The 141153-nt window shown below is 35.7% G+C and overlaps 14 protein-coding genes and 2 pseudogenes across 23 annotated transcripts; 7 read left to right on the top strand and 9 right to left on the bottom strand.

The window, feature by feature from the left end:
• The first annotated feature begins 6906 nt into the window (after positions 1-6906).
• Positions 6907-14814, top strand: LOC116124185 (annotated as a pseudogene).
• A 107-nt stretch (positions 14815-14921) lies between these two features.
• LOC116124202 lies at positions 14922-15700 on the bottom strand. Its single transcript, XM_031409905.1, has one exon. The coding sequence runs from the start codon at positions 15646-15648 to the stop codon at positions 14977-14979; it is 672 nt and encodes a 223-aa protein (XP_031265765.1). The 5' UTR covers positions 15649-15700; the 3' UTR covers positions 14922-14976.
• Positions 15701-20715: 5015 nt separating this feature from the next.
• LOC116124142 (E3 ubiquitin-protein ligase MIEL1-like) lies at positions 20716-28305 on the bottom strand. Of its 2 annotated transcripts, none has more exons than XM_031409856.1 (8): positions 28011-28305; positions 27832-27919; positions 27473-27528; positions 27343-27375; positions 27160-27253; positions 27000-27073; positions 26310-26398; positions 20716-26234 (listed from the first exon to the last, which is right to left on the bottom strand). In XM_031409856.1, the coding sequence occupies exons 1-7, from the start codon at positions 28058-28060 to the stop codon at positions 26344-26346; spliced, it is 450 nt and encodes a 149-aa protein (XP_031265716.1). In that variant the 5' UTR covers positions 28061-28305; the 3' UTR covers positions 20716-26234; positions 26310-26343. The 2 variants fall into 2 exon arrangements, with proteins under 2 accessions (XP_031265716.1, XP_031265717.1); XM_031409857.1 differs by having other exon boundaries at positions 20716-26170.
• Positions 28306-30073: 1768 nt separating this feature from the next.
• On the top strand, positions 30074-31492 carry LOC116124141 (heavy metal-associated isoprenylated plant protein 26-like). Its single transcript, XM_031409855.1, has 2 exons — positions 30074-30316; positions 30920-31492. Exons 1-2 carry the CDS (start codon positions 30236-30238, stop codon positions 31301-31303), a joined length of 465 nt encoding a protein of 154 aa, XP_031265715.1. The 5' UTR covers positions 30074-30235; the 3' UTR covers positions 31304-31492.
• A 5346-nt stretch (positions 31493-36838) lies between these two features.
• On the top strand, positions 36839-41356 carry LOC116124217 (WD-40 repeat-containing protein MSI3-like). Its single transcript, XM_031409919.1, has 6 exons — positions 36839-37231; positions 38052-38372; positions 38479-38622; positions 39375-39499; positions 40404-40499; positions 41029-41356. The coding sequence occupies exons 1-6, from the start codon at positions 36914-36916 to the stop codon at positions 41243-41245; spliced, it is 1221 nt and encodes a 406-aa protein (XP_031265779.1). The 5' UTR covers positions 36839-36913; the 3' UTR covers positions 41246-41356.
• Positions 41357-42147: 791 nt separating this feature from the next.
• LOC116124218 (basic leucine zipper 23-like) lies at positions 42148-45130 on the bottom strand. Of its 6 annotated transcripts, none has more exons than XR_004127180.1 (4): positions 44791-44974; positions 43608-44567; positions 43023-43103; positions 42148-42536 (listed from the first exon to the last, which is right to left on the bottom strand). XR_004127180.1 is itself a non-coding variant. In XM_031409922.1 (4 exons), exons 2-3 carry the CDS (start codon positions 44389-44391, stop codon positions 43075-43077), a joined length of 813 nt encoding a protein of 270 aa, XP_031265782.1. In that variant the 5' UTR covers positions 44392-44567; positions 44791-44974; the 3' UTR covers positions 42149-42515; positions 43039-43074. The 6 variants fall into 6 exon arrangements, 3 of the variants coding, with proteins under 3 accessions (XP_031265782.1, XP_031265781.1, XP_031265780.1); XR_004127178.1 differs by having other exon boundaries at positions 42149-42515; positions 42985-43103; positions 44791-44973; XM_031409922.1 differs by having other exon boundaries at positions 42149-42515; positions 43039-43103.
• Positions 45131-50110: 4980 nt separating this feature from the next.
• Positions 50111-53909, bottom strand: LOC116124165 (probable receptor-like serine/threonine-protein kinase At5g57670). Its single transcript, XM_031409880.1, has 11 exons — positions 53837-53909; positions 53267-53542; positions 53105-53178; positions 52897-53015; positions 52690-52808; positions 52051-52608; positions 51705-51953; positions 51459-51622; positions 51133-51360; positions 50897-51046; positions 50111-50794 (listed from the first exon to the last, which is right to left on the bottom strand). Exons 2-11 carry the CDS (start codon positions 53421-53423, stop codon positions 50534-50536), a joined length of 2079 nt encoding a protein of 692 aa, XP_031265740.1. The 5' UTR covers positions 53424-53542; positions 53837-53909; the 3' UTR covers positions 50111-50533.
• A 3370-nt stretch (positions 53910-57279) lies between these two features.
• On the bottom strand, positions 57280-58517 carry LOC116124150 (ubiquitin-conjugating enzyme E2 28-like). The gene is made up of 4 exons (XM_031409862.1): positions 58289-58517; positions 58084-58211; positions 57882-57986; positions 57280-57701 (listed from the first exon to the last, which is right to left on the bottom strand). The coding sequence occupies exons 1-4, from the start codon at positions 58356-58358 to the stop codon at positions 57558-57560; spliced, it is 447 nt and encodes a 148-aa protein (XP_031265722.1). The 5' UTR covers positions 58359-58517; the 3' UTR covers positions 57280-57557.
• Positions 58518-59908: 1391 nt separating this feature from the next.
• Positions 59909-62967, bottom strand: LOC116124195 (annotated as a pseudogene).
• Positions 62968-64395: 1428 nt separating this feature from the next.
• Positions 64396-66151, bottom strand: LOC116124196 (rac-like GTP-binding protein 5). The gene is made up of 4 exons (XM_031409900.1): positions 65979-66151; positions 64812-64899; positions 64630-64739; positions 64396-64523 (listed from the first exon to the last, which is right to left on the bottom strand). The coding sequence occupies exons 1-4, from the start codon at positions 66075-66077 to the stop codon at positions 64455-64457; spliced, it is 366 nt and encodes a 121-aa protein (XP_031265760.1). The 5' UTR covers positions 66078-66151; the 3' UTR covers positions 64396-64454.
• A 2794-nt stretch (positions 66152-68945) lies between these two features.
• Positions 68946-73399, bottom strand: LOC116124153 (protein MCM10 homolog). Of its 2 annotated transcripts, none has more exons than XM_031409864.1 (11): positions 73315-73399; positions 72640-72820; positions 72240-72314; positions 71816-72053; positions 71610-71734; positions 70300-70333; positions 70171-70217; positions 69915-70055; positions 69756-69820; positions 69605-69683; positions 68946-69510 (listed from the first exon to the last, which is right to left on the bottom strand). In XM_031409864.1, the coding sequence occupies exons 1-11, from the start codon at positions 73397-73399 to the stop codon at positions 69351-69353; spliced, it is 1230 nt and encodes a 409-aa protein (XP_031265724.1). In that variant the 3' UTR covers positions 68946-69350. The 2 variants fall into 2 exon arrangements, with proteins under 2 accessions (XP_031265724.1, XP_031265725.1); XM_031409865.1 differs by having other exon boundaries at positions 69605-69677.
• A 2373-nt stretch (positions 73400-75772) lies between these two features.
• LOC116124184 (beta-galactosidase 13-like) lies at positions 75773-80003 on the top strand. The gene is made up of 19 exons (XM_031409893.1): positions 75773-75961; positions 76073-76168; positions 76259-76371; positions 76476-76542; positions 76638-76730; positions 76814-76957; positions 77063-77157; positions 77252-77357; positions 77436-77520; positions 77616-77734; positions 77822-77983; positions 78123-78310; positions 78401-78510; positions 78613-78722; positions 78813-78920; positions 79006-79110; positions 79191-79336; positions 79426-79774; positions 79878-80003. The coding sequence occupies exons 1-19, from the start codon at positions 75773-75775 to the stop codon at positions 80001-80003; spliced, it is 2511 nt and encodes an 836-aa protein (XP_031265753.1).
• A 1547-nt stretch (positions 80004-81550) lies between these two features.
• On the bottom strand, positions 81551-92279 carry LOC116124159 (E3 ubiquitin-protein ligase UPL3-like). Of its 2 annotated transcripts, XM_031409875.1 has the most exons (19): positions 92132-92276; positions 91069-92035; positions 90669-90779; positions 90439-90555; positions 90174-90344; positions 89935-90096; positions 88678-88926; positions 88472-88593; positions 86963-88388; positions 86430-86525; positions 83870-85429; positions 83530-83754; positions 83346-83450; positions 82913-82993; positions 82744-82812; positions 82523-82651; positions 82271-82393; positions 81938-82169; positions 81551-81803 (listed from the first exon to the last, which is right to left on the bottom strand). In XM_031409875.1, the coding sequence occupies exons 2-18, from the start codon at positions 91948-91950 to the stop codon at positions 82104-82106; spliced, it is 5694 nt and encodes a 1897-aa protein (XP_031265735.1). In that variant the 5' UTR covers positions 91951-92035; positions 92132-92276; the 3' UTR covers positions 81551-81803; positions 81938-82103. The 2 variants fall into 2 exon arrangements, with proteins under 2 accessions (XP_031265735.1, XP_031265734.1); XM_031409874.1 differs by having other exon boundaries at positions 91069-92279.
• Positions 92280-114058: 21779 nt separating this feature from the next.
• On the top strand, positions 114059-121303 carry LOC116124158 (synaptotagmin-1). Its single transcript, XM_031409873.1, has 12 exons — positions 114059-114280; positions 115288-115386; positions 115481-115531; positions 115634-115757; positions 116725-116843; positions 116983-117084; positions 117909-117983; positions 118512-118588; positions 118687-118933; positions 119014-119364; positions 120098-120229; positions 120851-121303. The coding sequence occupies exons 1-12, from the start codon at positions 114170-114172 to the stop codon at positions 120980-120982; spliced, it is 1620 nt and encodes a 539-aa protein (XP_031265733.1). The 5' UTR covers positions 114059-114169; the 3' UTR covers positions 120983-121303.
• A 2081-nt stretch (positions 121304-123384) lies between these two features.
• LOC116124157 (L-ascorbate peroxidase 3) lies at positions 123385-130220 on the top strand. 2 transcript variants are annotated; one of them, XM_031409872.1, is made up of 9 exons: positions 123385-123577; positions 123687-123811; positions 126757-126806; positions 127652-127717; positions 127797-127845; positions 128510-128592; positions 128678-128757; positions 128862-128964; positions 129838-130220. In XM_031409872.1, exons 1-9 carry the CDS (start codon positions 123465-123467, stop codon positions 130027-130029), a joined length of 861 nt encoding a protein of 286 aa, XP_031265732.1. In that variant the 5' UTR covers positions 123385-123464; the 3' UTR covers positions 130030-130220. The 2 variants fall into 2 exon arrangements, with proteins under 2 accessions (XP_031265732.1, XP_031265731.1); XM_031409871.1 differs by lacking the exons at positions 123385-123577; positions 123687-123811 and adding exons at positions 125401-125569; positions 125678-125802.
• Positions 130221-132199: 1979 nt separating this feature from the next.
• LOC116124155 (myb-related protein 308-like) lies at positions 132200-133633 on the top strand. Its single transcript, XM_031409868.1, has 2 exons — positions 132200-132750; positions 132860-133633. Exons 1-2 carry the CDS (start codon positions 132488-132490, stop codon positions 133404-133406), a joined length of 810 nt encoding a protein of 269 aa, XP_031265728.1. The 5' UTR covers positions 132200-132487; the 3' UTR covers positions 133407-133633.
• Positions 133634-141153: the final 7520 nt, after the last annotated feature.

Here is a 141153-nt window from a genome sequence, read left to right as displayed (position 1 = left end):
ATGTCTGTGGAATCTGTAATGGAGAATGTGTAGGGCCTGATGGAGACTAGGAACTTGTTATCAATAAAGTTATCCATGCTTGGCAAATTTGCAGATTATGGAGTAGAGAATGTCTCAAACGTCGTCTTTAGCTACACCTCTGACATTCCAAATCTAGAGGTGAGGAACTTCTCATGAATGCTTCTGGTAATTTTCGAGAGACCATGATCCTATGAGACACCCTTAAGTTCACATGCAATTTGCTATTTCATTTTAAAAACTTCATTCTACTTTTATTTCATATAAAACTTAGGAAATTCATGAGGTAATTGGTTTTCTGGAGGGAAGTTCAAAGTAAAACCCCTTTGGTGCTAAATCAAGTAAACCCTAAGTTCTCGAAAGAAATCATATGTTTAATTACGACTTAATTGGTTGGAGATTTATTTTTCGTGTCTTATCTTATTAAGAAATTCTAATTTGTTTCGGTTGTGATAGATTCTTTTGAGGAATATATTTTGGTGTGACAGACAAGCCATAGTGGAGTTTTTTCGTTGAAATCTTTCTCTCTTTTTTGTGGTTTGAGGGAGTTACTGTTTTTAAACGCTACATTTGGACCTTTTTCCTGTTGAAATGACTTGTTTTTTAAGGTGACACTTTGGAAAACGATAATGCTTGTAGACTCTGCTTTATCAGTTCAATTTGCACCATTCCTAAGGAGCAAACAATGGCAGTAATTTTTGTCAACTTTGAAGAGCTTGTACTAGTTCACCACCTTCATTCAATGCTGTTTTTGTTTGTAACCTTTTTTTGCTCTCAATCTTATTTATCTTAAAGTTTGAGAAGGTTACTTTACCTAGGACATTTTTGAGGAAGCCAAAGTTTAATATCATTTAAGTTAATTCTCGCTTATTAAATATCTAATCTATTAGTCAAGTTTTTTGGGTCTCTATTTGTTTATCTATCAATCATCCATGCAGATCAATACCTGCCCCTCATTTTTTAGCGGTAATCAATTGGGAAATTGTGTTTTCGCATACAAGTTGGGTACTTAGGATTTACATGACAAATTTTTATCGTAGAATATTCATTGCATCTTGTCTGCAATCAAAATCTTATTTTATGTCGTATGAGTTATGAATTTTGTGACATCTAAAAGGCTTTAGTTATATTTTAACCCTTTTTTTTTTTTTTTCAGTTATGTAACTTTTTTATCGCTTTTATGCATAAGTAGTATTGCCTTAAAAACTGATCAATTTACATCTGTTTTTCATTTTTGTTTTCTTTACATATATTGTTGTAAATTGAAGGTTGAAGATATTATTTCAAAGTTCAGAGACTTGCATGCCAAACTGTAGATCAAACCTTCTTCTTCCTCGTATGAGAAGCTCATTGCTTATACTTGTGATAAGTGCTGTTGAATTATTTTGAAGGAATGGGAATAGTGTGTTGTGGTGATGATGACGACGTTGGAGGAGGTGTTGCCGGGTGGGTTAATTAATGATGGAATATTCATACTAGATTATTTATTAATTAGATATGAATTAAAGTTTTTTAACAAATTTTTCAGTAATTAGATATTTGTATTAAAAAGTTAGAAATGCCCATTTATTAATTTTGCTCCAAAGCCTTATATTTATAAAGCAGTGTTTTAAAAACCTACCTGGGTGAAACTCGACAAAATGGCCCGATCCCGACGGGTCAAACCGGTGACACAGCCTGTCCAGAGGTTTCAAATCCAGCAACCACACCCTTGAAACTATCTCATCACTCCCTACAGGTTTGCAATCTAGCAAACACACCCTTGTCCTTTGGTCAAATGCAATCGACAGTCGAAGGTTGGCAATGGCGACACACCAAATGCAAATCCCACTCCATTCCTTAGCAAATTGGCCCAAGATCTGGTTGAAATCGACCAATTTTCCCAAAAAAAAAAAAAAAAAAAAAAACCCATTGTTGGCGTCGACAACCATAGGCCTGTTTTCGACGTCAAACTCACTCTCCATCACCATGAAAACACTCCCCTCAGCCTCTTGACCAAAACCCATCTCACCCTACCCTAGTTCGTCTCACCAATTGCCGACAGCAACGGGCTGTTGTTGACGCGCAATTTTTGAGATTTTTGATTACTTCACTTACTGGAAATCAACTTCGTCCCCACCTTTTGACTCATCGGCCCTTCCTCTTCAAAACCCCTAACATCCCAACTGCCAATTGCTCGTTGATCATCGTCTTCCTATCTAAGGTTTGTCATGAATAGTCAAATAGGTAACCCAACCGGTGAAGGCCTTGGGTCCCGATTCAACTTGTTCAATCAGTCGGCCTAGGTCGGGCTTTAAAACACTGATATAGAGAGAGGAGAGAGATAATCTCTCTCGTATCATATTTTTAATCATTAGGACTTTTAATTTAAAACATTAGATAATAATAATAATAATAATAATTCTCTAGTATCGATAGTTCTAGAAAAAAAAAAAAAGAAATATGGATAAAATAAAAAGACAATTTTGCCCCTGATATTTTAACATAAATTAGATGACGTTAGGGTTTTGGGCGTTCTTTGATTGCTTTTTGAAACTATTGGGGGCAATTTAACGAAAAAAGCCATAATTATTCGAAACTGTAAGGGAGTAATTGATTTTTCTCTAGTTTTAGGTTTGATGAAAAGATACCTTTATTATTTTCTTTTTATGACTCACAATAAGTCAATAATAATATTTTCATAGACGCCTGAATACACAATCATTGTGCTCCATGCTGATGAAGTTTTTTCGCTCTACTTGTGTAATTAGAAATACTACAAACAAACTATATTTATACAGGCGGAGAAAGTCTTCAATAGACGTTTGTGCATTCAATAAATAAGAAAGGAATACTTGCGAGTTGGGACACACCTCCCATGTATATATAAAGGGGTAATACATTACATCCCCACTAACTTGAAAACTTACTTTGCATCCCATAATAATTACAATTGACAGAAATTATCAAAGACATCTCTTCTTTTTAAAATTGAGGGTTGACTGTTTTGACTAACGCAACTACTAAATTATTTATGGTTATACTTCTGGCTTGACCATGTTAGAAATGTTGTTTAATTTATGTAAACCAAAAATATTTAAATACTTCTAACTTATTTCAATGGGATTAGCATTTGTGATAGGATTGTTCGTAGTGTTGTGCAATAATAAAGCCCTTGCAGCAGTCGCTTGTGCAATTGGCTATTACTAGTTATAAAAGGAATTATACGGTAGATAATTAGGTATTTAAGTAGTGTTTTAAAACCCAGCCTGATCCGACCGGTTTAATCGGTTCAATCTAGAGTTAGGGCCTTCACTGGGTTGGGTTACCAATTTTACTATTCATGACAAACCCTAGAAATTAGAGAGACGATCGGTGAACAATTGGTGGTTAGGATGTTGGGGGTTTTAAAGAGAAATGGTCAGTGAGTCGAAAGGTGGCGACAGAGGTGATTTTCAATGAGTGAAATGACCAGAAATCGCAAAAATAAATCGACGACAACAGTGGGCTGTTGCTAATGATTGGCAAGGCGAATAGGTATAGGGTAAGATGGGTTTTTGTCAGGAGGTTGAGGGTAGAGTTTTTGTGGTGATGGGTTGGCAATGTTGGAAACATGCCCTATTTGACCTAGGTTGTCGACGGCAGTTGTGTAATTTGGAGTGTTTTTATGGGATTTCAAACTTTTAGGGATTTATATAACTTTTCAGGGGTGTTTTTGCTAGATTTCAAACTTTTCTACATACTGACAGTCACTGGTTTGACCGACAAGTCAAACCAGTTCAACCTGTCAGCCCGAGACCCACCACTTTGTCGGGTTTCACCCTGGGCCGGGTTTTAAAACCTTGTATTTAAGTTATTTGATTCAAACAATAATAAAACTCATTCAGCTTTAAAAGACAATGTTATTCAATCTAGTCGCACTGCCCAATTGCCCATCAGTGTGGGTTTCATACTATCATTTATCCACGGACTGATATTTAAGGTGTGGAGGGACAAAAATTGAAAAAAAAGTGAATAAAAGATTTTATGTATAAATCCAATAGAAAAAAAAGAGTCAGATTATAATTTGTTATAATAAAAGAAAGGACGTTTTGAGTAGCTTTTACAAGAGGAAAGTTAAAAAGAAAATAAATCAGGTAAGATTTCCTTTTGAATGAATCCAACTATAGAGTAAAAACACAAGTCATATTTCGTTATTAATTTGAGTTTTTTTTAGTGCATTTCAAAACAGTAAATACACTTGTTATGCCTCAAAAGTCACGCTTATGTCAGCCTAATAAATGTCTTTTTGTACTAGCTGCCAAGCCCATATCTCCTCAAAGATATTTATACCAACCATATCTCATTTCAAGAGAGGGGGGTTGGGCATATGAGAGCTAAAAGATATATTCAAGCTCAATTCTTTCTCTCTGTAAACACTGTATTTCTTCATCTTTGTATGCCTTACAGGCAATATCATAGAAATAGTCAGAGATCAATAAAATAACAGCGGATGTAGGAGTCGCTTGTTTGAGCATCCGAACCACTATAAAAACCTCTATTGTTAGCCTATTATTTATGTTTTCTGCAACATATATAATCTCAGCTCTATATTCAAATCTCATGGATTCATCACGTGTAATTTTTAAGACCCTCTTAATACTTTGCACGTGCGAGTCGTTGGTGTTCAAAATCAAGCGTCAATAGTTTGGTGGCCCATGCAGGTCCGATTCTCAAACTTGTGTCCAAGTTCCCTGATGGCGTGCTCAGATCTCAAACCTGCGTCAGAATTCTCCAATCGCATGGCCAGATCGCAGATCGCACACGTTAGAATTCTCCAATTGCGTGGCCAAATCGCGCACGTCAGAGTTTTCTAATAGCGTGGCTAGATCGCAGATCGCACTCATTAGAATTCTCCAATCGCATGGCCAGATCGCAAATCGCACGCGTCAGAATTCTCCAATCGCTTGGCCAGATCGCAAATAGCACACGTTAGAGTTCTCCGATCACGTGGCCAGATCGCACGCCCAAGTCATCCTGATCCTCGGCTTCAGATCGTTGATCTTTAGCTTTAAATCGCGTGTTCAGATCACTGATCACACGTTGAGATCGTTGATCTCTTGTGTTTTGAGGTCGAGCTCATTATGACCTCTTAGGTCGAGCTCGTTATGACTTTTCAGGCCGAGGTCGTTATGACCTCTCAGGTCAAGCTCTTTATGACCTTTTTAGGGCGAGCTCGTTATGCTCTCAGGCCGAGCTCGTTATGACCTTTTAGGTAGAGCTCGTTATGACCTTTCAGGTCAAGCTCATTATGCTTTGAGGTTGAGCTCGTTTTGCTTAGATTGAGCTTGTTTTGCTCTCAATTTAGGCTCGTTTAGCTCAGATTGAGCTCGTTTAGCTCTTAAGTTGAGCTCATTTTGCTCAGATTGAGTTCGTTATGATCTCAGATTGAGCTCTTTTAGCTCAGATTGAGCTCGTTTTGCTCTCAAGTTGACCTCGTTTTGCTCAGATTGAGTTCGTTATGATCTCAGATTGAGCTCGTTTAGTTCAGATTGAGCTCATTATGACCTTTCAGGTAGAGCTCGTTATGACCTTTCAGGTCGAGCTCGTTATGCTTTGAGGTCGAGCTCGTTTTGCTTAGATTGAGCTCGTTATGACCTTTGAGGTCGAGCTCGTTTTGCTTATATTGAGCTCGTTATGACCTTTGAGGTCGAGCTCGTTTTGCTTATATTGAGCTCGTTATGACCTTTGAGGTTGAGCTCGTTATGCTTTGAGGTCGAGCTCGTTTTGCTCTCAAATTGAGCTCGTTTAGCTTAGATTGAGCTCGTTTTGCTCTTAAGTTGAGCTCGTTTTGCTTAGATTGAGCTTGTTTTGCTTTCAGGTCGAGCTCCTAACATATTTCAGGTCGAGCTCCTAACAGATCGCGATCAGCTCCTACCTCTCAGCACTCGATCGCGCCAAGAATAGTTCGAGCTCTTCAGTTCGAGACTGCAGCCATTCAGATCAAAGACCTTAGTTTTTGAAGCGCGATTACGCACTCCAAAAATTGGGGGCTTCTGTTATGCCTAAAAAGCCACGCTTATGTCAGCCTAATAAATGTCTTTTTGTATTAGCTGCCAAGCCCATATCTTCTCAAAGATATTCATACCAACTATATCTCATTTCAAGAGATGAATGGACGAGAGATCCTTCCATGTGTCAAGGCAACTTGCAAAACACTCATTACATTGAGTGCAAAGGTGTATAAATTGACACTTCTCTTCCCGAAGAGGGGGGTTGGGCATATGAGAGCTAAAAGATAGATTCAAGCTCAATTATTTCTCTCTGTAAATACTGTATTTCTTCATCTTTGTATGCCTTACAGGCAATATCATAGAAATAGTCAGAGATCAATAAAAAAACAATGGATGTAGGAGTCGCTTGTTTGAGCGTCCGAACCACTATAAAAACCTCTCTTGTTAGCCTATTATTTATGTTTTCTGCAACATATATAATCTCAGCTCTATATTCAAATCTCATGGATCCATCACGTGTAATTTCTAAGACCCTCTTTGTACTTTGCACGTGCGAATCGTTGGCTTCCAAAATCAAGCGTCAACAACACTAAACACGAGTGAAGAGTTGATTAAAGAGCTAATTAGGTAATTACAGAAAATAAAAAATTAAAATTAATTTAGTTAAAAGAGTTGATTAAAGAGCTAATTAGGTGATTACAGAAAATAAAAAATTAAAATTAATTTAGTTAAAAATAGGGGTTTATGCCTTATGGTTCTAAAATATACACCCGTTAAGTATTAATTTTAGAAAAACTTTTTTTCAGAAACTAATTTTTGGAAATGTAGGAAGCTAACAGATAAAAGAAAAACCCTCCCAAAACCCCTTCCCTTTGTCCCAAAAAAGAAAAGAAAACTGAGCTCAATCAAATATCAAATGCCGCCTTCCAAAGCCAAACCTTTGAGCTCGCTCTTTCGTTCAGCCATCAAATCCACCGCTAAATCTACAACTAAGCCGTCTTTTCTAACTATATCTACAAGTAAGCCCTCTATTCTAACTTCACCGGCCGCCACCACCACCGAGGACCGCCTCTCGAAGTTATTCGGCTCCTCTCTTGATTCTAAAGCTCCATTGCCCTCCACTTCCGTCACTAACTTCTCACACTACTCTCCAAAACTCAATTCTACAGAAGCCACAGGTGACTTTGGTGTCGCTAGAGAGGAACTAGAGGAGGACTCAAGTTCTGGTATTTTTCGTATTCATTTTAATCAGATATTTTTTTTTTCCAACTTAACAGAAGTAATTTTTAGGTGATTTTAGCATGTTTGAGGTTTTTTTCCTTCTTTTCTCTGGGATAAGTTTAATTGTTTGGTTGCGGAGACAATCGAAGAAAAGGGATGGGAGGCAACTTAATTTAAAATTTTAGGGTTTCTTTTTTTTTTTTTTTTTTTTCGGGTGGTTGGGAACTCAGAAAAGGCATCCGCAATTTATTATTATGATTTTTTTTTTTTTTTTAATTTCTATTAAGCCAAACTTTGAAGCAGTAATTGTCAGGCAATTTTGGCATGTTTATGTTATCTTTTTCGTTGCTGAGAATTTTGAGAGATCAAATGGAGGGCTAATAAAATTGTGGGTTTAATGGTTTATGTTGTTTTGGTTTCTGGGTGGTTGAGGACTCAACTAAGGATTTTTTTTTTTTTTTTTTTTTTTTTCCATTCAGTGAACTCATTTTTCAACTATTTTTGCTTGCCATTAGAGTGTACCTAGAAGTAATTGGATTGAACTATGACGGTATTTGATTGGATTTTAATGTTCATGCAGATGATCTACCAAAGCTGCATACAGAGGAGATATTTTCCATATTGCGTGGTATGTTCGTGTAATTTAGTGTATAATGAATAAGTTGATGCAATTTTTTTTTTTCCATTTATTTGATTATTGAACAATTTGGAGTTAAAGAAATGAATTGTGTGATGTTACAAAAATTAACTGAACTCACAAGTAATTGTGTTAACTCCTTTTTCTTAATTGAATGTGGAGCTTATTAGTTGTTATTCAAATGCTCTAATTGGTTTCATTTATGCTCTAATTTTGCAGTTGATACTACGGTTAGTTTGCTCAAGTCAGGAGGGACTAATAATGCTAATCCCTTAGAAACCGTATTAGAGATACCATGGATTACTACCATGTCTAACAACAACCTTTCACAACTTCGAAAAGAAGTCTTGCGTGACAGGAAACAAAAATGGATTTTCAAAAATACTCAGACTCATCGTTTTGAAAAGTTAGTGAACATGTGTGCAAATAAACTGGGGACTGATGCTACTCTTAATGTATTTGGTAGATTGGGGCGAGAAACTGGTGTGAAAGAGTACAATTCGTTAATAAAGATCTGCATTGAGCAGGCTAAGGATTGTGATTCTGAAGATGTTGCACTAGAACAAATTTGCAAGGCTTTCCAACTTTTCAATTTTATGAAGGAGCAGGGTTTTCAGCTAGAAGAGGAAACTTATGGTCCACTTCTTATGTATTTAATTGACATGGGTATGATAGAAGAGTTTCATTTTTTCCGTAAAGCTATTGAAAGTGGAAATTCTCGTTCAGATCCAAGACTAGGTTACTATGAGATGTTGTTGTGGATCAGAGTCAATGATGAAGAGAAGATTCAGAAACTGTGTAACTGCACTGCAATTGATTATGAGGGAGACTATTTCAACTTGTTAGGCATGTGGTTCAGTGTCATCTTGACTCTATACCTATTTCTTGTCAATGAGATTTTTTATTTCATTATCGTTTTGGTTTAGCCTGTTGTTTTAATAGTTGCCTACTTTTCATTACTGATCTTACAAGATTCAACCCTTGCATTACAGAGAATTACTTGTTAGCACTTTGTGAAAGCAAACGGAATAGTGAATTTTTGCAACTTTTGGAGACTGTGGACATAACAAAGGTTTCCTCAGTGGACCATGTGATGAGTATTTTTAAATTCTTGGGGAGGCTAGTGTTGGAGTCTATTGCAGAGAAGTGTCTTTTGGCATTAAAAATATCTGGTATGTACATGGTTTTTTCATTTTCCATGATCTGGAAACTTCTTATTAAGCATTTACTAAAGGCTTATTTACATAACCTATATGTTTGGGGAATTCATATTTGAGTGCAGGAACAATTTTGTTGCTAGTGTGAGTGACAAAGTTTTAGGATAAAAACTAATTGCAATTGAAAAATAGAAGCGGATCAAGAATTGAGGAGCTTTAAAATAAGTTGCTAAGTTGGTATGAGTGTAGGCAATAAATGTTGGGCTCTTTTTAACACATAATGAATCGAATAGGACAGAGGTCTTCCAATTTGGGGCAAGTCATTGGTGTTAATTTTTCTATGATTGTCCATGCCAAAATCTTTACTTTGCTAGGGACTGACTCTAGCTTTCCAAATCAGACTTGAGGAATATAAAGTAGGGATACAAGATTATCTACTAAAGTTTTACAATAGGATCGGTAGAGAGCAAGCCATACTTTTCATCATCTATCCAAAGACGTTATTTGTTTATTTGTTTGCTGTAATTTTACAAACATTATTTATATTTAATAGCACGATCTTTTAAAATTGTTTCATAACTATATGTATTCTTTTAACATTATGCAATTATGTAAAGCTTTAATGATATTCAAAATGATTGACTTTGGGTAGTTCATTATCAATTATTTGCGCTGATGCACCTATGCTGTATCTTTCATATGTATCCTAAACAATTAAGTTCACTTACCTTGTCTGTGGAATCTGTAATAGAAAATGTGTAGGGTTTGATGGAAGACTAGGAACTTGTTATTAATAAAGCTATCCATGCTTGGCAAAATTGCAGATTATGGAGCAGAGAATGTCTCAAACATCCGCTTTGCTACAACCTCTAGCATTCCAAATTTAGAGGTGAGGAACTTCTCATGACCGTTAATTTTCAAGAGACCATGATCCTATGAGACACCCTTAATTTCACATGTCTTTGCTATTTCATTTTAAAACTTCATCTACTTTTACTTCATATAAAACTTAGAAACTCATGACTGATTGGTTTTCTGGAGGGAAGTTAAAAGTAAAACCCTTTGGTGTGCTAAATCAAGTAAACCCTAAGTTCTCGAAAGAAATCATAATTTTTTATGGCTTAACTGGTTGAGTTTTATTTTTTGTCTTATCTTATTAAGAAATTCTAATTTGTTTCGGTTGTGATAGATTCTTTTGAGGATATATTTTGGTGTGACAGACAAGCCATAGTGGAGTTTTTTCATTGAAATCTTTCTCTCTTTTTGTGGTTTGAGGAGTTACTGTTTCTAAATGCTACATTTGGACCTTTTTCCTGTTGAAATGGCTTGTTTTTTAAGGTGACACTTTGGAAAAAGATAATGTTTGTAGACTCTGCTTTATCAGTTCAATTGTGCACCATTCTTAAGGAGCAAACAATGGAATCTAATTTTTGTCAACTTTGAAGAGCTTGTACTAGTTGACCATCTTCAGGCAATACTATTTTTGTTTGTAACCTCTTTTCTTTTCTTTTTTCTTTGGCTCTCAATCTTATTTATCTTAAAGTTTGAGAAGGTTCCTTCACCTGGGACATTTTTGAGGAAGCCAAAGTTTAATATCATTTAAATTGATTCTCTCTTATAAGTATCCTATTAGTGTTTTTGGGCCTCTCTTTGTTTATCTATCAATCATCCATGCAGATAATACCTGCCCCTCATTTTTAATGGTCATCAATTGGAAATTGTATTTTCGCATACAAGCTGGGTACTTAGGGGTTACATTGACAAATTTTTATTGTAGGATGTTCTTGCATCTTGTCTGCAATCAGCATCTTTTTTATGTTGATTAGTTATGAATTTTGTGGCATCTGAAAGGCTTTATTTTATATTAACCTTTTTTTAGTTATGTAACTTTTTTATCGCTTTAGCATAAGCAATATTGCCTTAAAAACTGATCAATTTCCATGTTTTTCATTTTTGTTTTCTTTACATATATTCTTGTAAATTGAAGGTTGAGGATATTATTTCAAAGTTTAGAGACTTGCATGCCAAGCTGCAGATCAAACCTTCTCTTGCTCATATGAGAAGCTCTTGCTTATTGTGATTTAAACAAGTTATGATCCAATTTCTTTGTAGAGAGAAATTTGACTAATTAAAGAAAAAATGACTAAAAAGATTAAAAAATTTGGACATAGGATTTTTAGAATTATGATGTCATGTGGATTATTGAAAAATTGTTTTCCCTCTCATTCTTTAATCAAATTGTGTAATCATACAGTTTTTGAATTCATATTGCTATTTATTTGACAGAAATTAGTGAAACTAATAATTTTTGTTCATTTCAAAGGTGCATGTGGCTCTTGATATGTTGACGAAATGTTTGAAGCTGGATTGAAACCTCCACAGGCACACTAAACTCTTTTTGATTACTTGTGAGGACAACTATGAGTTTACTTTGGTATGTAGGTTTGACTGTGACCATTTTCTTGTGCATAGTTTGGGTAGTTGTTATAATACTTACTTCAGGTTGTTGGATGTACTAGTAATAAGAAATGATTTTAATTGCTGAATGGCTGACAGTGATTTCAAGAGTCTCTGCATTTGTCATGTATAATGATGATGAACTAGTAACAATGTCACGCTAAACAAATTCTTTTGTGATATTTTTGGGTATATTAAAAAGAAAAAATTTCGTGTTTTGGTCTTCTTTGATATGTGTAAATTTTATATATCATTTTAACATATGAACAACCAATTTTTATATTGCTTCTGTAAAAAGTAAATAAATTAATAAACGAAGGAAGTTGGAATGAAAGTGAATCCATCATGTTTGAAATCAAGTAATCTTGATTGTAGTTCACCGAATATTCTGACTTCTGATGGTATCTTAATTTTCTAATTATTGTCATATTACTGATCTCTATTGGTACACAACATGATCTAAGCTATGGTGTAAGGAGATAAAACCATAGGAGATGAGTTGGCAATGATCTAGGGCTCTAGTAGATGTTAGCTAAATTATACTTTTTTGCTACGAAAAATATGCCTTTTAGTCTAAACTATATAGTATTAGTCAAAAAAAAAGAAAAAAAATAAAAAGAGCCATAATATTCATGCATGGCTAATCATGGTGTTTTGTTGAATCTATTTTTACATTAAATTATTTGTTCTTATCAGGTTCAACGAGTATTCGATGATCTGCAACCATAATTTGAAGCCAAATAGTGAGACCTTCAGGAGCATGATAAGTTTAAGTGTGAAAATGAAAGTGTAAGTAGTTTGCTCATATCTAGCTTGGTTGATTTTTTTTTTTATATTGTGATATGCTAAACTCTTAAGTTCCTATGGTTGAAACTTAAACATTATTATGTTGAAATTTTACTGTTCCAATACAGTTTGATGGTGCAATGCAATGCTCGGTGATGTAAGAAAAATGAATTGATGCCAAATGTAAACATGTACAATGCTATAATGGCTGGTATTTTCGACAGGTGACTTCTTCACTCTCAATATATGCTATTGAATTCATGATGTTTGTCCTATTTTGTGTTTTGACTTGCTATATGGCTAAATGCACTGTAGAAAGACTGGCTGGTGCGTTAAAGGTGCTTAAACAATGGAAAAGGCAGATGTGAAACCAAATTCTCAAACTTTCAGCTACCTGATACAAAATGTAGCAATGAAAAAGATTTGTCAAGGTAGATTAGATTCCTGTTTTAACGAAAAGTTTATTTTTTCCTTTTGCCTCTGAAGAGCAGATACTATTTTATTGTTTTTGATAAACAGTTTTATGATGTTCTTCCATGATTTTTTTTTTTCTTTTTCCTTTTCATCTTATTGCCAAAAATGGATTTCGCAATAAGTGATGTGATAATTTGGTTTTTGCTTTTAGTATTATGAAGAAATGACATGCTCCGGAGTTCAAGTTACAAAGCAAGTCTTCTGGCACTTATAATGCTATGCATCTTGTGGAGAGTTGAGAAAGCAAAACAGGTATTGGTGCATGCACATCTTGATTTTGTTTGAATCCATTGAAGGCAAATTTGTTTCCAATTAGTTATTGGAAATATGAGACTTGTCTGCATGATTTGATTTTATGCTGCTGCATATTGGATAAAAACATCTATGCTTATGATAGACTTGCCTGCATGATTGATTCGTGTTGCTACTGCTTTTGGATAAACATAAAGCATATTCTCGATTTTGTTAGATTATTTTGCCTTATACATTATCCATGGACTCAAATGGTGCGATATACATCTTCACTTGTGCTTAAATCTATTGCATTGCTTTTCTTGATGTAGTTTGCTAATAGTAATTATTTTTTTCCTTTAAGGCTATCTATATTGAACTGTCAATTTATGATAATCTAATGTTTACTATTTTCCTAATAGGTGATCTTAGACAAAGGTATTTCAGTTAAAAGCCTAATGAAATCAAAGGATCACTTGTCGCAGCTCTTGCATCGAATGGACAATGTCTGACGCCCTCGTTTATATGAAGAAATTAAGGAAGCTGGATGGAGATTGGAGCCTAAAGCTGCCATAGCTCTTATTGTAAGTTTTATATAGAGATATTTTTGTTTTAAGTTTTGTCAATGCAATGACAATACTATTCTTATCTTAGGACACCTCCATTCTGAAGAAGAGTTGAGTAGATTGATTCACCTATGGAGGAATTGGATGATTTGGACTATTGGACGGATGGTTGCTGTAGACTGATCTTGCACTCTGTTCGATTGAAGCACTTAAGGTCCAGATACAAACTCATTTTTTTTCTTTCTCAATTTTTACTTAGCCAATTTGCTTATGTTGATCTTCTTTCATTCTAGCTCTGCAATTCCTTTGCTTAAGCAACTCAAGGATAAAATCAACAATGATGAATTTATTACGGAATTCTTTTTGGTTGAGGTTTGCTCCTATTCTTTTCTTGTCCCATTTGTAATATAATCTGTTTGCTCTATATACATACATTGTTGGTCAGCAGGATTATTGTGGTTGGTTGGAAGACATATTTTAGTAATAGTATATCTCATATGCAAACTTTTAATACCTGTTCGTTTCCATGTTTATCAATGAATATGCAAATATCAATGTGTCTACTTAGAATATTATAATGTCTAGATTTTCTTTGTATATTTATGTTATGATTATGAATTAATGTGATGAACCTTGTATTTTGTCCTTTCATTTTTATGACTCTGTAGGTATTCTCCCTAATAGCGGAATCAGAGCCTACTGATTTACAAATTGGCTTAGACTTGCTTCGGATCATTAAGAATGAATTTGACCTTGCTCCACCACGTAAATGTCTTGATATTTTTCTCAGTGTTTGTGTGAATGCGAAAAATCTACAAATTTCTCGTTCGATTTGGAAAGAATATGAGACAGCTGGTCTACCTTACAATGTTTTTAGTTATTTAAGGTAAGATATGCTTGTTCATTTTTTTATGTTTATGTTTTTTATGAATAATGAGAGTTTTATCTTTCTGCATAACTTATAATCAGGATGTTTTTCCAATTGTTTGCAGGATGTATCAAGCCCTTTTGGCTTCAGGTGATCATCAGTCTGCAAGGAAAATACTTAATAAAATCCCAAAAGATGATCCCCATGTCTGTATGGGGATCAAAGCATGTAAATCAACTTACAATACCCAGCAGCATGTAATAGTAAAGGAAAAGGAAAAGAAAAAGAAAAAGAAAGAAAAGAAAGAATGATTGATATATTTATTGATAAATTCTCCAACCATTCATTGTGTAGGAAAGAAAGAAGAAAAAAGATTGATATAAACTTGGTTATTGATAAATCCTCTAACCATTTATTGTATATCAACACGACCAATTAATTAATTCATTTTCTTTGAAAATTGAAGTTGTCTCACCTTACCTATTCCCAAACTTTTCAAAGCAGTGGAAATTACAGGTTAGAGATGGAGTACTCGTAATTGATAGAATTTTGATACACCCATTTGCGAATCATGTGTATATAATATTGTTCAAAAAGAATTAGCAATAAGTACGGCTTGTCTGCAGCGAGCCTTAGCTTGCTCAAGTCTTTCACCCAAAGTCTCTTCTTTAACAGCAGCTTTCACCATGGCCAAATCCATCTGCATCAACCTCAAAACTCTAGACAACTCTATCACCATTCTATCCTCAACTTTCCCTTCATCTCTCAACAATTCTGCCTCTTCTCTCGCTCTCTCCGCCACTATCTCTCCTGCTTTCTCTAGAAGCGTTGTGGAGCCATAATCTCTCTCCATCAACTCCTGCAACTTCTCCAAGAAGTCCATTATCTCATACCCTATTGGCTTATCCAAGTTTATCTCTTTGGTTCTTCTCCAACCCACTTCGAAGTTTGGTGGTTCTGGCTTCACAAGACCTGCTTTTGACTTTCTCTCCCGGAGTATCTCAGATTTTCTTCTATTTTCGATGGGGAAAGACTCAGGGCTGGTGGTGGCCACTGAGTTTAGAGATGGAGAAGGGAAATCTTGGGGTTGTTTACCATCATCTGGGTTGGGGGTTAAGTTGTTTGAAGTGGTACTGCATTTGATGGATAAGTGGGTTTTGGGTAATTGGTTATGGAGGACAAGTTTTGATGGGATGGGATGGTTGAGGTGAGCAGAGCTTGGTTGAGAAAGACAGTGAAGGAGTGTGGACGTGGATGCCATGGGAGCTTTAAAGCTACAAGAAATGTGAAAAGCAAGAAGAAGATAAGATATTTGTAAGCTTTTTCTGTTGATAGTTTTGGATGGAAAGAAACAAAATAATGAAAAAATATCTACCAATTAAATATATTCTCTTAAATACATTTCTATTAAAGAATTTCTCCGATTAACAACTTATTTTAATTACAGTAAAAAATATCCCACCCAAGGTTTAGTGAAATAACACTTTCCTATCCAAAAAGTTTCAAAACAACATTTTCGCACCCACAGTTATGTTCCGTTAGTAAATTCCGTTAACTACAGTCATATTCTCTGTAAAGACAAAAACACCGTTTACTATTTGACTTAATAATTTTTTTATTATTTAATGTCATGTCAACAGTTATTTACCTATATACCCATCCTTTAAATATAAAATTATTAATATACCTTCAACAAAATATGGGGATTAAATTACTAATTTGTCCCTCCAGTTTTTTATTTAAATAATGCTTTCAGATTAATAAAATTACCATTTTGTCCCTATGTTTGCTACAACTTAAACTAGCATTTATATATAAGAAATTTTGTCAATTTAGACGCAATAAAACTAAGTATTCATGTTGCAAAATTATAGTGCATAACCTAATCATTTTGTCAAATCAAATCCAATAAAAATAGGGAATTTGATACAAAGAATGCAGAAGCATTTCAGGTGATGCTCTTATAAGACAATTTGTCATTCATTTCTTAAAATGGAAAAAGATTTGCTTTCCCAATCCCACTTTCTAGCTCCTTGAAGCTTCCTTTTCATTTGCTTTCTGGATCTTCAAAACCTTCTTCACAAATCTGACAAACCTGCTAAAAATCTGCTCCGATCAAATATCCCTTTAAGACTCCCAAATCATCAGCAACGACATAATTCTTTGTTGAACTAGAGACATAATTTCATCTCTGTTAAATCCTAAAAAAGAATGGGACCTCACTTCATGTTGAGTTTCCTTCCTTCTGACTGAAAAGGCATAATAAGCATGACACAATCAGCTCCAGAAATGGTAGGTAAATGAATCAGTGTGCATCTGGAAGAAATGACTCATCAGATCTTCTATGTGCTATAACACAGGTGCATATGCACTCACATCCACAATGACTTACCAAATTTTGAGCTTCGCGTGTTACTCTATTATGTTTATGATCTAAGGGTTGGGATCTCTCGTTCAACCAAGCAGTCTTTGGATGAAATCCTGTATATGATTATAAATGTTGCAGGCCATTACATAAGAAAAAAGTATCAGTAGCAGGCTTAAGCTTGGATCAAAAGAACTGTAAACTTAAAAAGAACAGTATCCCTTGCGGGAGAAAAAGAAACTACAGAATGATTCCTGCATTGACAAAAGTTGTTATTCTATCATTATATTAAGTAGCAAGACATAGATGAGAAGTTTGTAAGAATAAAAAACTAATTTCATTTCAAAGTCATAAATATCAAAAATGGGTTATAAGAAAGCCTTGAGAGATTAAAGTTCTGATTAAGTAGGTGAATAAAAGGACATCAAGCATATCTTTCAACCCAATTTCAAATTGACACTAAATCCCTTAAACAATGACCAAGCTCTTTGTATTTGTTAAATCCTTTTAATTAATCTTAGCAAGTAAATTCAAGTAAATGACATCTGTTGCCAAGTATAAACTCATACCGAGACATCCGACTTCATTAACAAATTCAAAGCATCATACCAGAAGATAACAGCTAGATGAACAAAAAGATATTCAAGCAGGTGTTTGCACCCAACAAAAACAACTTCAAAGCAGAATGGCATAAAGCAAAGTAAAAGCACAATACCTGAGACAATGCCTGTTGCAAGCCATGAAGAAGGCAACAAAACCATTTAATATGCTTTTGACAGCACGAAAGACCTGAGAAGATTTTGGTGAAGTTTGAGAACTATTCACATAGCAAAGTCATACTAATCATCATAAGCAATTATACAAAATCTTCAAACCTGGAAGAATAGGTCATTCCAAAGTGAAAGCCACACGAAAACTTCGTATATGCTAACCGTAGCCTCCGAAGTAGAAGCAAGCTGGAATATGCTCCTTACAGCCCCCCATATATTTCCAAGCAATTCAGATATGCCAGCAAAAATGAAAGCCTCATGTCCAAAATCAAGGAACACATACTTCTTGTAATTGATTACCATTCATCTAGGGAGGATTTGAAAAGCTGTCTCATATGGCTCAGGTGAGTCTTTAATCAGGACTGTAAATAAGGATGTCGTCAAAAGACACAAGTATGAATTTCCGCAAGACTGGTTTAAATATGGTATTCATCAAGCTTGGAAGGTGGACGGGGCATTGGTTAATCCGAAGGGCTGACTAGAATTCTAATGCCCTCGTGGGTCATAAAAGTTGTTTTGGAAACATCCTCCTCTTTCATCCTAATATGGTGGTAGCCGAATTTGAGTCCATTTCGTGAAAATGGCTGCCCTTGACAGTTCATCCTACAGTTTGTCAATGAGGGAATTGGAAACTTGTCGGGTATAGTTGTTATTTAGGGCCCTGTAGTGTACACAAAAACGCCAGCTTACGTCTTTTTTCTTAACCCCATGCAAGCCTCGCAAAGGGACTAGTGCTTGGTTGTATTATTCCGGCCACCAGCATCCCCACCCACCAACTTTCTATTTCATTTTTTTAAGAGTATTGAGACTTGTTGGCGAATGTTAGGATTTTTTGGCATTGGCTGCCAAGACTATGGCATGATCAGTGGGTCTCTTGGTGGGAGTGGGTAGCCTGTTCAAACAGATGGCTAAACTTATTTCAACTGCTGCTACTGCCGGATCCATAGGTTCCTCTGCTTCTTCTCCTTACCCCCAATGGAACAAACTCATTACATATCTCGCATCCTCCTGTTGTAGGATTTCATCATGGCTTTTAAGGCACAACCTGTTGACTAATGATGGATCCCCTTGTAAACCACCCTATTTCCTCCCTAATAAGGCCATTGTTAGATTCCTCCAGTTTGCACACCACATCACCCAACGTACTGAGCCAGGAAACCCCTTATACGACATCTGCCCCCTAACTCAAATGGAAAATAGTCCTGGCACACTTCAATCCCCTGCATCCTCAATTTTACTCCCTACAGATTCCCTCCCCCAAAGACCCCCACCCCCCCCCCCCCCCAAAAAAAAAAAAAGAAAAGACAGAGAGAAAAACAAAAAACACACAAACACGCACCCATTCCTTCCAAAAAAAAAACCACCACCACCAAAACAGATGAGATACCCCCCCACCCCCAACCCCGCCCCCACAAGTCCCTCCCCTCTGACAGTAAACCCATTTCCCACCATCACTCAAACGATTTTCCTTTTTCCACTGCTAAACCTAATTTCGCCACAAGTCATGCGAGATGAAATTGGGAAGCCCCACTATCCACAGCACAATCAACTCTGTACTTTTAATCACCCTTTCAACTTTAAGGTTTCATCGGTGGTTACCCCAACGATCGAGTGCATGGATAGGGCCAAAGGATTACCTTCTTCGTCGTTTCTGAGGTAGGTTCAGGCGAGCTTTCATCATTTCGATCACTTCGTCGTCGGTGACCAGCAAGATCTGGATTGATTTGCTTCTACAGCGATGGTTCGGTCCTATTTCTCATCACAGCGAAAACAAAGGCCCTTTTCTCGTTTTTGCTGCAGTTCAGCGTCGAACATTCGCTGGAAAGTCTCCCCGCTAAAGTTCTGTGTTGTCACGTCTGTGAATCGATTTCCGTAGTGAAATCGATTTTTGTCGTGAAATCGATTGGGAAAATGGGTGTCCTGGATCTGGGTTTCGTGTTGGTTAGTCCAATTTGGGCGAATGAGTTCTGGCTTGGCTTTGGCTGGGGTGACCCTATTGTAAGAGTCCAACTTGTGTCCTTGGGCTTTAATAAACCGGGTCTGTTTGTGTCTAAGACCCAATTTCTTTCCTCCATGCGATGGGCCTGGTCCATCAATGCAAACAGGACATGGGTTGGGTCAAACGAATTTCGCCCTGATTTCTTCTTTTAACCCATTTGTAAATACCCCCAAAAGTATATCTTCCCCTACCTCACGCAAAAGAGCTGCGTGAGCTTCAAAATTTTCCCTGTACTCTGTCATTGTACCAGTCTGCTTCAAAGCTACCAAGGCTTCGTAAGCTGATCCTTTAAATGATGGTCTGAATCTCTCCACCACTACTGTCTTAAATTCTATCCACGAACCAATGGGTGCTCTAGACTCTACCCACTAATACCAGTTCAGGGCACGACCTTCCATACACACTGCAGCTGCTGCCACTTTTCTCCTTCCTCATATTGATTCACCGAAAAATACCGGTTAACTTTGAATGTCCATCCATTCGAATCTTCCCATTGAATAGGGTAGTTCTAATTTTGTTACCTCGAGTTCTCTCCCCCCTTACTCTTATCACTTCCCTTACTGTTTGTAGGATCAGAGTTAGATGCCTACCCTTTATCGTTATTCAGATTGGTATCCCTCTCTTCCCTTCGTCTCATCCACTCGCGCAACTCTGATAAGTACCCCTTAATACTCCCTAGCTCTTCCCTTACAGTTCCCATTTCTTTCTCAACGTTCCCCATCCCTTTTCCAAACCTTCAACTCTGTTCTCCATCTTCGATTTAACCATTACCCGAACGAAGCTCTGATACCACTTAATAAGACTCCCTGCACTGATAACAAACAACAGCACAAACACAAAGATAACAGAATATATTCACTCAAGCAAGCCTCAATAATTATATTACTTAGAGAATAGAAAAAGAAAACCAAAATATTGATAAACTATAAATAGATCCCAGCAATTCGAGGAGCTGAGGGCCTCCCACAATGACAATATTTGATCTGTGTCATTCACCAAAACAGACCATTTATTATACTACCTTCATGACTACCTATTCCACTAACAACTTTGATTCCCTTCTCATACGTGGCTGTAACCACTTCTCTAAAAACCTACAGCAAGGCACCTCACACTCTTACCCCTTTCTGTACCTATTGTCTTTTATGCCCTTGTATGGTAAACATCTTAATGGGAGGTCTTCAGAATATATTCACTCAAGCAAGCCTCAACAATTATATTACTTAGAGAATAGAAAAAGAACAACCAAAATATTGATAAACTAACAGATAGATCCCAGCAATTTGAGGAGCTGGGGGCCTCCCACAACGACAATATTTGATCTGTGTCATTCACCAAAACACTCTTTATTTATACTACCTTCATGACTACCTATTCCACTAACAACTTTGATTCCCTTCTCATACGTGGTTGTAACCACTTCTCTAACAACCTACAACAAGGCACCTCTCACTGTTAACCCCTTTCTGTCCCTATTGTCTTTTATGCTCTTTGTATTAGTAAACATGCTTAATGGGAGGTCTATCAATCCCTCCCCCCCATGGAGAGCCACCTTGTCCTCAAGGTGGAAATGAGGGAATTGCTGGTAGATCACATCGTAAGCCTCCTATGATTCTTCATAAGGAGCTAAGTCTTTCCATTTGACAAGTACTTCTCGAGAGCCATTTAATAAAGTGCAAACAGCCAACAATGATTCTGGTTCAACAAGGAGTTCCATATCCTCGATGAGGCAGGATGGTAGGGGTTGGATGGGTACCGAAGGGTGCAAACTTCGTTTTAGTTGAGAAATGTGAAAGACGAGATGAATTCTTACTGTAGGAGGCAGCTCCAACCTGTAAGCCACCTGCCCAATCTTCTCTAATATAGGGGAAAGGACCATAAAACCGTGGGCTAAGCTTTTCATTCAGTTTTTTGGCCAAGGACTTGAAACGGTACAGCTGGAGCTTCAAATATACTTGGTCCCCTGGTTGAAAACTAATATCCCAACGACGGAGGTCAGTAGTTTCCTTCATTTGTGCTTGAGCTACAAACAAGTTATGCTTTAGTTCAGCCAATATGGAATTTCGGATAGCCATTTGCTGATTGAATTCTTCCACCGAGGAGGGGTAATCTGAAAACTTGAGGAGAGAGGGTGGATCCCTGCCGTAGAGGGCTTTGAAAGGGGTCATTTTAATAGAGCTGTGATGTGTGGTGTTGTACAAATATTCTGCCCAGGACAGCCACTTATCCCACTGTTTTGGCTGCGAACTACAAAAACAGCACAAGTTTCTAAACATCGGTTGACCACCTCCGTTTGGCCATCGATTTGGGGGTGATATGCCGAAGTGAACTTCAGTGAAATGCCAGCGGCCTTGAAAAGTTCCTGCCAGAAGTTGCTGGTAAAAATCCTATCGCGATTCCGAAACTATAGACTTGGGAAAACCGTGGAGCCGTACAATACCAGAGACAAAAATGGCTGCAACATCCTTAACACTGTAGAGGTGACACAGCGGAATAAAGTGACCATATTTAGTGAGTCGGTCCATTACAACCCTATGGTATCCTGTCCTCTTGCTTTTGGTAATCCTCCAATGAAATCCATGCTAGTATCTTCAAAAACCTGGGATGGAATGGGTAAGGGCTGAAGAAGACCTGCTGGTTTGAGAGCAGAATATTTATGTGATTGGCAGATGGAACACCGTTGGGCATACTCCTGCACATCCCTCTTAATACCGTCCCAAAATACTATATTCATCAGCTTCTTATATGTTCTAAAAAAGCCTGAATGGCCCCCTCCCGAGCTGCTGTGAAACTCCTCTAAAAGTTTAGGAATGAACTTAGAATTTCTGGGCAAAACCAACCTGTTTTTGTAGATGAGACAGCCACGGCGAAAACCATACAAAGGATGACTGGTAGAGTAAAAAAGAAGGTCTTGGATGATTGCTTGTAGCTTTGGGTCTTGTTGGGCTTCCGTCGCTAACTCATCCCATTCGGAAAATTATACTACCGAAATGGCTGCTAATTCAGTACCCTCTCCGCGTCTCGACAAAGCATCAGCCACTTGGTTTGAGTTTCCCGATTGGTAGTGGATTTCGAAGGAGAACCCTAAGAGCTTGGAAATCCATTTCTGTTGTTCGGGTGTTTTAACACGCTGATCCGTCAGAAACTGTAGACTACGCTAATCAGATTTAATGATAAATTTGCGTCCACTTAGGTAATGACTCCACTTGTGGACGGCGAACACAATGGCCATCAGCTCTCTCTCGTATGCTGATTTCTGTTGGGCGTGGTTGGAGAAGGCTTGGCTAATGAATGCAATCGGTCGTTGATTCTGGACCAAGACAGCTCCAATTCCTTGACCTGATGCGTCTATGTGTACCTCAAATGGAAGAGTGAAATCCGAAACTGCCAGCACTGGAACTGAAGTCATTGCCCTTTTAAGAGTTTCAAAGGCCTGTTGTGCTTGGTCATCCCATGCAAATGAGTCCTTTCACAACAACTATGTTAATGGCTGCGCGATCAAACCATAATTCTACACAAAACGACGATAGTACCCAGTCAAACCCAAAAATCCCCTTAATCCTTTGATTGTGCATGGGACGGGCCAATTCAGCATTGAATCAATCTTCTGTGGATCAGCTTCTACCCCTTTTGCTGAAATTAAATGACCCAAATATTCCAATCTCTGATGGCCAAACATACACTTCTTGTAATTGATTACCAATTCATGCTAGGGGAGGATTTGAAAAGCATGTCTCATATGGCTCAGGTGAGTCTTTAAATCAGGACTGTAAATAAGGATGTCGTCAAAAGACACAAGTATGAATTTCCGCAAGACTGGTTTAAATATGGTATTCATCAAAGCTTGGAAGGTGGACGGGGCATTGGTTAATCCGAAGGGCATGACTAGAAATTCATAATGCCCTTCGTGTGTCATAAAAGTTGTTTTGGAAACATCCTCCTCTTTCATCCTAATATGGTGGTAGCCGAATTTGAGGTCCAATTTCGTGAAAATGGCTGCCCTTGACAGTTCATCTAACAGTTTGTCAATGGAGGGAATTGGAAACTTGTCGGGTATAGTAATGTTATTTAGGGCCCTGTAGTGTACACAAAAACGCCAGCTTACGTCTTTTTTCTTAACCAACAATGCAAGACTCGCAAAGGGACTAGTGCTTGGTTGTATTATTCCGGCCACCAGCATCTCACCCACCAACTTTTCTATTTCATTTTTTTAAGAGTATTGAGTACTTGTATGGGCGAATGTTAGGAGGTTTGGCATTGGCTGCCAAGACTATGGCATGATCAGTGGGTCTCTTGGGTGGGAGTGGGGTAGCCTGTTCAAACAGATGGCTAAACTTATTTACAACTGCTGCTACTGCCGGATCCATAGGTTCCTCTGCTTCTTCTTCCTTAACCCCAATGGAACAAAACTCGATTACATATCTCGCATCCTCCTGTTGTAGGGATTTCATCATGGCTTTTAAGGACACAACCTTGTTGACTAATGATGGATCCCCTTGTAAAACCACCCTATTTCCTTCCCTAATAAAGGCCATTGTTAGATTCCTCCAGTTTGCACACACATCACCCAACGTACTGAGCCAGGAAACCCCTTATACGACATCTGCCCCCCTAACTCAAATGGAAAATAGTCCTGGCACACTTCAATCCCCTGCATCCTCAATTTTACTCCCCTACAGATTCCCTCCCCTCTGACAGTAAACCCATTTCCCACCATCACTCCAAACGATTTTCCTTTTTCCACTGCTAAACCTAATTTTCGCACCAAGTCATGCGAGATGAAATTGTGGGAAGCCCCACTATCCACCAGCACAATCAACTCTGTACTTTTAATCACCCATTTCAACTTTAAGGTTTCATCGGTGGTTACCCCAACGATCGAGTGCATGGATAGGGCCAAAGGATTACCTTCTTCGTCGTTTCTGAGGTAGGTTCAGGCGAGCTTTCATCATTTTCGATCACTTCGTCGTCGGTGACCAGCAAGATCTGGATTGATTTGCTTCTACAGCGATGGTTCGGTCCGTATTTCTCATCACAGCGAAAACAAAGGCCCTTTTCTCGTTTTTGCTGCAGTTCAGCGTCGAACATTCGCTGGAAAGTCTCCCCGCTAAAGTTCTGTGTTGTCACGTCTGTGAATCGATTTCCGTAGTGAAATCGATTTTTGTCGTGAAATCGATTTGGGGAAAATGGGTGTCCTGGATCTGGGTTTCGTGTTGGGTTAGTCCAATTTGGGCGAATGAGTTCTGGGCTTGGCTTTGGGCTTGGGGTGACCCTATTGTAAGAGTCCAACTTGTGTCCTTGGGCTTTAATAAACCTGGGTCTGTTTGTGTCTAAGACCCAATTTCTTTCCTCCATGCGATGGGCCTGGTCCATCAATGCAAACAGGGACATGGGTTGGGTCAAACGAATTTCGGCCCTGATTTCTTCTTTTAACCCATTTGTAAATACCCCCAAAAGTATATCTTCCCCTACCTCACGCAAAAGAGCTGCGTGAGCTTCAAAATTTTCCCTGTACTCTGTCATTGTACCAGTCTGCTTCAAAGCTACCAAGGCTTCGTAAGCTGATCCTTTAAATGATGGTCTGAATCTCTCCACCACTACTGTCTTAAATTCTATCCACGAACCAATGGGTGCTCTAGACTCTACCCACTAATACCAGTTCAGGGCACGACCTTCCATACACACTGCAGCTGCTGCCACTTTTTCTCCTTCCTCATATTGATTCACCGAAAAATACCGGTTAACTTTGAATGTCCATCCATTCGAATCTTCCCCATTGAATATGGGTAGTTCTAATTTTGTTACCTTCGAGTTCTCTCCCCCCTTACTCTTATCACTTCCCTTACTGTTTGTAGGATCAGAGTTAGATGCCTACCCTTTATCGTTATTCAGATTGGTATCCCTCTCTTCCCTTCGTCTCATCCACTCGCGCAACTCTGATAAGTACCCCTTAATACTCCCTAGCTCTTCCCTTACAGTTCCCATTTCTTTCTCAACGTTCCCCATCCCTTTTTCCAAACCTTCAACTCTGTTCTCCATCTTCGATTTAACCATTACCCGAACGAAGCTCTGATACCACTTAATAAGACTCCCTGCACTGATAACAAACAACAGCACAAACAACCAAAGATAACAGAATATATTCACTCAAGCAAGCCTCAATAATTATATTACTTAGAGAATAGAAAAAGAACAACCAAAATATTGATAAACTAATAAATAGATCCCAGCAATTCGAGGAGCTGAGGGCCTCCCACAATGACAATATTTGATCTGTGTCATTCACCAAAACAGACCATTTATTTATACTACCTTCATGACTACCTATTCCACTAACAACTTTGATTCCCTTCTCATACGTGGCTGTAACCACTTCTCTAAAAACCTACAGCAAGGCACCTCACACTCTTAACCCCTTTCTGTACCTATTGTCTTTTATGCCCTTTGTATTGGTAAACATGCTTAATGGGAGGTCTATCAACAAATCTAACAAACCTGCTAAAAATCTGCTCCGATCATATATCCCTTTAAGACTCCCAAATCATCAGCAACGACATAATTCTTTGTTGAACCAGAGACATAATTTCGTCTCTGTTAAATCCTAAAAAAGAATGGGACCTCACTTCATGTTGAGTTTCCTTCCTTCTAACTGAACAGGCATAAGCATGACATAATCAGCTCCAGAAATGGTAGGTAAATGAATCAGTGTGCATCTGGAAGAAATGAATCATCAATCTTCTATGTGCTACAACACAGGTGCATATGCACTCACATCCACAATGACTTACCAAATTTTGAGCTTCGCGTGTTACTCTATTATGTTTATGATCTTAGGGTTGGGATCTCTGGTTCAACCAAGCAATCTTTGGATGAAATCCTGTATATGATTATAAATGTTGCAGACCATTACATAAGAAAAAAGTATTAGGAGCAGGCTTACGCTTGGATCAAAAGAGCTGTAAACTTAAAAAAAAACAGTATCCCTTGCGGAAGATAAAGAAACTACAGAATGATTCCTGTATTGACAAAAGTTGTTATTCTATCATTATATTAAGTAGCAAGACATGGATGAGAAGTTTGTAAGAATAAAAAACTAATTTCATTTCAAATTCATAAATATCAAAAGTGGGTTATAAGAAAGCCTAGAGAAATTAAAGTTCTGATTAAGTAGGTGAATAAAAGGACATCAAGCATATCTTTCAACTCAATTTCAAATTGACACTAAATCCCTTAAACAATGACCAAGCTCTTTGTATTTGCTAAATCCTTTTAATTAATCTTAGCAAGTAAATTCAAGTAAATCACATCTGTTGCCAAGTATAAACTCATACCGAGACATCCGACTTCAATTAACAAATTCAAAGCATCATACCAGAAGATAACAGCTAGATGAACAAAAAGATATTCAAGTAGGTGTTTGCACCCAACAAAAACAACTTCAAAGCAAAATGGCATAAAGCAAAGTAAAAACACAATACCTGAGACAATGCCTGTTGCAAGCCATGAAGAAGGCAACAAAACCATTTAATATGCTTTTGACAGCACGAAAGACCTGAGAAGATTTTGGTGAAGTGTGAGAACTATTCACATAGCAAAGTCATACTAATCATCATAAGCAATTATACAAAATCTTCAAACCTGGGAGAATAGGTCATTCCAAAGTGAAAGCCACACAGAAACCTCATATGTGCTAACCGTAGCCTCCGAAGTAGAAGCAAGCTGGAATGTGCTCCTTACAGCCCCCCCATATATTTCCAAGCAATTCAGAAATGCCAGCAAAAATGAAAGCCTCATGTCCAAAATCAAGGAACACATACGTACCGGTTGTTCTGTATCACAGACAGAACAAACAACCTGCAACACCAAATCATCCAAGCTTCTTGTCATTGTGGATTCAAGTACAACAAAAATTTAGAAATCAAAATATTAATAAATAGGCAAAGACACATACCTGTTTAACATCTGATGAACAATTCTGTGTCGATCATAGGGATTTTTCAGCATGCTCTAATGATCCAAACAATGAGAAAACAAGCAAACAATGAATATCCATTAAAAAAAAAAAAAAAAAAAAAAAGGTTCATTTACTAATATCTTCAAGCAAAACAACAAACCAGAGATAATTGCACAAATAACAACTAATCCCAGATCAGGACAAGGAATTGTTTTAATATTCAAGCTAAATAAACCAGTAAAGATGAGCAAATATTGATCAAGAAGCTAAAATGAATCAAAAACCCAGATCGAAATAGACAAATCTTTCGAACTAAACAAAACAGAAAGACATAATAAAAATTATTTCAGTAATACCGCAGCCTCGTTGTGACAATGACGATGATCAAAGATCTCACTGCAGCAAGGAGCTCGAATCTTACATCTTCTCCTATAATGCTTGCATCTATTAAACCACATAAAAATAAACTAAAATAAAATAAAATCATTAAACTAGAAAGAGAACTCAAAAACACAGTAAAGATGAGAAATTTTACCCATAACCTATCTTTCCAAAAGCAGGACGTTCATTGGCTGAGCTTGCCATGAGAATGGAAGAAAAGAGAAGCAAAGGGAGGCATAGCCAACGGTAAAGAAAGAGACTTTCCTGATTTGGGAAGATAGGTTGGAGGTTTTAGTTTGCCTCAATCCACAAGGAGAACAAATACAAGATATAGATATGTTTGCCAGTCGCCAGTCGTCGGTCGATAGTCGCCAACCGCCAGTCGCCGGTAGCCGTAAACAGTCGCCAGTCGCCGCACCCAATAAACTCACAAGGCAAATTACTGTTTTTCCTTTTCTATTAATTCAACTTTGGCAGGATACGTGGCAACCATTCAGCCGCTATACTGACCGAGAATTCGAATTTTAAATTTTGATTTTTTCAGCATCGTGTAAATTGATCATGTTGTCCTTCTTTTGAATGTATTTTGACTATCTTATCCTTCTTCATAACAAAATTTACTAACGGAATTGGCTTGTGGGTGAGAAAATGTCATTCAAAACTTTTCGGGTGGTAAATGTCAGTAGGCTAAACCTTGTGTGGGAAAATTTGTTTACTCTTAATTATAATAAAGAATTCATACTCATAAAGTAATAACCCAAAGACCAAAATAAATAAACCTTATAATATATATTATATTTACATATATGAGACCAGAATTAAATTGTAGAAGTTGGTTTAGTGTGTAAGTTGGGTTTTATTACAAAGAAACACACAGTGGCGGGTGCTAACGTGCGCAGCATGGCGAAGACGGCGATCGGGTCCGAGCCGCTGGTGGGTTCACTAGTTCCCTCCAAGAAACGCGACTACAGAGTCACCAACAAGCTTCAAGAAGGCAAGCGACCCTTATATGCCGTTGCTTTCAACTTCATTGACTCTCGCTACTTCAACGTCTTCGCCACCGTTGGCGGCAACCGCGTAACTTTCTTTTTTTCTCTCCCTAATTTTATTGTTTGAAGAAGGTTTTGTGTTTTCTACAAGTGAGTTTTGTGAAAGTTTTAGTTTTTATTAATTTTTTTTTTACGCTTAATTAGTGGTTTCAAGCTTGTTCATATCTGAATACATGTTTATGAACTTGTGAATGTTGTTGTTAATAGCTCTTATTTTTGCTTTGAAAAGCCTAAAGAAGTAATTTTTAAGCTATCGCCTATCGAAACGCTTTCTTGAGTATGTAATACTGAAAATTGGTATCCTTCTAGCCATTTTTAGGCATTTAGGTTATGTTAATGAATGCGTTCTCTTGTTTTCTCATTACTTGTGTGCTAGTGTCGTCCACCTCTTATAATAATANCCAGTCGCCAGTCGTCGGTCGATAGTCGCCAATCGCCGGTAGCCGTAAACAGTCGCCAGTCGCCGCACCCAATAAACTCGTAAGGCAAATGACTTGTTTTTGTCTTTTCTATTAAGTCAATTTTGGTGGGACACGTGGCAACATCAGCGGCTATACTGACCGAGAATTCGAATTTTTATTTTTTCAGCATCATAAATTAACCATCTTACCCTTCTTTTTTAACAAATTTTGATAATCTAATCTTACCTTTTGTTAAGAACGAAATTCACTAACGGAATTGGCTTGTGGGTGAGATAGTGTTATTTCAAAACTTTTCGGGTGGTAAACTATCATTGGGCCAAACCTTAGGTGGGAAAATGTTGTTTACTCTTAAAATATATATCTCTAAATCATAGTATTTAATACTTTAAGTTATGATAATTTTCATAATAATTGATTCGATAAAAATCGTCAAATTTTGTCAATTATATTTCTGTTTTTATATTAATGTCTTCGGAAATATCGTTCCAACGGCCAGCCAGCTGGGCACTGGCAATCTTGGCGCGTCAACACACCTCTCATTTGGCGCCAAATTAAGAAGGGACCCACGAAGGACGGTGGACACGCATTGCATGGTTTTTTTCCGTTACCTTATCGATTCTCTGTAGACCAAAACTGTTTAGGACACGTGTCAGTTAGAAGCGGCATCAATTAAAAAATATACGGACCAGATTTCCATGAAGACCAGGAAGAGATTATTGCCTGTGTATATAAATGCAGGACCCTCTTGGTTCAATAACACCATCATTACTACTCTTTGAACAAAACCATTCCTGAGATATTTTGGCTTCTGATTCTTATCTTTACAGAAAGAAACTCATAATTTACCTTCTTTGTAGCAGCAACTTTTGGCTTGTATCATCATCACCACAGAGAGAGGAAAAAAAAATATGGGTGCTCTGGATCATTTTTCCGATCTCTTTGATTGCTCCCGTGGCAGCTCCAAGCTCAAGAGACGCAAGCAGTTGCAGGTATTTTTCAACTCTTTACTTCATGGCTTTAAAAAAAATAATCTTCTGTTTGGTTCAAAGTGGTTATTCTCCAGTAGATCAGATAGGGTTGTACAACTGGTAAAGCTCATTTAGATTACCAAAACGACGTAGTTTAATAAATACTTTTATGTTGAGTTCAAGTGAAGAAATCTACTAAGATTTGGTCTTTCGTTTAGAATAAAACACAGATCTTGTTTTGTTTTGATTAAATTTTTTTTCTAAGGCAGTTTTTGGCCAACTTTTCTTTTATTTTTTTAATCAAAAGACAGATTTTCCTTCATCAGAATTTCCAAGATTTGTATCTCTTTTTCCATACATAAACTGCCATTTTTGGCTTTCACTGAACTGTAAAAAGCACAAAAGAAACCAGAAGCGCTTCTGAATTTCGTTTCTGTCACTGTACTGCAAACTGGTTAAACTTCTGCTTAGGGCATTTTGGTAATTTCTACAGTGTCGTAAAATGACAAAAATACACGCCAATCTGTAGATTCCAAAACCTGTCTGGATACTTACTATTCACAATGCAATAGCACATTGCTATGTAAAATACATTTTTCTGATTTGATTGATTTCTGTGATCAGACGGTTGAGGTCAAAGTACGTATAGACTGCGAGGGATGCGAGCGCAAGGTGAAACGGGCACTGGAAGGAATGAAAGGGGTGAAACAAGTAGACGTGGAGCGCAAAGCCAACAAAGTTACGGTCGTTGGATACGTGGATCCATCTAAGGTAGTGTCACGTGTCGCACATCGAACGGGGAAGAAAGCAGAGCTCTGGCCCTACGTACCATATGATATGGTGGCTCACCCATATGCCCAAGGGGTGTATGACAGGAAGGCCCCGACTGGGTACGTGCGAAGAGTGGATGACCCACAAATGTCCCAACTGGCACGTGCCAGTTCCACTGAAGTTAGGTACACCACAGCTTTCAGTGATGAGAACACTCAAGCCTGTGCCATCATGTGATCATCACCATCATCATGATGATGTATAATTAGACTGTTCATTTTGTGTTGCAGCAATATTTTTATTTTTATTTCCAAGAATTGGAGCTGTCTTGCTGTCTTCATCTGGTTGTTAATTGTATTAAATCTTTTAGGTATCTCATGTAATGGAGACAAAAGTTGTTATTAATGGAAAATATGTTGTAGAAAATGTGGGGTGAGCATGGGTAATGTTTCTACTCGAAACCGGCAGGTACCCACCCGTCCGTTCTGGGCAGGAACCGAGATCGGCCTATTAGGGTCCATTCCGGTTCCAAATTTGGTGGAACCGATACTGTATTGGTTCTGGTTTCGATTCTATCACTTTGAGAGCAATCGCAAAAATGGCTTGAAGCGCGCGGATTGGCGGTGGTCGTCGATTCGGTGGGTGGTGGCGGGGGGGGGTAGGTGGCGTTTGAAGAGGAGGTTAAGGGGGAGCTGGTGGGCCTTGCGGCGGCGAAGTGAAGTGGTTGAACAAAGAGAAAGAAGAGAAGAATTTACTAAAGAAAAGAGAGAGAAAGTTTTGAAAAGAGCGAAAAATGAAAGAGAAAAGACAGGAGGAAGCTAGTGGGCCTTGCGGCAGCCAAGTGAAGTGGTGGAACAAAGAGAAAGAAAAGAATAATTTACAGAAGAAAAGAGGGTTTTGAAAAGAATGAAAAATGAGAGAGGAGAGAGAAAATTTAATAAAAATATAAATTTATATATATATATATATTTTTTTGTTGTGAATAGGATCGGGTACCCTGCCTATGATAAGAACCTGTATGCACAGGTTTCAGTTCTAGGCATTCAAGAATCGGAACCATTCCGATTCCAAATCTCAGGAATCATGGGTTCTAGTTCCCATTTCGATTCCTGTTCCATGAGATCAGGGCAGGTATTCGGATCTGCTCACTCTTAGAAAATGATATATTTTTTCGCTTCATTTAATTTGTATTTAACGTTCAAAACTATATAAAACAAAAGTTATTTTAATGGAAAATACTGGCAGTTTCCTGATAACCCAATAAGTTTAAAATCTTGCAGACACACCTCAAAAAAATTTAGTAGTCCCTACATGTTTGAAATCTAGTAAATACACCCTTATGACTCACTCTAAATTGATTTTTTCGACTAAATTCCGACAAATTTCGATGGCCAAAATTGAACCTGACACCACCACCTAAACCATCGTCATCTACTCTACAAAATCTCTCTAAATCCAGAATTTAGTTGCCCCCCATTCGTCGGTTGTGACTCACGAACCCCATCGCAATTGGGTTGCTTTTTTGGACCAAAATTTGACTGATTCCAACATCCAAAATTCAATCGACACCACCACTTGAACTATCGGCCTCCACTCTACAAAACCCATCTAACCCCTACATTTGGTAGCCCTCTGTTTGTAGGTTGTGACTCACATATTGGGTTGATTTTTTCGACCAAATTCTAACGCCCAAAATTCAATCCGACACCAGCCCTTGAACCATCGGCCTCCGCTCTACAAAAGCCCTTTAACCCTAGCACTTGGTAGCCCCTTGTTTGCCAACGGTCAGGTTAGGGATTTAGTGATCAGTTAAAAATGGTAACCTAGACCGGAGAGGGCGTCGGTCCGATTTTCATAACAAGAAAATATGTTGTAGGAAAAAGATTTATTTTCCTAGAATTAATATTAAATTATTTAATTTTCTCCTCCTAATATATCGTATTAATCTAATATCATATAATTTTCTTTGAATCATGCGTAAATTAATAGCGCAAGAAGATTATTTTACATGTAAAACAATGTGCAATGTCTTGTGGAATTAGGCCAGTTAAGAAGCAGAAACGTGAACATTGAGCAAAAATCTTTTGCTGTATAAGCAATGGAGATCTGGAAATATTCTCTCAATCCGTTTTATGCATGGCAACAGAGAAAAAGGGGAATGTAAAAGCCTAAAAGGAGCAAAGAGCAAGAGAGAATGATACCAAAAGATGCAATAAAGGGGAGGGGAGTACTTTCGAATAGTACTCGATTGAATGATAAATAGAATCAATATTTGGCATAATGGGCAGTTGGAGTTGGTTTGGTCCACAGCTTTTATTAGCATAAAGAGGGAGATAGTGAACTACTTCTTCAATTTTATGTCAATTGAATGTGAACTCAAAAATTCATCACCCATCTGCTGTTTGATCGTGGGCCATGCTCTTTTGCTACAAATGTTTATTCAATTCAATCGCCAGAAATCACATCATTTCCTCAACTTTCTTTAATCGTATATGGGCAGTAAAAGGGAGGAGATTCAATCAAGTGAATATGTAAAAATTAGGGGGAGGAGATTCGACCTAAGTGTGGTAGGTGGCTGATCACCTATTACACTTGTGATTTACTTGGCTCATAGGGTTTATAGGGTATTTAATAGACCCTAAGAATTAGTTGAGATACGCATAAACTGACCCATGTTAAAAACATAAAAGTAAAGAGAATACACGATTTACCTTAGTTAGTTCGAATTAAGGAACCATGTCTCACATTCAAATAGAGAATTTTATTGAGTATCAGAACTCTATAGTAATTACAAAGAATAATGACGATAACTCATTCTCAGTCTTGATGAGTGATTGGAAGTGTACTTATACTTAGTGATTTTAAAGGTATTTTGTGAGAAAATTAGGTTTAATTGGTTAATTTTACTTAATTTTTGTATCTCTTTTGTTTTCTAGAATCACGGATATGTTTTATGAATTTCAAGTGTTTAGGTGCTGAAAAATGAGGATTTCAAGCATGGACGTTGAAGATGAAAGAATCATAAGCGTACAAGAACAAACGGTTCAAGAATCGAAACTCAAACGAAAAAGTTATAGATTTTTTAAGATTGTTCACCGCAACAAAACTATTCCCACGCCATAGCATAAAATTGCAAAATGAACAGAAACTTCATGCCATGGCACCACAAAATCATGCGGTAGTGCAATGCGGGAAATTTATGTTTGGAATTTTTTATGCCAGAACATGCTGCACAAAAATGATCATAACTTGAGTTACACAACTCCGATTGACCTCATTCTAGTGGCGTTTTAAAGCTAAGAGACAGAGCTACGACTTTTATTTTTTATCGTGGCCCAGTTCAACCTGGAAGATGGTTAAACATGGAGACGAAAGTTACATTAGTGCGTGGAGATATGCAGATTTGTTATTATGCGTTTTTAATTGATGTATAACTTTTTACCATAATACCCTCACAACTTTAATATTATAAATAGATGTCCTTAGCAATATTTTAGGGGGCAAGGGTTTATAATATCAAATATAATTAGGAAGAGGCAAGGAGAGGAGATCTTACCTAAGGTTTCATCATCTTTTCTTCTTCTTCTTCTTGTACTTCATGGTTTTAAAGATTTTGAAGTTTGATTTCCTTATAATCATGTGTAACTAAACTCTTATTTAGGGATCCAATGTAGCCTAATTGGAAGGCTCTATATTTAAACATATATTTATTGTTATCAATTCAATGGAAATTTGGATTCATTCATGTATTTATTGTGCCTTTAATTTTCATTATTGTGTGATGATACTTAGAATGAATTTGTAGGTTGTTTGTGTTGAGATTATTGAAGGAATGATTAGTATTTTGTGCATACGCCTTGACAGAATATTAGTTGATTCATGATTTATTGAATAATTAGTGTCTGTGCATACACCCTGACAGATGCGTCTTTATTCATGATTTCAAGTATTCTTGTGTTTAATGGGTTTTTAATTCATAGGCTGGACTATATGCCCTAGCTAGTTTTGTGCTAAAAATACTAGGTTAATCCCAAACATCTTACAGTAATACCTTGATTTAGTGAATGCGAACCCTGAGACTGAATTGATTAAACAATATAGAGATGTTTGACATAGAGCTGGATAATTATGGTGAAATTGGAGCCCAAGGTTTTGGTCAATTGGGTTTTAGATAATTTTAATAGTTGTTTAATTTTAGTTTTATTCAATTGTTGCTTTTAAAGTGATCTTTCTTAATTCTTCATTATTAAGTTTTGTTTTTACATTTAATTGAAGCATAGTTATTAAGATTAATAAATTGCTTACAAATTTCTGTGAGATCGACTCTTGCTTTTGCACACTAGACTACGAGAGCGATTTGTGCACTTGCGAGGTTATAAAATTGTTCATTAACTCTCATTCTCAATTTTTTTTTCACATGCTCATTAGGTTTCTTACTATTACATGATACTAACAATAGAAAACCTAACCCTAACCCCATTTGAGCTTATTTAAATTTAACCCGACCTAAACCCAAATATTAGTAAATTAAAAAAAGTATACATCATATCCAACAATCTGGACCCCCTGATTATCAAAAAAAAAAAAAAAAATTGTAAAAATCATATAAAATTGAAACATTTATGGAGATTAGATTAGATAAGATTAGATAACAGCCATATAAAATGTTGAGATGGAGAATGATAATCCAGCCATTTCAGTTTGAAAGAGATTTGTGTTGACTTAGAAAGTCACTGTTGTATGATAATAACAGGAAGAGGATATCCTGGAAATGGAGTACACTGCCCATCCATCTTGCCTAATCCTTTGGGTTTCCAGGAAGGAATTGCACTCCGAAGTTGTTAATTTGTCATTATCACCCCCATCTCTTTCTTTATGAGATTGGAAAAGTCTTAACAAGATGGACTGTATCACATCAGTCTTTGTTTTTTATACTAGGAAAATTTTTTATACGGTTGTCTACTAAGATCTTATTGTAGTTCTAGATATACATATACATATACATATTTTGACAATTACAATGATTTTGAGCCATCGCAATGAAGACTCGAACCTAAGCCATTGTCAATGCTGAATGAACTCCCTCACTCTAAGCCAAGCTTTTAGGGTTTACGAGAAATCTCTTAACTAATCACATCACTCTACATTGATATAATTGTCCGCCTACATAAATAGTGATCCAAAATTGGAGAAATGATCTTCAAGTTACAAAGTTCCTACTTCCAAGGAATCAATGCCAATTGCCAAACACCCCACCACTATTCATCCAACCAATTTATTCTTTTTTTTTTTTTTTTTACCATTAAGGATGTCTGGACCAGCTTGTATGCACCTCAATTAATCTATGGGAACTTAAAAATTACCAGACAGATAAGAGCTCTAGTGGTTACCCCTATCAGTGCCTAGAGGAACTCGAACTTAGGAGTTTATGAAACCTCATTTTACTCTTTTACCATCAGACTATCGTTGGAGGTTCCAATTTATTCTAACTTCCAACCTTTTTTTTTTTTTTTTTTTTTTTTTTTTTTTTTTTTTTTTTAATTTAAGATATTGTCTTTTAAAGGAAATTTAGTGTAAAATTCATTTGAACCCCCGTATTTTATTTTATTTTTTTGGCTTTCGAAATTATGGTCCTACTCTAATCTAATGGGCCTGATTGGGCTTCAACTTTTGCCCAATGACTCTTTTTGGGCTGGACTTCCGTTTGGCCCATTTTACATCTCTTCTTTCTTTATAAATTCTCCGAAGAAACTTTACCCTCTAAAACCCTCGTCTTCACCAGATCAATTTGGCGGGAAAACAGTAATTTTGGCTGGGAGAAGAAGAATACTAACAGAAACTACAACAATGGCAGCAGATGATCAAGATGCAGGCTTGGATCAGGTGGAAGAGGAGTTCACTGTATGGAAGAAGAACACTCCGTTCCTGTACGATTTGATCGTCTCTCACCCGTTGGAGTGGCCCTCACTCACCGTTCACTGGGTCCCATCTTCGTCTCCGCAACCGTATCCGGCGGACCCCACTTTCTGCGTGCACAAGCTTGTGCTCGGGACCCACACCTCCGATGATAACCCAAACTTTCTCATGATTGCCGACGCTGTGCTTCCCACCAAGGAGTCTGAATCTAACATCGATGGCAAAACTGAAAATCCCGTTATTCCCAAGGTGGTTTAATTGATTATATGTACTTTTGTTTTTTTATTTTGGGAGTTATATTGTTATGAGTATCAATCTGTTGGATGAAATGTCTTGCTGAAGGTGTTATAAGTTTCTGTTTGTTTAAAAGAAACGTTTTCTGGGTGTTTAGAATAGTCAAGTTGAGTAAATTGATGGCAAAATTGAAAATTTTTTCGTTGATAAAATTTTGTTATATGATTTTTTGGACTTTATTTTAGGTGATATTTTGTGGGCATTAACTGTTTGATGAAATCACTAGCCCAAATTTGTTTGGAACGGGGCTATTTTCAACTGATCTTTACTCTCATTTTCTAAGTGCTCACACCATTAAATTTCTAAAAAGTTAAATTTTACCATATGTATTTTTGTAATTCCAACAAAAAATAAGTAGATTAATCTTTAATTTAATGAAAAAGTATAATAATAAAAGAAAGTTTGTTGAAAATAAATAAGAAAGTCATTTTAAAATCTTAATACTGCATGTGCTTTGTAAAGTGCGGATAATGTTTCTATGGGTGCAATAGCTCCGCTTGCTTGTTTTTCGTTTTTGAGCCATTTTTTTTAGGACGGTGGGTGCTTGATGAAATTACTAGCTGAAATGTCACCTGTTAAAGACACTAATGTTAAGGAATATGCTATCTTGTGGATGTTACTTTCTCATTGAAATTATTAGCTGAAATTATCAAATGCTGCAGATGTGAACAAGTATAATATCTAATTCACATTTGTGTAGGATGTTTTCAGAAAAAAAAAAAAAAAAAAAAAATTGATTTAAGTGACTTTCTACTGAAAATGTTTGGTTGGATAGGTGGAGATATCACAGAAGATACGTGTTGACGGGGAAGTAAATAGAGCACGGTGTATGCCGCAGAACCCCAATCTTGTCGGTGCCAAGACTAGCAGTTGTGAGGTGTACTTGTTTGATTGTAACAAGCAGGCAGAAAAGAAGCAAGACGGTTGTGAACCTGATCTGAAGTTGCGGGGTCATGACAAGGAAGGTTATGGGTTGTCTTGGAGTCCCTTTAAGGAAGGTTATCTTGTGAGTGGTTCTCATGATCATAAGATATGTTTGTGGGATGTGTCTGCTTTGGGTCCAGATAAGGTGCTTGATGCTTTGCATGTTTATGAGGTAATATCTGGATTTCCTTTTTGTTTGTTGGTGCAAAGTAATAGGATTTTTTTACAATGCTTCATTTGATGTTTTATTATGGTGCTTGGTAATTTTTCTTTTTTAGGCTCATGAAAGTGTGGTCGAAGATGTTTCTTGGCATTTGAAAAATGAAAATCTATTTGGGTCAGCGGGTGATGATTGTCAATTAATGATCTGGGACTTGCGTACAAATCAAACCCAGCAGTGCGTAAAAGCTCATGAGAAAGAGGTGAAGCAATATTAAACTTGTTGCACTTGTATTTTTGTTTATGTCCATAAATTGTCCAAAGTTGTCAATTAATGTTCTTTATGCTTTGCATATAATTTTATCTTGACCTTTCTAGTTGGTGCTGATTGAAACTTATTTGGTGAATTTATTTTGTTATTTGGCTTTGAGAACCAAATGAGATGATTAAGTAATGCTTTTAGTTACCTAAGCAGGTTATAAAGATAGAAGTTGCTTTTTTTATATGGTTCAAGTATCCCCTTAAGGAAAATAATGGAAGCACTGGTCAATGAACAGGACTTGGAAGACCTGAAATCTTGTGGTTGAACATTTTCCAATTAAAAGAATTTGGCATGTAGGAATAGGGTAGGAATCCGTAAGCACAAGTTTTTTCTTAATAATAGCAAAGTGTTGGCTTTTCCCTCCTCCCTACTTAGTCCTTTAAGGTATTCTAGGCCCATCTTTGAAAGAACTGGATATTGAATGATGGAGATCCTGAGCAAGGATGTATTGGCTTGTGATGACATTTTTACATACGGACCATGTGAATTTATGCTCAAAATGGTTTTTAGCTTGCCTGGGAACTGACTGATGGTATCAGCTTTGCCTTTGGTTTCATCTTTGTTATCTAAAAATATAATGGTTGTTGTTCACTGCCTCTTTGTCCACATATCTCTGATATTTCTTACATAAGTTTTCAGTGGATTATTTCTAATCACAACTTCCACTTTTTTTTTTCTCCTCTAATGTCCCAGGTTAATTATCTATCATTTAATCCATACAATGAATGGGTCTTGGCGACAGCTTCTTCAGACACTACTGTTTGTTTATTTGATATGCGGAAGCTGACTGTACCATTGCATGTTCTAAGCAGCCACACGTATGTCCTTTCCCTGTTTGACAGACGTCAATGTAGCTTCTAGATGTGATAATGATGTTGATGCATGACTTGGCCTTGAGAATCTGATATTGCTAAATTAACCCCCTTCTGGTTTAAAGAAACCATTGTCTTTTACTAAATATTACTCTCATCACTTGATGGTTTTTATGTGCCTGCAAATACTAGTTTAACTACTGAACATTTTGGTCAACACGTAAACACTGTTTAGTGGCCATTTGAGGCTGAATTGATCTACAGTATTAGCTGCACCTTAAGTTCATACTTAAGCCATTTGATTGAGTTACAGGATATATTTATGAGGTAGACGTGTCTGATAAATCAAATATATTTGGTGATTAGCCTGCTTCCAATACATGTCTAAATATTAGTGTCTCTCCTTTTTGTCTTCTTGGTCTCATGAATTGTTAATTTGCTGTAGTCATAAAGCAATACCTGATGGTAGTAATGTGATTTTCATTCTACTGAACAGTATAGCAGTAAACTTAGATGCCCATTTTTATGTGCTATTGTTGAAAGAAAACATTCACTTTGTTTCGACGAAGAGATTACAGTTAGAGATTGCAATTTGCTTAAATTGATTCAGTTGGACATACCACAGTTTTTGAGAATATACCTTTAGCTGTAGCAAAGTCCACTATAATTAACTATAAATAAATGGATAAAAACTTGTCTTTTGGGGCCTAGTGCTCTTTGGCATTCTCCGATGCATCATGTAAGTCTCCTTTTTCATCCTTACTCTTTTTGAACAGTTTTGTCTGAAATCAATATAATATTTGTTGTGTTTTTTGGTACATTAGCCGAAAATGGCTCAAATCAGTTTTTTGAAATATACTTGCACTAAAATGATGAAGGGCATTCCTCATGCTGCGTCTGTGTATTACAGAGAAGAGGTATTCCAGGTCGAATGGGATCCTAATCATGAAACAGTGCTGGCTTCTTCTGCTGATGACAGAAGGCTGATGGTTTGGGACCTTAACAGGTATTTCTTACTGATTTAAGATTTTTTACGATCTGTAACAATACTGAAGATGGCTGAATGAACAAATGTCAGCACTTGCTCAACTTGATCCTTCAGCAATTATTTCATGATTGGATCATAAAATATAAAATATTTTGATCACATAAACCCCAAACCCTATGCTGTTGAAGAGGCAAAATTTATGATAGAAATATCTTGTTTACCCTGTTATTTGGAGTAACTTGTCTTCATCCTGTATATGTGATAAAATAAGCTGTATCCATCGGAATTGCTGATTTGTTTTGTCATTGAAGTTAATGTTTTTATTATTATGACTCATGCCTTGGTTTTCTTATTTGATTACAATTTCTGCCAATGGTCTCATGCAATGTGAAGATCAATAGAAAATTTATCTTTTTTCCAAATGCTGCCATAGTCCTCCTATTCACTTTGAATTTGATTATATTCATCGACAAGCTTTTTCTGTATGGAATATGAATATCTCCTTCCTGGGAAGTGGAAATTTACCCTCATTTGACTAATGCTTCAGGATTGGGGATGAGCAACTAGAGTTGGATGCTGAGGATGGTCCTCCGGAGCTACTATTTTCTCATGGAGGTCACAAGGCCAAAATATCAGATTTCTCATGGAACAAAAATGAGCCATGGGTAATTTCCAGTGTAGCTGATGATAATACTGTTCAGGTCTGGCAGATGACTGAGAGCATTTATCGCGATGATGACGACTTGCAAGCAGCTGAGAACTAGTCAAAGATCAGGTCCATGGGTTAGTAGGCAGTCTTTTCAAAAACCGTGTTTTTATTTTTAACTTGATCAGAATGCTTAAATCAATAAAGCACGCATATTACAACTTGTCAACCCCGTGTTATTATTTTTCGTTTTAGCTTTCCATTTGGGAGCTAATTAAAATTAGTGAATTGATGATTTTGACACAAAAGCAAAGGAGGGTAGGGCCATGTTAAAAAGCAGTAAAAGTATTTTGTGCTTGCCTTGTTAGACTTCTTAAATTCAGGGATCTTCCATGATGGTCCCTTTTCTTTTCTTTTCTTTGGTCCTTGTGTTAGCACGCGGAGAGGAATCTGACTATATCTGAGACTTATTGAAAGCAGTCGGTGTAAAATTGTGGTTTCTTTAATGTGACGGACCATGATATGATATAAATAATTATGTGTCATAATTTGAATGATAGTGGTATTCCAGGATTTGACTATATGAACTTTAAAAGTATTATTTTTCAAGATTGGCTGCTGGGACTATAGAATTATCCATATCTTGGTAGATTTGCTTGGTTGGAGGACGAAGGAAAGCACCTTCAGTGGCAAAAGAGTAAGGTTTATCCTTGATTTTTCTTTTAGTGGGAAGAGAATAAAAGATTTGAACCAATGTTTTATTTATTGATTTCTTGAGACTTGAACTGGAAAGATTCATTTCATAACTTGAGGTGCTCCACACTCCAGAGCACTGTCAAGATCTATTTTAAGAACATAGAATAAACTTTGATGGGCAAAGAAATGATCAAACGCCTAACAAGTTGGTATAGAATTGTTGTAATGTTTCAGAATTAGCGCTAACCGGATTCCCAAGGCTTCAATATTGAAAATCATTTTTTGATCAAGATGGTATATCCAAGAAAAACTTTCACTTAATATAAGTACTAGAAAACAGAACTTATGTAAGAAATGTAATAAAGGGATGTTCCCAAAAACAAATTCATGATCTATTCATAAGTTTTCCATCTGAAACACTTATTTTGGTGGTGAACAATGACAGCAATGGAAAGGCAACACAAAAAATATTATTCTCCCCCTTTGTGTCCCAATTATGATGAGAAGAACCGTTACTAACTTCACAAGGCAGTTGCATCTATGCTTCCTTCCAGATAAAAATGCAGGCATCCTCTAGTAAGCAAAATTCTTAGAGGGCAAGCTCGGCAGAGTAAAATTTGTAACTAACTCACCTCTTCACAGCTTACACTACGGAAAACATCACTCAAAAGGCATCCCACCTCCCCTAAATTCTGTAATTCATCAATCAAGAACTGGTATATCTTAGAAAGACTACTACAAAAGCCCAACCAAACTTTAATGAAGGAAAAGGAGTGAAAGAAAAACTCCACATAAGCATCAATCAGGGTTTAAAAAGAATCAGAAGAGCAATACATAAAAAGTAGCACATAAAATTATTGATATTATACTCATGCATGGAGAATTACGAGGATTAGGCTCTATCGAACTAAGTCTTGTAGAAAATAGAAAACCAGTAAGTTGGTTTTTGCTGTCAGATTTTTCTACTCCAGCGTCCAGACCCATCAATTTCTTGCTTTACAAAACATTTCTACACTCGGACCATAAACCAACTAAACAACTAGGAAGAGCAGCAAAGCTATCTAAAGCTAAGCACAATATAGACAAGACATGCCAGCTTGAAGAACCCAGCAGCGGGTAAATTAAAAAAAGGGAAACAAAAAATAAAGAACACAAAGCAACCTGAGGAAGCTGATGTTGCAGTTGACAAAACTACTTATTGTAAGACATATGTACCCTTGTGAGTGAGGATAATGCCATCTGATCAGCCCTTTAATCTGTTGCTGCAGCACGAGCCCCTCCTAAAAAGATAAATGCCATAATGATAAGAGATCAGAGCATAAAAAGGATAACAAGCAAAGAGTTGCACAAGCCTTAAATCTGTAAGCAATAGGATTATTCGGTCAGGATAATTTTATTCAATGATATACCACAATATAGCAACAACATAGAAATTCTAAATAGGTCTCTAGCCACTTAGCAAAATCCATTACAACTAATCAACTATCATATCATAATCTCAAGAATCATCTAGCATTACCACAACATGAATCTTCATACATACCACCTAAAAAAATTCTATTTAGTTGGTGAAATTTCAGATCCACAGATCATTGCTGCCAAAGAGTCCAGGACCCAATTACTAATATATAAGTCAACAATGAGACAAGCAGCAGATATCAGATCATATAAGTCGACAGAAAATGCTAAGCAAATCTTACAATAAATAAGTAAATCAACCAAGTAAACTACTCTTTATCCATCCTATTAATGAACCCAAAAATGAAAAGGCAATCTAAGCTCACCTTTCCTCTTAGTTGTCCCAGAAGAATTGACATTGGAGGTTATGTTCCCAAGTCCGCAAACAGGAAGGTCCTTGATCCCTGAATTTTGATTCGCCAGACATTGCAGGCTCTCAAACTCACAACCATTGTAGCCTTGTCCATTCAATGCCATGCCTTCTCCACTTTTACCCTCCAGTCCCGGGTGAAGGCAATAAACCTGATCATCACACTGCAAATTACATGGATTCACCACATATGCACCATTCAAATTAGGATTAGTCATGTTCATGTTATTGACTGATTTCTGATAAGGAAAGGATCCAATTTCCCCTTCAATCCTGCCCCGAATGTCCACAAGCAAACACTTAAGCCTTGCAATCTCTGCCTCCATTGCAGCCTGACCCTGCAACCTCTTCAGTAACTGCTGATTCACAGCCCTTAATCTCACTACCTCATCCTCCAATGATGCTGCCCGTGCCTTTTTTTTCTCCCTATACTTTCTAACAGCTTCACGATTACCCAAGGGACGTTTTTTTGATTTCTTTTCAGAAGATTCAGCAGTGTCATCAGTGGATGTCTTGTCTTCACTAGGAGGAGCAACGATTTTAGTATGTACGTGAAAACAAGTATGTGTATGAGAGGAATCAGGTCCTGGTGGGTTGCAAGTGTGTGTGTGAGTGCAAGCATGAGTATCCTTCAAAAGTTCATCGAAGAAACTGTCCATTGAGCAACTGCTTGGAATCTCACCCATGTTTGTACTTGGAAAAACTTCTTGATTTGAGAAATCAAGCTCCCCGTCGTCCATTTCAAGTACAAAATAAATAAATCTAGCAAACTCACAATAAAATAGCGACCTTGAACTTCACTCACACAATAATTTGAAGCCAAACAATGATAAATCTGTAATTCTGAAAGTGACCCAGATGATAATATGAACTCAATTCACTTGTTGACTCCTCTTAGCAAATCCCAGTATCAAAACTACAAACACAGAAACACAAATAAGCAGACCTAAAAAATCGCTGAAGCAACTAAAACAGTAAATCAACCAAAACCCAGCTACTAAGCGACTACACTACAAAAAACAAAACGAAATCAACCAATTCAGTCAGAACCCCACAGGAGATTTCAAATCTCAGACCCCAAAACGATACTTGGTTTCTAACTAACTAAAATTCAGTCAAAACCAAAACACAAAACTTACCACAAAAAAATGCAAATCTTGGAATGGCTAGAACTACACGATGCAATTAAGGTTGAATATACATAGAAGTAACGATGAAATCACTATTTTTGATCTGAAACTGAAACCCTAGAAACTAAGAGATGGGTTTATACAAGAAGTGAAAAATTTGTTTGTATATAAAGGGAGGTACAGATATTATTATCACTAAAAAAACCCTAAAAAAGCTAAAAAGAAAAAAATACTAATGGCAACATTCGATGGTTAAAAACAAAATGGACTTACCAATCGAGTCTGACAGAGCGATTGGTTCACAGAGATTCCAATTTCCACAGACTTTTCTCAAAAAAATTGTCTATTATTGCTTTCAAATTTCAATTTATAGGTACTTGAGGAGGGGCTCAGATGTAAATAAAAAATTACTTTGGTAAATAAAAAATATTTGTGGAGAATTATAAGGTGCTTCTCATACCATAGTAATATGGTGCGATATAGATTACTTTGATAAATCAAAATGACACCGAAATTGCAGTACCATAGTAAGTGAAAACATATCCCGTCTGCTAGTGGGCTTTGTGAGGGTCAGAAAGGTACTCAGCATCTGTATAACCAACTAATTCAGGATCATTAACATGTTTCCTTGGATAAAATAATCCTAAATCCTTTGTTCCACTAAGGTAACGAAAGACATGTTTAATTTCATCCAAATCTCAGCGAGTTGGTGTAGATCTAGATCTTGCTAATAGATTCACTACAAATGCTATGTTGGTCTTGTACATTATGTCAAATATAATAATGCACATATTACACTTAGATACGGTACTTCAACACCAAACATATTTTCGTCGTCTTCTTTAGGACGGAATTGATTATTTTTAGGATCAAAAGACTGAACTACCATTGGGGTACTCAAGGGGTGAATTTTATCCATATTAAATCATTTTAGAATCTTTTCAATATAATTTGATTGATGAAGCAAAGCTCCATCTCAACAATGCTAGATCTGCAGGTTGAGACAATACTTTGTTTTCCCTAAATCCTTCATTTCAAATTCTCTTTTTAAATACTCAGCAACTTTTGTGAGCTATTCAAGAGTCTCAATTAAGTTCATTCACCGACATAAACTGTCATAATTGCAAATCCTGATTTGGACCTTTTTATAAAGACACACAAGCATACAGGATCATTGATGTATCCTTCATTTATCAGATATTCACTGAGACGATTATACCACATTCATTTTGATTGTTTCAACCCATATAACGATCTTTGCAATTTTATTGAATAATGTTCCTTTTATTTGCTTCTAGTATTGTGAATCTTTTAGGGATTTTCATATAGATATTAGTATCCAGTGTACCATACAAATATGCAGTGACAACGTCCATGAGACGCATATCAAGTCTTTTTGAGACTGATAAACTAATTAAGTATTGAAATGTGATAGCATCTATCACTGGTGAATACGTCTCATCGAAATCAATTCGAGGTCTTTGCAGGAAGCCTTGGGCCACTAGTCTGACCTTATACCTAGCAATCTCATTTTTCTCATTCCGTTTCCTTGTGAATACCCACTTATATCTTACGAGTTTCACGTTTTCAGGCATTTGGACTACAAGTCCAAAACCATTACATTTTGCTAGGGAGGTTAATTTTGTTAGAATTGCCTCTTCCCATTTTGGCCAATCATGTCTCTTTCGACATTCATCAACAGAACGTGTCTCAAACTCATCATTCATAATTTCAGTAGCTACTGCGTATGAGAATATGTTATTGACAATAGTTGTTTCACGATTCCACATTTCTTTACTATGAACATAGTTTATAGAAATTTCTTCATTTATATGTTCTTGCATTCCTTCAGAGATTTGTTCCTTTTCAGGGGCTTGTGTCCTTTTAGGGACTATTAACTTTTTTGGAGTTAATTTAGAAGATGTGAAATTATTTATTATCCTAGTACTGCCAACATTGGCACCTATTCATGTTGTCAATACACCAGCAAGGATTGATGTTGCCAATGAAAAATCCATACGGGCAGCGATCGATTCATCTGTTACACACTAGAAGCATGGCAAGCCAGTTGGAGCCAAGAATATTGTTCCTAGAAAAACAAAAGGCCTTACTTTCCAAGAAATTTCAAGCCTTACTTTATGAGGCTTTACCCTTTTCCCTAAGGGAGGAAATATTGTCTAATCAAAATGGCAATCCGCAAAACGTCCGATAAACAGATCACCCATCAGGGATTCAAGATATCTGATGATGGATGGTGAGTCATAGTCAACATATATTCCTAGACGACATTGAGGTCCCATTTTGGTGCATTGAAGGGGTGCAATTGGAACATGCACAGTACAATCAAAAGTTCTTAAATGGGATATATTAGGCTAATGTCCAAATACGAGCTGTATTGGAGAGTATTGATGATATGCATTGAGTCTTAGGCAAACTAATGCCGTAGCATGTAAAATAGCACGAGCCTAGGCAGAAGTTGGTAATTGCGTACGTAATAGCAAAATTCTTATAATTAATTGGATACGTTTTATAAATGACTTCGCCATACCATTATGGGTATGTACATGTGGTATTGGGTGCTTAACATTAATTCTCATTGCTGTACAATAGTCATCAAATGTCTTTGACATAAACTCACCAACATTATCCAAGCATATTGCTTTAATTTGGTAATCTGGAAAGTGTGCCAGTAATCTAATAATTTGTGCCAACAATCTAGCAAAGGCAACATTACAGGTAGATGGTAGACAAACATGTGCCTATCGTGCCGATGCATCAATCAATACCATAAAATAGCTAAAACGTCCACTTGGTGGATGAATAGGTCCACATATGTCCCCTTGAATCCTTTGCAAAAATGATGGGGATTCTAGACCAACTTTAGTGATGGATGGCTTAAGTGCCAATTTGTCTTATGAGCAAGCAATATAAGCACTCTCATTAGGTGACAAAATGTCCAGGTTCTTTAATGGGTGCCCATGTGAGTTTTTTATGATCTGATATATCATAATAGATCATGGGTGACCAAGACGGTCGTGCCAAATTTTAAAAAATTCAGGATTAATGAACTTTTGGTTCATAACTGCATAGATTTCAATATTCTTCAGGAATGTGTAATATAATCCTGAAAAGAAATCATTAGGTGACAAAATGTCCAGGTTCTTCAATGGATGTCCATGTGAGTTTTTTATGATCCGATACATCATAATAGATCATGGGTGACCAAGACGGTCATGCCAAATTTTAAAAAATTCAGGATCAATGAACTTCTGGTTCATAACTGCATAGATTTCAATATTCTTCAAGAATGTGTAATATAACCCTGATAAGAAAACAGAGAGTTTCTCCAATACATGCTTCTAGCATGAAATATTAGTAGCGATATATATAAACCCTCCATCCTTTTCACTTAAAGTTTCAATGTGGTATCCATTAAGTCGTATATCTTTGAAACTAAGCAAATTTCTTTTGGATTTGCTAAAATATAAAGCATCATAGATACTTAATTTAATTCCGCTTGGTAACAAGAGTGTTGCTCTTCTGAAGCCCTCAATTATGTTTGCAAATCCTGACATGATATTTATTTTAGCCTCAGAAAAGGTCAAACTTGAGAAATATTTTCTATCCCGAAGGATGGTGTGCGTTGTTACACTGTCTACTATACAAATGTCTGCACCATTACCGGATATTGATGTCTCAATTTAGAAGTCCATCCTTAAAAAAAAAAATTACATTAGTAAGGATGTTTATAGAACTTCATCTTCATGATGTGGAACTTCAGGTCCATTTTTTGTCTCTGTTTTACAAACTTCATGTTTGTAATCAGTATTTAAAACTTCAAGTTCTAAAACGATATTTATTTGTGGAACTTCAAGTTCATTTATCATATATAAGATGGAAGCATAATTACTAACATTGGTTATCGAAAATTTAATAAAAACAGATCCAACCATATAGGTTGTATTTAACAAGAATAAACAGATGCCATGAAGGCAGTATTTAACAATAATAAATAGATCCAGCCATAGAGGTGAAATTTAATAACAATAATAGATCCGAACATAGAGGTAGAATTTAACAATATCACATAATTTATTTATTTAATTTTTTGGTGACCAGGGGTGTTCAAGCCAGCTTTTGTGCACCTCAACTAATCCCCGAGGACTCTGAAATTAACGATCGATTAAACTCTCTGTAACCACCCCTATTAGCAACTAAGAGGAATCGAATTCAAGACCTATTGATTAATACATTCAAGAGTCCATATCACCTCACCCAACCATCCAAGAGTGGTTAATAACACATATTTCATTAGTCACACAAATTATGTACATCAAAAGAAAATTAGAAAACTGCGAGCTTCCACTTCCAAATACATATTTTACTCCAACAAAACCAACATAAAGAGATGTCACATAAATATAATCAATTATAAACCTTTAATATCATTTCTTAAAATATGAGAATCCATATGTTAATACAAAGGCATTAGCTGCATGTTGATTTTTAAGTCATCAAAATCTCCCGAATCATTTATCAGTTTCTATGTTTCATTTCTTCTGTGTGCATATATAGCTTAAACTGATCGACTACACTTGATTTTTCTTGGTATAACTGTTGTTCTTTAACGTTGCTTGAGTGGTGAATGTGTTCAACAATGGCAAGGTGCTTACCATTTCCTCAACCGGACTACCTGCTAAATGGAGTGAGCCACGCCTCTCTTTTAGGGCATGCATGGCATTGTTTGTGAAAGAATGTATTGCTATATATAATCACTTTATGCTTACCTTTAATGACATCTACAGTTATTTTCTTACAGATTCAGAACTTTATAATAAATTAATGAAATGGAGTTTGATATATATAGGCACACTTGGCTGAATTTCTTGATCATAATATACATTAAATACTAATGCTTATGTGGGTGAATTATTCTTGTGTCATTTCTGGGTAAGTTGGATTTCATTGCAAATTCTGAGTTTCCATTAACCTGACTGAATGTGTTTTTTTTTTTTTCCTTGTATTGTAAAGGCCAGGAGAGAAGAAAGAGCAGCAACCGAGAAGAGGAGAAAGAAGGAGAAAAGGAGGAGAAAGGAAGAGGAGGAGGAATTGGAGGAAGGGGAGATTAGGGAGGAAAACTACTTTACTTACAAACATAATGGAAACATAAACAAAAGTATTGACTCTATTGGAGGATATGAAAACCAACAGCTAGAGAGGAGCAGTCTTACTGAGGAATTAAATCGGCCCATTTTCGACTTTCTACTATATGACTCTTCTGACAGCACTTGCAACATTAAACAAAAATATGGCTGTTGTTGCTCCTTTGCTAGGCCAAATTGTGTATCATCGGAAACTCGCTTGCAGTGTGAAAAGTCTCTATATAGAGAACTAACTGTGAATTGGGTACCTCTCAACTCTCACAAGGATCGCCTTGAGTTTGATGATCAAGAGTGGCTCTTCAAGAGAATGTTTTTCAAGAGTAATACGAGTATTGAAATCTCTAGTGCTTGCAATTACGATTTGCCTCAAGTTGACATATGTGCATTGCCATATACAACGTTATTCTAGATTTCTTAATATAAAATTGTACAGGTAAATTTTCTTAATATAGACCACCTCAACACTGGGTGCTATTTGTTTCCTATCTCTTTTCCTATGTACAAAACTACCGATACAAACATGTCTCACAATTCAAGTCTTGCGGTAAATTTTGGCTAAAAACAAGTGAAATTTGCGCATGAAAGTGATGCTAATTGAAGCTTGATGATCTGCTCCATCTTCCTTTCAAGTAGTCCTCAAAGGACAAAATGTTGCTTCTGTCAAGACTGCTAAATGATGTTGAATCATCATCAACATCAAGGAATGCTAGTCCCAAATGTAACTCTGCACTTGAATGTGGATAGACTTCATCATCATTAACATCCTGGTTATCTAAATCTTCATTTTCTTCTTTGATTGGTGAGTTCACCCACTTAGCAGAATCTGTGTCACCTTTCAGGAGATTCAGAACCTGGAGGAAATAAAAGTGCTTAGAAAGTTTCACCCTGACACTAACTGAAATATTTCCAAGGTAAGTTCAACAATAATACTGTTGAGACTTTAATGGAATTACCTCTCTCATTTTGGGGCGAAGTCGAGCTGCCCTGGTGATACAACGTGTAGTTGCAAGAACCATTCTCTGCATTTGGACTTCATTTATTTTTCCTTTCAAATTAGGATCAAGTAGGTTCTTCACATTCCCATTCTCTATCATTGGCTTAGCCTGAATCCAGATGCTTGCAAGTGTTGGTATTGGACATCACTAGTAAAAAGTTGAAGATATTTTATGTTTTAGAGAAGGCAACTTACCCACATAACCAAGCTCTCTTGGCCCTTGGAAGCTTCAGAGCCAATAGGTTTTCTTCCTGATAACAATTCAAGTAGAACTACACCAAAAGCATAGATATCAATCTTGTCACTGACTTTACCGTACATGAAATATTCAGGCGCAAGATACCCAAATGTTCCGACCACGTCTACTTCAGTCAGATAGGATGAACTTGTCGGTCCCCAAATAGCAAGGCCGAAATCAGATAGCTGTCACATTGAAACCATAATCATGATGTAATGAATTTGTGACAAAAATTTCTAATTGAACAATTGTAATTATAATCTGCAATGGTCTGGTGTAGTACCTGAGGCTGAAATCTGTCTGATAGAAGAATGTTTGAAGTCTTGACATCACGATGAATTACAGGCCTTGAACATTCATTGTGCAGGTAATTTAATGCTTCAGCTATCCCAACAGCTACTTTAAATCTCACTTCCCATGACAAAACTTGTTTATCCTTAAGCTTACCTGCACATTAACTCGGATTATTGTGTTTTAAAGCAATTTTTGTCAAGGAAAAGGAAATTATAGACCTCATTTGAAGCTGTACCATGTAAGTATTCTTCTAAGCTTCCTTTCGACAAGAACTCATAAACAGAAATCAGATCAGTATCTTCAATGCAGACCCCCAGCAGAGGAGTGATATGTCGATGCTCCACCGATGAGATGATATCAACTTCACGGGCAAAATCCTTCCAAGCTTCTCTGGATGACTGCATAATCTTCACTGCCACACGCTTGCCATCCGGAAGAATCCCCTTATACACGCGGTTACACCCTCCTTTCCCAATCATGTTTTCTGTTATTTTGAAACGGGAAATTAGAAAGAAAAATTATGCATAAGAAGTATAAAGGAAAAACTTGGTACTGTTAGGGACAAAATTAGAGGTAAAAACCTGAGGAGAACTGAGAAGTAGCAGATTTCAGAACCTCATAACTGAACCATTTAAAGCTAGATGAGTTTGTTTCGAGGAGAATCCTCAAGCCATCTCGTAGTTCATCTAATGAACTATGCCTAATACTCTCATCCACAATGCAACTCATCTGTCTTTCCAAGGGCGCCTTCTCTTCAATAGTCGAAAACCGAGGACTTTGCTGCGGGGAACGATCAGGCAAGTGCATAACCCATTGTACCACAGACAAGTTCCTAGCAAGCTTCGCCTCCAGTGTTCCTAAACTAGCTCTGGCTAGCAGAGGCCAACCAGGTCTATGTTCCATAATATCCTCCGCTAAAAATGAAGATCTCAAAGACATCCTCCTCCGATCATTCCCGAAACTTATACTTCTGTACTTGGAATCTGTATCACTGTCTCTTGTTTCATCTTCTGAGTTCAAACACAGTGCAAAACTGGACTTCTCAGTATCAGCTTCAGAATCACCAAATTCAGAATTGATTTCTCTAGGACTAATATTTTCAGTTGAGCAAAGACTTGGTCTTGGATCTCCATTGACACCTGATATAATCAGAAAAACTATTAGTACTTCCGATCAATCTACTTTAGGATTTTTTTTTTACCATGACAAGGATACGAAACCTGGTAGTAGGTGATTGTTTTTGCCCTTTCCGAAGACAATTTTCCCATTGTGGATGGCCAAAACATCAGTGGTTGGAGGCAATCTTTTCGTGCAATATCTAGCTGGAGAAGACCAACGACTGAAAATGAAATCTGTTTAGAGTAATCAGAAAAGAATCACACAACATGAAAACTAATGCAAAACTTAGAGTTTCTATCTGCCCCTACCCAAGTTTATTTCTCCTGCTCATCCCCACAACAAGGGCTATAGCAGCATAGTTTTTTGCCTCTCTAACCAAAATTCTTCGAACCGAACTTCCTGAAAAGATTTTACCTATAAGGTCTACCTGAAACTCATATATTTGACACCATAATCAAAATTTTCATCTTTATCAAACACTTTCAAATGATCATAAAAAGAAGCACAATCACAAACCTTTCTGGCAGAACATAGGCCTTTATATACTTCTAAATAAGTATCCAATAACGGCTTACTCTTTGAAGCTTGATCTGATTGACACATAGCAATTCCAATTAAGAAACAAGAAGCAATCAGTCTTAATTGATCAACTACTAATAAAAAGTTGTAACAACTCACCGGAATTTCGACAAACATGAATGGCAACCACACAATCTCCTGGTTCAGCAACTTTCACAAGTGCCCAGCTGAGAAGATCTCTACTATAGTTATCGATTCGAATCCCAACCAACACATTCCTCTTCTCATCTGTCTTTATCACCTCCTCAACAGGCATTGTTTTTATTTTTTATTTTTAATCACAAAACCTCAATGTCTATCCTATAATTTGCAGATAATCTGCATGCTTTTCCTCACCTACAATCTTCCCAGTTCTTGAAACGATCATCTCATACACTGCAACAAGAAGAATTTTTAAGAAATATAATACTCCACCATTTAGTCCAATTGCCGAGCACTTTCAGTCACCATTTATAAATTTTAAATCAAACCCATCAACAGATTCCCTTATAACAACCAAAACTCAAAACTTATAAACAAATCCGATTAAAGTACACATGCGGTCAGTGAGATTAAACTTTAAAAAAATCCCACAAAATCTTTGCTTTTGAATTAAAAAACGAAAACAAAAACTCGTTAAAAACTTTGAATCAAGAATAAGTTAAACGCCAGAGGACAAATAAACTGTACCTAAATTTTGTAACCATTGTTCCTCTAGACCTAGCGCATGTTTTTAAAATGAAATTGCCGCCAAAGATTATCAACTCACCTACTGCAACTAATGTTCAACAACTGAGAAACAGTATTTGGAGAAGATAAAAAAGAAATTATTTAAAAAATAAAAAGATGGTGCTTTAATGACGAAACAAGATTAGATAAGCAAATGGGTTTAATTTTTTTTTATAATTTGAAAGAAATTAAAAAAAAAAAGGAATTAATGAGAAGAAAGTGTCGGCAACGAAGAGATAATTTCCACAGAAAGTGAAAAGAATTTTTTAGTGGGTTGAGCTTGAGCCTATTTTGTTTCAAACCGTTAAAAACACCGGCAATTTTCGCGGGAAACCTGTGTTATCCGGTCGTTTTTGGCACACTTTGAGGGGCATTAAATATTTTATCACCGGTTATTGCGGGTTGGCCGAGAAGATTATTTTAAAATAATTTAATTGTAATTATATTTTTAATATATATATTAATAAATAAGAATATTTTTTCATTATTTTATAAATTAAAAAAAATGAATTTTTATACCTCAATTTGATCGTTGACATCTTTTAAAATTTTTATCAGAAATTATCTTTTAGATATTCCAAATTTTTTGAAGATCTTTCTAGAAAAAAAAAAAAAAAGTTGGATTATTTTAATCAAAATTAAGCAATTAAATTATATATAAAAAAAAAAAACCCTTAATGATGATTATATAACCTTTTATTTAGTGGGGTCAATTTGTTTATGATGATCATGTCTTTAATTTCTTGATGAAGCAATGGAATTTGTCCATGTCTTTTATATAAAATAAAATTATTAGATAAATCTTTATTAAAGCTGAAAGGTATGGTCTTTGGGAACCTCAATCACATAATAATTAAAATTAACACATAGATTTGTTAATTAATTAATTACTGCCACCTTAATTTAATTGGGGACCAATTTTAAATAAATATTGGGGTAGATATTTGTGGTTAAAAGACAATAAACTAGAATATTAATTATTATTTAATTTTCCTATTTTTGGGATTAATTACCATCAATTTGTTGAACAAAAGATGACCCTTATTTGAAAGACAAGTGCTAACAACTTTGGCATACTTTGACTGTATTAATTAATTGGTCATAATTAATTCTAATTAATTACTAATCTCCCACTTTGAATTAGTCCTATGTCTTCTTTTTGTCCCGTCCCACGTGCAACCGCCACCTTATTAACCGACAAATTGATCGTAGAATGACACGTGTTAAATATCATATTTTGTCACATTTGGATGAATGATTAAGCAATTCTATAATACAACATGTTTTACAAAAACAAAAACAAAAACGAAAAAACAAAAATGGCAACGTGGGGAGGCTTCATGCCTTCATTGACAATGTTTTCAGAAAACAAAAACTATAATAAGGTCAAATGTGAGGCCAGCTGCCACACCTTCTATTCATAAAAATATATATCAGCGTGCATCAGCCAGACTGGAACTATTCGATCAGGATATTGAAAGCAAGCTCTGAGCCATGCATTTGGGTTGAAAGATCATCATGGACGCCTGTAAAGTTTGCAGAAGTTGCAGTTTGTATAATAAACAAATCATCATTAGTATAATAATTAAGTCTTTGATCGTTTTAATTATTGCAGAAATCATATGCAATTTGTGTAAGCATATTCGATGTATCAACCACTGTGATTCGGTAGTTGAGCGACAGAGCTAACTGAAAATAGCAGAATGACAGTGACTCCAGGAAAATTTTAACGGGGAGTGGACAAGCTTTTCTTCAGTTTCTAGAAAATGAAAAAGGGTCTCCTCCCTGTAAATTCCGACATATTTTAAGGTGGTAAATTTCTTTCTTTTTTTTTTTTTAATCACCGGAGGTGTCCAGGTCAATTTGCACGCACCTTAACTAATCTCTCGAGGTTCTGAAAGTCCGACTGAATAATCTTCTAGTGACCACTTTTATTAGCGTTGGGGGAACTTGAACTCAAGAACTTGGATAATCTCTTTTTTTTTTTTTACCATCGAGCCTCCTAGTGGTGGTTATATATGATATAAAGTTGACAATTTAATGCAGCAGTTTTGGTTCAGATTATGACCCTGCACCACATCAATTATAGACCACATTTTGGATATAAAGTATGATTGGTACTATATGGCAATTTAGATATTGGTGATGCTATTATTATGTAAGTTTTCTGCAGAATATAATAATTCAATGGAGATGGCTGAATCTGTGATATTGTCAATTATATGAAGTCGTGGTTGGTAAGTTGGTATTGCAAAATCAAAACCTGAAATTAGAAGAAAGGGAAAATTTTGACGTGAAGAATGGATGAAACGTCAGAAGGAAGGCATGGAGTCCTGTCAAAGTAAAACTTGAGGAAGAAGAGTTTGAATTTACTTGGAGAGAAGTATATTTTTGAAGTAATTTATAACTTGAGCTATCCTGAATGTGATGTTTTGGGAGATTTTAATTCTTTCCTTGACTTACTGATGGGCCATCATAACTAATCCAATAATAAATCAACATTAAACTAACAAATAAAGTACTTGTGACAGGTTAAAAAGAATGTCAATTGACTGGTTGAAGAGAAGTGCCTCAAGTTGACTGAAACTGATATGGGGGATAGTAGAGACTATTAGCTCTACATGTAGATATAAATTAGCTCACCAGTTGATCAGAATTTGTAGAGTGCACAAGTTAGAAAAATAGTGATTAAAAGATAACAATGATTCATGATATGGAGAAAAGCAATAAAAAAGAAAGATTTAACCAACCCTTAGGTAGTCAGGAAGTCAACTGAGACTCTTAGTTGTATTACTCAAGAGGTTTTGAGTTTGATTCCCCTTGATTGCTAATAAGGGTAATCACTGGAGGATTATCCGATCATTAACTTCAGAGCCTCAGGTGATTATTTAAGATACATGCAAGTTAGCTTGGACACCCCCAGTTACCAAAAAAAAATATAATGATAAATAAATATATAGAAACAGAAGATTTGCATAGTCTTTGATAAAGAGAAGAAAAAAAAAAAGAGAAGTAATTGGTCAAGCAGGAGAATGTGGCTAGGATTTTGGTTCCAACTGGATTGAAGCATTATCAGGAGAAAGAACACAAGGTAAAATTACATGGGCTGGAGAGTCATTGATGAAATTTCTAAACCCAGATACATAAAAAGTGAACAGAGTTTAAAATCATTTGTAATAATCTATGGAAATAACTTGCGACTCTACTAAACTTTGCAGTATTTCATTCTTACATTGATCATGAATTCCTGTGAAATCCATCATGATTCATGCCAGGGACTTTGATATTATTTTCTTAACATATGTTTAGATACCAAAATGTTAACAGAATCCCATGCTGCCAGAGCCAAGATTTGGTTTCTTTTTTGAACATGAACTTGGAAGTTCTTAGGAAATGGGTACACCTTTTCAGAAAAAAAATGATAAATTTTTTTAAATAAATAATAGATTATTACAAGCCTTTTAACTATATTGCAATTATTTTGAATGCATACCAGACTGGGGCCACTGAGCAGTGTTTTACATAGACAGCCAAAACTTGAAAACATAAGTGGTCAAGCATTTTATTCCTGAAAAGACTCAGATTACAAGTCCTGACCATAGAAAACTTGAGTCATATCAATGGCTGAGCAAGGCTGTGGGACTCTTTCAACTGTTGGAAAAATTCGGAGACAAATTAGGGTCTAACCCATGGCATACTTTTGGGTCCAGCTCCGAGCTGTTGATTCATACTTGACTTTGTCACTCTTGCACATATGAGCAATCTCAGGAACAAGCGGATCATCAGGATTTGGGTCTGTTAGTAGTGAACATATAGAGAGCAAAACCTGCAGAATCACTCTCAACATATTTCAGATTTCTAGCACTTAATTCCTTTAATTTATAAAACATACTCAGGCTATGTGATACATAAAACATGATTATAACTTAACGTTTGAATGCTGTCCACATCTACTAACAGGACTAAAATATTTACGTTACTAACTAGAGTTCTTCAGCGTTATCACCTTAGATATGGTGAGTGCAGGGCTCCATTGTTCCTTAAGTATGTCCAGGCAAATGTTTCCATTGCTGTTAATATTTGGATGGAAAACTTTGGTTCTGAAAGCAACCTACAGAGCATTCATTAAAAGGAAGAGCTCAGGGTGATGCTATACAAATAATCAAATCTGCAGAAAGAAGAAAGACTTAATAGTATATGAATTAAACCTTTGGAGGTTTGAAAGGATAATCAGGTGGGAAGTGGATTGTCACAAGGAAAACACCTCCAGCATAGGGACTATCATTTGGGCCAATGATGGTTGCTTGCCAATGGAACATATCCTCAGCGACAGGACCTGAAATGAAGCATTTTAAGCAATATTTAGCTAGTTGTTATAATGAAGCTTAATCCGAATTTTGCAAGTTCCGGTACCTGCACTGCATGAAGTTGGTGGATCTCTCTGCAGGTCCTTGAGTTCCTTCAAAATTCTCTTTGATGCCATCGAAGCAATAACAGTGTTAAGATGTTCTGAGACTTAAATTTGGAGGTTCAAGAGGGAGAATGGGATTATGAAAGAAAGGAACCAAATCTATGCCTGAACTTGCAAAAGGGTAGGGTGCATGGAGGTGTATTTAATGGTGAAACTGCAGGTTGCGGAGAAAATGGATGTGAATTGCAGAGGTCCACCAAAACTTTTTAGGAAAGTGGGCACGGTATAAATTCCATGGAAACAAAAAGGTAGCAAGCAAAGAATCATGGAGTTTTATAAATGTTAAAAAAAACTTGAAATATATATGCTACACGGTCAGTTAGACCATAGAAAGAAAGTCAATTCATTTCCATTGGCCATTCCTGTTCTCTTTTCTGGGTCAGCCATTTCATTCCACAAATATGAATATCATAGATGCTAAATCAAAAAAAAAACACTGGTTATATAAAAATTGGATTCTTAATTTTGATTCGGATTCTAATATTAAGGTTTACTTGAATTGAATGGCTTAAGTTTCAGCAAAATGCCATTAGGAAGTATCCTAGAAATCACTATATTTACAGCAACTTGACAACCAACAATCCCAAAAGAAAAATATTCGTGCCCAGCTAATTAGCTAGAACAGGTTACCTTTTGAGAATCTTGGAAAGGTATGAAATTGATGGATATAATAGAAGGGCATCACAGATATTTGATTAAAAAAACCTTATAAAAAAGAAAGAGAATACAATGTTCTGCCACCAAAAATGTTCTACAGACCCATAATATCCTTTCATGTATATAATGACATTCTGTTTCTCACCCTCCTGCAACTTCGAGGAAAGGCACATGATAAAATGACAATTTTTAGGCGAGTAATTTAAACCAATGTCTTAAAACCCAACCCAGGATGAAACCCGGCAATGTTTCTGGGTCCCAGATTGACCGGTTTTACCGATTTGACCATTGGTTAAATTAGCTAACAAAAAATTTTAAAATTTAGCAAATACACCCCTAAAAATTGTTAAGTCTCTATAAGTTTGAAATTTAGCAAACACACCCCAAATACAAATCGACCGACAACTAGATGGCCACGACGACACCCCAAATGTAACCTCAATCGTCCCTTGGGTCCACTCACCTGAAAATCTACCCAAGATCTGGCTGATATCAAATCGATTTCGGCCAAATCTCACCAACACCAACGTCAATACTTTAGGCTAGATCTCACCGACACTGGTGTCGACAACCCTCCCCAACACCTCGAAAATACTCTCTTCTTCCTTCCAACAGAAACCCACCTCACGTCACCCCGTCAGCCTCGCCAATCGCCGGTTGTTGCCGCTGCCAGTATTTTTCGATTTTCGATCGATTTACTCATTGAAAATCAATTTCATCACCACCATTACACTCACCAACACTTTCTCTTCAAAAGCCCCAACATCCCAACTTTCAATTGTTAGCCAATCATCATCTCAAATTCTAGGGTTTGGGGTGAATAGGAATAATGTAAAGGCTTTCGAGTCCTAGTTAAACCGTTAAACCAACCGGGCCAGGGTTTTAAAACAGTGATTTAAACATGGTTCAAGGCAAACAAAATAGATTTAAGTTTCTTAAATTGTACTCAATCAGTATCAGATTATGAAACATGATATACGAGGAAACAGTTCGCATATAAGAGATTTTCCTCATTTTAGTTAATACAACATCATATTACACCTAAAGAAACAAAGAGGTATGCATGTTAACAAACACAATGTGAATTATTAATATACAAATTGAAACACAACCCAGAAAGTGAAAAATACATGATATGATGCTTCTAGATAGCCCCCTAGTTCAGTCAGTTGAGACTATAAACCTCAGTCGGCTTCTTCCTCCACAAGGGAAAAGACGAGAAAAACAATGAGGGTGAGAAGAAGGATAAAACAGCTAACTGGTTATGCTTTGTCCATAGAACTCTTCTTGTGAAGAATCACAAAATAGAGCAGGCCTTATGTGTCTTTCTCTTCTTTTTCTTCTTCTGCTTTGGTGGCTGGAGAACCACCTTGATCGCTGCATCAAAGACAGCTTTCACATTCTGGAAATGTAAAGGATAATCAACATAAATAAGGTCAATTATAAGGCAATCACAAATATCTCATGATTTATAAAGATAAGAATAAAGTGCATATACCTGTTGTGTTTTTGAACTACACTCGATGTAAATAGGAGCTCCAATCAGCTTTCTCAATTCCTCCCCCTTCAAAGCAAAGTTACAAACAAGATGACAAAAATCAAGGTGAAGAATTCCAAAAAATAATGGTTATTAATATGGGAAGCAACAGCACATACCTGGGCTGTAGTAATGGGCACTGCACCAGGGTGGTCTAAAAAGAATTGCTTATCTTCCCGAAGATCTACAAAAGAAGAGAATTAAAACCAATATATGAGATGAAAATACAGACTCTAACAACTGCAAAGAATACAGCGTCATTCAAAAGGTAAGCATGGAACTGTTATCCTAATCATATTAAATTAATAATTAGCAAGTAAATCAAGCACATCAACAATTCTGAAGAGTTTATTAAAGGTTGCTATCACTGTTCCAGAAGAGAGTAGAGTGATAATTCTGCGAGAATATGAATACAATGCATAAGAAAAAAATTAGCAAGCAATATCCAACCTAGAAAAGAGATGATGATATGTAAAGTCTAATGCTTTCTATCGCTATTAAAGGTACAGACAACCAATAGTAACAGCTAGTAACGTAATCTTAACATAGACGAAATCGGAAGTAGTGATATCTAACCAAGCTTTGTCCCAACAAGAATAACTGGAACACCAGGTGCATAGTGCCTCAATTCAGGAATCCACTGCACATTCAAACACAAAATATAAAGAATCTATTAGCACATCACAATCAGATATCATCTATTAAAACAACAGGAAACAAACTTCTACAAATACATCCAGTCTTACTTTCTTAGCAACATTTTCATAGCTGGCCTTGCTAATGAGGGAGAATGCAAGCAGGAACACATCTGCCCCGCGATAGCTCAAAGGTCTTAATCTATTGTAATCTTCCTGGCCTGTAAGACAAATTAAAAACATTAAAACCATGATAAGAAGTGACTTATAAAGAAGAAGAAAAACGGACTTACCTGCAGTATCCCATAACCCTAGATTAACAGTGCTTCCATCCACAACCACGTTTGCGCTAAAATTGTCAAAGACAGTTGGCACATAGTCCTGTTGGCCAACACACAGCAAAGAAGAGAGAATTTTCTATGTTATAATCAATATTAGTGGTCATATTAACTGTTACAAAATCAAGTCCAGGAAAGGAGGCAGTAGCAGAGAATAACATCCATAGCAGTCAAAGATCAAACATCACAATAATACATCAGTAGAACCTTTACACAAGGAAATTAGAATTCCAGCATTTCCACTTTTACCATATTCTAGGAAGCACACAGAAAGTAATTTATCATCAGCTAAGAAATCCATCATTCGCAAATACCATGTTCTGAAATGTTTTCATTTAATCTTTTGATAAAATGCACCTCCGGTTGCTTAGTAAAAGAAAAAAATAGAAAGAAATAACTTTTTCTTATTAAAAATAAAAAAAGACCCTTCTTGCATAAGATCTTTCATTTTATGAGCTTCACAACACTATTTCACTGAATAAAAGCAAGGTTAACATTTACTCTCGAACAATAAACTAAACAGAGGGATAAAAAACCAAACGGATGAAAGCACCAGAAAGTCAACCCTGATCAAGCATCTTGCCTTTAAGTATGGCTAATTAAACTACAATAACATACTAAAGAAACCAAAAAAAAAAAAGCCTCAGTACGCTCATTTTAAACAGGAAGTTATCTTCAAAATTTAAGCCAAAAATCAATATTCAAAATTCCACACTCGTACTGTTAATAAAAGAAGACACAATATAACACTTCCTCATCAAAGCAATATAGTAAAAAGTCAACCTTTCTGTAACCAAAGCTAAAGAAACCCTTTAATTAACTCATTTAAGAAGTAAAAAAAAAAAAAAATACCCAAGAAAGAAATGCAAAAATCCATTATCACTAAACACTACTTCTGCAACACTGCTGCAGCAAATCACAGTAAAAATCAAAAGTTTCCGTCTGTTTCCAAGAAAATGAGCTAAGAACAAACAAAAGGCTTTAGAAAAAAAAAAATATTGAAGCTTAAAAACTAAAACCACAACAGAAGCAGAGAAATTGGTCATACAAAGCTAAATATTTTCTTTTTTCTCTCTCACATTTTCTCGGGAACCAACAGAAGCTTTAAATTAGGTTACTAACCGTAGGAAAAGTGTGTGCTGGTGTAGGAAATAAGCATACAAGTCTTGCCAACGGCCCGTCACCGACTGTCACGCACTTTATGAACCTCGACGCACTCATTTTACGCCACGTTTATAAAGCTCAGTGTCTCTTCACTCTTCTTCCTCAATTTGTTGGTCTGTGCTTAACTAAAAAAAAAAAAAAAAAACCTAATTTCAGTGCAACACTTTTTGCGTACTAGCACAGAGCGACAGAAAGGAGCGTTTTGCGTTTTGGCTAAATGTTTCGTTCTTCTTGTTTCCGTTTTTTGTTTTGTTTTTGAAGGTGGGTATGGGTGGGTACTAGAGTGACAGCTCTCGCCAGCTACATATTGATATCTAACTATCACAGTCATGCCTCTCACAAATTTCTGCCCTTTAAGTTTAACCTGTATTTACTATTTAACATCACTTTTAAAAATATATTTTTCAAAAACTGTTTTATGCAACAAAAACAAAAATGGGTTGATGGTAATATTTTTTATAAGTTTTAAAAATCTTATTCTTGAAAACATAACATTTGAAAATGTACTAGATATTCATTTTTTATTAATAAAAATTTAAATTATACTTTTCTAATTCTGAATTTTAAGGTTTGAGACTTAAGACTTCATTTTTTTTATTAAGAAAAAAAAAAGATTTTTCAAAATTAATATTTGGGGAAGGTTTATGCCTCATTTGAAGGACAAATCCTGAATGCTGCCAATTGATAGATGGATAAAACAGGTTGAATATTGCATGTGACCCATGAAAGTATTTTCGGGTCTAATCTGAAATTAGCATTTAAACATTTTCGAATGACAAACACTTTAGCCACTAAAATTAACTATACGCAAAGATTTTTGTTTTCGAGTTCCAAGAAAAACAACTAGCGGTTTACCAAAAAAAAAAAAAAAATAGCATTTAAGGTTTTTAAATTTATATACTGTTGGGATATAATTGAAAATGATTTAAAGGAGACATTTTTCTTTGGTATACCTCTCAATAATGATTATAAAAAAAAAAATTCATTTTCTTCTGATATTTAATACAGAAGAGGTAATCCTACATGTGGATGTAAATAAATTTTTAGCACCCGAATGCCAATGTCTACTGAAATTAACCTTAATGGCTATAAGCCTTTAATGATAGGCATATATTAAATTTAAATCCCATATTTAATATAATTTGAAATGTCCTTTTCAAATTAAGTCTATATAAACCTATTAATCTAGTAAATTAAAAACAAATCTAAAATTTTAGATCAAGATAGTACTCTAATAGTAATAAAATATGTTGAATTATTTGAATGTTAAGATCAAATGGGTAACACCACAAACCTAACAATCTTAAAAAAAAATATCATGTTCTAAAAAAACATTAAATTTCTTCTGTTGGGTAATAAAGATGATGGGTCCTTTGATGAGATGGGCATCAAAGTAGCCTTAAATTTATATGAGTAGAATGCATAGGTATGTGTGTCCAAATTGATGATGATGAGAAGGATGGTAATAATAATTGTGACACAAAATGTGAAAAAATTGCTACAAATAGTCATTTGTACAAACAGGTGGTGGGTGGTTGAGTTTAGCCTTCTTCATGAAGCAAAGAGTTAATATGTGGGGATAGATTTGAGTCATTGGCTTTCAAGTTGAGTCACTAAAGTGAGGGAGCCACTTATATGTGGGGATAAGATCTGAACCCTGTCAATCGAAAACAACCTCATAGGGGAAATGCTTTCTATCGCTATTAAAGGTACAGACAACCAATAGTAACAGCTAGTAACGTAATCTTAACATAGACGAAATGGGGAGTAGTGGTATCTAACCAAGCTTTGTCCCAACAAGAATAACTGGAACACCAGGTGCATAGTGCCTCAATTCAGGAATCCACTGCACATTCAAACACAAAATATAAAGAATCTATTAGCACATCACAATCAGATATCATCTATTAAAACAACAGGAAACAAACTTCTACAAATACATCCAGTCTTACTTTCTTAGCAACATTTTCATAGCTGGCCTTGCTAATGAGAGAGAATGCAAGCAGGAACACATCTGCCCCGCGATAGCTCAAAGGTCTTAATCTATTGTAATCTTCCTGGCCTGTAAGACAAATTAAAAACATTAAAACCATGATAAGAAGTGACTTATAAAGAAGAAGAAAAACGGACTTACCTGCAGTATCCCATAACCCTAGATTAACAGTGCTTCCATCCACAACCACGTTTGCGCTAAAATTGTCAAAGACAGTTGGCACATAGTCCTGTTGGCCAACACACAGCAAAGAAGAGAGAATTTTCGATGTTATAATCAATATTAGTGGTCATATTAACTGTTACAAAATCAAGTCCAGGAAAGGAGGCAGTAGCAGAGAATAACATCCATAGCAGTCAAAGATCAAACATCACAATAATACATCAGTAGAACCTTTAAACAAGGAAATTAGAATTCTAGCATTTCCACTTTTACCATATTCTAGGAAGCACACAGAAAGTAATTTATCATCAGCTAAGAAATCCATCATTCGCAAATACCATGTTCTGAAATGTTTTCATTTAATCTTTTGATAAAATGCACCTCCGGTTGCTTAGTAAAAAAAAAAAATAGAAAGAAATAACTTTTTTTTATTAAAAATAAAAAAAGACCCTTCTTGCATAAGATCTTTCATTTTATGAGCTTCACAACACTATTTCACTGAATAAAAGCAAGGTTAACATTTACTCTCGAACAATAAACTAAACAGAGGGATAAAAAACCAAACGGATGAAAGCACCAGAAAGTCAACCCTGATCAAGCATCTTGCCTTTAAGTATGGCTAATTAAACTACAATAACATACTAAAGAAACCAAAAAAAAAAAAAGCCTCAGTACGCTAATTTTAAACAGGAAGTTATCTTCAAAATTTAAGCCAAAAATCAATATTCAAAATTCCACACTCGTACTGTTAATAAAAGAAGACACAATATAACACTTCCTCATCAAAGCAATATAGTAAAAAGTCAACCTTTTCTGTAACCAAAGCTAAAGAAACCCTTTAATTAACCCATTTAAGAAGTAAAAAAAAAAAAAAATACCCAAGAAAGAAATGCAAAAATCCATTATCACTAAACACTACTTCTGCAACACTGTTGCAGCAAATCACAGTAAAAATCAAAACTTTCCGTCTGTTTCCCGAGAAAATGAGCTAAGAACAAATAAAAGACTTTAGAAAAAAAAACATTGAAGCTTAAAAACTAAAACCACAACAGAAGCAGAGAAATTGGTCATACAAAGCTAAATATTTTCTTTTTTCTCTCACATTTTCTCGGGAACCAAACAGAAGCTCTAAATTAGGTTACCAACCGTAGGAAAAGTGTTGCTGGTGTAGGAAATAAGCATACAAGTCTTGCCAACGGCACCGTCACCGACTGTCACGCACTTTATGAACCTCGACGCACTCATTTTACGCCACGTTTATAAAGCTCAGTGTCTCTTCACTCTTCTTCCTCAATTTGCTTGGTCTGTCTGTAACTAAAAAAAAAAAAAAACCTAATTTCAGTGCAACACTTTTGCTCTAGCACAGAGCGCGACAGAAAGGAGCGTTTTGCGTTTTGGCTAAATGTTTCGTTCTTCTTGTTTCCGTTTTTTGTTTTTGTTTGAAGGTGGGGTGGGTACTAGAGTGACAGCTCTCGCCAGCTAATATTGATATCTAACTATCACAGTCATGCCTCACAAATTTCTGCCTTTAAGTTTAACCTGTATTATTTACTATTTAACATCACTTTTAAAAATATATTTTTCAAAAACTGTTTATGCAACAAAAACAAAAATGGGTTGATGGTAATATTTTTTATAAGTTTTAAAAATTTATTCTTGAAAATGTACTAGATTCATTTTTATTAATAAAAATTTAAATTATCTTTTCTAATTCTGAATTTTAAGGTTTGAGACTTAAGACTTCATTTTTTTATTAAGAAAAAAAAAAGATTTTTCAAAATATATTTTGGGGAAGTTTATGTCTCATTTGAAGGACAAATCCTGAAGCTGCCAATTGATAGATGGATAAAACAGGTTGAATATTGCATGTCCCATAAAGTATTTTGGGTTATTGATTAGCATTAAACATTTTCATGACAAACACTTAGCACTAAATTAACTATACGCCAAGATTTTGTTTTGAGTTAAGGAAAAAACAACTAGGTTTACAAAAAAAAAAAAATAGCATTTAAGGTTTTTAAATTTATATACTTTGGGATATAATTGAAAATGATTAAAGGAGACATTTTTCTTTGGTATAATCTCAATAATGATTATAAAAAAAAATTCATTTCTTCTGATATTTAATACAGAAGAGGAATCCACATTGGATGTAAATAAATTTTTAGCACCCAATGCCAATGTCTCCTGAAATTAACTTAATGGCTATAAGCCTTTAATGATAGGCATATATTAAATTTAAATCCCATATTTAATATAATTTGAAATGTCCTTTTCAAATTAAGTCTATATAAACCTATTAATCTAGTAAATTAAAAACAAATCTAAAATTTTAGATCAAGATAGTACTCTAATAGTAATAAAATATGTTGAATTATTTGAATGTTAAGATCAAATGGGTAACACCACAAACCTAACAATCTTTAAAAAAAAATATCATGTTCTAAAAAAACATTAAATTTCTTCTGTTGGGTAATAAAGATGATGGGTCCTTTGATGAGATGGGCATCAAAGTAGCCTTAAATTTATATGAGTAGAATGCATAGGTATGTGTGTCCAAATTGATGATGATGAGAAGGATGGTAATAATAATTGTGACACAAAATGTGAAAAAATTGCTACAAATAGTCATTTGTACAAACAGGTGGTGGGTGGTTGAGTTTAGCCTTCTTCATGAAGCAAAGAGTTAATATGTGGGGATAGATTTGAGTCATTGGCTTTCAAGTTGAGTCACTAAAGTGAGGGAGCCACTTATATGTGGGGATAAGATCTGAACCCTGTCAATCGAAAACAACCTCATAGGGGAAAATAAAATTAAGTCAAACATGGTATGATAAATAGGGCAATTGGGTTTGGTCAGCATGATCTGGTTTTCTGGGTTGTTGCTTGACACATCACACTAAAGTGACTCTTGAACCAGCTAATTTTTTCTGTGAAAAAGTGGTTTGTTGAGTGGTTAAGGGTTACTTCACTGACCCACATAACCATTTTAATTGGGTATGTCCATATCATCACCCATGACATCTCAACTGAAGTGCAAAAATTTTAAGAAATAGCAAATGGTTTTTAGGTCCACTGCAGCAGCAACTCAAAAAGCAATTAGTGTGAACCCTTTGACCCCTAATAAATAAACAACCTGTTATTACATTAATTTCATGCTAACAACAGCCTTTAAAGTCAAGCAATTAGGATCATCATCAAGGTTGCTTTCACAAAAAAATCAGCCAATAATCAATCTCAGAAACCAAACCGTCTGGACAAGACCTTAACAATGGTGCAATTGTCTATAAGAAATAGTGTAATTTGCAACTTTCACTTCTAGGGAAACAAAGTCTAGGGTCCATATGTGTTTAGTTGAGGAACATGTTCTACTCAATTACTTCATGGACAAGGCGTTTAATTTTTTTTAATAATCACAGACTCAACAGTACATTAATTAGGCCAACTAAATACATAACAAAATGGCTGAACATTTCAACAGCACATGGAGTAGCACCAACTCCATGTGCATGGATCACCAACCTTCCTACTACTGTCTTCTCATTTCAACATATCTCAACCTGATTCTTCTAAGATGCCATGGTCCCTCCCTACCTATCTATCAGCTGCTATCAATTTCAAATGAATAATGTAATTCTAATCCGAATAAAATAGGCACATAAAACAGATAAAATATGTGTACTCTAGATTATTTTGTTATAAGTGTATGGCTTAACAATAACATGTTCAAAAATTGAAATCTGCAGAAAGTTAAGCTATACATACCTCCATGCTCTGTTATGGTGGCATCCCTCACAAGATAGTAGGATTCTCATGACTATGATGTAGATTTTATCTCGAGATTACAAGATAATTATCAAGTAACTTTCTGAGGAAAAAGAAAGTCAAATGTAGGAATCATGATAGAACCATATTATTATCGTGGATCTCCTTTTTTTTTTTTTTTTTTTTTTTTTTTTTTTTTTTTTTTTGGTCTTCTTTCGTTCATCCGTTATGAAGCATAAGAGGAAAGCAGAAAGGTAAACTTCATGATATTCTTCACATGGTAAAACAATTCCTCATGGAGCACAAGAATGGGAAAACATACTAAACTGTGTCATTTCTTTACTTCTAAAAAAAAATTCTTGGGCTGGACAATCAAATTGTTTGAGGGGGTTAAATAAATCTTAAAGAAATATACAGCGTCCAATGTTTCCTTAAATCATAAAGAATGACAATCAGGATAATCTTCCAATCAAACAGCTCTGGACTTCAACTTGCTCAACTAGTCTGTGCTTATCACTACAAGCTCTTCTCTGCAGAATTAATTACCATAATTAGACATCAGAACTTACACCTTCAATCCTGAACTGCATCATCTGGGGTCCTCAAAACTTTGACCAAGAGAATAATCACTAGTAGATAATTCCTCAACAATTAGGCACGGTTTTAAACCATAAAAGACAACTTACTAAGTTGTGATTTAACTTCCCTAAAATAGAACTGGTGCAGCAAGGTGGTGAGGATTAACAGGAATACTCAAATTTCTTCGTCTGAACTAAAATAGTTTAATTCAATCATCTTTCCTGTTCCCTGCTTAGTTTTGTCCATCAATGCTTGGCCCACATCAGTTTTCTTTCTTTTGGTATCTGCTTGTTGCTTTACAACAGATGGATTCGGTTTTGCAGTAGATGATTTCCTGAGGTATGATAGATAAAAGTTCAATTCCATGGAAAGAAAACCACAACTGACAATCATACCACAACCTTTTGCTAATTTAATATATGATTTACCTCTTGTCTAAGCTAGTTTTTTGTTGACCTGGCATTATAGTTTCGGCCCTTGCACTTTTTGAGCCCATTTCCCCTGCAGCTACAGAGTAATATACATCAGCTCAGGACAATCACAGCCAGAATAAAGCAGAAGAGAATTGCAATCTTATACCTGCGACTTCATTAAGAAATCTTATTCCTTGTGAATGTATATTTGTTGTCACTTTACCTGCATTGCTGATCATCAACAACATTAATCAAACCCATTGACAATGATTGGAGAAGACTTATTTGCATTTAAAGTGGATATCCCCATGATATCTATGCAAACCTTAAAGCATTTCTGAGTGCTTCAACTGACAGCAACTTCACTGGCTTCTTGGACTTAGTTAAATTTGATCTGTCAGCTAGAGGGTCAACCATGTAAATGCCTTCCGGCTTGTAAGGATCCCTAAATGCTGTTCTTAAGTTCCTGAAAACAAACAATCACAAACTGGATGCATTTAGGAGAAATAACTAAATATAGTGAGCACTGGTAAACACTAGACAGCAGATGACTCAGACGATGCCAATAATTGATCACCTACCCTCCCTTCAATTCAGTTCGCATTGTGGAAAATTTATCTGATGTTTTCTGTACAAAAGTAGTCATTAGCAAATTTACTCTAAAGATACATTGGTCAAACAAGAACAAGGATTTTGACAATCATTCTTACCACTTTATGATATTTGCAATATATTCCTTTACGTCTGAAACAACAAAATGACTCAAAAATCAAATCATCAAAAAGACATTTAAGCTAAAGATACCAGGGAAAAAAAATTCCTAAAAGAATACAGAACCATATGAATCAATTGTTATGAAAATTTGTATCCAGCTGCTTACAGAAAAATAATTGACCAACTAGCATTTGGATGATACAAGAGATGAAACTCATAAAAATATAAGAATTCTAGGAAATATCTCCATATTCCTAAAATAATACAGAACCAATAATTCAGTCTATGGTAACGCAGAGTATCCATGCTTAGATATTGTAAAAGGTCATGAGCTTTACTTACCAGGACAGAAGACTCAACATCTTGACATTATCTCTCTACATATCTATTATTTTAAAGAGAGAATATATAGAGAGAGTACATTGTTTTGCAGGCAGAAGCAACAAATAAAATCTGTAAGAACCAAATAAATGAAAGACGGGTATCATCTTGACTTGGTTCTGATTTCTCTATTTTTTAAGAATACCACTTCTCCTACGCATATCGAATAGAACTTCTTCATGTAAAACCTGCTTGATTTAGATCAAAAGAATCGTACAGTTTATGAAAGCATGTGCTATGGTTCGAATCTGTAGTCAATCATATTTATAGGAGCAATTGACAATTGAATCCAATTTTTCCCATTAATTTCATATCCGTAATAGTGCAAAAGGAAGCCCCAGCTCCGAGTTGTTCAAGAATAGTGGCACACTTATTCACTTAATAATGAGATGATTGTTCTGATGTCCATTATCCTAAAAAAGTAATCATCTCAACCTTAGCTCTACTATAGTTCATTGGCTATATCCAGTTGATTCAGCCTTTATGTTCCTTTCAATCCCAGAAAAGCCTTCATATGTCCAACAGTACTTAAAGAGCAATGTAATCAGCGAGTCGCAGCATGGAACTTAAGGTTTTGCACCAATCTGTTCAATTCTACTCTGGAAAACATAGCGTCATGGACAGTCAAATGGGAAAAATCACTGAAATCAAATTCGAGAGTAAAAATATGCGAGGTCTGTTTTTCAGTCATCCTGATTAGACCAAGCACATTGTGTGAAACCTATCATAAAAGTCATATCTTCTAAATTGCAAAATACTAACTCATCATCCGGTAATCTTATCTTAAAGACAGGAAATAAATAGGTAGTTTTAGAAACATAAAGTCTACATAACCAAAACCACTTCATACCATAAGAGTATGCAAAGCAATTGCTGTGGCATGTCATTCTAAAATAAGATAATTCAAGGAGTGCCTGGAACATACTTATTTATGACAACTGTACACGCCATTCCATCTTTCCTTTTCCCCTTGCAAACCCCATAGTCCACTGAAGTACCCATCTTAAGGATTTGACTTGGAGAGGTCACAGTCAAAGAAAAACCTGGTCCCTGCAATAACAAACATAGATTTTCATTATTTTGATGAAATATTAATCAACATAAACCTATTAATAAGTAACAAGTTGATACCTTGGTGTCTCTGCGTACAGTACAATAAAACAGTGCAAAAACTGTTCCAGCCTGCTCTTTCAAGTTCTGCTGATAAGCATCACCAAACAAAAATACAGATATGGTATTCTCATCTAAGCACCCAATTTTCCATATAGAATAGTTCTTCCCGATAGAACTAGTCTTTGGATAGCCCTTCTCAGTCAACACTCCAACAGTTGCCCAACAACCTGAAAGAGTGTCTCCAGCCAACAAATTCCTACAAGAATCCAACTTATAAAATCACTACAACATTGAAATTTAATACAATATTAAGTTTCATTCATCGACCAATTTGGGAGCAATTTTTCACTAGTAAGAGCAACATCAAAGCCAGAAAATAACTACCAAGAATTTATCAATTAACCATGGTTATATATGTAAACATAAGAACTACAAAAAGTACTTTATAGTTGATAATCGAACAAATCGGATATCTGAAAAGCGCTCACTAAGCTCTGCAGGGGTGACCACTTGGCTCCTGAAAAGAATTTAACCAGTTAGAAAATTTTCAGAATTGCTTCATCTACTCTTTACAAATTTTTAAGTTGCTGAGAAATAGACACTGAAAAACAGAAAAAACCTTTCATATTACATTTTAGTTTTGCTTTCAACTACATGACTCGATTATTTTTTTTATTTAAGCCAAATCACTTGTAAAATTATCAGCTAAGAACTAGTTCTTGCAAACCGTAACCTAAAACAATAACTTCTACTTCTTTTTTCCTCAGCAACCAAGAACAGCATGAAACTTTATTGTGAAGAGTATTCTATGATTGTTTTAAGTGGAGTTGCACTCAGTTTACCTAATTCGTAGCCCGGAAAACTTCTCAACCTCGGGATTGTTTAAGTTCTTTGATTGGTTCAACTTCCCAGATTTCTCAACTGGTTTTGGCTCATAATCAAGACAGTCTTGCACAACATTTCTAAAAGCAGACATGTCCACTTGACCTCTTTGCCTTGGAGATCCATCATCAGACAGGTACCCTACAAAATTCGATACACATTAAGATATACCACATAAAATTTACAGAGAAACTCATTCATTGAGATTTATCTTCACGCCTTAATTATTATATATAAATAAAGATTAACCAATTTCATTGGTACTTAATTTCAAAAGAAGGGAGTCCATCTGTGATCAAGTCACACCTAGAATGAGATAGATAAAATTTTCCATAATTTTTTAAGAAAATAAAAGGAAAAACATACATGATTTTGATGAAATAAAAATACCCATGTACAAAATAATTATAGAATTAAAACTCCAAAGTATTGCAAATTGGAGCGAACAAAGAACTACCCAGATCAAGTCACATGGAAACAAAGAGAACAAGGATTGAAAAACTATAAACCAGACGAAATCAATAAATAGCCAGATAGATTTTTCAACCAATGGGTAAAATTTTATCAATACTACAGCTTAATTGCTACAAAAATGAGCAATGAAAACTAAAAGCATAAAACAAATGAAACAGTACCTGGTGAAGGAGAAGCAGGAGGAGTCTCCAAAACCCTGTCTTGAAGAGAGAGAAGGAGGTCAAGATCATCTTGGTGTCTTGACATGTTTATGCAATTAGTGAAGAAATTCACTGTAAGATGGTTGTGTGTTTCGTTTTTATTAAAAGCGAAATAATCAAATAAATGAAAATTGTCTTTTTTGTGGCGGGAGAGTTTAATTTGTTTTTGGAGGGAATTATTATAGTGAAATTGATCGGATTTTCATGGGTTTTTTAGTAAAATTAAGACTTGGAGGGTTTTTAAATTTCCAAAAATCCTTCTTTTTTATTTTTTAGGACCGAAGTGTCCGGCCGGTTTGATTTTATGCGCATCTCAACTAATCTTTAGGGTCTACTAAACATTTTCAGGATCTATTGAACATTCTACAAACTTAATGGGCCAAGTAAGTCATAAATGTAGTAGTTGTCACTTAATGAAACTCAAACATAAGTCTTCTAGGTAACCGAAGGTCTTGCCATCTGGCCACAGTCAAATAGAAAGATTAATTGAGATGCGCACAAGCTAGCTCAGATACCCAATTACCAAAAAAAAAAAAAAAATCCAAAAATTCTTGCAAATGTATCCCATGCCACTGTATCCTGGTCTAGCATATTATCTAGAGAATATCAATTAGAATCAATCCTCTAAAATACACTATCTGATATATTGTTAGTTTTATTTTTATATGAAACTTAACATTATCCGTAAGGGTGTTCAAAATATGTTTAAATATATATATAAGTTTGATAACATATAACCATTTGTGTTATAATGATATTAGTCTAACCTTATAATCTTTGGCTTTAAGGGGCGTTTGATTGGGGATAATGTGGGATTACTGGAGTTATGTCATCTTATATTACTTAATTACTACGTTAACGGCCAGATCGATGGTCGTTAATGACCAGATCTTTGGCCGGAAATGACCATATGATGAACGGAGGCCATTTCCTGCCTTCCGTGCGCTGTTAGGTTGCCGGCGGCCTGTGGTAATTGCCGACGGCCGACAGTGGTTGGTTGGTGGGGTGTTTTGTTGATTTTTTAAACTTTTATTATGAGGTTGGTGGGGTGTTTTGTTGATTTTCCAAACTTTTATTATAAGGTTGTTTTTACTAAGTTTTTAAATGCAGGGGGTTATAATAATCCAAATAATAATCAATATTAAAAAATAAAATAATAATAATATTTAATTAGAGGACAATTCAATAAATTAAATAACATACCCACTAATTAACCAAATATATTTTCTTAAAGATTCCCAATAATCTTTAAGGTAATCTAACTTTCCAGTAATCTAACATTCCTAATAATTCAGTATCTGAACCAAATGCCCCCTAAAAGTAGGACACAATGACCTTTGACCATGTAGGTGTTTATAAGAATGCTCAAATCCCAAACTTTATAGGAGCAAACCACATATTTAATGGCTCGAATAATTTCTTACTATTATTATTTAATAAAGTTGTTAACCATTAACAACAACTGTATTTCTCAAATGGTTTCTGACTATTTGTCCAATTTGAGAGATTTAACAGTCATGTTTTTTTTTTTTTTTTTTTGGGTATCTAGGGGTGTTCGAGTCAATTTGCAAACACCTTCACTAGTCTCTCGGAATCCTAAAGTTAACGATCCGGTAAGCCTCCAGTGTCTACCATTTATTAGTAGTCGTTAGGATCCAAACATAAAAACTCTCAAGTAATACATCCAAGAGTCTCAAACGAACTGTTAAGATTATCATAATAGTCATTGTTGGCTCTAACAATCATTTTCTATAACCATAACCTAATTTTATAACATAATATGTATTATCATATAACAACTACTCTTTCATTTATCATATGAATCATGTATCTAGAAAATAATTAATAATGCATGTCCTAACAATATAGTTTTCGCTTAATTATATGATCATTTGTTGGTTGTAATCTGATATCACATTTCTTAATATATAATGAAATGAAAACGTTTAGTTACAACAGAAATACAGCAACTCATGTTAACCTTTGAAATTAAAAAAAAAAAAAATATATTCTTCATGTAATATACACCATTGTTAATCTTAACAATGATGAACGAATAGGAAGAAAGTTTTTTAATAGTTCTGTTAAGTTACCCGCCAGTTTCGAGTTGTTGTTACACTTGTAGAAGCTGATAAGCCGATTCTTAAGCAGGTCCAGTCCTAATTCAGACCTCCTCCAACTCATGTTAACTTCCAAGTTTAGTATAAAGACAATCCGAGGTTTACTCCAAGGCCTTATATTTGCCATCAATTTCTCCTATAACTCTGTCTTATGAAAGGAAATATCGTTTCTCAGCTTCCGGGTACCTCCATATTCATGCAGGAGGGCCCAGTTTTGGCTCCTTAACCCGCTGTCTTTCTTTTTCGTCTAATTAATATACTTTGAGGTTCTTCTTTTTAATTATTTTACTTTAACAACAATGACGGACGTGAGGTGGGTTGTTTTCTTTACCTTGCTTAGTCTGCTTGCTTCTTCTGTAACTGCAAGCGATGATCGTGGCAAGAACAATACAAAGGGTATAGGTTATGATGGAAGGTCATTGATCATTAATGGAAAAAGGGAGCTTCTCTTCTCCGGCTCTATTCATTACACCCGTAGCACCCCTGATGTATGTTAACCTCTACATTCGGAGAATTTTCGATATAAGTTAGAAGATGTTAATAAAGGTAAAGATGGCTCACAAATATGGCTAATGATTGTGCTGTGTTGTGTGGTTCAGATGTGGCCGGAGCTTATTCAAAAGGCCAAACGTGGAGGCTTGAATGTGATTCAGACTTATGTTTTCTGGAACATTCATGAGCCAGTAAAAGGCGAGGTGATATATAAAATGTCCAGCTAGTTATGTTTGTATAAGAGAAATAGTATAGGCAATGTAATTTATTGGGTAAATGTTTTCGATTTGCAGTTTAATTTTGAAGGACAATATGATTTGGTAAAATTCATCAAGCTGATTCAGGATCATAAAATGTATGCAACTCTCCGCGTGGGACCTTTCATTCAAGCTGAATGGAATCATGGGTATAATTCTGAATTTCTCAGTTTTTTTCAATTTCCCTCCTGTATAAGTTTAAGCTTCATAATGTCTCGTCTCATAATTTTGGTTTGTCAATGTAAAACCTCAGTGGATTGCCTTACTGGTTAAGAGAGGTCCCCAACATTACATTTCGGTCTGATAACGAACCATTCAAGGTAATTTTATGTTTATAATACAAAACACAGATCTGGAAATAAAATGCAACTGATTCAAGTTCTACTCCTGTGACTAAAAACTCTCCCATTTGCAGTACCATATGAAAAATTATGTAACAATGATTATCGACAAGATGAAAGCCGAGAAGTTATTCGCTTCGCAAGGAGGCCCCATCATCTTATCACAAGTTGGTTCCTCTTTATACTTCCAAAGAATGACATTTGCATAATATTTCTGCTCTGATTTGACATATATTTGTTCGAATTGCAGATCGAAAATGAGTACAACACGATTCAGCTTGCATTTAGAAAGTCGGGGGACAGCTACGTTCAATGGGCAGGAAACTTAGCATTGGATTTGAACACTGGAGTCCCGTGGGTTATGTGCAAGCAAGTTGATGCTCCTGGTCCAGTGGTATGTTTATTAATGAGAGGTTTCTTGCAACAGAAGTTTCTGATTGAACGATATATAGATACAATTACAAATTTCTTTATATGAACACATGGCTTTTATTGGTAGATTAATACTTGCAATGGAAGGCACTGCGGAGATACTTTTGTTGGCCCAAATAAACCCGACAAGCCTTCTCTGTGGACTGAGAACTGGACTGCTCAGTGAGTATCAGTTTAAATAACCGTCAATGAACCAATTCTGAGAAGAGAAATGTGTGCAACTGTTAATGGCATTTCTTTGCTGTAAAATTTACAGGTTTAGAGTATTTGGAGACCCACCATCCCAAAGAGCAGCAGAAGATATTGCATTCTCAACTGCTCGCTTCTTTTCGAAAAACGGAACACTAACTAATTACTACATGGTAGGAAGATACTTCATTCAGATCACCTGAAGAGCAATCTGTTTTTCTTATGAATCACACCTTTGGTTGTGTTTGCAGTACCATGGTGGAACAAATTTTGGTAGAACAAGTGCCCACTTTGTAACGACACGCTACTATGATGAGGCACCTCTTGATGAATTTGGTAACGATTTCAAAATGTTCATCTTTGATAGTTCAGAAAACGAGCTAAGGTTATCCTGTAAGCATCTAAATTTGCTTGCTTTTATTTGTTAACAGGTTTGCCTAGAGAACCCAAATATAGTCACCTGAGGGACTTACACAGGGCTTTAAACCTAGGGAAGAGGGCTCTCCTTTGGGGTACTCCTAGTGTTGAAAAATTCAGCGAAGCTACAGAGGTAAACATGCATACGATTTAGCTTGAATATATGTGAAAGAAATGTTAACACAACTTCTATTGATTGTCAACAAGTTTAAATGTGTAGTTTCGAGTCTATGAGGGAAGCGGATCATGTGCAGCTTTCTTGGCGAACAATGCTACTAATAAGGCTCAGAATGTTACATTTAGAGGTATTTCATATTACCTACCCCCGAAATCGATCAGCATCCTCCCTGACTGCAAGACTGTGGTTTACAACACTCAAACGGTGAGTTCTAATTCCCTGTGTGTTACAATTGGTGTCACAGAAGTTGATTATGAAGAAACTAAAAGAATTGAACAGTAAAGGGTTATGTCATTGTGCAGAAATTGCACTAGCTAACAGAGAAGTTGATTATGTTGAACAGATTGTATCACAGCATAATGCCAGAACTTTCGTGAAATCGGAGGTTGCAAACGAAAAGCTTGCCTCAAACTGGGAGATGACCAATGAAATTATTCCAAACTTTGACCAACTTCCAAACAAGGCCAAGAACCCATTGGAGCTCTTTGGCCTGACAAAGGATACAACAGATTATGCATTTTACGCCACCAGGTAAGTGTAACATAAACTGCCCAGAATTATAGCATAATTCACAAACTCTTGTCAATAGATTCAATATGTTCTGTATTATTTCCAATGCAGCATAAATTTAGGATGGCGTGACTTGCCAATGAAACAAGACACTGCCCCAGTTCTGATGGTTGCAAGTCTCGGCCATTCTTTACTTGCATTTGTAAATGGCGAATACGTCGGTGAGAACCTCAAAAGTTCAAAACAGCAAATATATAAAATATTCTGTTGTATCGTTAGAAATGTTCCATCTTTCATTTAGCTAACTGAGGTATACACTTTAGGATGTGGACATGGGAGCCATATCGACAAGAGCTTCGTCTTCCAGAGGCCAATAAACCTGAAACCTGGAGTCAACAGTATCGTGATCTTGGGTGGTTTAGTTGGATTACCAGTAAGGACTCAATAACTTACATATTGTTTTCAACTGATGAATTTTAGAAGAGACAATGTGAAAATGTTTTTTTTTATATCAATAAATTAGGATAGCGGAGTCTATATGGAGAAAAGATTTGCCGGACCTCGCTCTGTGGAGATTCTTGGTTTGAACACGGGAACTCTTGATCTTACAAACAATCACTGGGGCCATCAGGTATATAGATTTCATTGAAATCCTGTAACAAAATTGATAAACTGGTGCCTGAAGATGGCTAGCTAACACGAGTGTCTATTTGCAGGTTGGTTTGGAAGGAGAGAGAATTCGAGTTTACAGTGAGGAAGGATTAAACAAGATGAAGTGGAGAAAGCTTGAGGACAAAAGACCGGCTCTTTCATGGTTCAAGGTAATGCATAAAATTCTCTTCAAATCTCACACATTTTGGCCATGAACTTCAAAAAGGTGACTATATTTTTGTTGTCGCAGACAACTTTTGATGCTCCTGAAGGCGATAAATCTGTCGCCATCAGGATGAACACGATGGGCAAAGGCATGATTTGGATAAATGGAAAGAGCATTGGCCGCTACTGGGTGTCTTACTTGTCCCCTCTCGGCGAGCCTACTCAATCCGAGTAAGTAATACACGAAAATGAAGTATGTTTCCAGACATTAAGGTGTGAACTATGAACTCAGATTTGACGCGACACATTGTTGTAATCAGGTACCATGTTCCAAGATCCTTCTTGAAGCCAACAGACAATCTGATGGTTGTTCTTGAGGAGGAGGAAGGAGGGAAACCTGAAGAGATCCAGATTGAACTGGTGGATAGAGATACAATTTGCAGTTATATAACAGACATCCATCCACCACCTGTGCAGGCTTGGGAACACAAGAACAAGCAGCTGCGGCCGAGGCTTGGTGCTCCAAAACCAGTGGCTGGCTTGCACTGTCCAACCCACAAAGTCATCACCGAGGTCCAGTTCGCAAGCTATGGCGACCCAACTGGTTTTTGCGGAGCCTACCTTGTCGGAAATTGCACTGTTCCTGCTACCAAGGAAGTCGTAGAAAAGGTAAACAGTTTCTAGTTCCAACAACAGTTTTTTAATATAATATCAAACAGTCGACATAAAACAAAAAACAGATGTTTTGATTGATTGTACCTTTTTTTGGCAGCATTGCCTGGGAAAGAATAGCTGTGAAGTACCATATGAGAAAGAGCTATTGACCCAGAAGCAGGATCCATGTCCGGATGTGACAAAGAATCTAGCAATCCAAGTGAAGTGCGATTACAAGAAGTGAAATAAAAGAGAGGAGATCAGAGAAGAGTTGCAAGGAGTTTGCAGTCAGATTAATGGTAATGGATATGATTGCAGGAAGTTGCAGCTTAAAGCATGGCAGTGTTGAAGGCCAAATTAAAATTAGAAATCAGATTGAAATGACCTCCGACTTTTTTGTACAGGAAAATGAATATGAAGTGGTCAATCTCAACAATTGTTCTCTCACTTCTCTTGTGTTCTTTATTCATTTATTTTATATTTATAAACGCAATTTCTATATAGTCGTTCATTAATAGGTAATATGGAACCATATTTTATTTTTTTCTATGTATAATATAAATTTATTCCAACTCATGTTCCAATCGATTTCACTCGTACTATTTTGTTGCGAGTAATACTACATTTACAATCTAATCTCACAAATTTTTTCTTACAATCTGATATGACAGCTCACAATGAATCATATCTATCCAACAATAAGTCTTGTCTGTCCAATTTCGAACTGCCACGTCAGAATTGTGAGAGAAAATTTGTAAGATTAGCTTGTGAATCAATCTTTATTGTATTGTTGCCCAATAAACTCAAAACTCACATTTATTTTCTAGGACTCAGAAATTATGAATTGTAAAAATAAACATGTCATTAAAATTAGAATAAAAAGACACTTATATAAAGTTTGGGATCTTGATCCAACTTCGAATTCTAATTATTGAAGTATAACTTTATTTAATGGAAAAGAGGCTCGTAGGATTGACATGAGGGGATAGGGATGGCTATATTTGTGGAAGCAAACTCCAGTCGAATATGAAACGCATGGATATAAGTTATAAATGAACATTTCAATTCACAACCAAAACAAAGATTAAATAACATTTAATCTTTACACGAGCTTGAATTAAGGTATGGGTTTTGCAGTTATTGAGGAAGGAATTAAAGTTTGGATAATCTCTAACCGAAAAAAAAAACAAATTCTTTACAAAAGTTGAGTGTAGAGATGAATTTGGCTTCCGATTTCAATTTAAACTCATGGCTATTTACGTAGTGTTTCTCAAATTTAAAAAAATGACTGTTCATTGTTTATCAAATGAAAATAGGTTTTCTCAGCTCACTCTGCGTATTTCTACACTAACAACTCAATTTTACAAACTCTCTCACAACTGCTCGTAAATAGATCTCACCTACTTACTATGGGTCTCATCTACCCACTAACAACTCAATTTTACAAACTTTCTCTCACAACTGTTTGTAAATAGATCCCACCTACTCGCTATGGGTCTCATCTACCCATTTACGAACTATCACACCGAAACTATAAAAAAAAAATTTGTAAAATTGGATTGTTAGCCGACCTTTATCCAACAAAACACATCTCAATCTTCAATTTTCTTAGCTCCAAATGCAAATTAAGCCATAATAACAGCTTATCAACATGTGAAATATGCAATTCCAATCCTAGCATTTTACTCTACTTACCAAGTTCACCTACAACCGAAATCATTCTACAATATATACAATTACGGAGCAAAAACATTCAACACAGATGACGCATACAATATACTATACAAGATATAAAATGAAATAAAAAAAGAATATCAACTTAAACAAGGAATAACAACATTTCAATCATTTATTTTTCCCTTTCAATTGATCCCATACATGTATATATATTCTACCACCCAATTAAGTTGTCGAATAGGAAAAATGAATTCTAATTTCCTATTTATGTACAATAAGCCTAGCAGCAAAAAAAACAAGGGCTCTACAACTGAGGATTCCTCCCTCTTCAAAGCTCCCCTCACAATGTGGCAGCCTGAGGTCTCACCTGAACACATAAGAACCAATAAATATATCTATCTATTAATAATCAACTATATAAAATATGAAACCCACACACCCCAGCAAGCTGTGACCTATGACAGCAAAACCTCAACAGGAGGAAAAAAAATGAAAACTAACCTTGTCAATGATGCAAACATATTATAAGGGCAGTGAAAAGAAGCCATTATTTGACCAAATAGGATTTCTACTTTTGAAGATGAATAATCCCCAGGGAAGAAAATTGACCCTGACATTGTTCTGATGTTTATAATATACAAAAGCTCGATTGGTTAGTTTCAACAACTCATGATAAATCAAAAGATCCCTGCCCTTCACTGATTGCATATAGCAGTTTCTTGTACATAATTTCCTGTTCAGAAGAAAAGCAATTAAGGATGTTTCATTAGTAGCTGAATAAGCTTGACATCAGATATATAATTAACTGTTTTATTCATTTGCCAAATGCTGTACCTTGGTAGAGTACGGAGGAAGCTTCAGGTAATTAGCACATGTCATCACACTTGGCAAATCCTCATCTGCTGATTCCAATGCCCCAGTTCCATTAGTCACTGCATTACTTGCAGTTGACGAATGCTGCACCGAAACATGCAAGAAAGCACATATTCAATACCACGTGGGGGCCAAATGATTGAATAAGACATTATGTATTTTTGAACTTCTAAAACGAGATGTGACTGTAAAAATAAAAAATCATAGTGCTACCTTTCTCACTATTGTCAGCTTTGGATTAAGCACCGCCAGGCCACCTGGTGGAAGCCTAGGTGCACCAGTAACAAACTGACAGAAGGCCCGCTGCTGATCCGGTGTGAACTCCCCCATGATCTCTAGTAACTGAAGACATCAAAAACAAAACACCATATTGTTAACTAAAAATGAATCATTGTCTCAATGAACAAAATATTAAACATAGAAAAGGAGCATACGTTAACAATTGCAGTGCTCTTGGCAGTGTACCCATGATCGAATTTTATATGCTCAACAAGCGTATCAGCCTGCACAAATTTAAAGTCGGTTTATAACCATAATCTTTACATAGTGCAGTTCCACTAAGTTAGTGTAATTTGCAGCAGCGGCATAATTTATAATAAGTACCTCCCACAACTCTCTACGGCCACAAAGCAGATGGTCCAACTCATGAGGCGTAAATATTTGCAGTGATGAGATGTCAAAAACCTGCTTATTTCATGCAGCAGGTCAGTAAATTCTGAAGCTGGTGTACAGCAAAACAAGACAAGTATACCATTTCAATAAACAGGGAGGCAAATCCTCACTTAATACTAACAACAATTTGATACTGTGTTTTTGAAAAGATAAATCAATCGAGTAAAATAAATTACAATATTGGCACATATCCATACCAAGACTAAAAGATTTGAAAAATAAAACAATGCAGGTGGTAGTAGTTAGAAGTACATCAAGCAAAAATGTCCCGTTAAGTAAAATGAAATAATAGGAAGTTTCAAGGTAACATCAAATCAGCAGCTGTTAACATGATTACAAAAAACATAAGAAATTAAGGAGAGACCTGATTGAAGCCTGCTCTAAATGCTTCCATTTGCCGCATAATTCCAGTCTTCACAGTTGCATCAACTACGAGGGATATGTACTCCTCTAAGTTATTGATGTCAACCTAAAGTAATTTAGCAAACGTCAGAAACATATACAGAACTAAATGACAAAAATGGCACGCAAAAATAAAGATACAGTACGTTTTCATCAACTGGTTTCAAAATGTAGTCTGGATACCCAGGAACAGTAAAATCCAAGTAGAGATCCTCAATTGGGGTCCCACGGAATCGTAAGTCAGAAATTGCATCACGATTATCACAACTTGCTGATTCTAAATATTGTTTCCGACAAACAATGACATGCAACTCTTGCAAAATCTTCCCAAACTCAGAATCAAAAGAAAGAATATCATGCAAATCAAGGTCCTGCAATGGATTAGAGTTTATCATCAGAATATCATCAGAAAGAAACCTATGAATATAGCTTATCACTGAGAGAAGTCAACATAATCGCACACTCAATCAGTTCACAACAACTTACTTGACCAAGCACAAGTTTATAAAATGCTGTTGACAATGGCAGATCTAAAAGCCTCCCATCTTGAAGAGCTTTAGCCGTCACACGCCCAACCAACCGGAAGTACTCAATGACTTTAGAAAACTGGCTACCTTCAGAAGTATCAACATTTGGAGGCCAAGGTCGAGGGAACAACCCTAGTGGAGCTTGAACTAGATCTCCTGTTACATTATTGGATTTGCCATTTTTGTCTTCCCCCCCATCAATTTCCATAGATGGTTTCTCTGATGAAGAATTTGACCTCCACATTCCAAGTCCAACTTTCTGGAGATCACGACTTAGAAGTGTATAAAACTCAAGGGTGGGACCCAAACCTGTGCCAACTTCCCCAAAATATTCTACTTCAAGGACAGCCTTTTGGCTCGAATACATCTCCATTACTTTTGCAGCAGAATCCAAAATACGATTCCGAGAGACACGAACTTTCTGGCGTTCTAATCTCCCAACTCTCACCTCTCTTTCATTTACTGATCCATGACCATCAGCACCCTGCTGCTGCTGAAGACGATATAAAGCACGAGATAACCCAAAAGCAGTTGAATAGAAGTACTGACGCCGGATCTCAAACGGAAACAAGAACGGGCATGCTTTTGTCAACTGATAACACCACGAGGGAAGACTACCACTGCACAAAGCAAGGGCGTCTTGAATTTGTCGAGCTAATTTAGGAGTGAGTTTACTGTTTACAAAATCCTCTGAAGGTACCCTAGCACCAGTTGCACTCTGTTCATCTAGACTCGATATTTTCCCCTCAGCATAACTATCAGAAACCATCTGGGCTCTCAAACGAGGTGCAAGCTGGTTCAAACCCTCTAGTACACGCAACAATGCCAGTATATTATATGTAGGATTAGATTTCTCCAAATCACAAGGAAGTTCCCCTTGCAAGATGCTGTCTAAAAGTGACATACGATGGGATTGGGCATCAGAGTTGGAATTGGAAGCAGAACCAGATTTTGTAGATTTTGATGGACCGGTAGAACTTGATCCTCCAATGGACATCCTATCAGCTTGGCTGTCTGCTCTCTGGTATGTCATAGTGTAAATATCACTCCACAGTCTGCTTCCATCACTTGATATGAAGTCACTGCCACCATACCTCTCATCATCATCCTCATCCAGAACAAGCTGACGTTGAATGGCCTGATAAATAGTCAAATGCCTGTTAAGCTGTTTACCACCAGCAGTGAATATCAACTTTGGAGGCTCATTGGAACTGCCAAACAGAGGACGTCCATGTCGATCTCTGCCTCCCCTTACACCTCTGCCATTAGCAGAACCAAGCCCAGCCATAGCAGCAGCAGCAAACGACATTGCACCCCTTGAACCGTAAGAATTGCCACTCCTAAAGTCAGCAGAATCAGAACCCCTGATTGTAGCAGCTCTACTACTAGATCCAGAAGCTGGGTTAGTCTGACTATCACTAGCTGCTGAAGCAATGGCACTATCCTCAGCCAAATCACCCAATTTTACGTCATGTACTTTATCAGGCATGCAAAGAGGAAGAGAATCATCTTTCAGCACCTGAAAGAAAGCAATGTCCCCAATAGGAAAATTATGGTCATGAAATCAAAAATGAAAACAATTGTAGTTTTACCACTAAATTGAAAAGGCAATAATGCATCTCCTTTTTCCTGATAAGCAACAGTCCATCTTTTATTTTTTGTAAAAATTGGAAACATGTTACCAACAATAATCAAAAACTGCAGAACACAACTACTAACGCAACAAACAGCCAAGATATCATTATCCAAATAGATAATACATTCCAATCCTTTCCTCTAGAGGGAATAACTAGAGTGAAAAAGTGTATAACGGTTTCTCCTCTCTATCTTTACCTCATATTAAAAGCAAGATCAGAAACCAATAAAATTGTCCAGCCAATATCAACTTTGTGACAAATCATATTGTGTCAGCATATACCTTTTGACAATAAAAGTAGAATTATTAACATTACTAGGAGGGGGCACCGCAAGATTCCCTACAGAACTTGAAAAATCATATACTCATACGAATGTGAAAATACATCCAGACAAACCCATGACATACTACTTTCATTTCAATTACTATCAAATTCTATTCCCCTTTAGTTTCATTATTTTCAGAAAGTTCGAGCAATATGCTTGTAAATCATCATTTGGGTAACTTCTTCCAAAAGCTCTCACAGGCCTTGATCCTGCAGCCACTTTTGGATAAGTCCAAACTGACCATCCAAAAGCATTTGCTCATTATCCTCATTTTTCCCACTACAAATGTATAATCAAACCCCTTCTAAGAATTAATTCAAAAATAGGCAGAAAGTTCACCCACAAATATGGATCTGCTTTGCTTTGCCAATATCATTGCAGGTTTAATAACTTTTTACCTACTCCATCTATTCCTTTATAGGTCAGTCCTCTGATTATATCAAGAAATTCAAACACTTTATTTATAATAAAACAAGAATCACTAAGCAGAAGGAAAAAGAAATTTGCAGTCTACTGTTTCAAGAAATGAAGGGATTAATGAAATCAAATTAGCTTACATCTTCATGATCGTCATCATCATCATCAGAGATATCCTCATCTTCAATCACCAATGCATCATCAATCTCCACTGGAGATATATCCAATTCCTCATCCTAGAAAATAAAAAGTTATTAGTAAGATTGGTGAAATCAAAAAGCAGCTGAGAATATTGAGACAATAGTTGTATATATAATATTTATTGCCCAATTAAAATGGAAGTCCATTAACAAAAGTAACAGGGGTTCAATAACAAAAATAACTCATACTTACACTCAAGGATCACAGAATTTTCACAAGCATTTTATGAATTAATATACTAAAGGAAAAGAAACATAAAGCTTTTTAGCACCTTCTTATGTGATAACACAAAAAAAAAAAAAAAAAAAAAAATCACCACAATTTTTTTACTGCTATAATGAAATGAAAACACACATTATAAGTCACCTTTACAAACTAGCCCCTGACACTAGGAGTGAAAATCACAACTATTATTATTTTGATGGTTTGGATTATGAGAATCAAACCACAAACACTGGAGTATACAGCTTACCTCAGAACTTGTATCTGCATTCACTTGCTTCAATTGTGCATCTTTGTCTAGAGCCGCTCTTCTGCGAGCAGCATTTCTTGTTTGAGGTCCTCTTGCCTCCTCCTGAGCAGACTTCAAAACAGCTTTACCCTTCCCCTTTGATGAGCTTGAGCCCTTCTCTTGGGAAGGTTCTTTTTTAGCAGCATCTCCGATATTAACAGATAATCTGGATCTTGAAGAATGACGACGAGCTGCAGGAGCTGAGGTAGAAGGGGACGAAGCACCAGCTCCAGTAGGTGTGGTCCCAGACTCTGAATTCCCTACAGATGCCGTAGGCTTTTGGCCAGATTCACCTCGCTGAACTCGAGGCCAAAGAAATTCTTCAACAGCTGCTAAACTTGCTAATGGATCAATCAGTACAACATTAGAAGAATAATCACGGAGAGATTTTTCTCCTTGAGCTCGACAGAGGCGCAACTTAAAAGGCTGAGATAATGCACTCAGTCCAGAAGAGAGACGAGCACTTCCACCAGATGACCTAGATGAATGGCTCAGCACAACAGGAAAACGCTCTAGTGAGGACAAAGCGTTTTGGAGCTTCTGAACTAAGACAGTCAAAGGAGCCACACTTCCCGCATCCACACTAGATGGGAGTGAAACAGAAAGAAATGACTTAAATCTTTTAAGAGCTTGTTGGCGAAGCTTGAGCAAATTGGCTTCTGAAATTCTTTCCTTAGAGAAATAACCACAAGAAAAATAATTCAACAAAGCTGCAACAACACCACTGCCAATAAACTCAAAAGTGGATACACCGTCCCCTTTGCTCAGTTCAGTTAACATCTCAGATATCACCCCAATCAAAAACTCTTCCTTACTCGCAGATATATCAGCTATGCGGGACCCAGATGCTTTAGATTTTCCCTTTGCTTTAGTCCTTTGGTCATCAACACCAACATTCAACTTCAAACAAAGATTCTTCAGATGTAAAAGATGATCTGTAACTCCAGCTTCAGCAGCACCAGGATCTGCAGGAAAGTACTTGTCCTTGAATGCTTTAGCACTTGCACTGACTGCAGTTCGGAGATTAGAATTCACCGTCGGAATTTCTACTGAACTTGGGGGTGAACCAACATTTAGTGAGACAGTATTCTTTGATTCTTCTGAATAATTTCCTTCAGGATTTGAGTTACCACCGCGTCGTCTATAACGCCTAGAACGTGATGATGTACCAGATACAGAATCATTGTCCTTATCACCAGGAGATGCTTGGGCAGGAACAGTATTTGGATTACCAACTAAAATAAGTTGATCTACAGCATGAACCACACCTTCTCTGACAAACATCTTGGAGAATGTACCAGGAAGCTTTTCCATAAGAATCTCAGCAATTTGGAGGGCAGGAACCAAGACATGTGGATCTTTCCATGCCAAAACACCAGCTAAAAAGCTATAGGTTCAAACAATTAAATAGATAAGAGTCCTCCTCAAGTGAGCGTCTCAACCAATTGTATTGAAATGAACAGTGCATACCTTGATACGTTTGTCACACTTAACAGAGACTGAATCATCTCCGCACTGCTGAAGAACATCAATTTCCCAATAACAGAAAGACATTTGTGGCGAACCGGACTGTTAACACTGGAACCATAGATCTGCTCAACATGTAAACACGGGTGAAAAATATACAAACTAAAACAAGTAAAAGACATATAAAGCCATTCCCACAGAAAAACTACCTGTATTAGAACAGGAAGAAGATCCATTCCGAACTGCTGCAGAAGTTCAGGCTGATCATTTAGTAATTTCTCTCGAGCAGAAACCTCAGGAGCACTTACATTTGTATCATCCTGTTTCCCAGAACTACTGGCGGGAGACTTCCTCACCACAGGACCTTTCATAAATATATTGGAGCTGGCTGGGAGGGTAATAGTTCCTGGTGGCAACGGGGGGAGGAGCTCATTTGCCAGGTTGACTATCTCGAAAATCTACACAGTAAAATAGAAGTTCAACTTATTAAATGTGCAAGTGAAAAGAAAAGCATGCCATGGGGATTTACTATAAGGTCTCTCAGGTGCCCCCAATAATGCATATGAGGGTTTGGTGGCAAAGGAATAAAATTGAAAAGCATGGCCACTGCACATGTTTGAGTGTCTTTCAAAGAAAGCAAAGGCTTTTGGAGTGAAGTAAAACCTGAACATCATATAGATCAGGTTTTAGAGATCTATACCAGTGTGATCTCTGAATGTAATGCTTCTTCCCTCCTTTCCTCTTTTTACGTATATAAAAGAGTTAGAAAAGTGGGAGCATTTTTTTTTTCTACGGACATCCTGTGTATGAGGGTTGCATCCCCTGAACATTTTAGTGCATGCTATTGCACATATTGAAAATAATAGTAATGCTCTTCAAATTCTTGACTATATTAAACACCAGTTACCATGAAAACCATAACCTAATTGTGTTTTAAAGATGAATTTATTACTCATCTTGAAAACTATAAACAAGAAAATCCATTTCTTATTTTCAAGCCACAAAACAAATTCAAACCTAGTTATCTATTTACAGCCCGATTAAACAAGAAATCAACTGATATTTTTCATAAGTACCAAGAAAAAGAATCTCAACCAAGGCTCACAGAATTACATAGTAAATGAGACCTTGCTCCCGTGAGATCCACAAGTTATATATCATGCAGCTACATACTTGTAGTTAAGTAAAATATAGAAGAAGTCCGTAATTTGGGTTTCCTAGGAACCAAACATGTTGAAAAATTAACAATAAACTAGCAGGAAAAAATATTTGGACCATATAAATCAAATACACATGCAGAAAATAACATTTTACTATAACTTCTTTCAACTTTCTGGAGAATCACATGGAATATATTCAGAACAAACTAAAAACCCAGAAACTAGAAATAGTTGCATCTACCAAGACAGAAAAAACGTGCTACATTGTTCACATAGACCAGAAATGGTCAAAGAAACAGTAACTACCTGATCTGATGGTCTACTCAAAGCGGGTGGAACAGATGTATTAGCAGAAACACCAGACCCTGATAGTATATCTTTCAGAATTCCACTGATCCCAAGGAGGAGCAAAGTTTTGGCACAAAGAGGCGATCCACTAGCACAAGTGGACAGCAATCGGATTAAACCCTGCATTCCTAAAAATTAGAATCACTACTTCAATATATTAAAAAGAATCAAGATATGACAGCAGAATTCAAATTTACCGTATAGGTCGGTGTGCTAAGAGATGCCTGCCCACCTCCAGAATTACTGGTTGAAATGAGAGAGGCAGCTTGTGTAACCAGTCCATGATTACATAGTTCATCTAACTTGTCCGGAGATGACGCGAATGCTTCAGCAATTCGAGTTAAACAAACAGAAGCATGTTCCAACACCTAAAAACACAACAAATCAGAAATGATGAATATAAGGTAACTGAATTGAATGGGAATATGCTGCTCTAATGAAACCATAAACCGATGGCTTTACCTTTGAATCATGGTACTGAAGAAGGTTTGTCAACAGGGGAACAGCTTCCATCACAAAGTCAGCAGCATCAGAAGGGAGTTTCTTGCACATATTTGCAGCAGTGGACAATGCTACCCTCTGAAACATAACATTAAATTAAAAAAAAAACTCAACTGTAGGTATCGAGGAGAGCAGAATAGAATCCTTCTCCATCAACAATTTAAAGATCAAAATCAAATTAAATTAGTTACCTGAACTCCTGTGGAGAAGAAATCCAGGTACGAAAGAACCGCCATTAGAGCACCTGCTCTCAAACAGGCAGTTGGGTGCTCCTGCGATATCTTCTTTAAAGCTTGCAGAGACTACATATACAACAACCACCATCAATAAATATCAAAACCCAATAATCAAACAAATGCTTAAAAACTTCAATGTGGAAGAAAATACAAGAATCCCAACTACAATAATAACACAACTCCACATGCTACAAGCAAAACAACACCGTTGCATAGTCAACATTTGTTAGAATTCCAAAAATTCGCTTATTTTCTACTCATTGAATTACATGAAAATGTATAGCAATAGGGATAACTAAACCAACAAAAGCAGTCCATTATCTAGGCCGGCAATATAACAATATAATAAACTAACCTGTTCAGCCAAGTCCATGTACTCAATTGTTAGCAACCGAGCTACGAAACACGTAACCGCCCCATAATGCACGACAGCGGCACAAGAAGATGGCAATACATCACACAAATGTGTAAGAGCCCTAGCCGCAAGCAACATAATATCAGGATTACTCTCATGATTCAGCAACCCAACCAGCACCGGCACAAATGAATCCACTGAGAAAGTACTCAAACTCTCCTCCGTTCCAATAGACAACATCTCGCAAAGTTGCGTTAACGCTTCCACTTGCTTCCCCTCCTCGCCGTCCGCCCTCAGCCCCGATAAAATCTTCTTCAATCTACCGCTCTGATGGGATGACGACGCCGACCCCATGGCTGATGACGGCAAAAGATCATCCAATCCAGCTCCGAGCTTCCTCAACAGTCCTTGCAAGGCACTGCTAGCTGAGGTCAGATTTTGATGCAAAATTCCAACTCCACCCTCGCTGTCATTGTCATCGTCGTCCATACCCGTATCCATATTCAAACCAAGTGCCCGACCCGTGTTGGCCAAATCCGAATTGTTATTATTGTTATTGCTGTTATTATTATTGTGTTCTTTTTCTTTACCTTTGTCGGCGGAATTGTCGGCGTTGGATGAGGAGATTTTGGCGCGGCGAGTGTGGCGAGAACCGGAGGATTCAGAGGTGGGGTCCATGGGGAGAGCGCGTGAGTGACGTGAGCGCGTGGTGGCAGAAGACGATGAGGCAGGGGCGGTTGTTGTTGTCGTCGTCGTCGAGGTAGTGGGAGCTACACGAGGTCGTTTATTGGCGTGAGAACGAGTGGTAGGCCCAGAAGAAGATGACGAAATCGAAGGGGCAGTTGAGGAGGCCTCCGCCCGCTTCCGGCTCCGAGTTTCCATACAAAAACCACTCCAAAATCGGAACGGCTTCGCTCGCTCGAAACCACGAGCGAAGCGATCAGACGGTTCCCGATCCGATTCCCACCTGCATCTCACCGCACCAGATCAAAACCCTAGATTCAGACAGACCAAAAAAGAAGTCTAGAAATCGGCGAAATTGAGTGAAGGATCAGGGAATTACGAATGGTGGATTGAAGAAATGATGGGATTGAAGTGAGAATTTTGTGCAAAAGAGAGAAAGAGAAGAGAATAGAGAGAAACCCTAGAGAGTGAGGGGCGGGGAAGGGTATATAATAGAGTAAAGAGGTGAAAGCGAATGAATTTTGATATTTATAAGAAATTGTGATGATGAAATATCAAATAATAAAAAGAGAGAGAGAGAGAGAGGAACATTAGAAAATATGGTGAGCTTGCATGGCGGTGAGTACTGCTCAGTTTGGTACTTGTGCCTCTCTCTCTCTCTCTCCCTGTGCTTGCTAATTCTCTACTTAATTTTACTTTAAAATTATTTTAATTTCCTGCACGTTTTTAAAATAAACTTTGGTTTAAAATTATATTTTATGGTCCGTTTTAATTTTAATATTTCAAGTTCATTGGATTGTTTTAAAGCAATGAATCATAAAGGAGATTAATGAAATATAACTCGTAATAAAATATTTGTAAGCATAATTCTCCACTTTACAAAAGCACATAGCATAAATAGAAGAATATAATAGAGATAATAATATGCTTTAATGAAATATTAATAAATATAAAATTGGGTGGTTGAATTTTAGCACTAATTTATAAAGTTGGGAGTCACAATCAATTGAGTTGAACAAATCAAATAGAAGGGAGAAAACAAAAAAAGGATTTTAGCACTAATTCATTATTTAATGATTTATACGTTCAATATTCTCAAAATTTTATTCTACTTTATTCATCTCACGAAATATTAATAATTATTTTTCTTGTAAAGATAATTTAATTTTACTTTTTTTTTTTCAAAATAATATTCTATAAATCATTAAATAAAGAACCAAATGAAGTCTGCATTTTTTTGTTTTTAGGATATAATAATAAAATAGGATGGAGATATAATATTGAAATAAACAGGCCTTAATTATAAGAAGGAAATAAAATAAATTGTACTTAGAAGGGAAAATTGGAGTTTGGTTGGTTTAGTTTTGGAATTGGTGAAGCAGAAGAAGAGGAAATGTTATATTTCACGTGTTTGAGAAAGTCCATGGAAGGAAGGGGCGTGCAAATGTGGATGTATTTTTTGTTAGCGAAAGGCCCAATCCATTTCATTAGCAGACTGGATATTGCTGTTCTCAGAATATATTTCTCATTGGACTTCTTGTATCATACCATAAGAAAGAAGGAAGTAATTTTTTTTTTTTTTTTTTTTTTTGACAATTGGGCTGTTGGAAGTGTCTGGACTAGCTTACACGCACTTTAAGCTAATCTCTTTAATTCTCGAGAGTTAAGTAAGTCACAAATGTGATAGATGATCACTTTCGAGGGTTAGGTAAGTCACAAATATGGTAAGTGATTACTTTGTGGGACTCAAACGTAAAACTTCTAGGTAATAAACCTAAAAGGTTAAAGTATTGTCGTCTGATCATAAGAATAGTGGATAAAAGGAAGTAATTTTTAGTCCTCATGTAATCATTATCTCTTACTTTTAAATGATTTTCCTTTTTGTTTTGATAATTTTAACCTTAATTAAAATTATTATAAATAACATAATAATTTATAAATACACTCCTACTCTATTTACTTTTAAATGATTTTTCTTTTTTTTATACAAACCCTACCTCAAAATCGTCTAAATCTTTTAAACATTTTATTTTTTACTTCAACTATTTATTTGTTTGATGATATTATTTGATTGAAGCTACGAAGAAAATAACCACACAACAAGGTAAATTTGAATCTAAAGAAGAAAAAGTAGATTTCAAATTTTAAAATTGGGAAAAAATGGTATAAACAAAAAACCTAACTATGAAATTAGGGAAAATCATGTAAACGAAAATCCTGATTATGCATGAAATTTGGATAAAAGGTTAACTAGGGTTGTCTTGGGTATTAAATGGGGTTTAAAAAAATAATATATAAAAAAAAAAAAAAAAATGAATCGCTTAAGCGATGTAGTTATCGCTTAAGCGATTAGGTGTATATAAGCCTTCATCGCTTAAGCGACCGAGACCAATTATTTTTTTTTAAATACAGTAAAAGCGTATTTAACAAGCGGGGTATAGATTAATTTTACGGGGCTACAATATTTCCATCTAGAAAAGTGATATTTACATTTACATTTTAAGTGTCTTCTTTATACCTTTATTTTATTTTTAAATATTCTTTCTAATGGTAGAAATTTGTTTCGACAATTTTAACCTTAATTAATTTTTTTTTTTTTTAAATATTCCGGCAAAGCTTGGGATTTGACACCAACCTTCTATGAAATAAAATAACAAACAGCATTTCGAAAAAAAAAACCCTTTTAATTTCACCAAACTTGAGCCAAAAGTCCAAACTGGCCGACTGAAGCCTAAATACTAAAAAAACTTAGGAGTATTTAGAGTAGTATTTTTGAAAAAGTTAAATTATGTTGTTATTACGGGAATAAGATTTGAATTTGAAAATGTGTTTGGTAAATTTTTGGAAAATATTTTCTAAAAATATTTAGATTATTTTTTAATCCCCTACATTTATTAATTTAACTAAACACCCATTACAATAAAACATTAAAAAATAACAAAAACAACCTATTAAATGTCGATCACCACTACCAAAGGGTGGCCAAAAGTCATTGGAATGGCGCACAAGCTGGTCATGCACCGATCTACCTTTTTCGGCCAAATCCACCATGGGTATGGCCGAAAAAAGTCAAATCTACAACCAAAGATCTGGTCGTTGACGGCCAAATGGCCACATCTGGTTGTCAATGACGACCATGATTGACGGTCATATCTTGGCTGTTGTTAATGACCAAATTTGGCCACCACTGCCAAAGGGTGGCCAAAAGTCGCTAGAATGGCGCACAAGCTGGTCATGCACCGATTTGCCTTTTCCGGCTAAATCCACGGCCAAAGATATGGCCGTTGACGGCCAAATGGCCACATCTGGTCGTCAATGACGACCATGATTGACGATCATATATTGGCTGTTGTTAATGACCAGATTTGGTTGTTGGCGACCAGATCTAGCTAGATCTAGCCTTTTCTTGCCAGAACCATTATGGATCTGGTCGAAAAATGCCAAATCGTGCATATGACCACCACATCTAGTCGGTCGTGTGCCATTCTAGCCATCTTTCAGTGGTGGTGGTTGGTTGCCAGGAATATATGGGTGGGTAGCGGTGTTTTTATCAATTTATAAACTTTTATTATTGGGGGTGTTTAGTTAAATTAATAATTCTAGGGGGTTAAAAAAATATAAATATTTGAGTTTAATATAATATGGTTAGATTTTAAGAATATTGAAACAAATATGTATTTTAGGTAGGATTGGATTGGGAAAAATGAAACAAACACAGCCTAATTAATCTTTTGAGTAGTTGATAAACGCCCAACTGTGATATCAGGATACCGCATCGCAATATATTGAATAACTTAAAGGGTGTGTCTGATTCAAGGAAGGTTGGATTACTAGAAAATTATATTACGTTGAAGATTATTGGGAATCTTTAAGAAAATATGTTTGGTTACTTAGTGGGTATGTTATATTAATATGTTTGGTTGGGAGGAATAAATTGATGAGTATGTTATTTAAATTACTAAACTGCCTTCTTTTTAAATATTAATATAATATTATTTTTATTATTAATTTTTTAATAGTCTTTTTAACCCCCAACATTTCAGATTTAGCTAAAACACCCATGCTTATATAAAATTTTAATTTATAACAAAATCACCCCCACCACCCCAAGCCACTGCCCACCATGGCCATCTGCTGCCGGAAGTTTTCGAAAGTCGTCTAGAGTCATCGTGAGTAGCTCACTGTCACTAGGAGGCTTCGATATGACCGTTTCTAGGCACATTGATGGTTGAAAATGGCCATATCGGAGTATTCCGGCCAAAATATATGACTGATAAAGGCCATGGATGTGACCGTTAAAGGCCAGATCTACTCCAATATGACCATTTTCGACCATCAATATGGTAAGAAACGGCCATATCAAAGCCTCTCGATGTCTCTCGGCTACTCATGGTGACTTCCGGTGGTGGTTTGGTTGGCAGTTGGTGGCTTGGGTGGGCTGTAATTTGTTTTGAATTCAAGAGTAATTTTGTCCAAAAAGTTAATTAATTGGGGTGAAATAATAAAAGGTAGATTAATGTAAATTAATTGAAAAATAAGAGTATTATTGTCCTAAAATTTTATTAATAAGGGATAGAATTGTAACAAAAATAGATTACCTTGGTAATCTTACAATACCTAAGAAAATAAAGGTTATCAGATTTCTCTAATATTATCTACAGTAACTACTATTGATATTGAAAGATTGCCAGAATCTTATATTATTTGATAATCAAATATGGTAATCAAGTAATATAAGATGATATAATCTTAGTAATTTCTTGTAACCCCCAACCAATCACCCTCAATTATAAATGTAGTTTGATTTTTTTTGTATGAATAACTTTCACGTACTTGATAACTGAGATAAAATATTTTAGTATATTGTCATCTTCCCATTATAAATTGTGGTTCGGTCCAAGCCAATCATTTTATTGTAGTTTGATTTTTTTATTAAATAAAACTTTACTATCAAATCGTATTGGCTACGTTTTTTATTTTTTTAATTCCATTTTTAATTACATCAATATATGCATTTTTTTTTATAGAAAACTACTTTAATATTCTTATGCATAGTTAAAACTAGCTCTGACATTGTAGAGTTTTGTAATTTATATAATGTTTTTAAATTTAAAAAATGTATACCTAAAATGATATTATATTAATATCCAACTTGAAAGAGGGACGGGACTATAATAGTTGTAGCAAGTACCTTCTCAAGTCTCAACCAACCTTCAAAGCCACTAAATACCTAACTATTAGCCTTATGGTTGGATGACAATACCTTAGTCATTTGGGTAGATTATCCAGAGATTTTGTGTTCGGGTCTCGAAGAATAGTTATTTACCATATTTGTAACTTACCGAACATATTGAACTTATAAAGTGGTGCGCATAAGTTAGTTTGGACACTTCAGTTAACAAAAAAATAAAAATAAAAATAAAATAAACCTAATATCCGAGTAAATAAAAATAAATCTGTAAATTATTTTTGAAATCATTATAAATGATTAGTGAAACTCACCCTTAAATATAGTACAAATTAAGACACTTTCTCTATTTAATTTTGTCAACAATTTCTTCATTTATTAAAAAGTTGACTACTTTTTGTTTTAATTATTTCCCTTTTAAGCCGAGTCAGGTTACAAATTATTCCAAGACCAAGAAAAAAAAAAAAGGCAAAGTCTCGGATTCTCCACTTGTGAAGAATAATACATAATTAAGAGGGTGATTAGTGATCACAGCTCACAAAATATAAAGTCAAGATGCAAAGTGAAAATGCTTATCAAATGTCTTCTTATCGATTCCGACCAATGGAAAGACATTATAATTTTAGAACAATAATGCTACGGACACCGGGATTTTTGCACCGAAACATTGTACCGACCTACGTGTAACACGCCTCTGAATTTTTTAATAATTTTTTTCCAGTGAACGGTCATCCATCAAATTTGGACGACCTTTCACTTACATGGACGCTCGTCCATATTATATGGATGGGGGTCCATATACCAGAGACGGGCGCCCCCATTTAATAGACGCCCGTCCATAAGTAAAATGGAATAAAAATTTTTTATAAAAATTAAGAACGGTCGTTCATCCTTTATGGACGGTTGTCCCTTCATTTTGGACGGGCGTCCGCAAATAAGGGACGCCCGTCCTTAACCAAAATATGAAAATAAAAAAATATATATATATTTGGGACGGCCGTCCAAAATTTTGGATGGCGGTCCCCTAAGTTTGGACGGGCGTCCATTCGTCCATACTTTTAAAAAGAGAAACACCTTCTTCGCTTTTCTTCTTCTTCTTCGCCAAGCCAAAAACCACAGCAACATCTCTCACAACATAGCTCATTGATCTCCATGGATACGTAACTCTCCTGCACAAATGAAGCCTAAGGCATCAATACATAACTCTCCTTGCAAAGCTAACCGAGTAACGAGAATCGCTGTTGCCAAAAAACCCACATCCAGGATCCTAAGAGCGGCTGTTTTGCATTGGAATTACCAAAAGATAATTTAGGGAGTAATTTGATGCAAGTTTCTTTCTGATATTGAACTGAAGATAAACATTAATATTATAAGTGCGAACCCGGATCTGTTTTGATGGAGCGTAGATGAGGAATAAAGTAACATAGATAGCTTCAACTAGAATGCCAAAGCCATTAACAGTGGCTACAAGATATTCTCCAGGTTTTGTGATGCCATAGTAAGTCCATAGCGAAGCATTCAACAATGTGCAAATACAAGGAAGGCTCTCAAAGTTCTCAGTTGATTTGTGCTTTATTATTCGCCAAAATGTTCTATTGCATCCACAGATCATGCACTTTTATCATCATCAAATTAAACTCCGAATTAACGGATATATATAGATCATATAACAGAAGCTTAGTTAAAATTTAAGAGCTTACTGTCACGACCAGCCTGCTTGCCCAAGCATGCTGCACGTTGCTTACTGATTAAGTATACTTCAGAGTGAAGCAGACTTAAGAGCTAAGTTAACTTAGGAGCTAAGTTAACGACTCAGCAGCTAGGTTCGGCGACTAAACACCTTCGTTTCCAAGGTTGCTCCAATGCTCGCCATCCACGAGCTTCGTTTCCAAGGCTGCACCAATGCTTGACACCTAGGGTTTTCTTAATGCTGAAGCATGTAGCTTAGTCATATTTATTTGAGGAGCTTGAGCCTATAAATAGCCAACTCCACCATGTAAATTTTATAACTTGAATTCCATCAATACAGAGTTTAGATTTTCTCTACATTTCTCTCTCGTTTATACACTTTGAGCCTGTGAGTTTGTGTGAGCGTTAGGCTGCTTAACTCATTTCCGACGAGTTAAGGCCGTACGAACTTAGCAAAGAAGTTAAGTGCGTGACAAGTGGTATCAGAGCCTCGGTTAGCATAACCTCAGTTTTCATTCAATGGCAAAAGATATTGTCGCTTCCAAAGGAACCAAGACGGCGGAGATGGAGGCTTCCCAAGAACGTGGTCGTCCTGAGAAAGTCGACTCCAACCCCAACCCCTCAAGGCAGAGAGGTAAGTCTAAAGATTTTCTTTCAGTTTTGACTCACGCCTATCTCGTGTAGAAGAAAGGGTGAGCACGCAGTAGGAGGATCTGGATCATCGAGTGGATGATCTAGAGATGGAGGTTACCGAAACCCACACTGTCGTGAAAGCCATGTTGCTTCAAATGGAAGAGTCACTGAGGACTGAAATGGGGAGAATCCGTGAGGAGTTCGTAGGGGAGCTCGCCAAAACCCATCATGTGTTCCAAACCGAAATCAACAGCATGCTCGTTCGTTTAGACAAGGTGCAGGCTGATTTAGCGCGATGCAAGCGCGACATGGTTGCGAGGACCGGTAGCAACGTCATTGAAAGCCAAAGGATTGACATCCCAAGGCCTAAAAGTTTTAGTGGCTCACGCAAGGCACAAGAGGTTGACAACTTCCTGTGGGGACTAGACAAGTACTTCGGGGCCGTAGGCGTCATGGAGGAAAGCTCGAGGATTGAAACTGCAGTCCTCTATCTCACAGACACCGCAAGGTTGTGGTGGAGGAGAAGAGAAGGAGACATCAAAAAAGTTATTTGCACTATCTCTACTTTTGATGATTTTAAAAGAGAGCTTAAATGGCAGTTTTACCCGAAGAATGCCAAGGATGAGGCAAGAGCTCGCTTGTGACGGATCAAGCAAACAAGGACGATCCATGATTATATCAAGGACTTCACCGACTTGATACTGGAGATCCCGGAGATGTCCGACAAGGACTCGCTTTTCAATTTCATGGATGGGTTGTAAACATGGGTGAAAACAGAGCTAAGGCGTTGAGGAGTGCAAGATCTTGCCACGGAAATAGCAGTTGCTGAAAGTTTGATTGACTATAGCACCCAAAAAGAATCCAACAGCAAATCCAAAGATAAGAGGGGCGGCTTTGTTAAAGGTGCGGGAGACAGGGGGCAATCTAAAGAAAGCAACAGAGACACCCGCCAAGACTACTCCTCATCCAAAGGCAAAGACAAGGGCAAACGTTGGGACAAGGGCTCCAACAAACCCCGCAACAATTGCTTTATTTGCAATAGGCCTCACTGGGTGAAAGACTGTCCGGAGAAGAAAGCTCTTACTTCCCTCATAGCCAAGCATCAGTAGGGCTAGGGGTGAGCAAGGGTAGGGGTAGAACGGAACCGGGGGTAAGAACCGGAACAAACTGAAACCTACCCAGAACTTGCATGTGTGGGGTAGGTTCCGATTCCAATTTTTTGGAACCGCTAATATGCGGTTCGGTTCCGGTTCTTGGTGAGGAACCGGAACCGGAACCTGTAAAAAGGGTACCCTATTTGGAACTGTTTTGGAACATGTTTGGAACCTGTTTTGGAACCTATTGGAACTGCTTTGGAACCTGTTTTGGAACCTGCCTGGAACCTGTTTTGGAACCTGTTTTGAAACCTGTTTGGAACCTGTTTTTAGAACCTGTTTGGAACCTGTTTAGAACCTATTTTGAAACCTGGACTATAATGAAATATTGTGAAATGTAAATAATGGGGAAGTTTCTATTATTTTACATATAAAAAATTTAAAATAGAAAAAGTTAAATTTTTAGAATAACCTAATTAAATAAATATACGATACAATTATATTTATTACATATAAATTACACCATATTAAGCTTAATATATATAATACATTAATATTAAAGTTTTGATCAATTAAGTGATAATTGGAATTATGATCCAATTAAAAGTGTTTTGCATTTTTTATGTTATTAAAAGAATTATTTTGAATAAAATAGTATATTTGATTGGTAATAATATATTTAATTATTACTTCAATTATCAAGTTTTAGATATCTATAATAAATTAGTAATTAATTAATTATATATGATAAATTGATAAACATTAATATTAATTACAGTTAAATATACTTAATCAATTATAACATTAAATTATAGTTAAATGATTACTTAATTAATTAAATTTTATAACATTACTTAATTGATTTATAGTATAATTAATTATAGCATTACATTAATTGATTACTACTAATTAATTGACTTATAAGTTATAACATAATTAAATGGTTTATTAAAAATTATAATTAGAAATTTAATAATTATAGCATTACGTTATAGATTATAGTATAATTACTTAATCAATATAACATTTTATTATAACATTAGTACAAACTTTATTATGATTAAAAAATTAATTAATTATAATATTACATTAAAAATTTATAGTATGATTACTTAATTATTAATTCACTATAACATTACTTAGTATGATATTAATAATTATAACATTACATAGTTAAATAATTACAATTGATTATGGCATTATATTATAAATATTAGTAATTACTAATTACTACAAAACATTGCATAATACTTATTAAACGATAAGAATTTAATTAATTAAACATACCTTATAAACTTCATTATAAACATTAATTAAGCATTACATTATAGTTAAATAATTACTCAATTAAATATAATATTATTAATACATTATATATCATGATCACTTACTTAATAGATAGCAGTACATAGGTAATGATTACATAATTACATAATTAGTTATGAATTTATAACATTACTTATAAACATTAGTAATTTACTAATTTACTATATATTACATACTTAATTAAACAATTAAAAATTTAATTAATTATAACAACCTTATATAGGTATAATATGATTACTTATCAATTATAACATTACTTATAAACATTAGTATTTAATCAAATGATTTGAAATTTAATTAATTATAATATTAAATTATAGATTTATAGATGATATTAATTCAATATAATATTACATTAACTATTAGTATGATCCTATAATTAATATAACATTACATAATAAATGATTACTTAATTGATTATGAGTTATGATATTATGTTTTAAACATTGTAATACTATTACTACAAAACATTAGCACAATACTAATTGAATGATAAGAAATTTAATTAATTATAACATTACCTTAAAACATTTCATTATAAACATATAAAACATTAATTATATTAAATAATTACTCAATTAAATTAATATTATATATTATGATCACTTACTTAATTATAGCATTAATAGTTAAATGATACATAATTACTTAATTAGTATGAATTTATAACATACATTATAAACATTAGTAATTGTAATTTACTATATTATTACATTACTAATTAAACGATTAAAAATTTATTATTATAACATACCTATATATTTATAATAGGATTACTTAATCAATTAAACATTCCTATAAAACATAGTATATTAATTAATGATTTGAAATTTAATTAATTATAATATTAAATTATAGATTTATAGTATGATTACTTAATCATTTAAAATTATATTATACTATTAAGTATGATCATATATTAATATAATATTATATAATAAATGATTACTTAATTGTTATGAGGTGGTTATGTTTTAAACATTAGTAATTACTAATTTACACATAAAAAATAGCACAATATTATAATTAATATGAATAAGAAATTTAATTAATTATAACATACTCTAAACATTCATTATAAACATTTATTAAGCATACAAAGAAATAATTACTCAAATAAAATAATATTATTATATTACATATTATATCATGACACTTAATTATAGCATTACATAGTAAATGATTACATAATTACATATTAGTTATGAATTATAACATTACATTATAAACATTAGTAATTTTTAATTTACTATATTATACATTACTAATAAACGATTAAAAATTTAATTAATTATAACATTACCTATATATTTATATTGATTACTTAATCAATTATACATCCATTATAAACATTAGTATATTAATCAAAAGATTGAAATTTAATTAATTATATATTAAATTTAGATATGTATTATTACTTAATTCATAAACATACATTACTATTTATGTATGATCAATAAATAATATAAATTAAATAATTAAATGACTACTAATTGATATGAGTTATGATATTATGTTAAACATTAGTAATTACTAATTTACTAATAAATATTAGCACAATACTTAATAAAGATAAGAAATTTAAAATTATAACATTACTTATAAACATTATTATAAACATTAATTAATGTAAATAATTACTCAATTAAATTATAATATATTATATACATTATATTATGATCATTACTTAATTATAGCATTATATAGTTAAATGATCACATAATACTTAATTAGTTATGAATTTATAACAACATTATAAACATTAGTAATTTACTATACATTATATTATTAATTAAACGATAAAAATTTAATTAATTATAACATACCTTATAATTTTATAATATGATTACTTAATCAATTATAACATTCCATTATAAACAAGTAATAATTAAATGATTTGAAATTAATTATATTATATATTAAATTATAGATTTATAGTTGATTACTTATTCATTATTACATTACATTATACTATTATAGTAGTTCATATAATTAATATAACAACATAATTAAAGATTACTAATTGATTAGACAATATTATATAAAATATAATTTACTAATTTACACAATACTTAATCAAATTATTATAATTTTATTAATTATAACATTATATTATAAATTTATGGTATGATTATTTAATTAATTATAACATTCTATTAAAACAATATTACAATACTTAATTAAATGATTAACAATTAAATTATAATATTACATATAATTAAATAATATACTTAATTAATTATAACATTACAATTTACATTGAGTTGATCACTTAATTATTATAACATTACAATTACATTAGTTATGATCATATTTAATTATAACATTCTAGTTTCTATATTAAATACTAAATTAATTGGATATTAAATACCCAATTGACCATTATAACATTAAATAATAATATTAATATATTTTATGTGAATTGGGATGAAATTGTTTGTGTTTGATTTTGTTGACGAATTTTATGTGATTGTGATGAATGTGAATTCAATTGTTGCTTAGAGATTACAGGTTATGAGTTATATTGGACACAAATGAATGAATAATAAAAATTGTTAGGGTGTATTTGTAAACTTATAAGGCGTTTTGTTATTTTTAAACTAATAGGGGGGTAATTGATTTTTACAGGGTACCCTGGAAAGGAACCGGAACTTGCTTTTAGGTTCGGTTCTTTGAATTGAAGAACCTGTACTGTGCGGTTCGGGTCCCAAAAATGCAGGTACCCGGAACCGCTCACCCTAGGTAGGGTAAGCCAACCAAAAGCAGTGGTGATGGGCACATATGGGATCAATGCAACAACAACTCAATGGAATCCAGTCTGCACCAAAAACCTAAGCCAAAGGGTTGCTCTAGTTTGATATGACCATCAATGGGAAGGCCCCCAAAGCCATGGTAGATAGGGTGCTCACATAACTTCATTTCAGTAAGTGAAGCACATCGGCTAGACACAAGGCTTCAGGAGATGGAGGCACCATCAAGGCAGTCAACTCAGTGGCACAACCGATACAGGGAGTGGCTCGGCATGTCAAACCACGATGGGAACTTGGTCCGGTATTAGATTTTCAGTGGCACCGATGGATGGACTACCAAGTTGTTTTGGCTTAGGTTCATGAACAAGTCAAGGCATTTCCTTTGCCGTCAACCAACACCATGTGTATCATGGACGGGGAGCAAGCTTGTGTGTTGCCCACTAGCGCTTACCAAGCGGAGACAGCGACTCCGGCTATGCAGTTCAAGAAGGCATCAAGAAAGAAAGAGGAAAGCTTGGCCATCTTAAGCAATATGACGACAAGGAGCCAATCCCGCCAAAGGCAGTGCCCCGGGAGGTAGCACAAGTACTCGAGCAGTTTATTGATGTCTCACCAAACGAGCTGCCAAGGAACTACCCACTAGAAGGGAGGTAGACCATCAGATTAGGTGGAACTAGGCGCCAAGCCACCGTCAAGGGTCCTTACGTATGGCACCACGGCTTGCAGAACTAAGGAGGCAGTTACGGGAACTACTAGATGCAGGGTTCATCAAGCCCTCCAAAGCTCCCTATGGCGCACCAGTTCTGTTTCAGAGGAAGAAAGATGGTTCCTTGCGCATGTGCATAGATCCCGAGCACTGAACAAGGTATCTGTTAAAAATAGATATCCTATTCCTTTGATTGCCGATCTTTTCGATCAACTGGGCATGCTCGATACTTCACCAAATTGGATCTGCGGTCAGGTTACTATCAAGTGCGCATAGCGAAGGCGACGAGCCAAAGACCACCTGTGTTACAAGGTATGGGTCTTACAAATTTTGGTTATGCCATTTGGTCTAACAAATGCACGAGCCACTTTTTGCACTTTGATGAATAAGATATTCCATCCGTACCTCGACCGTGTAACGCCCCGCTTGAGGTACGTTGTTATTGTTTCCTCTTTTGCCCTTAATCGATGTTGTTTTGTTATTATTGTTTGATTGAGTGTTGTGTTGAATGTTTGCCTGAAAATGGTGAAAACAGAAAAAGTTCAGTCTGCGTGCTTCGCTGGGGCGAAGAAGAAGCTTCGCCGCGGCGAAGATGTGTTGAAACCAAGGGAAACTCCCTGGACGTTTCACCGCGGCGACAGAGGTTTCTTCGCCGCGGCGACAGGCCGAATAAAAGGTTGATTGGTTTTAGATATTTCTTCCTAGGACAATTGACCTTTCTACCCCATTTAGCAGGAAAAGTGGGGAGTTAATTGTAAGGATTTTTCATGGAGAATAGGTTGAGTTATGGGGTGAGTTTGTAATGAATCAACGGATAGGATGGAATTCCCAAGTAGAACAAGGGCAAAATGGGAATGAGTGTGTTATATTTCATTAAAAGGAATTAGAATCAAAGAAACCCTCTTTTCTTCTTCTCAACGTGACTCTTCATTCTTCTCCTCTCAACTTCTCTTTTCTTTTGATCAAGGTTTCCCAAGGATTTTTGAGGGTTGGGGTGTAGAAAGCAACCTAAGGGTCCTAAGGTAAGGATTTTCTTAAGTGTGTGATTTGGGAGTTTTAACCCAATTGAAGTTTGAGGGTTTTCATTCTTTGGTTAAGATTAGAGGAAGTCAAGCTAAACAAGTGAAGGAAGAGTTTGTGAAGTCTCTCCTTAACAAGGTAGTAAACCCAACCCAAGTTGAGATTTATGAATTTTCTTGATTAGGGTTTTGAAGAAATGATGTAGTATGTGTTGTGCATGTTATATACATGTATGAAGGATTAAATAGAGATTTCTATGCTTGTGATTGTTTATACTTGCAAATTTGAGAAATGGGTTGTTGGTTTGGCAAGGTAGTTGAGATGGAATTATAGGGGTATTATGTATCCCCTTTTGGAAGTGTTCTATGGCAGGTTTTGTGCTTTGTGAAGGGTTTTTCCCATTTTGGATGGTTAAGAAAAGTTTTAGAATCAGGCTATGTAGGTTTTATAGTGCACATGGTTGTTTGATGAAAGCCTAATAGAGGTTTGAGTGTGAGTAATGAACCTTAATTTTGCAACATTGCATGTTGGCATTCATAAGTGCATTGGTGAGATGAATCATCCATAGGCATAGTTGTACATGGAAAAGTGACCTAAGAAAGTGTAAGGAAAGGTTTAGCAATTCCCTATGAGTAGAGAGCTAGTGGGTAATACTCAGTGATGAGTATGCTAATTAGATTAACTCAGAGATTAAGGGTAGAGAGCATTGAAAATGCTAAAATAGAATGAATTAGAAGAGTAGTATAGTTGGATGATGCTTTGTGATCATCACCCGACCGTTATGGGAATCGGATTATGCTGGTGTCATCATCCGAATAGCCTAGAGTGATGGGTCGATGCTTGTGATCGTCACCGATGAGTAGTAGAAATGGGTGGATGTTTTTTGACCGCTACCGGTTAGTGATAGATAAGTAGGTTGATGCTTGTGATCATCATCCGACATTTAGTAGAAACGGGTTGATGCTTTGTGACCATCACCCGATAGTGACTAGAGACGGGTAAATGCTTGGTGATCGTTACCCAAAATTCATGAGGAACGGGTAGGGCTAGGTGACTCCACCGATAGTTAAAAAGAACGAGTTGGTGCTTTGTGATCCTCACTCGGTAGTCACTAAGAACGGGTGGTACTGTGTGAATTCCAACCGATAGCCATAGAGAGTGAGATGGTGCTGTGGTGAACGCCATCCGCGCGTACCTCCGGTAAGATGATGGCCATGATGTTATTAGAAACAGAAATAGAATCAGAGATAGCATAAGGAAAGAATTAAGAGTTATTCATACGGGGACAGACAGATAGAGAGAGTTTTGCTACTGAGCATTATTTTGTGCTCACCCCGTTATTTTCCTTTGTGGATGCAGGTTCTAGGTGACGTTGCGGTCGGAGGGGCGTCGGCAAGCAATGAGGAATAGCTACACTGTTTCCCCTGTTTTGTCTTTTAAAATACATTTTTGTAAACAGTACTCTTTATGTATAAAAGACACATGAATTGTAATGAAAAGAAAACTATGGGCCCAACTTTTCTATTGTTATTATGCATGCATTTCAGTAGATGTTACAGACCGGTTCGTGGTCGTCTATCTAGACGACATAGTGGTGTATAGCAAAACCTGGGAGGAGCATATGCGGCACCTCAGGGAAGTGTTCCAAGTCTTGCGGGACAACAAGTTGTATATCAAGAAAGAGAAATGCTCTTTCGCCAAGCCGGAGGTAATGTTCTTGGGTCACAAGATCAGGGATGAGTAGCTTATGATGGAGGATAACAAAGTACAGGCCATTCAAGAGTGGGAAACACCCACCAAAGTGCCGAAGTTACGATCTTTCCTTGGATTAGTAAACTACTCCCGTCGGTTTATCAAAGGTTACTCAGCAAAGGTAGCCCCGTTAACAGACTTACTCAAGAAGAGCAAGCCGTGGGACTGGTCTAATGAGTGTCAAGCCGCCTTTGAGGAGTTGAAAGCTGCAATCAGCAAGGAACCTGTGTTTGCCTTGCCAGACCATACTCAGCCATATGAAGTGCACACGGACGCATCCGACTTTGCCATCGCGGGAGTACTCATGCAGAATGGGCATCCGATTGCTTACGAGAGTCGAAAGCTCAATGAGACCGAGCGGCGTTACACTGTGCAAGAAAAGGAGATGACAACCATCATTCATTGCCTTAGAGTATGGCGACACTACTTGCTTGGGTCCAAGTTTGTTACTTTGACAGACAACGTCGCGACAAGCTACTTTCAGACCCAAAAAAAGTTGAGTCCGAAGCAGGCACGATGACAGGACTTTCTTGCTGAGTTTGATTATGTTTTAGAGTACAAGCCGGGCAAGACCAATGTGGTGGCAGATGCATTAAGCCGCAATGCCGAGTTGGCTAGCATCAGTCAAGTCACAAGCGCATTGGCTGACCGAATCAAGCAAGGACTCCAGCATGAGCCATTGGCTCGAAACATCATTGCCTTGGTAGAAGAAGGGAAAACCCGGAGGTTTTGGCTGATTGACGGCTTACTCTACACCAAAGGCAACCGCCTCTACATCCCGAGATGGGACAATCTAAGGAAAGAACTGATCAAGGAGTGTTATGACTTCTTATGGGCAGGCCATCTAGGTATGAGACGCACCCTTGCTCTCTTAAAATCTGCCTACTATTGGCCTGGGATGCAGGATAGCATTGAGGGGTATATACGTACGTGCCTTATTTGCCAGCAAGACAAGGTACTACAACAACAACCGGCAGGCTTGCTACAACCATTGCCCGTGCCTGAGAGACCATGAGAGAGTGTCTCAATGGACTTCATCACATGTTTGCCAAAGTCCGAGGGGTCCGGGAGCATCATCGTCGTTGTGGACAGATTTAGCAAGTATACCACCTTCATCCTCGCATCCACCGATTGCACAGCAGAGGAAACATCTAAGCTTTTCTTCCGCAACATCATCAAGTTATGGGGCATTCCGACAAGCATAGTCAGTGATCGAGATCCTTGGTTCACCAGGAGATTTTGGACAGAGTTATTCAAGATGCTAGGATCAAACATAGACTTCTCGACAAGCTTGTATCACCAAACTGATGGTCAGACCGAGCGCATCAATGCACTGTTAGAGCTATATTTGCGGCACTATGTGAGCGCTAGCCAGCGGGATTGGGCAAAGCTCCTTGACACGGCCCAATTCTCATTTAACTTGCAGCGGAGCGAGACAACTAACAAAAGTCCTTTTGAGATCATCATGGGACGACAACCGAACACACCTCTTTCCTTAGCCATACGCTATGATGAAAAGAGCCCTGCAACCTTCAGGTTAGCCAAGTCTTGGCACGAACAAACTGAACTTGCTCGTGCAGCCCTACACAAGGCAGCAAAGAGAATGAAGAAGTGGGTTGACAAGAAAAGAAGGCATGTTGAGTTCCAAGAAGGTGATCTTGTTCTCATAAAGCTTCTACCCCAACAGTTCAAGACATTAAGGAAAGTGCACAAAGGCCTCGTGCACAAATATGAAGGGCCCTTTCAAGTGATACAATGCATCGGCAAAGTTTCGTATTAACTCCAACTTCCTCCGAAACTGAAGATACACCCGGTCTTTCATGTAAGCTTGTTGAAGCCATTCCACGAAGACCCGGAGCATCCATCCTGAGGAGTCTCTAAATGAGCACCAACAGCCGTTGTAACATCATTTGATAAGGAAGTTGAAGAAATACTTGCCGACAGAGTCGTTCGCCGACGTGGTGTGCCAAATTATCGGGAATACTTCATCAAATGGAAGGGACTTCCTGATGCCGAAGCCAGTTGGGAGACCGAAGACTCATTGTAGCAATTCCAAGACTCAATCCTGCGCTACAAAGATAATGCGATGAGGGCGTCGCAGTATTAGGTGCGGGAGAATGTCACGACCAGCCTGCTTGCCTAAGCATGCTGCACGTTGCTTACTAATTAAGTATACTTTAGAGTGAAGCAGACTTAAGAGCTAAGTTAACTTAGGAGCTAAGTTAACGACTCAGCAGCTAGGTTCGACGACTAAGCACCTTCGTTTCCAAGGTTGCTCCAATGCTCGCCACCCACGAGCTTCGTTTTTAAGGCTGCACCAATGCTTGACACCCAGGGTTTTCTTAATGCTGAAGCATGTAGCTTAGACATATTTATTTGAAGAGCTTGAGCCTATAAATAGCCAACTCCACTATGTAAATTTCATAACTTGAATTCCATCAATACAGAGTTTCTCTCTCGTTGATACACTTTGAGCCTGTGAGTTTGTGTGAGCGTTAGGCTGCTTAACTCATTTCCGATGAGTTAAGGCCGTACAAACTTAGCAAAGAAGTTAAGTGCGTGACATTACGCTGGAGAAAATAACACCAGCACTGAAATAACATTGCTTGCAACATATATGACCATGCATATTTTCTGAGCATAGATATATATATATATACAGAAAATCATACAGAGATAGAAATTGCTTATGCTCACCTACGACTCCAATATAAAAGCTTAAGTCTTCCATATTTAGGAAAAACTAAAGCAGAAGATATTTGTTTTATCTGGAGATTGGATATTGAAATATCTTGTAAGAGGGAAGAGGAAAGAGGAAAGAGAGGTAATAAACTAAAGCAGAACACATTTTGTTTTTCTCTCAAACAAACTGCAAATGGATCAAAATCAATGAGCTATGTTGTGAGAGATGTTGCTGTGGTTTTTGGCTTGGCGAAGAAGAAGAAGAAGAGCGAAGGTGTTTTTTTTTTTTTAAAAAGTATGGACGCCCATCCAAACGTAAGGGACGGCCATCCAAAATTTATGGACGGCCGTCCCCAATGTTTTTTTTTTTTTTTTTTCATATTTTGGTTAAGGACGGGCGTCCCTTATTTGCAGACGCCCGTCCAAAATGAAGGGACGGTCGGCCGTCCCTAATTTTTATAAAAAAAAATTATTCCATTTTACTTATGGACGGGCGTCCATTAAATGGAGACGCCCATCCTTGGTATATGGACCCCTGTCCATATAATATGGACGGGCGTCCATGTGAGTGAACGACCGTCCAAATTTGATGGATGGCTGTTCATTAGAAAAAAATTGTTAAAAAAATCAGAGGCGTGTTACACGTAGACCGGTACAATGTTTCGGTGCAAAAATCCCAGTGTCCGTAGCATTATTGATTTTAGAATGTCATATGTTGATGCAAAAAGTCGTACTAACCAGATGTATGTGACTGACAATGCTAGAATCACGTAGGACGTGCACGTGATTTTGATGGATGAATAATATGAGATTTTTAGGATACTATCCTCTTAACATCTTTGATTTTCTGGTGGATTTCGTAAGCAAACATGTAACAATTACTCACCCACGGGTAGCGTAAGTGCGAACCAAGGAGGCTGTAAATGGTTCAACCCATAGTCCTAGGTTTGATTCCCCACTGGATGAAAATGTAGTATTTTGCCCATGATTTACCTTGAGGGTTGCGGCGGTAGTTTGTTGTGGGATAGCTTCCCCTAAGAATTAGTCGAGGAGCATGTAAGTTGTGTTCCAGATTAGCTGTGTTTTATTCATCTTTTTATGTTTTTAATATTGACTTGTTTTTTAATGTCTACTAGGTTTCTAAGAAAGTTGGTAAGAAGTAGCATGCAACTCCATAGAAAGTGCCTAAGAAATCTGAATTTGTGTACAACAAGGTAGATTTTGATATGGAGATTGAGGACATTGACCCGTTGGGTAATGAATTAGCGATCACACTGGTTTAGTTAGAGCCCTAACAAATGAATGATATATTCATAGACACTAGGGTTACCATCTATATGAAATCATTTGATGGGTCAGTCTTGTGAACTTGTCAAATATAAGGACCCACTTGTTGCACCAAATTGTCACCAAACAACTTTGACATGTGAGATCTATCACTACCTTTTGATAAGGTCATTTAATGAGATGATAGTCTTACTGTATTATCTCTGCTCTAGTTTAGACTAATAATGAGGCTATGAACTATTATAGAGTGGCCATCACATGTGATAATAAGGTCTTCACAATTAAGATTTAAAACACATTCTGGATGGTAGTAATTTTTCAAATCGGTATAGACATCTTCGGATTGTACTTGAGTTTGAAAGTAAATTGTATACCATTGATCAGGCTCTGCCTCAAGAGCCTGGTGATGATCACCTAAAAACAGTGAGATGTTTACCAAAAGTGTTTGGATGATACTAACATAAAACTTATTAAGTACATTATGTTAGCATCAATGACACCTGAACTGCAAAAACAGTGTCCCATAATAAAACTCATGATTGGAAAACCAAGTGTCAACAGGCCAACACTTAGCGCGACACCTAACAAGCTTGCCAAGCTGCATAAGCACCACATGTAGTACATGTAGCTGCTTCGCCTAAACCATCCGACAAACTCTAGTTAACCACGGTTGTAATAATCACTAAACACAATCATGACCTGACTCCCTCGATCGCCCAACTTGCGTCAGAGCAGACGACAATCATTCTGCTGACGCTAACTTCCACTAACTATCGCCATTGCGACTCTTATGAATACCAAGTTAAAATAAAATAAAAAAGCGGGTTCGAAGGTCCAGAGGCCAATGGTTAAGGAATTGAGAAATTCAGAGAGAAAAAGTAGGCAGTTAGTTGTAGTCACCACACTGAGAAAACATTTGTAATTCGATGGATGAATAATACGATGTTGAATGCACAATAATAAACATAAAGTACTAAAGAATAAAATAGACTTTTTAAAATGGCTCGGCTGCTTATAATACAAAACCTACGTGAAGTAATAAGCGAACTGCTTTTACAAGGATTTTCCAAGAAGCTCTTTTTGCTACCCCAAAACAAGTTATAATGTGTTTATATAGTGTCAATTACATAGTTGAGTTGAGTTGAGTTGTGGATAAACTCAAATTCGATTAAATGGAAAGTTACGTGATCTTCGACCTTGAATATGAGATCCATATTCCGAGATATTTGCATGCCAACTAGGAATTTATACACTTAGATTTCCTGCAAAACATCGTAAAATAGAAAGGCATATGTTGCCACATGATTGTCAGGGTTTCTCTTTCATCCGCTCATTATCATTTACAATAACCATTAAGAGGAAGATTTTAAAATTAACCATATGTGTCTTTATTTCATTGGACGGTTCTCTCATTATAAAGTTAATATCTAAGGCTAGTAATTCAATAAAACATTATAATGTAAGAAATATCGTTACACATGTGAAATTGATATTCTAACTATTGTGACTACATATTTATGTTAACACCATATTAATTATATGATAATATCATAATTACGTTATTTATCTATAATTAATGTCAAATAAACAATCATGTTAAAGTTGAAATTCTAAAGGTAACATTATGCTTATAATAAAATCTTAATAGATATAGTTACTAGGTTTAGAATATATTTAATTGGATGACATTCAACTTCAAACAACATTAGGTAAAATCTCAATTCAAATTGCAACTCATCAACCTTTTATCAAATTCAATGGATAATTTTTTTTTTTTTTTTATTTAGTTGTATTATTTTGCACACGTGCCTACGTGTTTACCGCTCATATTAAGAAAAGAAATTCACACGTGTCAGTTATCTGCCGGGCCAGACGGGCCCAATTCAGGTGGTGGACCCAGCATTAAAGTCCAAAAGAATAACGTGTAATGTCCGTAAAAGGCAAAACTCAAATCTTGAATAAAACGCCCCGTTTTTGTGCTTTTCCATCCATGTCAATCGTCTATTCGTCTTTTCAGTTTTCGTTCTCTCTCTGTCACAACACAAGCATTTATGATTTGACATCCTTTCACTTCAGCTTCTCAACAGATCTTCTCTTTATCCAGGTCGGCAGAGGACATTTCTGTCATTTCACATTTTTACAATATCTGATCTATTATGCTTTTTTAAATGTAATTCTTTATTTCTTTTCCTTCTTTTAAAGATTTGCCGAATGAACAGTGATTGGAGAAGACAAAAGTTGTGAGGAACGGCTGTTTGGTTGCCGAGAAAATTAGGAGAGAAAGTGAAGGATGGGAGTTATAAGTACAGTGTTAGGTTTTTGCGGCTTTGGCGTCGGCGTTTCTGCGGGACTTGTGATTGGTTACTTCTTTTTTATTTACTTTCAGCCTACTGATGTCAAGGTAACTGAGTTTTCAAATTTTAATTTTGTTTATGAAAAGGTGTGTTTGTTTGTGTAAGTTTTATAGTTCAAAGTTTTGATTTAGTTTCTCTGAGAATTTACAGTTACCGAGCAGACTGTAGTCTGATAATTGAAGTTTAAATGGAGATTTTAGGCTTCTTAGAGAATATATGTTGTGTACTTGTTTTAGTGTTTTATTTGATTATTTGTGGACTTTTTAGTGAATTCATATTCATGGAATCCAAAATTGTGCTGATTGTCTTGTTGATCTGATTCTGTTTTGCGCGGATTAAAGGGTCAAATGTGTTGAAGATGAACCTTGCTGGCTTCAAAAATTTTGGGAAACTTCCCGTGATTTTTCTGAAATTTGTCATAAGCATTCACTCAAAATTTTGGTAGATTCATTTCTGAAATTTACAAGGTTTTCGATTTTGGTAGATTCATTTCTGAATTTTATAAAGTTTATCAAAAACCCTTGTAATTAGGCCAAACCCTTGGGAATGTGAATGAAATTTAAGGAAATGGTTTTGAGGAACATATGAAAGATCACAATGCTAAGAATAATAGACTTCTTCTTCAGGAAGTTGAAGAAGTGAAAGTTTAGTGTTAAAGAGTTTTGACTTATATGGAGGTTAAAGTGCAACCTCTTATAGTTATAGCGTAGGTTGCTCTATCCTGACATTGTTCACTGCCACCTCTTTTTAATGCCTAACTTTTGAGTTGCGAGGTACATGTTTAATAATTTAAAATATGTGTTTTAGCTGGGTGGCATTGAATTGCAGGTCTGGATTTCAGAGATGAGATACAGTAGAGTGACTAGAAACCAGGGATTGTGGCAGTTATCAATATATTTCAGTGAAACAATGAGTCTATATGTTTTGGATGATAAAAGGCATACAAATTTAGATAGAAAGAAATTGGATTGAGTAGTAAATGTTATGATCATATACTGGTGGCATTTTCATCCACATTTGCTGAAGTTTATTTGGTTACCTTTCGCTTGGTCAGAATCCTGAAATTCGCCCATTGGTTGAGCAAGATACAGATTCTTTGCAGCGGATGCTTCCAGAGATACCACTTTGGGTGAAAAACCCAGACTTTGATCGTGTATGTATCAATGCCATGACTTCTTTCTATGTTATGTTATGATTTGGGTGTTGCATTTTGTTTTGACATGCGATTCTGATTTTTTCCTGTGAAGGTTGATTGGCTAAATAAGTTCCTTGAATATATGTGGCCTTATCTTGACAAGGTTTGATTTCTCTTTCTGGCAATGCATGTTCTTATCAGTTTATTGCTTCCTCCTCCTTGTTCTTATTGGGCATGTATGACTCTTTCTTTTCTTCTGATATAGGCCATTTGCAAGACTGCGAAGAATATTGCAACACCCATAATTGAAGAGCAAATTCCTAAATATAAAATTGACTCTGTTGAATTTGAAACACTTACATTAGGGTCTCTACCACCAACTTTTCACGGTTAGTAGACCTGATATACCTTTATAATTTTGTATTTTTTGGAATCCTTTTAGGGGTTTTTTCTTTTTTTGTATCAAGAAAAATGGAAAAAAAAAAAAAAAATGATAACTTCTTATGTAGATGCCTGTGGTTGCTGGATTAGAATTGAAGATTTTTTAAGTGGGTTTATGTCTACATCAATGACAGTTGTGCTGTCACTTGTAAAAGATAGAGTGAAATGTAGAATAATTGCCCTGTATAATGTATATTGAAAAAAGTTATTCTCTTAGAGAAATATAAGATTTGGTTTAATGTTAGTGATGTCAAAGTCCTTATCTAAGAGAAAAATTATTGCTAGTCTTCTCATTACTAGATACCTTTTATGTAGGGAAAGAATGTTATGCACTTATTTCTAGAATAAAGCATAATGAACATTTGGAACTAACTCAAGTAGTTAAACCTAGAGGTTCCTGTTATTACCATTATTTGTTATTTTGGAATAGTTTTCAGTTGAAAGTAGGCAGTTCTCATCTCTTGTTTGGTTTGTTTTGTTTTGGTTATGAATCTATTAGCAAGCGCAAAGGCCTGAAATTTTGATATATGTTAGGAAATCTGTCCCATTTGTTTTCTGATTGTGAATTAGTATAGTGTTCCAAGGATTTTAACGTGCTCTTGGCTGTGTGCATGTGGTGCTTACAGTAGGATATTGTAAACATGGTTGCAGTTTATTCTTTTATGGTTTTTTTTTTTTTGACATGCTTTTGGTTAAGTTGTTACTTCATGCTTTTGTTCCTTTATCTTGATTTATGGATAATGTAATTATGTGGTCATCATTCATTAGAAGCAGCTTGATGTTTTCTGTTCTTTCCATCGACTTTATTTTATCTGCTGAATTAATTTATCAGCTGAATTAATTTATCATGTATAATGTGTTCCAAACTTATGAGCTCATTTTTTTCTTCTTTTGGAAATCTTAAATTTGTGTCAGGTATGAAAGTTTATCTCACTGATGAGAAGGAATTGATTATGGAACCATGCATAAAATGGGCTGGAAATCCTAATGTCACTGTTGCTGTTAAAGCATTTGGGTTGAAGGCAACAGTGCAGGTTTGTATTGTTGTGCTGACTGAAAAAAAAAAAAAAAATGTTTCATGTCCAATAACTTATATTTGATGGAGAGAGAGGGAGAGACATCCTCCTTCTCCCTGTGCTACTTGTTAATACCGTGTGCTCTTTATATTTTCAGGTGGTGGATTTACAAGTTTTTGCTGCACCACGCATCACTCTGAAGCCCTTGGTCCCTACGTTTCCTTGTTTTGCCAAAATCTATGTTTCTCTCATGGAAAAGGTTTGTAATAATGGTTAATATTAAGTTTTGATTGGGTCAAATTATTTATAATCTATGCGAAATTCTTCATCTGACATGACAGTTTTTCTGAAGTATGGGTTCTTTTGAACATTGGAAATGTTCACTCATTTATTTCTTAGGCATATTAGAATTAAGCTAGAGTTACATAATATGCCTATAATGATTGAAGCAAAGGTAGTCTTTAGTTATTTTTCTATCACATCAATTTGCAAATACTGTTGGTTAGTATAGGGGTTTTTGGATGATGTTCAAATGCATCTAGTTCTTGTGCAGAGTATAGGAGTTGTCCAAATGAATTACTTTTATATTTCCTTCTGAATGATTTTACTGTTCAAAATGGTTGTAGGGATGGGGGAATTACCTTGATTCTGCTTTATTAATGTGTAATTTTGCGGGTGTTGGCAGCTGATGGTTAATGGTTACTGCACTTATTTTTCTGCTGATGGTGTCATTTTATGATACTGTTGAAAACCATTACGTAATAGCTTTCTTTTACCGCTCTTTTAAGCTATATATTTAAGAAAGTTGAACAATGCTAAAAATGATTGGATGTCCAGAATGTTTGGGAGTTTCCTTTGGGATTTATTTGTTGTGGTTGCTGTCACATGGAGTCTCATAGAAAGGGATTGGCTGGAATATGATGATACTGGTATATGTTCTTTGGATTGGTACACATTTTCCTAGATATATAAGATCTTAAATACAGCATATTCAATTAGTAGAAATGTGATGAAACAATATTCCTTTATTCCTCTTATGATGAGTTATTCTATCCTCTTGATTATTAATCTTTTAATTTGCAGCCTCATGTTGACTTTGGACTAAAGCTTATAGGGGCTGATCTTATGTCTATACCTGGTGTCTACCGGTTTGTCCAGGTACAAAGCTACAAAGCTTCTTTCATTCTATTCTGTGTTGTGTCTTTATGCATCCAAGTGATTGTTATATGAGGTTTTCTCAATTTTTTTTACCATAATATGGGGTACAGTAGACTGCAAAAGAAAAAAAAAATTGTATATATTTTAATTAAATTGATGCATATTTGTACATTGTGCCTGCTTTGTGGTTCAATCTGACAGTACTTGTAATTACTAGCTGTTTTCTTATGATCTGGAAAAGTTGTGATTTTGCATGGATTTTGGATGACTTGATGACTCGTTTTAGTTGTCACCTTGTCGGAACAGGCATTCTTAAATTTTCTTGTGCAACATATTCATTTGTCAACTTGTATTATTTGGTGGTGTCTTCATCTGTGATGGCAGTTTAATTTTTTGGTCAAGGTCATGCAAAGTTGGCTTATTTTGCTAATTCTTTCTTGAAATATAGCAACTTTCCTTTACACAAATGATTGAAGATTTATTTTATACCGATTATTGGTTCTAAAAGTGTAAGAGTTTTTTTCCCAGGAGCTTATTAAAGATCAGGTGGCCAACATGTATCTGTGGCCCAAAACCCTACAAGTTCCAATCTTGGATCCAGCTAAGTATGTTTCTACTTAAACTCCAGAATTCTCTTAGGACTTATAGCCTCATTCTGGTTATCACTTGTATTTTGGCTGAATAAATTAATTGCTATATGCAGAGCCTACAGGAGACCTGTTGGAATTCTCCATGTGAAGCTTATAAAGGCAATGAATCTGAAGAAGAAAGATCTTATGGGTGCATCAGACCCTTACGTGAAACTAAAGCTCACTGAGGATAAGCTTCCATCAAAGAAATCCACTGTGAAGCACAAGAACTTGAACCCTGAATGGAATGAGGAATATAATTTTGTTGTTAAAGACCCACAGTCTCAGGCTTTAGAGTTCATTGTGTATGATTGGGAGCAGGTATATTATTCCAGATCACTTGTCAAAAGTTGCTCTTGTTTCCATGTTGTGTAAACTTTTTTGTTTTTTTCCTTTCTTAGGTTGGCAAACATGATAAAATGGGTATGAATGTCGTTCCTCTGAAAGAACTTACTCCTGAAGAGCCAAAGGTTATGACTCTTGATCTTCTCAAAAACATGAACTTAAATGATGCTCAAAATGAGAAGTCACGTGGACAGCTTGTAGCGGAATTGACATATAAACCATTTAAAGAGGAGGAAATGCCAACAAGTTTTGAAGAATCACATACAGTGCAAAAGGCTCCTGATAATACTCCTCCTGGCGGAGGTTTGCTTGTAGTTATAGTCCATGAAGCTCAAGATGTTGAAGGAAAGCATCACACTAATCCATATGTACGACTTCTTTTTAGAGGGGAGGAGAGAAAAACTAAGGTATTAGCACTCAATTTTTTAATTTTAAGATTCGTTTTGATCTTCATCAGTTGTCTTCCTGCAAAAAATTGAAGTTTTTTGTGTTTTTTTTCCTCAAAATTGAGTCAGAAAAGCTCTGGTTATAGTCCAACTCAGCCATATTTACTGCCTNTTCTTTTTAGAGGGGAGGAGAGAAAAACTAAGGTATTAGCATTCAATTTTTTAATTTTAAGATTCGTTTTGATTTTCATCAGTTGTCTTCCTGCAAAAAAATGAAGTTTTTTGTGTTTTTTTTTTTTTTTCTCAAAATTAAGTCAGAAAAGCTCTGGTTATAGTCCAACTCAGCCATATTTGCTGCAGCATTTTCCCCCCTTTTTAATAAGTCGTATGGTACCCTTTCAAAGAGAGTTTGTCAATTCCTTACTACATTTTGTGTACTTTTCCCATGAATCTTTTTCTGTTACATTACTAGGATTTTAAAACAATCTTGATAGAATGAGAAATGTGTTAAAAGGAACAAAAAAGAGAACATAGAACGAGCGTTATACCCCAAAAGCAACATAACTACCAAAGTATTATTTAAGTGATGAGCAGTAGAAGCTTCTTCTTGAGAAAACAAATCTTATCTGGTTAATGCAGCGAGATTATTAAATACTAAATAGCTTGGCAGCTTTTATGGAATCTTATTTTTTGTGCTTTCACCTATGGTTGATGGTATGTTTAATGGATGATTATGGTCTTTTTACGGATACAGCATATAAAGAAGAACAGAGATCCAAGATGGGAAGAAGAGTTCACATTCATGCTAGAGGAGCCTCCTACTAATGATAGACTACATGTGGAAGTTGTCAGCACCTCATCGAGGATTGGACTCCTTCATCCAAAGGTATTGATTTCAATTCCTTTTCATCTTGTGTGCAAAATGAAGCATATGATTGGAGTACTGTTGAAAGAAGAAGATTTTCCCGTTGGGTTGTTGATTGAATACCTTTAAAGTGCCCTCATTACACCCCGTCTTATCTATCTATGGTATTCAAGTTTGTTTCATATGGCCCTGACCATATAAAAGAGCGAAAAAAATCTGGTGGAATCTAAACAATTTGTCAAGTCGTATTCTTACATTTCTTAGGCATGATATAGTCAGTGATTGGTATTGTAATTTTATGTTTGAGAAAGTTTAGAAATTTACTTGATGGATGCACATAGTAAATTCGGTAATTTAACATGTTTGTTTACTCTCACTGTGCTTTCTGCATGGTTTTTTCTTTTTTTCTTATTTAAAATTCTTTTATGACCCTGTAATCTCTTTAATCTACGTGACAAACAATTTCGAGACTGGAACTCCCCCTAAACCTTCAAAAATTTTGAAGGGTTGGGCAGAAGTTTGAAAATAATGAGACAGGAACTACAATTATATGGTTAAAAACTGCTTGTTTAGTCTTTAGTGCAGAGTGTTTTTGTCTCGTCCTTTAGGTGTGATGATAACCATATATTTTTATGTAACCAGGAAACTCTGGGTTATGTGGACATCAATCTTTCAGATGCTGTTAGCAACAAACGAATCAATGAGAAGTACCATCTTATTGACTCGAGGAATGGGCGAATCCAGATCGAGATGCAATGGAGAACAGCTTCATAAGCTTGTCATAGAAGGATCATCAATTGGCTACTGCCAGGAAAGACCATTTTGTTTGTTTATTTTGTACATGGTGTTGTGATTATAATACTAATCACATAGAATCCCCTGGTTGATTTTAAGCTTTGTTCTACTTTGCATTTCTTTTTTCGCTTTGGTTTGCTCATAGTTAAGCAAGCAAGGACTTGGTTTTTGTGATTATAGTTAAGCAAGCAAGGACCCGGTGCCCCTCGGATTAAAATCCCAATGGTTCCTTCTTCTTAATTATTTTTTCGTGAATTTCTTCCTTTTTAAAAATAAAATTTGATATTTATTCATATATAATTATATTTGTAGCCCATCTCTTTGTGTTTTATCCCATGAAGAAAAAGTGACAAATAGATGTCAACATAAAAGTGATTTATTTATGATTATTGATGGGCGTTTTACAGTTAATTACTAAAATAAAGATTTATGCAGAATTTGGGTGAAAAGAAAAGAAAAGAAAAGAAATTATAAATTAATCTTCCCTCTGGCAAAGGAGGATCAAACATGAATTTTCAAGGTGGAATCTCCTCGATGGTAAAAGAGTAATATTATGATTTATCATGGTTTTTCGAATTTGAATCTCACGGTCTTTAATAAAGGGAGTTTGGATCTCCATGACCTTTGATAGGGGTAGATCTGACAAAACGGGTTTGGACCTGTAGGTTGATCCTAAACCCGGGTAAAAAATATAGGGTGTGGATCTTTATTATTGGACTCGTTTTTTTTCGACCTATACCCGGTCGGAGCCGTTTTGGCAACCGGCCAAACGGGTACACCCGCGGGTGCCTGCAGGTAACCATTTAAAAAAAAAAAAAAAAAAACCCTTTCGCCTTTTCGTTTTGCCCCAAATCGCAAAATCCCTAACCTAACTCAAACTCACTTTCTCATCAACCTTCTCCCAAACTCATCGTCATCAAAATCCTTAACTCCACCATCATCGCTTCTCCTGTCTCTGCTTCTCATCAGCCACGTTTGTAGTCTCCACTGTTGGCGCAGCAAAGTATGTGCATCACTATCGCCGATTTGATCTAATCTCCTTCGTCTTCACTCTTCACTCTTCAGCAGCTCCAATTAGTCGATTCTCCGGCGTCTTCAGCTTCTCCTCGGCTACAATCTAGTAACATTGAAGGCTGCTCTTCTTGCTTTATTCTTATTGTTCTGTAGATAACAGATGTCAATCATGTGTATTCCTTTGGAAACCACTAAAACGTGAATAAAACTAAATCTAGAAGTTTTTCTAATTTGTCTTGTCTCCATTTATTGTACTTAGTAAATACTTTCTAGCTTGTGCCGCTGTTGCTTTTCTTGTGTAATTTTTTTCTTTTTTTAGATTTTTTTATGTGGGTTCATTTGGTTGATGAGGAACGAGAGGACAATCGGTAAAGTTTTTTACCTTTTTCTTTGTTAGGTTTTGGGTTACTGTTTGGTTGGTGAGAAAACTTGGGAGAAAATAATGTAAGAGACTTTTTCTTTTTTTTTTTTTTTAATTGGGCTAGTTTGTGTGTATGGTTTTGATTCGTGGTTGGCAACTTAGAAAACTAGGGAAAATGATTCTAAATTGTGGGGAAAAAGAAAAGAGATCATATTGATTTATCTAAATTTTGCGTTAGCCGAGTTCATCAAAATTAATTATTTAAAATTTCAGTTATTTTCTTTTATGTTAAAGGATTCAATTTACATCTAAAATTGGGGATTAGAGATTTTTATTTGGTTTAATCCGATTCTCTTTATTCGTTCTGATGATAATTTGAATGATTATAGAAATTTGGATATGTTTTTTCTCAACTAAAACTGTATTGGATATAAGAGTATTTTTGTTTGGACTTGAGAAAGACAAATTTTGCTCAAGAATCAAGATTTTATGAAGATTTGGGGGTGTAACTGCAAAAATCTAAAACTAGAGTGAATAGTACAGGCACCCGCGGGTCCCCCCGTACCCGCATAGGGTAGGGTGTGGGTCCAAAATATTGGACCCATTTAAATCGACCTATTTTAGGTCCGTACCCATGAGACACGCACTCGTTTAGACCCTAGCCGTACCCGGCCTGCTCGCCCGTTTTGCCAGGTCTAAATAGGAGTGATCATTAGAGTTTTTATTCGATCGATAGTTCTAGGGTTTTCAAACTGAAACTCTTATTTGATCGATAGTTTTAGGATTTTAGAGATTAATTGAGGCGCATAAATCTAGACACCTCAACCATGAAAAAAACAATTATAAATAAAAAAACAATTGATCTTTGACATAATCTCTGACTTTGACCCTCGATGACTATAGCCAACGACTACCTGCCACGTACCGATCTCAATCATCAAATTGGCACTCGATTGCATGTAAGAATAACTCATCTTGTTCACCTAATCCATTTCTAATGGTCCCTCTTCAATGGTCATTTATCTTCTTCTTCAAAACCAAAGCTCGCTCTCTTAACTGTCACAGTTACTTATACCGTGAGCTGACATGGCGTTACCGGTGGTTGATACAGAGTACCTGAAGGAGATCGACAAGGCTCGCCGCGATCTTCGCGCTTTAATCGCCTACAAGAACTGCGCTCCTATCATGCTCCGCTTAGCGTACACACTCTCCCTATAGCTTCCTGTTTGTTTCCCGAGTAAACGAGAGAAAGTTTAAAGGAAACTAGTTAGTTGTGATAATTCTTTATTTATTTTTTTTTTTTTTAAGGTGGCATGACGCGGGAACGTATGACGTGAACACGAAGACCGGTGGACCAAATGGCTCAATCAGGAACCAAGAGGAGTACTCTCATGGCGCCAATAATGGCTTGAAAATTGCTCTTGATTTCTGCGGTGAGCTTTATTGTATAACTGCTAAATATTTTTGCTGATAAATGTACATATGTGAATTGATTAGNCCTTCTCCCAAACTCATCGTCATCAAAATCCTTAACTCCACCGTCATCGCTTCTCCTGTCTCTGCTTCTCATTAGCCACATTTGCAATCTCCACTATCGGCGCAGCAAGGTATGTGTATCACTGTCGCCGATTTGATCTCATCTCCTTCGTCTTCACTCTTCACTCTTCAACAGCTCCAATTTTTGGAGTCGATTCTCTGGCATCGTCAGCTTCTCCTAGGCTACAATCTAGTAACATTGAAGGTTGCTCTTCTTGCTTTATTCTAATTGTTCTGCAGATAACAGATGTCAATCATGTGTATTCCTTTGGAAACTAGAATCAAACTAAATCTAGAAAGTTTTTCTAATTTGTCTTGTCTCCATTTATTGTACTTAGTAAATACTTTCTAGCTTGTCCTGCTGCTGCTTTTCTTGTGTAAATTTTTTCTTTTTTTTAGATTTTTTTATGTGGGTTTATTTGGTTGATGAGGAATAAGAAGATAATCGGTAAATTTTTTTACCTTTTTCTTTGTTAGGTTCTGGGTTACTGTTTGGTTGGTGAGAAAACTTGGGAGAAAATAATGTAAGGGACATTTTTATTTTTTATTTTTTTTGTAATTGGGCTAGTTTGTATGTATGGTTTTGATTCGTGATTGGCACTTTGGCAGCTTAGAAAACTAGGGAAAATGATTCTAAATTGTGGGGAAAAAGAAAAGAGATCATATTGATTTATCTAAATCTTGCGTTAGCCGAGTTCATCAAAATTAATTATTTAAAATTTCAGTTATTTTCTTTAATGTTAAAGGATTCAATTTACATCTAAAATTGGGGATTAGAGATTTTTATTTGGTTTAATATGATTCTCTTTATTCGTTCTTATGATAACTTGAATGATTATAAAAATTTGGATATGTTTTTTCTGAACTAAAACTGTATTAGGTATAAGAGTATTTTTGTTTGGACTTGAGAAGGACAAATTTTGCTCAAGAATCAAGATTTTAGGAAGATTTGGGGGTGTAATTGCAAAAATCTAAAACTGGAGTGAACAGTATGGGTACCCGCAAGTCCACCCGTACCTGCATAGGATAGGGTGTGGATCCAAAATATTGAACCCATTTAAATCGATCTGTTTTGGGTTCGTGCCCGTGAGACCCGCACTCATTTAGACCCAACCCGTACTCGGCCTGCTCGCTCGTTTTGCCAGGTCTAAATAAGAGTGATTATTAGAGTTTTTGTTCGATCGATAATTCTAGGGTCTTCAAACTGAAGCTCTTATTTGATCGGTAGTTTTAGGATCTTAGAGATTAATTGAGACGCACAAATTAGTCTAGACACCTCAACCATAAAAAAAACAATTATAAATAAAAAAACAATTGATCTTTGACATAATCTCTGACTTTGACCCTTGATGACTATAGCCAACGACTATCTGCCACGTACCGATCTCAATCATCAAATTGGTACTCGATTGCATGTAAGAATAACTCATCTTGTTCACCTAATCCATTTCTAATGGTCCCTCTTCAATGGTCATTTATTTTCTTCTTCAAAACCAAAGCTCGCTCTCTTAACTGTCACAGTTACTTATACCGTGAGCTGACATGGCGTTACCGGTGGTTGATACAGAGTACCTGAAGGAGATCGACAAGGCTCGCCGCGATCTTCGCGCTTTAATCGCCTACAAGAACTGCGCTCCTATCATGCTCCGCTTAGCGTACACACTCTCCCTATAGCTTCCTGTTTGTTTCCCGAGTAAACGAGAGAAAGTTTAAAGGAAACTAGTTAGTTGTGATAATTCTTTATTTATTTTTTTTTTTTTAAGGTGGCATGACGCGGGAACGTATGACGTGAACACGAAGACCGGTGGACCAAATGGCTCAATCAGGAACCAAGAGGAGTACTCTCATGGCGCCAATAATGGCTTGAAAATTGCTCTTGATTTCTGCGGTGAGCTTTATTGTATAACTGCTAAATATTTTTGCTGATAAATGTACATATGTGAATTGATTAGTCCGTTAAGACCTTATTCTAATTGTAAGAGTTAAAATTGTGGCGTGTTAGTGTGTACTAGGCAAGATAAGCCTGAACTTCATGTGATTGTGTGGCTTCATAAAGTTTGAGCTTTCAGAGTTTGGATGGTGAGGTGCGTGTTGCAGTTTATTGAGGATCAAGGCTATTTAATATAACGGTTTCTATCTTTGTCGAAGTAGGTGTATTTCAATCACGTGCTCAAGTTTTATTAGTAGGCACTGGTTTAGTGGCTTTGTAGGTGGTCTCTATTTATGGGATTGACTTGAGTTGCAAAGGAGGTTTTGTGCTTTATTTTAAAAGCATTAAGTTCACCATTACCATTGAACTTGATTAAGAAGAGCTATAAACAGTTTTGTGTGTGCTAACTTTTTGATATTTAGAAATAAAAGCACTAGGTTATAAGAAAGGTTTCCTTATTTTTTATTGATAAGTGTTGGAAACATACTCTATTAAAGAGAAATTTATAAATTTAATGATGTTTTACATATGCCCTCCTGCAGACAGTTTATTGCATATGATACTATGTGTTGAAGAATGTTTTTGTTTGATATCAATTATGTCAGTGAACTTTGTGAATTAGGAATACTCTCCTTCCCTTTCCAGGAGTAAGATTTCTATAAGAAAATGCCCAATTCATTCTATGCTCTGGATCATGTATTGTAGCATTCTTTAAATCTATACTATGGTACTAAAAGATTACTTTCATTTATAATTTTGCTCAAATAATTGGTTTAATTGACAGTATAACATTGTTTAATTCATGTGTATGATTTGGGTATGATATTTATTAAGTTAATTATATGTGAGAACCCTAACACAATTCATTGTGCATACGTGTTGGTATAATGGTGCTTTTCTTTCATTTTCCAGAGGAAGTCAAGGCTAAACATCCGAAGATAACGTATGCAGACCTATACCAGGTGAGTATTGAATCAAAGTGGTTGTTTGGAAATTATTTGAATATTTGTTTTTTCATGGTTATATTTATTTCCACGGAATTTTTCTCAATGTTTTGGTTTGGGCTATGGGAAGACGAATAGTTTCCGGCTTACTGTTAGAAGAGGGATGCTTATCTTAACACAAACTGCTGTGAATAGTTATTCCATGTATGAAGAATATAAAAGAAGTACGTTTATGTATTAGAGTATTCCTAGGGGTCCATCCTTGTATATATATCCTGTGTATTGGTGGCATCTCTTTGATTGCTGTTAATATATTCTACTTAATATATCCTGCGCACGTTGGTGACACCTTGTATGGACTCGATTGCTATGGCCAGTTTTTATAATGTGTTCTAGCCAATCTTTGCAAGCATTCTATTTTAGTTGTGAAGATACAAGGATTGGTTTGCATCATTTCATTACAGTGCAGTGTAGCTTTATTACTGTTTACTATAGATTTGATATTAAGGCCTGGACCAATATTGAAAGCTGAAGGGATATTCTGAGGCATGTTGGGAATAATATAGTATGATATAGTTTAACAAATCAGTGTAACTCTGGGGGAATCTCTGAATATGCTGCTGACCGGTTAATGCCAAATGTATTTTTAGAAGGACTTTTCTTTTCCATTTTCTATTTCCTATACAGTTCATGCTTAGTTAATATTAGAGTGAATCTCCATCACCTTCATTCAGAGTTCATTTTTCTTTGTTTGGTCACTAAGCTTAATGGCTACGGTGTATTCATGTCTCACAATTTTCAAGAATAAATTTGAGTTATGCAAAATCGAAACTTTTTTTTGATGATTAATTTTTTTATTTTAGCTTGCGGGTGTTGTGGCGGTTGAGGTTACTGGGGGGCCCACCATTGACTTTGTCCCTGGTAGAAAGGTACAATATTGTAGCTTCTTGATTACATAGTTGGTTTCATAAATTGCTCTTAATTAATTACATGTCCATTTTTCTTTAGGATTCAAAAGTTTCTCCAAAGGAAGGGCGTCTTCCAGATGCCAAAAAAGGTACCTTTATCTATTCAGTTAATGATAACTTTGTAAAATCATGAAGCTGTTTATGATGACAGTTTTTGATAATTTGGTTTTTTGATGCTACATCATGCATGACTTGTAACCTCCAGGCAATGGTCACCAGGAAGTTTATTTGTGAATATTTAAAAAAATTTGACTTGATTATCGGTTCTGTTATCTAATTATGTTACGCTTTGATTACCCCAAGTTAACAGAGAAGAATGAACTGAGAGCATTTGGAATCTTATGTTCTTCATTTCAGTTTATAATGTTCATGTGATCTCTTTTATTTATTTTGGGGTTCCCTTTCTTGCATCTTAATGGTGTGTTCTTTAGTAATGCTTTTTTGCCATGGTCGTTTAAGATTGGCCGTGATGGAACATAATAAATTTCATAAAGCAGAATACCTCTAGATGGCACAGAGCTTGGGCTTACCCATTTTGAGGAAGATCTATTAGTGCGAAAAAATATTTCCATGGTAGAGTAGGTCCAATAGCTGCTCTATTTGAAATCTCATCTGCCTAAGCATTCAGATCACTGTAGTTTTTATTTTAGAGCTGAGAAATATTCAAGTTACTGTGCACATTATCAGTTGAATAGCTCATATATGACATTGCTTGGGTGGTAAATTCAACTTATCTTCTTATTTGGATGGTAGGCCCACCTCATCTAAGGGACATCTTCTACCGGATGGGTCTGTCTGACAAGGATATAGTAGCACTTTCAGGGGCCCATACTCTGGTAACTCAACATTCCTCTACCTATACCTAATATTTTGCATACTGGATAGATGAGTTAAATGTATTGATTCACTATTGTGGTGTAGGGACGAGCTCATCCAGAAAGATCAGGTTTTGATGGCCCTTGGACCAGGGAACCTCTGAAGTTTGATAACTCATACTTTGTGTAAGGCTTAAACCCTACTCAGCAAAATATTCTTTTTTATCTTCTTCATGGGAGTTATGTGGTGTTTATTTCAATCAATTGTTCACAATTGTTGTTGATTTTAGGGAACTACTGAATGGGGAATCAGAAGGGTTATTACAACTTCCATCTGACAAAGCTTTAGTTGAAGACCCTGAGTTCCGTCGCTATGTTGAGTTGTATACAAAGGTATTATACACTTCTCTTGACTAAATGACCCCATGTCAACTGGGCTTAATGCTGTAATGAAATATTATCGATTTTAGCAGACAATCACCTTTGTTGATGTTTCCTTATGTGCTAAATATGCAATGTCAATGCCTGAGTATTTAATATAGTTTTCTTATTACGGTGACAACCCATAGAACTGAATTAGCTTTTACATACTATTTGACAAAGCACACCTATGAACCTGTAGAGGTTGCAGAATCTGAGCCAGCCACCCACATGCTGACCCAATTATCAAATGAATCATCTAACCTGAGTCTAACCTCTCTTATGAATAGATTAGGTTTTGGATTAAGACTTGGATTTTTGGCCAACCTGAAACCTGGTCGATGATGTTACATATATTTCTGATTAATGTTTATCATGTTCATACTTTTAAATATTTGCTTGGTGACTAGTTGGGTATTGGATCAAACCTAACTTATTCCCAATACTATGCAGCAGCAACTAGGACCCCTTAAGGTTGGTATGACCACCTTGGAAGTTGGAAATAGGATATTGTGTCTGAATAAAGTTGTTTCCTGTCAAATTCCTAACTGTTACCCAACTCCTGAGGACCAGACTGTTGGAGTTGAATAAATTAGTTAGGTTTAGGATCAGAAGTTCATAGCTGGTTTGATTGAACTTGATGAGTTGACTTCTGTCATTATGTGATTCTTTTATACCAAGTTTCTCCTAATTAGCTTTCCCCCAAAGTAACGTCTTTTTGCCTCCCTAGATAATTATAGTCATAATTTGTTATTTGATCTTGTCCCAGCTTCTTTCTTCAAGTTATCCAATTTCGCAAGTATGATGATTTCCTACTTATTCTTCCCAATTTGTGGCCCATGGCAGGATGAGGATGCATTCTTCAAAGACTATGCAGCATCGCATAAGAAACTTTCGGAACTAGGGTTATCTCCAAGTTCCTCAAAAATAATTCAAAAAGACGGTAGCATATTGGCTCAAAGCGCAGTCGGAGTTGCAGTCGCTGCTGCAGTGGTGATACTAAGCTACGTTTACGAAGTTCGTAAAAGGATGAAGTGAACAAGATAGATTACTATTAAAATATTGAAATATGAAATGTACCATGTACTATCCCTTTATTGATCTCTACAATGTAGCCTGTATTCCCCCGGCCGAGTGCTGTGTAGTTCTTATATACTCATAACAATTCCTATAAGACTTGTGGGAGACATAAAATAAGCACTTTTCCTATACCCTTTTATTGGATTTGTCTATTATAGATGGTTTCCTGTTGAATTCACAAAATATTTGAGGGCTTATATCATGTATATTAGGGAGAGAAAAATATGTGAATATGAAGTAGGTAGATATTGTTTTTGCGTAAGTGAAATGGTTATTTAGCATATAAGTGATGCTACTAAAAACTTAAAATAATTAATTGAAGGAAAACTTTATCCTTAAGTGGGTCACTGAAACTGACACACCGCTAAATTGAAGAGTCCCACATGGAACGCCAGCCAAAGGGTAGGCTCACTCATCCATCTAATAGAATTTATATATATATATATATTGTTAAGAATGGTATTTGGGGTTGGCGGAGGGGGAGGGGGAGGGGGAGGGGGGAAAAGCATAAGATCCTAGGGATTAGAAGAATACCGAAGCAGATGACAGTCCACGTGGTAGATGTGCGGCTGTCACCAAAAAACACATTGATTCTCATATTGCCAATCCTGATCCAAACCCTTAACCAATCACGTAAATGAGAAGAAAATGTAAGTGTTTTATTCTGTTTTGTGGGCATCATGTGGGTTGTGTTGGGTGTTTAATTGTTTGTAGGGACACAACACAAAACACAAACAACCTAACAACCTAACTGGGTTGTCGTATTGGATGCAACACCACATGTATCATAAAAGGATCAATCTTCAACTAATTAATGAATTCTGGTATATGTTGAATCAATCATATATATTATATAAAGCTTAAAGAAATGCAGTTTGTGAAATAAGTGGGGAAGAGGAGAGAAGAACATATATATGGATAAAGCTCAGATAGAAAGTAGTAGTGCATAGAGGAAGGGAAATAAAAAGAAGAGGGCAGGTGGACTAGGTGCAGGGAGAGGGAGAGTCAGAAAGAAGGGGTAAAAAGTAGGTGAAATGAAATGAAATATATGGGCATTGAGATAATTATTACAAACAGGCCTATCATCTATGAAAACTACTTTGCCCATCAACTTTAACTCTTACCACCACACAACAACTTGAATTTGATGAGATAATACTACTGATTATGAGAGAAAGAGGGGGTCCTTTCTTTGTTGTGGGGGGTAACAAATAATATATGCAATTTGGGGTGAGATAACAACAAAAAGGTGAATCAACCCTTCCCCCTCTCTCTCTCCTAACCCAACTCAACTTAACCCTTGTTGTTGCCTAAACTTGCACCACAAGGTGGGGAGAAAAAAAAAAAAAAAAAAGAAGAAGTGGAAGGTGAACCAAGCCCACATACAACCACACCCACACTCATTTCATATCTTTTTATTTTTCTTTTCTTTCACCATCATCATCCTTCTTCCTTCCTTTAACCCAACCTCCAACTCTTCTGAAAACACATCTCTCTCTCTCTTCATGCATGATAGTGTACCAATAGAATAAAGAACCACAACTACCATGTCCATACTTGTACAAAAGAATTGCCAATCCACTTGTTACATTTCTTTTCCAAATCCCACTACAACTAACTATATATCTATATGAATATATCTCTTCCTTATAAATCCTGTTAATAACCTGATTAATCATTAAACTCACTCTTTAGTACACTACTATATATATATATATAATATATAAGTCTTAAAGACTGACAAAACTTTGTACTTAGTTGATCAATAAGGTAAATCTAATTTTAGATGCAATATACCATTAATCCGAAAAAAACCCAGTTGCCCCACAGTGTTAGTTCCAACAAGAGATAGATAAGAGAAGTCTAAATAGAATAGAGATATGGGTAAGTAAAATCATTAAATTGGAGAGATTTTTTTTTTTTTTTTTTTTTTTTTGTGGATTAAAAAGGGTAGTAAGATCCACATTGTCTTATGTCTATACTTTATTAATACCTTACTTTACACCTACCTAAAGGTTACCTATAGTTAATGTCCCTTTAACTTATTATATGCTAATATGCTAATATCCATCAAATTAAAGAGAGAAGGCCAGGCCACCACCAGCCACTCCCTCAAACCTGTCTCACCAACTCACATCTAGAAGCAATTACCTTTCTCTCTCTCTCTCTCTCTCTCTCTCTCTCTCTCTCTTTCCATTAGTCAACAGCCTATATAACTACTCATCGACTTCTCTCAAGGGCCGGCCTTAATGTTTCAGCAACAAGGAAAACAACAACAACAACAACAACAAGCTCTAGCTCTCTTCATTATTTCTGTTTCTGCTTCCAAAATTGAAAATCTATACTTGTACTACTACTAATTCTAGCTATTACTAGTTTCTACTACTACTTGTTTTGGTTATTATTATTGTTATCAATGGGAAGGTCTCCTTGCTGTGAAAAGGCTCACACAAACAAAGGTGCATGGACTAAAGAAGAAGACGATCGTCTTATTGCTTATATTAGAGCTCATGGTGAAGGCTGCTGGCGCTCACTCCCTAAAGCTGCTGGCCTTCTTCGATGCGGGAAAAGTTGTAGACTTCGTTGGATCAACTACTTGAGGCCTGACCTTAAACGTGGGAATTTTACTGAAGAAGAAGATGAACTTATTATTAAACTCCATAGCCTTCTTGGTAACAAGTGAGTCAAGTTCATTTCTTTTTTCATTTCAATTAACAAATATACCATTACAAACAAACCCTTTGAAAAATTTTTAGTTTTGATGGGTTATTTTCTTGTTTTCTTACAGATGGTCTCTTATAGCTGGGAGATTACCAGGAAGAACAGATAATGAGATAAAAAACTACTGGAATACACATATAAGGAGGAAGCTTTTGAACAGAGGAATTGATCCTGCAACTCACAGGCCACTCAATGAGCCACCTCAAGATGTCACAACACCAACTACAATATCTTTCTCTGCAGCTAAAGAAGAGATTATTATTAACAGTAATAATAATAAAGAAAAGAAAAATACAAGTGGGGGATTTGTTTGCAAAGAGGAGAATAATCATCATCATCAAGTATTAGTTCAAGAAAGGTGTCCAGACTTGAATCTTGAGCTGAGAATCAGTCCTCCATCATCACAACAAAACCAAACTGAGCCATTGACAAATGGAGTGAGAAGTAGTAGTCTTTGTTTCGCTTGCAGTTTGGGGTTACCAAATAGTAAAGATTGCAGTTGCATGAGTAGCATTGGAATTGGAATTGGAAGCAGTAGCACCAGCAACACTTGTTATGATTTCTTAGGATTGAAAGGAGGTGTTTTGGATTACAGAAGCTTGGAGATGAAATAAACAAACACATAACTGGGGTTGAATCATGTAGCTGAAGTCTGATGATGAAGATCAGAAAGGAGAGAATTGAATATGAGATTAATATAAATTAGTTTCAAATCTCTCCAATTATTTTTCCTTTTCTTTTTCTTTTTTTCTGATTGCTCTCTAATTTGTATGTTTATTTTTAATTAGTGAATAGTGGTACAGTACTAGTACAGATGATCAATCGGTGAACATTTTACATTTATTGGAGTATATTACGTATATATATAAATATAAATACATATTCTGTTCTTTAAATCTCTGCGTTTATTTTATCTCCATTTGAGTGCTGTAGCAAAGTCCTTTTCTCTTGGTTTTTCCCACTCTTTTCCAAGATAAAAGTGGTAAAAGTTAGGGTTTGTCAGATCCCCCACCCACCAGAACGTCAAAAGGGCCATGCTATATGATTGTCTTTTGGTACTACCAGTATATATATATATATACATATTTTAATATTTTCTCTATTTGTAACAACTACTTATTATCATGTTCATGTGTAGGACAGTAGGAGAGATTCATCTCTACCTTTTATCGAACACACAAATTTTTTAAAGATTAGTTTAACTTCTCCAGCTCTTTTTTGAAGAAAATTATCTTTATATATATAACATGTTGATTCATGTGACTATATATATAAGATGATTAGCTTCTCAGTTAGACATCAGTTTTCTCTTTTTTTTTTTTAAATTTTGCCATGTTTTGAGACTGCTTTTATTTTATTATATTTGATTCTTTGAAGGGTTTGTCCTTTATAGAAAAAAGTAGAATTTCCATGTACAAAGAAATGGATAAGCAGTGAGAGGAGGAGAAATGATGAAGAAGATGGAGTGGTGGGTAACCTATCTCTTCCACCAGATCAATAAATAAAATCTTATTATTTATTATAAAATGCGTGAAGAAACTAAAATTGGCATGGCATGGCCTGGCCATAGTACCGTCCTTCTACCAACCAAACATTAAATTATCAACCAACCCCACAATCAAATTTAAACTTGGAAAAACCCTAACTAGGTTTTAAATTTTATTGCTTTGTTTCTTTCAAGGCAGGAGGAGAGATTATTAATATGGATAGTAATCTTAGTATCTCCTTTTTGTTGTTCAAAACGTTTTGGATTAGGTTTAGGTTTATATTTTTTGCTTTTGCCCCCAACTCGACGACGGGTCGATTCTGTCTCTTCATTAATAGTCATCTTTCTTTCTTTCTATCTACATATTTGGTTTTTGGTAACAACATGCCCTTGTCTGTCGTCTTTTCCATGGCCCCCCCATTCTTATCTTTACTATTGAAATTTTAGTGCATGCATGCTTTTTCATTTCTTCAACCACTGTTGCACCCCATTTATGAGCTGCACAGTAGAAAACGTTTTGATGTTTTAAAACGTTTTGTCTCCTTTGCTTTTCTGGTTTCTTATCAGCTTGCTTTGATATGTGTTATCACATTTACCCCGGAGGTTCAGGTCCATTAGGGTCTAAATCCTGCCAAATAGAATACTGAAATTTACTCTTTGAATATTGGGTGATCTAATAGTAGAAGAGCAAAAACAGGTTTCATGTTCTAGATACTAATAGAGATGGTCACTAGGGTTTTTTTCTGATCAATAATTCTAGAGTTTTGGAAGATTAGTTGAGACAAACGCAAGTTAGTTCGGACACCCGTCATAGTATATTTGATAAAGTCTAGTAAGTGTTTACTTTGGATATATTTGAAGATAGAAATGAGATAAAGAATTCGGCTTTAAGCGTCAGCTTCTTGTATGGTAAAATAAAATTAATAAGAACACGACGGTTCAAAATGAAAACCTGGCCAATTGTCCAAGTTGTATAGAGAGATACAATGGATATGAAGGAGGTGTAATTAAAATATTGTTGACTTAAACGTTATAATTAATTGATTAAATTAGTATAAATCAGTAATTAATTAATAATAAATTAGTTCTACAAATCTACCAAACAAAATTTTACCTAGTTTAGGTGTCGATATTTCTCGAGTTGGATTCTCGAAATGGGCAAACAATTGTATGGTGCGTCACAATTATGAATCGGAGAAAAGTACTTAAACCAAACTAATAGTAATAGGTCATCATATATTTATAATTATAATTAGAGTAAACANCAGTAGGAGAGATTCATCTCTACCTTTTATCGAATACACAAATTTTTTAAAGATTAGTTTAACTTCTCCAGCTCTTTTTTGAAGAAAATTATCTTTATATATATAACATGTTGATTCATGTGACTATATATATAAGATGATTAGCTTCTCAGTTAGACATCAGTTTTCTCTTTTTTTTTTTTTAAATTTTGCCATGTTTTGAGACTGCTTTTATTTTATTATATTTGATTCTTTGAAGGGTTTGTCCTTTATAGAAAAAAGTAGAATTTCCATGTACAAAGAAATGGATAAGCAGTGAGAGGAGGAGAAATGATAAAGAAGATGGAGTGGTGGGTAACCTATCTCTTCCACCAGATCAATAAATAAAATCTTATTATTTATTATAAAATGCGTGAAGAAACTAAAATTGGCATGGCATGGCCTGGCCATAGTACCGTCCTTCTACCAACCAAACATTAAATTATCAACCAACCCCACAATCAAATTTAAACTTGGAAAAACCCTAACTAGGTTTTAAATTTTATTGCTTTGTTTCTTTCAAGGCAGGAGGAGAGATTATTAATATGGATAGTAATCTTAGTATCTCCTTTTTGTTGTTCAAAACGTTTTGGATTAGGTTTAGGTTTATATTTTTTGCTTTTGCCCCCAACTCGACGACGGGTCGATTCTGTCTCTTCATTAATAGTCATCTTTCTTTCTTTCTATCTACATATTTGGTTTTTGGTAACAACATGCCCTTGTCTGTCGTCTTTTCCATGGCCCCCCCATTCTTATCTTTACTATTGAAATTTTAGTGCATGCATGCTTTTTCATTTCTTCAACCACTGTTGCACCCCATTTATGAGCTGCACAGTAGAAAACGTTTTGATGTTTTAAAACGTTTTGTCTCCTTTGCTTTTCTGGTTTCTTATCAGCTTGCTTTGATATGTGTTATCACATTTACCCCGGAGGTTCAGGTCCATTAGGGTCTAAATCCTGCCAAATAGAATACTGAAATTTACTCTTTGAATATTGGGTGATCTAATAGTAGAAGAGCAAAAACAGGTTTCATGTTCTAGATACTAATAGAGATGGTCACTAGGGTTTTTTTCTGATCAATAATTCTAGAGTTTTGGAAGATTAGTTGAGACAAACGCAAGTTGGTCCGGACACCCGTCATAGTATATTTGATAAAGTCTAGTAAGTGTTTACTTTGGATATATTTGAAGATAGAAATGAGATAAAGAATTCGGCTTTAAGCGTCAGCTTCTTGTATGGTAAAATAAAATTAATAAGAACACGACGGTTCAAAATGAAAACCTGGCCAATTGTCCAAGTTGTATAGAGAGATACAATGGATATGAAGGAGGTGTAATTAAAATATTGTTGACTTAAACGTTATAATTAATTGATTAAATTAGTATAAATCAGTAATTAATTAATAATAAATTAGTTCTAGAAATCTACCAAACAAAAGTTTACCTAGTTTAGGTGTCGATATTTCTCGAGTTGGATTCTCGAAATGAGCAAACCATTGTATGGTGCGTCACAATTATGAATTGGAGAAAAGTACTTAAACTAAACTAATAGTAATAGGCCATCATATATTTATAATTATAATTAGAGTAAACAATTTGTTTCCCGTCAAAATAATGACTTAATGATACTTTTAAAAAATAATTTTATTATCTAAATTTATATTCTATTTTTTAATTTCGGTGTCATTGCTATCCCACACTATCATCATTCTCTTTCTCGATCATCACTCACTATAATCCTTCAAACCTTATTCTTGTCGAGGGTGTCAATCGAGCGATTAGGGTTTACGTAGCAGCCTCTCCCAAGTCAAAGTTTGATAAATCCTAACCATCAAAATTTAATCTTCTACCACCAAAAGACTGATTAGTCTCTCGTTTTCAAAAGCTCCAATAGTCTAGATTAAGTTTGTTCTCTAATCATAGTTGGAATATAAATTTGAATAATAAAATGATATTTTAAAAATTTATGAATGAGAAAAATATCATTAAATCATTTTTAGGTGAAAAAAAGTTGCTTGCTCTTATAACTAAACCTAAATACAAATCGAAGAGTTAATGATAATTGATGAATTGAGAACCATATTATAAAATAAATGAATAGGAATTGTGGTAGATGGAGTATAATAAGTGGGGACTGGGGAGTGACCCAAAAAGAGTAAATCAAAAATAAATGCAGAACTACCAACTGCAATTAAGTGAGAGTCATGTCACTGGGGTCCGATGAATTTTGATCTGACCTCTCACTAAATATTTGGCTGCACCTTTCATGAACCACCCAAGAACCAAAATAATAACAATAATAATGATGGATGTTATACCAACTTTATATTAAAATCAATTATAGGGATGAGTGTTGAGTTGGTGAATTAAACAAGAGAGGATTATTATATTATATAGTTTTGATTAGGGTATAATCACCCAAAGAAGAAAAATGACATTGAGTTAGTAGCTATTTTATATATATAGTTTGAAATCAAGATCCAAAAGAGAATGGCCAATTCCCAATTAGAAAAAAAAAAAGCTTTTTCCCTTTTCTTTTTCAAAGGTGTTAGGTACAGACATTAGAACCTTCCATCAGATATTTATTCAATTCTTTCTCTCTCTCTCTCTCTCTCTCTCTCTTTTACTTTCCAAGAGAATTATACAAGAAGCCAGCCAATTTTAAAAGTAATCCTATCAGTTTACGTCCATCTTAACTTATTTTTTGAGATCTTAAAATTTTTGGTTAAATAAAAATTTCAACGACTACCCTTATTAAGTATTAACAACTAAAAAATGATTCGAACTTAAAACCTTTTAAATAATTCACTTAAAAGTCTTTATTAAACCGTTCCATCACACAAATTTAACTTTATTTTACCTAAATCCTTCGACTTCCACCAACATCTAATCACATGCATCACCCTTCATGTGGGGTGGGTCCATATTTTACCTAATACACCCATCAAGCTTCTATTATTTAACGACATTTTCACATAAATAATAAAATATTATTTGTATCTATTGTATATACGGCTAAAAGATAAGAGTGTATAAGTGAAACATATACTTATTCTATAATTGTTTTGTATATATGGCTAAACGATAAGAGTATATCATATTACAGTAAGTGAAACATATGTTTATTCTATAATTGTTTAATTATATACGAAAGTTTGTTTAAATATATATATATATATAATTTGGTATTTTTTTAATAATAGATATCAAGAGGCAATTGGTGCTCATGCTCCAAAAAGATGGTACCATTTCCTAAAAGTAGGTACACCTTCCATTCCTTGTTACTATCAAAAGCAATTTTGAATTACAATAGTGGGTTTTTTTGTTGAATAAGATTAGGGATTTTTAATCAACCCTTGGATGGTGTCAGATGATATAATAGGAAGGTCTTAAGTTCGATTTATCTCGGTTATTAATATGGATCTTTATTAAACGGTTTATTAAGTCGTTAACATCAAGGTCTTTGAAGATTAGTTGAGGTAATTGGTAAAAAAAAAAAAAAAAGATTAGGGATTTTCTTTTTTACAATTTTTACTTGTTTGGTGATTCAAATAGATGGGATAAATTAATGAACACTCTATAAAACTAAATAAAGAGAGGAAAAAGAGTGATGGCAGAGATGTAAATAATTATAAAAGAAAGGGCAAAGAATTACAAAGTTGTAAACGTCCGCATCCCACACGCCACCAACTCCACTCTTTTTGGGCGGTAGTTGGCAGCCGTCCGACGTAGGCTTCATGTGCGCGGTTGCGGCGGCGGGCCCACGGGCTGTCACTCTCTCTCAGTCGCACTCTCATCATAAAAACCCCATTTGGGCCCCCACCACCTCATTATAATTGAGTTTCAGATCCAACTTCTTTTTTCCTTCCTTATCTCTGCATCTCTTTTTTCTTTTTCCAAAATTCTATTTATGGGATACAATAACTAATTCAATATTTATATTTTCATTAATGTAAAATTTAATAATATAATTTAATTTAAAAAAATGGTGTATAAATTATCTTGGGTTATAAAAATAATACTACTGAAATGGGTGACGACCATTTTTGTTAATATTTTAATCCAAGTCAATCACATGGCCGTCTTCATCCATTGTGTAAGGACAATAATGTAGAGCAAGTCAAGCACATGCCCCTTAAAATTAATATAATATTCACACATATGTACAAAATACTTACAATAATAAATATAATTATTGGTATAATTATAAAGAGTGCGCAAGTCACACAAAGGCGCAGGATAGCAAAAGCCTAGCTGGTGGAAAAGTGAAGATAGTTTGGTGAGATAAATATATATGACGAAATAAGAAGAATGTAATGTACGTGTGTGGCTGAAATGTATGAACGTTGATATGGGTTAGGTGGTGGTCGATCGTTTGATTATTTTTTGAGTGTGATGGATCCCGATTTCTACCTTCATCAGTCAACTATACCTCTCTCTTTCACTATTCTATATAATAATTGAACCGCCTTATAATTACAAACTTCCTTTCTTCCAATAATAGTATGGACGGTGTCATATCTCGTGTTCGAATCCATCCAATAGGCAATTTCATATGTCGGGTCTATTCGAGTAAAAATTGTCTGTTTTAGGTTTAGGTTTACAAATATCTGTTTTAGGTTTCACACAAACATCCTTCACTCAAAATACGTTTACTAAATTATGGATATTCAATACTTCTAAATTGAATCTTGAACTTTTCGACTCACGATGTGAGATATGACAGATAAAATCAATATTGTATAGAAAAGTTAAATCTTAACCTCGTCAATGAGAGTTAACTTAACTATCACTAGGTGGTTTGATGGCATAAGAACAAAAGGAGGTTTCATGAACTCTTAAATTCGAGCCCCCTCAAACACTAATGGGAGGTTCCATGAGCAAAAAGAGGTTATATTAGACTTTTCTGCTCACGATGTGAGATATGACTAATAGAATTAATGTTTTATAGAAAAATTCAATCTTATCCTCATCAATGAGAGTTAATTTAACTACCATTGGGCAGTTTGATGATAAAACAAAAAAAAAAAAGTTTTATGAGTTCTTGAGTTCGAGTCCCCTTAGGCCTTAATAGGGGTGGTCACTATAGCTTTTACCTGACTGACAATTTCAAGGTTTCAATAATTAGTTGAGGTGTACACAAACTGATCCGAACACTCATGGTGATTAAAAAAAAAAAAAAATGAGAGTTAAGGTTTATAGGAGTATAGTTAATGAATTAGAGGGTGGGTATAGTTAGTTGTTGTAGGCATGTTAGGATGTTCAAAACTTTAATGGAAAAATCATAAATCTCCCCACCTGCCCAACATCTTCTAGCACTATCTTAAAAATCAAATCTTGTACATGATAGTATGTATAAACGTACACAAACACAAACACAATTTTATCCAATTAGGTATGAGATTTTCATTTGGAAATTATTATGAAAGATGGCTCCACATACTGTCAATGATCATGACCACCAGAATTCATAATATATCATATTAATATTTATTCAATCTTAATCCTTTGTTCTTCCATTTGCATGCTCTTTTCCATCTATCTATTTTATGAGTCAACTTGAGTGAGACATTATGTGGGTCTATGGAATACT

This window comes from Pistacia vera, unplaced genomic scaffold (genome assembly GCF_008641045.1).
Source record: "Pistacia vera cultivar Batoury unplaced genomic scaffold, PisVer_v2 Contig150, whole genome shotgun sequence".
NCBI lineage: Eukaryota > Viridiplantae > Streptophyta > Magnoliopsida > Sapindales > Anacardiaceae > Pistacia > Pistacia vera.
This window is presented reverse-complemented; position numbering and strand designations above follow the sequence as displayed.

Excerpts from the sequence above, each read along its gene's own strand:
- LOC116124218 (XM_031409921.1), bottom strand. The coding sequence starts at position 44,391 with ATGGACGACGGGGAGCTTGATTTCTCAAATCAAGAAGTTTTTCCAAGT. Across the intron at positions 43,104-43,607 it reads TGGGACAACTAAGAGGAAAG|GAGGGGCTCGTGCTGCAGCA; the intron begins GTGAGCTTAGAT and ends TTATCTTTTTAG.
- LOC116124153 (XM_031409864.1), bottom strand. The coding sequence starts at position 73,399 with ATGTCAAGACACCAAGATGATCTTGACCTCCTTCTCTCTCTTCAAGAC. Across the intron at positions 70,056-70,170 it reads CGAACTGAATTGAAGGGAGG|GAACTTAAGAACAGCATTTA; the intron begins GTAGGTGATCAA and ends GTTTGTTTTCAG. Across the intron at positions 69,821-69,914 it reads GCACTCAGAAATGCTTTAAG|CAATGCAGGTAAAGTGACAA; the intron begins GTTTGCATAGAT and ends GTTGATGATCAG.
- LOC116124150 (XM_031409862.1), bottom strand. The coding sequence starts at position 58,358 with ATGGCATCAAAGAGAATTTTGAAGGAACTCAAGGACCTGCAGAGAGAT. Across the intron at positions 58,212-58,288 it reads ACCAACTTCATGCAGTGCAG|GTCCTGTCGCTGAGGATATG; the intron begins GTACCGGAACTT and ends GCTTCATTTCAG. Across the intron at positions 57,987-58,083 it reads ATCCTTTCAAACCTCCAAAG|GTTGCTTTCAGAACCAAAGT; the intron begins GTTTAATTCATA and ends AATGCTCTGTAG.
- LOC116124158 (XM_031409873.1), top strand. The coding sequence starts at position 114,170 with ATGGGAGTTATAAGTACAGTGTTAGGTTTTTGCGGCTTTGGCGTCGGC. Across the intron at positions 115,532-115,633 it reads TGTGGCCTTATCTTGACAAG|GCCATTTGCAAGACTGCGAA; the intron begins GTTTGATTTCTC and ends CTTCTGATATAG. Across the intron at positions 115,758-116,724 it reads TCTACCACCAACTTTTCACG|GTATGAAAGTTTATCTCACT; the intron begins GTTAGTAGACCT and ends AATTTGTGTCAG.
- LOC116124165 (XM_031409880.1), bottom strand. The coding sequence starts at position 53,423 with ATGCCTGTTGAGGAGGTGATAAAGACAGATGAGAAGAGGAATGTGTTG. Across the intron at positions 51,954-52,050 it reads TACTTCTCAGTTCTCCTCAG|AAAACATGATTGGGAAAGGA; the intron begins GTTTTTACCTCT and ends TCAAAATAACAG. Across the intron at positions 51,047-51,132 it reads AAGAGAGCTTGGTTATGTGG|GCTAAGCCAATGATAGAGAA; the intron begins GTAAGTTGCCTT and ends ATCTGGATTCAG.
- LOC116124202 (XM_031409905.1), bottom strand. The coding sequence starts at position 15,648 with ATGGCATCCACGTCCACACTCCTTCACTGTCTTTCTCAACCAAGCTCT.
- LOC116124217 (XM_031409919.1), top strand. The coding sequence starts at position 36,914 with ATGGCAGCAGATGATCAAGATGCAGGCTTGGATCAGGTGGAAGAGGAG. Across the intron at positions 38,373-38,478 it reads ATGCTTTGCATGTTTATGAG|GCTCATGAAAGTGTGGTCGA; the intron begins GTAATATCTGGA and ends TTTCTTTTTTAG. Across the intron at positions 39,500-40,403 it reads CATGTTCTAAGCAGCCACAC|AGAAGAGGTATTCCAGGTCG; the intron begins GTATGTCCTTTC and ends TGTGTATTACAG.
- LOC116124196 (XM_031409900.1), bottom strand. The coding sequence starts at position 66,077 with ATGAGTGCGTCGAGGTTCATAAAGTGCGTGACAGTCGGTGACGGTGCC. Across the intron at positions 64,740-64,811 it reads AGGGTTATGGGATACTGCAG|GCCAGGAAGATTACAATAGA; the intron begins GTAAGTCCGTTT and ends TTTGTCTTACAG. Across the intron at positions 64,524-64,629 it reads ATGAAAATGTTGCTAAGAAA|TGGATTCCTGAATTGAGGCA; the intron begins GTAAGACTGGAT and ends TTGAATGTGCAG.
- LOC116124155 (XM_031409868.1), top strand. The coding sequence starts at position 132,488 with ATGGGAAGGTCTCCTTGCTGTGAAAAGGCTCACACAAACAAAGGTGCA. Across the intron at positions 132,751-132,859 it reads CATAGCCTTCTTGGTAACAA|ATGGTCTCTTATAGCTGGGA; the intron begins GTGAGTCAAGTT and ends GTTTTCTTACAG.
- LOC116124141 (XM_031409855.1), top strand. The coding sequence starts at position 30,236 with ATGGGTGCTCTGGATCATTTTTCCGATCTCTTTGATTGCTCCCGTGGC. Across the intron at positions 30,317-30,919 it reads AGAGACGCAAGCAGTTGCAG|ACGGTTGAGGTCAAAGTACG; the intron begins GTATTTTTCAAC and ends TTCTGTGATCAG.
- LOC116124157 (XM_031409872.1), top strand. The coding sequence starts at position 123,465 with ATGGCGTTACCGGTGGTTGATACAGAGTACCTGAAGGAGATCGACAAG. Across the intron at positions 128,593-128,677 it reads TTTCAGGGGCCCATACTCTG|GGACGAGCTCATCCAGAAAG; the intron begins GTAACTCAACAT and ends ATTGTGGTGTAG. Across the intron at positions 128,965-129,837 it reads ATGTTGAGTTGTATACAAAG|GATGAGGATGCATTCTTCAA; the intron begins GTATTATACACT and ends GGCCCATGGCAG.
- LOC116124142 (XM_031409856.1), bottom strand. The coding sequence starts at position 28,060 with ATGGCAAGCTCAGCCAATGAACGTCCTGCTTTTGGAAAGATAGGTTAT. Across the intron at positions 27,920-28,010 it reads TTTGGAAAGATAGGTTATGG|ATGCAAGCATTATAGGAGAA; the intron begins GTAAAATTTCTC and ends GTGGTTTAATAG. Across the intron at positions 27,376-27,472 it reads GTTCATCAGATGTTAAACAG|GTTGTTTGTTCTGTCTGTGA; the intron begins GTATGTGTCTTT and ends TTGGTGTTGCAG.
- LOC116124184 (XM_031409893.1), top strand. The coding sequence starts at position 75,773 with ATGACGGACGTGAGGTGGGTTGTTTTCTTTACCTTGCTTAGTCTGCTT. Across the intron at positions 76,958-77,062 it reads TTGATGCTCCTGGTCCAGTG|ATTAATACTTGCAATGGAAG; the intron begins GTATGTTTATTA and ends TTTTATTGGTAG. Across the intron at positions 78,921-79,005 it reads ACAATCACTGGGGCCATCAG|GTTGGTTTGGAAGGAGAGAG; the intron begins GTATATAGATTT and ends GTCTATTTGCAG.
- LOC116124159 (XM_031409874.1), bottom strand. The coding sequence starts at position 91,950 with ATGGAAACTCGGAGCCGGAAGCGGGCGGAGGCCTCCTCAACTGCCCCT. Across the intron at positions 88,927-89,934 it reads TGAGTAGACCATCAGATCAG|ATTTTCGAGATAGTCAACCT; the intron begins GTAGTTACTGTT and ends TTTACTGTGTAG. Across the intron at positions 85,430-86,429 it reads ATGATGACGATCATGAAGAT|GTGCTGAAAGATGATTCTCT; the intron begins GTAAGCTAATTT and ends GCTTTCTTTCAG.